The following is a 144,179-nucleotide window of genomic DNA, read 5'->3' as shown; positions in this document are numbered from 1 at the left end:
TTTACCCACCTCGGAAGGATGGAAGGCTGAGTCAACCTTGAGCCGGTGAGATTTGATCCGCTGATCTGCTGAACTAGCAGTCAGCTGAAGTAGCTGCAGTACTACACTCTAACCACTGTGCCACCTCGGCTCTAGAAAGGTTGTTTCCTAATATTCAGTTGGCATCTGCTGACGTTTTACGGAGTAGGTGCTGTTGGCATTTATCAAAAAGCAAAATGGATCATCATTCAGAATATTCCTTACTATCTCAGCTTTCCTTCATCATTTTTTACTTCTTAGTGGATTGCAACTCCAACCTATACCTTACATTTAAATTTAGAAACAAATTAAAATTTAACATTTGAATGCTAAGAGTCTGGTGCTGTGCTCTGCAACCTGGCGGTGTCCCATTAATTTTTCTAATCTAAAAACCATAATGATTCATATTTTACAAAAAGGGAGCCTGGCAAGCAGCAAGAAAGGTATCAATGGACACCACATTGTTTACCCCAACTTGGAATTTAATGGAATTCTATGAAGCATGAAAGGAATTAACACACATTATTTCTGATTCTGATATGTTTTTAAAAATGAAACCAAAGTGCTTAAACATAATAAATGCAAAAAATTAAAATGATTATTATTTAAAAAGCAAAACAACAAATAACATTCTAGTCTTAGAAGAGTTGCTATACCATAAATGCTTCGGTGCAGAGGCCCGTCTTCAAATATTTTCCAAAATAATGCAATTGATGGGATCATTTCTTAGGAGAGAGCTTCGTGATTGAGGTGCTACTGTTACCAAGAAGGGCATTCTCTTGGCAACTCATAGTGAGTCAAATCTATCTCTAGGATGGGTCTAGGACAATTTGCCATGGCCAACTCATCACTGCCAACTCGCAGTAGGATAACTCGCTGTGGGACAAGTCAAAACTCTATTAATCATTTCATTCAGTTACTTTTATTATTGGTGATCACATTTTTGTCAAAATTATTGTAACCCTTGTATTTCTGATTGACTTTCTTTATTTTATTATTATTGACCACAGTTGCATCGAAATTAATGTAACTTTTGTATTTGCTGAATAACAATTACAGTGAGTTGTCCTATGGTGAGTTATCCTATTCTGTTCTAGATTGTGAGCAAAGCCTTCCCAGCTGATCTTATTGAGGGAGGCATTTTTAAAATGACAGAGTCCTAAATTGCTTAGAGCTTTATAGACTAAGGTCATAATTCCCAAGTAGCCCTTGTACTCCTTTCAAGGACTGATTTGATATAATCCCATTTAGCCACCCTAATTAGCAATTGATGATTGTGTTCTGGCCTATTATGGATTGCAGTAATCTGAGTGATTATTAAGATAAGTAAAGTCATCCAGATGTGTGATACCTAATGCGCCAGCCAAAACTGGACCTGTGTTTTCCTTCTTGCTAAAGCTGTATATGTATCTAGCAATAGATTACTATCAAGGGGCATTTCCCTATCACCTTTTCCTGTAAAAGGAGTGGTACTTTATCCAGAACAGGTTACCTTCAAAGCACCCAGCCCTGAAAGCACCTATTCAACATCTATCCCTATTTAAATTCATCTCTGGTCTGTTTGAATCCTCATTACAGCCTCTTGGAAACTGTCAAGTCCCAGACTTGTCTCTACTGATTCAGGTGAAAAAGACAGAATTAAGTGTCAAATGCATACTAGACATCAAACATGACATCTCCAGATGGCCACACCAGCAGCTTCAAATAGAATTACTAATTTGTATAACTAAGTTGAATTCAAGAACAGCTACAGTTCCACAGACTTGAAGAGACTGAACATTGTACAGTAACTGATTGTCTACAACAGGGATGTCAAACTCAAGGCCCAGGGGCTGGATCCGGCCCACGGAGTGCTTAGATCTGGCCCGCAGGGTCACCCTGGAAACAGTGAAGGACCCTGGAAACAGTGAAGGACCGGCCCACAGTGCCTCTGCCAGTGAAAACGGAGCTCAGGAGAGCTGCAGGCAGCCCTCCTGAGCTCCATTTTCACTGGCAGTAGGTTGCAGGAGGCTGTCGCAGACAAAAACGGAGCTCGGGAGCCTGTTTTCATTGGCAGAGCGCTCAGGCCACCACAGGTGCCCCCAACACAAGTGATGTCAAGCTGGCCATGCCCACCCTGGCCATGCCGACTCCACCCACCTGAGGTCAAACACAATTCTGATGCAGCTCTCAATGAAATCGAGTTTGACACCCCTGGTCTACAAGATCCACAGTCAGAGAGAAATATAGGTTTTTCGGGGGGGGTGGAGAGCATTGGAGCCTTGCTACATGTTTTTGGTACTCCATGAATATTATTTATTTATTTATTTATTTATTTATTTATTTATTTATTTATTTATTTATTTAACATTTCTAGACTGCCCATTTTCCTCAAAGAGCAATATGGATGCAGTAACACTGACAGGAAATAACATGGACAGTATCTTCACCAAGTCTTAATATAAATGAAGAAGGAAATCTGATGAGCTTCTGAATGTCAAAATTGACCCTTACACAATACTGATTATTTCAAAACATGTATATAAATACAACAGAATTAAAAACACTTTGACAGGTAACAGTGTTTCACCCTCCATTCCTGTTTCAAAATTCTGGTTTCCTTCAGAAATTCTAATATTTGTAACTAAATTTCACATTCTCCAGATTGGTCATATGTTATTACAGAAAACATAACATCCAACCTGGCATACAGAGAAATAGTTTGAAAAATCTATTTGTATTTTCTTTATTTGCGTTGATAACATTGCTAGAATTATTTGGTGAAATGAAATGTAACCATTATAACCATGCTGGCGTGGGAATTCTGGGAGCTGAAGTCCACATCTTTTAAAGGTTGAGAGCATTGATACAGGGCACATACTGTGTTTCCCTGAAAATAAGACCCTGTCTTATATTTTTTTGAACCCTGAAATAAGCGCTTGGCCTTATTGCCATGTGCTCAAAAGCCCAATTGGGCTTTTTATCAGGGGATGTCTTATTTTGGGGGAAACAGGTTATCTATTGTTATTTTTCTCCCAATATATCTGGTGCTTAGAGAACTACAGTATAACAGTCTTTTACCCACTGATGTAAACTTCTGATATATCAGAATGTGCTTTGAGATTTTCCTACACCCAGTAAAAAATGATGTGCAAAAAAATAAATGGACACATTTAATTTGGGTTCTAGTGAGTGGCTATAGTTATGAAGTTTCAATGCAGCAAAATGTCTGCTGTCTCATACTGCTACTTCTTCATTCAAATACACAGAATTTATGCACAGAAACACCAGGGAATGAAATGATCACAGTGACTTCCTTTTTTACAAGTATTCACAAGGGACCAGTTCTACTTTGCTAAATGTAACAAGTATACGAAGTGTGCAAAGGGGAGAGAGAGCTCTGTTTCTGATTCCTTGTCTGCTGTACAGTTCTTGCCAATATGTTCAAAATAGCATGTAAAGTTTTTGGCTAAGACCTTGATTAGAAATAAAGTTACATATAACTTGACTTCCTGAAGCTTCATAATGTCCAAAAAGCAATTTACAAGCCAATTCCTATAAAAGTCATTAAGAGGAGAGGTGGGCGATCCCTTTGTCCTTATGATCATGGCTTGAAAAAAGCTGTTTCTGCTGACTCCCAGAGCTCTAAAATCCACTGGAGACCACTACTCGCTGTCACAGAGATCATATGTAAGAAGCCCTCTGGATGATCTCAAGCCCTCTCTTTTTCCAGAGAAGAATTCAGAAAAAAAGTTGGGGACAGAATTGCAACCTATTCTGATAGCAGTTTATGAAACAAAGTCAAAAAGAAATAGTTGGATATGTGGGGGCTAAAGTTGTCAATATGAGGTTGAAGATAAAACACTAAACATTTAATATGTATTAAAATACATTTTTTGAGAATCACCCTAATGTGAATGTTCTGTAAAATGGCATCAGCTTTATTTCAGAACTTACCACAAGATCAAGAACTGCTTCTGAATAATTTTCAAAACATGCACCAACCTAAACATCTATTTCTAGGGCCGTGATGGCAAACCTATGGCACACATGCCAAGGTGGCACATGAGCCATAACTGTGGGCACACGAGCATTGCCCTAGCTCAGCTCCAGCGCAGATGTGTGCGCCGGCCAGCTGATTTTCGGGCCTTGCAGTCCCGCTGCAAGTCAGGAAACGGGTCGTTTCCAGCCTCCAGAGGGCCTCCAGCGGGATGTGGAAGGCCACTTTCGCCCTCCTCAGGTTCCAAAAAAGCCTCTGGAGCCTGAGGAGGGCGAAAAATGGGCCTACCGGGCCCACCAGTAACCTTTTTGCCATCACGTGCCAAAAGCGGGGGGAGCACGTGCATACGGGGGGATTGCGCATGCATGCACGGAGGGCGGGGCCCTGGGGACATTGAATTTTGGGTGTGGGCACACGAGCGCATGCTTCCCCCCACGCTCCCCCCATTTTTGGCATGCAACGGCAACAAAGTTAGCCATCACTGTTCTAGGGCATTGAATAGAGGAATAATGGACAATTTCTGAAGCTGTCAAAATAGGAAATAACAGAGTGTTAGGACCTGAGAGAAAAGAGAAATACCAGAGTAAACTTTAAAAAAAAAAACAATTAAAAAAGTCATCTTTCCAGCTGATTTCCTTGCCAATAGTATCAATATGCTTAACTGGGGAAGACTTTAACTTCAAACAGTGCTCTTTATGACCTCTGATAGTCATCCTTATGTGACATCCATTACTCTGGGAGTTGAAATCCACACCTCCTCAAGCTGCCATGGTTGAGAAACACTGTTGTGGAGGCTTAAGACATCCCACTGGGATTGGAGGTCTTCCTTTTTCCTTTAAAAGTGTAAGCATGCCAACTAAAGAGAGAATGCCAAGGTTTATGGAGAGAAAGCACAACCCTCTAGTACAGCATTAGCATTCAAACAGACCTATCATGTCTATTTGCCTGTTCCTCCCCCTCTCTCCATCCTATTGGTTTCTATAGCAACAGGAGGTTACTGATACCAGATTCTACCTGAATATAATAATAATAATAATAATACACCTACTTTATATTTCCCAAGATTAAGAAAGATGGTTCCGGACAATATGTACTTCTCACATTTTATCAATACATTATTATGCTCAAAAGTCCTCCTGTCCAGAGGGGGGGGGAGTATTTGCCTTATTCTGAAGTGTAATCAGAATAAAACATGAGTGATAAATACCTTTACTTGAAAAAGCACTGCTCCTGCCCTTCCTTTTTAAGCATGACTCGCTCCCCCAATCATTGCCTTTTTTTGAGTTGATATCCAGAAACTTATAAAAGGAGAAATTGATGGGCCGATGACAATTTCTCATTCCCCTTCCTGCTTCTGAATCTCATGAGCGCCACAAAAAATGCTCAAAAGAAGCTAACATAAGGGCCTCAATACTTAACTAGTAGAGATAATCACTCCTGTCCATCCACAAGACAGAAATCCTGCCTGTCATGCCTCCAGCAATGATTGTATATTTTGTTGTTGTTGTTGTTGTTGTTGTTGTTGTTGTTGTACTTTAATGTGTATTGAGCTCCAACTGGTTAACCAAACACCATCCCTTATTGTTTGAAAATTGATTTGACACTTCAAGCAGCGGTGAAATCTGCCCGGTTCTATCCGGATTGCCGAACCAGTAGCGGCGGCAACGGGAGGCTCCGCCCACCCACTGGGACGTCATTATATCCCGTTTTTTATACCTTCTGCACATGTGCAGAATAGGTGTGCGCGCTCCCGTGCGCTCGCATTCCCAAACCGGTAGCGAAGGTAAGTGGATTTCACCACTGACTTCAAGGCACCCATATTCCCATCATCCTTTATTCTGGAAAAAAGGTACATCCTGAGAAGCCAGATGCCATTTTGTAAAGTTCTGAGGTAACAGAAACATCTAGAAGCTTAGTCTGTGACACATATTCTTCTTCTGAAGGCAAAATCTACATCCCATACTAGCATCACTGTTTCACTTTATCCTGTTCTTTAATAAAGTATCAATATTTAAGTTTACAGTCTGTCTTATTAAAGGATAGGAGGATTTAGTTGCATATCGAAGTACACAGGGGGTAATGTGTAGCGAGGACGGAACATTGCCTCTGAAACCTAAGCAGATAATACAAAAAAAGTGTGTGGTTTAGGCTGCAGGTTGGCTCACATACATATTCTTTATCCTATCTTGTTCTCTCATGCAATCACCTGGGCTGCATCATCCTCCATTGTTGGAAGCAGATGTTTGGCCTTTCGACTTCTTGTTTTCCAAGCCACAGCCTGATAGGATATTAAATAACAGGAAAGAAAAGTCTCTGGTAGCTAAATCTCCATTAACATTACCAACCACATTAGACATGAATACCAGGCACTGCTAAGAACCATATTTCCTGTTTCCATGGAATTGGCAATCACCAACAAAGAATTCAAGAGGCTTTTGATGCATCTGCCGCTTAAGGAAAATCTGAAAAATCTCCAACTGAAAATCTGGTGTGTGTGCGGGACCAAAAAAAGAGTAAAATCAGCTGTAAATTAGGGTGTTCAGATGTTTCTCAGTGTATTTGGTTAGAAGACATGTATCAAAGCCTATATGTTCCATTGAACAATAGCTATTATGGCAATCGGCTCCTAGGATAAAAAAAATCCCCATAATACATTAAGGTACCCACTAAGCCTTGGTGGTGCAGCAGACTAAAGCACTGTTAAGTAGCACCGGCTGCCTGCAATTACTGCAAGTTCAAATCTCACCAGGCTCAAGGTTGACTCAGCCTTCCATCCTTTCGAGGTAGGTAAAATGAGGACCCGGTTTGTGGGGGCAATAAGATGACTTTGTATATATAAAAAAAGAACACCACTGGGGGGGGGCGAAAGCCCTACTAACCAAAGTATATACAAAAATATGAAGGCTATTGCTTAACGCATTGTAAGCCACCCTGAGTTTCCGGAAAAGAGCGGCATATAAATCGAACCAATAAATAAATAAATAAATAAACGTAATTTTATCAGCATGACACCCAGTTATATATTTCATAGACCTCAAAGAAGAAGTAAAAATCTACTTCCCTGGGAACTGATCATTAGCTTATGCCTTGCTTCTTCTTAATGTGCTTCTACACTACACTAGAATACTAGAACATGCCTTATCCCTGAAAATTGCATTTCATCCTTGTTTAACGTGTACTGACTTTCTGATAGTTTGCCCAGCACACTAAAAAGTTATGGTGGACATTCATTGCTCAAGGCCTGAGACTTAAAAAAATATCTCCTAGCTGAAATTCCTTAATTACAATGCAGGACTGGAATAAGGAGAGGATTTGCATGCTTCTATAAACCACTCAGAAAGGTTTAATGTGTTGTATGAGAGAATCCAATTGTCAACTTTGGAAGCCATATTAGTCCAGAAGCTTCCATGCTGCCACCTTCTCATGTGTGGGAAAGTAGGAGGGGGGATTTAGTAGAGGGGTTGTCTGTAGACATAATAGCATTCTTCCTGTCGGTCAAGGTCAGGCCGATCCTGCATTTGGAGAAGGAGTGGTCAGAGTGATGTCTCAAGCTGGGACGGCGGTTGATTGGCGCATGTGATCGACTGAGGACTGAGGGGATGGTTTTGGGGGTTTTGATTTACTGAGGGAAAAACCAGATCTCTCAGATTCGGGTTTTCCCAGATGTACCAGTTTACCTATTCTAGTAAACAGAACTTGAAAATGCTTCCTTCAGAGTCTTTACTTGGAGCTGGGGGTTTTCTGGAACGCAGACACCAATGAAATAACCAGATGGTATGTGCCAGGCCTCTCTCATCACATCCAACCAGCTTAGCTAATGGGAAGAAGAGCTGTGAATTACAGTTCTGGACCATCTAGTTTGTTTGTTTATTCATGTCAGAAGCATCACAATTAAAATGACGCATTTTAAACAACATAAAATATAAAATACAAAATTAAAATATGTACAAGTTAAACAAATCTTGCCCAGAAACTAGCAACATTAATTGCATTCTGTCATGCTGCCATGAAATCCTCAAGTGTACACTGATTAGGACACAAAGGGCAGGTATACATATGTATTGTTGTCTGCATGTCACCACAATTGCCAAGGGCAGAAGCCACCCGATAGCCCCATTTGTTCAGAATGTCTCTGAATCTTGTTGTACCTGTGCTATACAAAGATTTCCATATGTCCCAGCTCTCTGCCAGACTCAGGTATCAGCTCCTCCGTTGGTTCCATCCAATGTTGGTTCTTTGTAGCTTTCCATAAGTCCCTTCTGCTTTCAAATTCTTTGAAATCTTCCATCAACCTAAGGAAGCTTGTCCTGGATTTTAATCTCTGATGAGCTGGTTGTACACCACAGAGAGAGTGTTGTCTAGATATTGATGATTTGAGCCGCTCTCTGTATGCTTCTTCTTCTCTGTAAACAGTTCAGTGTGTCAATGCCAGCAAATGGAACATCTGGTTCCCTCACCTCTGCCTAAACATGTAATTTAGGCAGAGGTGAGACTTTCTTCTACATATTTCTTAATAAATCTACTTTTACTTCTAAAAAACAGATTTGAGGGTAGGAAGGCCCATTTCTCAATTGATATTTTGGCCTCACAGAATATCCTTCTCTTAGAATTACAAATGTTTTACTTGGAATTATTTATTTTGGTGGTTATGTTATGTTATGTTATGTTATGTTATGTTATGTTATGTTATGTTATGTTGTTACGTTACGTTACAGTATGTTGTTATGTTTTATGTTATGTTTTATATTATGTTTTATGTTATTTTTATGTTATGTTTTATGTTTTTATATTATGTTATGTTTTTATGTTACGGTATGTCTTTATGTTACGTTATATTATGCAATTACATTAATTGTTGGTATTATTTTATTTGGTTCTTAAGTGTTTTATCATTGATACAAATTACCATCATATAACTTATACATTTGATTGGTTATTGATTGTTTTAATGTATTTATATTTGCCATACATTTGTAACTTTTACACATGCTTGTCAATTATTTTACAAACCACCATTGAGTCTATATTGATTCAACAACCATGATAAATGTAATGATTTTCTGTTAGCATTCATTAGCAGTGGGGCTAAGCCCATATATTGTTTTGCTACTTAATTACTCTATATTTGCTGGGATCTCATTGTATGCTCAAGAACAAATATTCTTTCTCCACCCACTATACAGCTATGCCCTCTCTTATCTGTCCATTTCCCAGATAACATCTCTTCGCCCCATTTCTCAAGGTCTTTCTTACAAACCATTACAGAGGGGAAGGAAATGGATGACACCTGACATGACACTTAGGACTAAAATCTTTGGCCATTTCAATATTAGAATGCCTAGAACTCTGGCAGGGAATAAACATATTTACTTCCGAGTTTCTGAATAACCATGATCCAAGGCTTTCAGGTTTTTGAGCAATTACAATGGGCCAGATCTTTTATAATTCAAGTAGAGGGCTATTAAGTACTATAGTGCAGTGGTGAAATCCAATTTTTTTTTACTACCTGTTCTGTGGGCGTGGCTTGGTGGGCGTGGCTTGGTGGGTGTGGCAGGGGAAGGATACTGCAAAATCTCCATTCCCACCCCACTCCAGGGGAAGGATACTGCAAAATCCCCATTCCCACCCTACGCTGGGGCCAGCCAGAGGTGGTATTTGCCAGTTCTCTGAACTACTCAAAATTTCCACTACTGGTTCTCCAGAATCTGTCAGAACCTGCTGGATTTCACCCCTGCTATAGTGGGATTACACATTTCACTAAAATCTGGGTGCTTTGATGTCAGAGTGCTCTGATACATCCAAACCTTGCCACCAACAGGAGACTGAAATAAAGGAAAAAGCACCACTTGTTTCCCCCTTGTTTATTATCCTTTGCAACTCAATTGAATATTGCAAAGAAATAATATGAAAGCCTTTTGAACTCTGTCAACGTATTTGTTCATCAGCAGGATAACTTTCTGGAAAATAAGAGAACAGGACCAAATTTACTGCAGGGGAAAAACTTGGCAAAAGAAAGATCAAGTTTGACAATGGACCAGATTCAACCTAAAGCTATGAAGAAAAACATTTGAGGCGGGGGGGGCGGGCATCTCCAATGCATCCCCAAGGGAGAGGCACTTGCAAAGTTCATGATTGTCCCAGCCACTCTTCCCTCCTAATCTTGGGACCAAAGCAGGTTTATCAGTTGATATCACCAACCAAGCACTTACTCCCTCCTAGTGCAAAACAGACCAATTTATTAGATGCAACCCAAGGGAAGGTGGAATTGGGTATGAGGAAAATGCGTTTGAAAGGAAAAAAATGTATATAGAAATGATTTCATTCCAACAACTGCTCCCACTCTGCCTTAAATTAGCCCACAATCTCTGTGGCATAGACAAGTTATTAGAGGTTTCCCAAAGGTTCTGAGAATTTGGATTTTGAAAGGCAAGGGTTCCAGAGTGTAGGGTTAACCAGAAAAGGCCCCCACCAGGCCCCCACTTCTTTTACTTCATATTGGATAGAGCAGGAGTCTCCAACCTTGGCAACTTTAAGCCTGGAGGACTTCAACTCCCAGAATTCCCCAACCAGCTTTGCTCTGGGAGTTCAAGTCCGCCAGGCTTAAAGTTTCCAAGGTTGGAGACTCCTGGGATAGAGAACCTTTTGTCACTCTCCTGCAGCAATGCAGGGGTGGACAAAATCCTGCTGGGATAGGTGGTTCTCTGGGTATCTGAAATCAAAGCCATAATTTACATTATTATTGTTTTTAAATTGTATGCCCTTGTTGTTTTAACCAGGAATTGCTCCAGATCTATTTTTGATAAAATAGCAGTATAGAAATTTAGAAAACAAAACAAAACTTAGTAAATATTTCATAGCCTTAACTCCATCCTCTCCCCCTCCCTGCAATTATTTCTGCAGATGCCTTTGTGGCTTGTCTGTCTGGAATCATCCCAGAGGAAATGTGGGTGGCAGTGTTATACGTAAATACCTTCAAATAGTGAGTAATTTAAGTTGTATCTGTGCAATAAGGAGTCTTTTTATATAAAAGAAGAAAAAATCAATTTGCAATGATGCTGCTGTTTGCTTATAGAAGCATAGTTCTAAAGAGCGAGACCTTGCGAGTAACTGACCAGCTCAAGCTGGTTCAGAAGCAGCAATAAAAATAACAGATATAGATTTGCTGGCAGAACACCAAACTCTTACATCAACAATTCAAGGGATCCTCTTTGAAACTAAGAATTACTGGTACTTGTACTAGATGCCACCCAAAGAATAGAGGCAAGAGACAGATTGGAACTGCCCCAAATGTCAGTTCCAGAGCTTACCATGGAAAATGGATGGATGGATGGATGGATGGATGGATGGATGGATGGATGGATGAAATCTTTGGGGGATGGAAATCTTTATACAACCTTGGGCCAACCTTCAATGCTGTGTTTAAGAGACCTTCTTGTCTTTGGCATTGTTGTTCTTGTTAGTTGCAAAGTCATGTCTGACCCATCGCAACCCCATGGATAATGTTCCTCCAGGCCTTCCTGTCCTCTACCGTCTTCTGGATTCCATTTAAGCTCATGCCTACTGCTTCAGTGACTCCATCCAGCCACCTCATTCTCTGTCGCCCCCTTCTTCTTTTGCCCTCAGTCTTTCCCAGCATTATCTTCAAGCAAACCTGACAATCTCTCCATATCTTTCTAAGTCTATGCTTCCATGAAGTATTCTCACCTAAGCAGTTCCTGAATTCACTTGGAAGGGAAGAGAGTGAGCAAGACATACAGTTAGTACTAAAGGCCTTAGTCCAGGGAACCTTCTGAAAAACACAAAATGATTTGTATTGTGTTTGCAGCAAGTTACTATTCTCTCTTTCTTCATGTTACTTGCTCATGATGGCAGCACACCAGGGCAGGCAAAACTTCCTCTACTTTCCTTTGTCATCCTCTTTGGACAGCCTGGGTTCTGAGAGGTAAAGGCTTACCTCATAGAGCAGTAAATCTGCTTTAAATTTCTTTAGGATTTGTCACATAGGTCGGAGATGCTTCTTTATCTTGGCATTAAAACTGAATTCCAGGAAAGCAAATTTCCTCAGTTCCACATGAAAACATGCCCTTAAATGCTTTTAAGGGAAGGACAAGATGTTAGCAGCTAAATGCAGGTTGCTGATGGCATTATTTTCAGACATATCATCTGACACTGATTCTACTTTTAGCTGCCAAAATAAGGTCTGTTTTGATTCATTCTGTCAAGGATGAACCATCAGGGCAAGCATGCAATCAAAGCCACATCTTGACTTTTTAAAATAACTGCATCTTGTGAATGGTCTTGACAAGCTCTGTGAGAATGAATAGTTGGGAGACCAAAACATTCTCTTCCATATCTTCTTACATCTTAGAAACTTCTCTTCTGATTGTGCAGAAAAAGGCTATCTTAAAATTGCAAGAAAGGAGGCAAAAAATTGACAATATAAAATTAGTTCTATCATATATAAGGGTAAATCAATAGATGCAATTTATATAGACTTCTGTAAAGCCTTTGATTCAGTGGTACATGACAAGCTACTTCTAAAACTAAAATCTTATGGCATTTCCTGATTCCTGCATAAGTGGATAGCTGCGTTCCTATCTAACAGGCAACAAGTAGTCAAAATAGGGAATGCCTTATCTAACCCTGAACCTGTTAACAGCGGTGTCCCCCAAGGCAGCATTTTAGGACCCACACTCTTTATACTTTATATAAACGACCTTTGCAATCATATTATAAGCAACAGTGTTCTCTTCGCTGATGATGTAAAACTATTCAACACCACTGACAATGCTGCTACTCTACAAAAAGACCTTGACTATGTGTCAGAATGGTCAAATAATTGGCAACTCCAAATCTCAACCAACAAATGCTCTGTCTTACACATTGGTAAAAAAAAATCAAAACACAAAATACAATCTGGGCGGATACAACCTAACAGACGACTCTGTCTAAGACCTTGGAGTAATCTCAAATGATCTAAGTGCCAGAGCTCACTGTAACAGCATTGCTAAAAAAGCATTAAGAATTGTTAATCTAATCTCGCGTAGCTTCTTCTCCGGTAATATTGAACTGCAAACTAGGGCATACAAAACTCTTGCCAGACCAATTCTTGAATACAGCTCATCTGTCTGGAACCCGCACTGCATATCGGACATTAGTACAATCGAACGAGTCCAGAGATATTTCACAAGAAGAGTCCTCCACTCCTCTGCTCGCAACAAAATACCTTATGCCACTGGACTTGAACTTTTGGGCTTAGACAACTTAGAACTTTGTCATCTTCGGTCTGACCTAAGCATAGTACATAAAATCATCTGCTACAATGTCCTACCAGCCAATGAATACTTCAGCTTCAACCAAAACAATACAAGAGCACACAATAGATACAAACTCATGATAAACTGATCCAAACTAGACTTCGGAAAATACAACTTCATAACAGATGTCAGTTGTCAGCGCCTGGAATGCACTACCTGACTCTGTGGTTTCTTCCCCAAACCCCCAAAACTTTAACTTTAGACTGTCCATTGTAGACCTCACCCCATTCCTAAGAGGTCTTTAAGGGGCGTGCTTAAGCACACCAGCATGCCTACCATCCCTGTCCTAATGTTTCCTTTTATTCATATCCATTTCATGTATTTAAAATTATGTTTACACTTGTATCCGTCATAAAATACATGTTTGACAAAATACAAATAAAATAAAAAAATATCTCAAGACCTAAAATGGACACCTAACATCAAAAACATCATCAGAAAAGCACAGCAAAGAATGTTCTTTCTGCGCCAACTCAGAAAGCTCAAACTGCCCAAGGAGCTGCTGATTCAGTTCTACAGAGGAATTATTGAGTCTGTCATCTGCACCTCTATAACTGTCTGGTTTGGCTCTGCAACCCAACAAGACAGACACAGACTTCAGAGGATAATTAGAACTGCAGAAAAAAACAATTACTACCAACCTGCCTTCCATTGAGGATCCATATACTGCCCGAGTCAAAAAGAGGGCTGTGAAAATTTTTACAGATCCCTTACATCCGGGACATAAACTGTTTCAACTCCTATCCTCAAAACGATGCTATAGAGCACTGCACACCAGAACAACTAAACACAAGAACAATTTTTTCCCGAATGCCATCACTCTGCTAAACAAATAATTCCCTCAACACTGTCACACTATTTACTACCCTGTTTCCCCCAAAATAAGACATCCCCTGATAATAAGCCCAATCGGGCTTTTCAGCACATGGCAATATTTCAGGGTTCAAAAAAATATAAGACAGGGTCTTATTTTTGGGGAAACACAGTAAGTCTGCACTACTATTAATCTTGTCATCATTCCTATCACCCATCTCCTCCCACTTATGACTGTATGACTGTAACCTTGTTGCTTGTATCCTTACAATTTATTTTGATTGTTTCCTAATATGATTTGATTGCTTATTTGGACCCTATGACTACCATTAAGTGTTGTACCTTATGATTCTTGACGAATGTATCTTTTCTTTTATGTACACCAAGAGCGTATGCACCAAGATAAATTCCTTGTGTGTCCAATCACACTTGGCCAATAAAGAATTCTATTCTATTCTATTCTATTCTATTCTATTCTATTCTATTCTATTCTATTCTATTCTATTCTATTCTATTCTATTCTATTCTATTCTATTCATTCCCCTAATCAGGAAGTAATGATTAGAGTGCACAATTTGTCCTAAATAGCACATAATATAATGGGATTGGCTGTCTTATTACAAGAGGAGGGAGAGAGATTTTTTTTAAAAAAAAAATCTCCCTCAAATGAACTGAAAACTCCTTCAGTCATACCATCCCTAAATAGTCAAATAAAAAGCCCATCCTGATGGCTTGATTTAGGTTCTGCTGACATCATCCAGTAAATGCCTAAGAAAATTTAGTCTATGGTAGCCTTTGACAACATAGACCTTTTCAGAAATAATGGATAAAAACTCAGATCATTTCATTATGATATACAATTTATGCTGAAGATAAAAAGATAAATGACATGTTCTTGTAGATGAATAATCAGGGGTGTTTATCTATCCACTTCTGTCTGGCTCATAGTTAATGTTAGTTTTTTTTCCTAGCCCAGAACATCTCTTTGCTTACCTTAAGTAAAATATGGCAGACGGACATTCAGAAAGATGAAGGAGCACCATTCTCACAAGATGCCTGATGATGCTGTTCCAGAAGCTCATCTCCTCCCAGTAAAGTGGGGAGCCAAACAGGAGGAAGGATAATCTCCACACACTACAGATGGACATGTCTCAGCATGTTGGTCCTCTCAGTCCCACCTTCTACTTCTCAGTTTTTCCCACACCTTACTTGTCTAAGAACCAGTTGTTACGAATTCAAATAACATCACTTGGGACAATATGGAAATGTTAACCCTTGCCTTCTTTTGGGTATGCTTTTATAACTTCCCAAACTGGTCTAAAACCTGAAATTTCCTGGTGGATCCTCTTCCAAATAGCATCCAGATTTGATCTTGCTAAGCTTTTTTCAAACAGACAAGGTGATCAAGGGTGTCATCTATTGTGACTGACTATGGGACAGGGTTCTGCTGACAGGTTACAATTGAATTGCCATTTATGCTCACATATCTGTAGAAGCCTTCTTGAAGTCTTCACAGCTTCATCTCTAGGAGATGAAGTTTCTGGTGGGTTTGACAATTTATTTTTTGAACTTGGATCTGCCAGTTAGGAAGAACATGTTGTTGCTGATAGTAATGGTGAAGATTTAATGCTAGCTGGGATTTATGGGAGCTGATATAGCTCTGGAGAGTTATATATTTGCATTAAGCATTGCCTATGCTCTCAAGCCTACCTTTAGCACATAGCCTAAAGATGTTGAATATGACACTTGCTGCCAAACATTTCCATCATGCACTTACCAGAAAAAAAGCAGCCTGATGATAGACTTCAGCACAGAAAATAAAACATTAATTTTATACCGAGGAATGTCCAGCTTCGTTTTGGCTGCCGAGGATTAGCTTTTAATTATTCAGATTCATGTTATTGTATGTAGGCTATAATTTTCATACACAAACATGCACATACCAACTGGAAGTTTTCATCTGAATGGAGCTCCAGCATCCAATGAAATCGTGTTGGCACTCATTAAAATTGTCAACTGCTATCAGCCTCCCCCTCCCTTTACCTTGTGTTTCCCTTATCTGAAATTCAGTTTAATATTTTCCAAACAGGCATCCTTCAGTTATGATGAATTATGATTCCCATCATCCCCTGATAACAGGCGCTGAGGATGGGAACTGAAGTTTGATATAGACCCATCAGATTGTCACTATACATCACTATATTATTTATGTCTGTTCCTATATTGATGCCTGCAATGCAAACAGAAATAGTGCAATTTATGCAATTCTTCTAATGCACACACTGTTAATAATTCTGCTTATTACAAGACATGAAGAAAATCTATGTGATCACTAAGAGTCAACAAGACTTGATGGCATGTAATCAGTTAATCAATTATAGGACCCATGAATAATTTGTTCTGATGCAAACTTACAATATGGGCCCTCTCCTACACACATAAGCCACAATTATTTCATCCTACGCATATGATCTCATTGGTGATGACAGCAAATGTGTCTGCTTTAATCATAAAATTAATAAACTTGTAAATAAAACTGCTAGTGGCTTTTGATATTTGCTTTGCAATGTGCCAGCTTTTTCTTTCTTTAAATTAAGCTTTTAAAAAATTAAAAACAGATAATGCAGGAATGCCAAAAGCAATGCACTATGCCAAATATTACTTGTGCTCTATCTTAATAACTATATCAATGTATTATTTGTGCTTTTTAAAACAAATAAAATCCTACCGTTGCACTTTCACCATTCCTCCAAGTAGGAGTTTAGCCTCACTCTCAAGCAATCCCCACAAGCCTATGATTTTCTTAAACCAGTTTATAATCAAGTCATCACAAGCATAAGACAGGAGCAGCTTAAATTATAAATGCAATTATTTATTAGTTATTTAGTATTAGGCCATGTATTCTTGTTTTTGGCTTACAGATGGATGAAATCTGATAGGTCTGGACTGGATCTAAAAAAAATTTAAAAGTTGTTGATTCCCAAACAATGGCTGATTCTCAAGAACCTGATGCAGATAAGGTAATCCTTGCTGCCCTGTTTAGTGACCATTTCAAGTTACACCGGCACTGGAAAAGTAGCTTTATGACTTGTCCTCACACTTATGGCTGTTGAAGAGTCACATAATCAAGATTCAGGTGCTTTACAAGTAGTGGATGTTTACAAAGTCACCTCGCAGTGAAATGGGCAGCAAACAAATTAATTAATTAATTAAGCAAGCAAGCAAGCAAGCAAGCAAGCAATGCAGAGTCCTGCAGTCATGTGATCACCATTTTCACACTTCACAGCCAGAGTCTGACAAGCAAAGTCGATGAAACACAATATGGTGTCTCACGTAACAACTGCATTGCTTAACAGAGTTGCTAGTCTCAATTATGGTTGTTAAGCAAGAACCAGCTAAACAGAGCTGAGCAATCCCTGATCTATCTTTCTACTGCTTTCCTTGCAATTAGAGAACCAGAAATAATTATGGTTTGTAGAAGTAAAATAGCATTCTAGCTGAAAGAGTCAGCCCAAATCAATGGTAAGCAATCAACTGATTCCTAAATTGAAAAATGATTTTCCCAGAAAAGTTTATTTGGCAAAATCAAGGCATAGTACATGGGAGCATAGTTTGAACTGAGATATCCTCACACAACAATGTTGTCTTTCAGTTATCACTTACACTTTTTAGACTAATCAGGCTACTATTTTTCAGACTAATTTTGCCAGTGCAAAATCTGATCATGCATGCATCTCATAGGCAGTTTACACTTAAATATATAGAAATTGGCTTTTATAATGGTGCACAGATCTTTTAATCAAATGATTAATAGCCATGTTCTTTTGTAGTATGCTTTTAGTTTATTTATTAACTACTTAGGGTCACAAATTTCTAATGAGGTTTTCAGACCAGCAAATAAGCAATAGTATTCATTATCTTCCTATTAAACCCTTTACAAATAATATTTAACCATGTGAAAATTATGTTTCTTTTATGAAAATTATGTTATGCTTTTAATTAAGCATTAAAATCTCTGCCACTTGCACATGAAAATGCTAAGTACTAAAATCTGTGCTAACAATTTGTGCTCCCTGTGAAATTCATATATTTATTTTCATTTTGGAAAAATAAATCTAGGCCTTGATCTTGGGAAATCATGAAAAATATTTTGAAATTGCACTATTATAATACTAAGGGCTTTCTCCTTCTCCTTCTCCTTCTCCTTCTCCTTCCCTTCCTCTTCCTCTTCTGTTTTTCAGTCTCATGTTAGTCATGACTTGTGGAGAAAGTTCTAAATAGCTGAATTCACACAAATTATTTACGAACAATTATAGCTTGGACCACATTTTGTCCTTAACCCAAGGTCCCAAACCAAACAGATTATATTTTGGTTTAGCATAATATGTGAACTCAGTATTCTGTTTTATGAGAATGTGTCATTTTATAAGAGGACTCCACAAAACATAGTTTATCTGGATTGGCATATATGGTTTGCTTGCTTAGCATTTTTCATGAATCTAGCCATCATAGCTTGTCATGATAAAAAGGGTCAGGGCTACGATATCTGAATTGCATAAAACCAGATGGCCACTAGATGGCATCGTTTTCTCTGCCTCTAGTGCTATGTATACATTCTACAGAGTTTTGCATTCTACAGCAGGGGTCCCTAACAGTGGTGAAATCCAATTTTTTTTACTACCAGTTCTGTGGGCGTGGCTTGGTGGGCATGGCAGAGGAAGGATACAGCAAAATTCCCATTCCCAGCCCACACTGGTACCAGCCAGAGGTGGTATTTGCCAGTTCTCCAAACTACTCAAAATTTCCGCTACTGGTTTTCCAGAACCTGTCAGAACCTGCTGGATTTCACCCCTGGTCCCCAACCTTTCGGATCTCAGGGACCACTAAATTCATAATTTTAAATCCCGGGGACCACTAATATGATCTGCCTAATTGAATGGCTGGCTGGGCGTGGCTAGGTGGTCATGTGGTGGGCAGGCGTGGCCAACTTGATGTCACTCATGTGACATCACCGGCCTCTACTCATCCCTCCCCTTCCAGCCCGTCCTCACCTGCCCTCCCGGGCTCCTTAGGGCCCGAACAGGAAGCAGTTGTTGGAGCTAAGCAGCCACCACAAGAAAGAGTTGGCAAAACAACTCAGTTCAAATTGGATCTGACTGAGAAGAAGGCTCAGCAGAAGCACCTCATTGAGGACTACAAGCATAGGCTTTCCAAGTAGAGGGAAGACCTGCAGGAGTGCAAGGCCAGGTGCTGGCGCCTGGAGGCTCAGCGGCTTAGATGATCAGTCAGTTCCAGGCCATGATGCAGTCCCACTGGAACAAGGCCCTCCGGCTCTTCGTCACCAATGGCGCTTCCCTCCAGCCTTTGCCCAAAGCCCCACACCAGGAGACTGAAGCAGACCCCAAGTCAGAATTTCTGCCCCCCTCCAACCCACACAAAAAGACCCCAAAGGGAGAGAGACTTTCTGCAGCAACACAAGCATTCATTGCACGTATCCAGCCCAGGGGTCGTAGTTTGAGGATCCCTGATTTAGTGCAATATAAAAAATGCAAATAATTTTTCTGCAGATCACCAAAATTTTCTCCAGTTGGTGACCGCTGTTCTACAGTATATATGCCCGTTCTGTTAACAAAGTCTTAACCATAAACTCTCAGAAAAATCTAATTCTCTAATAACTGTTTTTTATGATAAATTGCATTTTTCAATGGAATTTATTTTGAAAGCCTAGTAAAGACAAGCTAAATCTCCAGAGTGAAAAATAATTTGTGTAGAAATTTTTACTTTAAAATATCCACTATGTCTAGTCACACACACATTTAGAGAATATCATGCCCGAAATTAAAAGATGGTGTTTTATTTTTATGAATTATGCGGCATTGCCCAGTTCAGACTTGCTGAATAATGTTGATGTCAATACTTTTAAAATTATAGTAGTCCTCACTAAACAAATGGTTGTGACTTGAGAACTAGCAGTAATTACAAACATCTTCTGTAAGATTGCTCTTAGGAAAAGTTTGACCACAGCTGATTAACACAGGTTATAATGATAATGCATTTACTCATCCAGACAGTAATTAGATTACAGAAAATTCTTCCAAATTTGTAACCAGAATAGGTAAGGACTTTTGAAACAACTAACATTTCCTTGGGCTAATTGAAAATGTTTCATCTTGGATTCTTTAATTGAAAGAAAAAGAGGATTGGTGCTTAAACCCTATCAGCTTGAAAGATTTTCTATCATAAAGTTCCACAATTTCTTCATAAATCAAACCTCCTTTGAGTTCTGAGTCCAGTTCTGGGCACCAGAACAAACTAGAATAGATACAGGTTAGAACAATGAAGATGATCAGGGGCTGATCATGATATTAGAAGTGACTGAGGAAGCTAGAGATGTTTAGAAAAAAACAGATACAACTGAACAGGAGTAATATCACATTTTCAGACTGGACAAAGATTAAGGCACCTGTTATGAATGTGTGAATCTGAAGTTCTGTAAATGGTTGGATTCAATGATTAAACCAGAGAAACATTCAAGTTACTACATTTATGAAGTAGATTTCACATTCTGTAAAATAAGTTCAATTATCATTAGCATCTTTTCAGATCCATTCAAAAGCAATCAGCAGGGTAATGAACAATCTGATTCACATACACATCTCCTATCCTTGCGTCATAACATTCATTTGCTTCCTGTACTGAACTGTTGACCATGGGATAACCATAACTTTTTACGTGTCAGTAATTATTAATGATCCATAAGAAAAGCTGTCATCTTATTCAAGGGTTGCTTTACTCAAGAGCCTTTACTGAGGAACTGAGAAGCATTTGGAATAAATTCATTTTTAAATCTGATTTGTGTGTGTGTGTGTAGGATCAGATTATTCATTACTCTGCTGATTGCTTTTGAATGGATCTGAAAAGATGCTAATGAAAATGGCTCTTGTTTTCCTAACCTTATATGATTGTGTTTTACTGTATTTCTTAAGTCAAATGTTACCATTAGTTACTGTTATGTTAATTTTGATGTTTTTGTGTATATCCTATACTGTGTGAGGATATTTAGAAAGAATTTTCTACCACCGGTGCTTTAGAATTGTGGGAATTCTATAAGATGCCTTCAGGGAAACTCCAAAGGTGCTTTTTCAAGAGGCAACTGGACTTTCTGTTTTTTCTTTGAAGACATTTCACTTCTCATCCAAGAAGCTTCTTTAGCTCTGACTGGATGGTGGGGAATGGAAGGATTTATACTCCTTGCAGACAGCTGGTCATTTGCATTCTTTTAGTGAGTCATTAAGGCCACCTGGAGGTTTATCTGTGTCCTCAGGCTCATCTGTGTGGTGCAAATGGGTGTGGAGCTTTCTTGGAACTACTGAAAGGACGATTCACTAAAACACAGGTGTCAAACTCGCCACGTCACATTGCCGTCACCTGACGTTTCCCGACATTTTCCCATTCACAGAGCTGGGGTGGGCGTGGCCTGCACGTGACACATCCAGCCCACGGGCCACCAGTTTGACACCTGCACTAAAAGAATGCAAATGACCAATTCAAATCCCTAATCCATTTTGATCTTTATGAATCCATGAACACTCCAAAAAGCCAGCCTCGGCTTTCAAAGGCATAAACGGTGGTCAGTGGAACGCCGAAAATGCACATAATCAGGTCAGCAGCTGCCAAGTTCCCAATAAGGAAATTCATGGTGCTGTGTGGCTTTTTGGTGACGCTGATGAGACAGAGGAGGAGAAGGTTCCCTGTGCAGGCAACTGTCACCAAGAAAGCGTAGAGAGCAGAGGTCTTCAAACTTGGCAGCTTTAAGACTTGTGGACTTCAACTTGACTTCAATTTCAAGTTGAAATCCACAAGTCTTAAAGCTGCCAAGTTTAAAGACCTCTGATAGAGAGGAATGAAAAGCGACTTCAGCTCAAAGAGGAGATCCAGGCCAGTGAATAAGTGATCTGAGCTATTAAAACAGGAGTCATTCGAGAGCTGGGAATGGACCGCCATGTCAGAATCTGACCGTGAGGATCTTTTACATTAAAAAGAAAAGGGGAAAATTGTTAAAATGAAAATAGAGAGACTGTCATTGTTCATCCTTGTGGAAATGCTTATTTCTACTTATTCAGTATGTCACCAAGACATGGGGAGATTAGAAGAATAGAAGGGCACCTGGAGCTGAGTTCAAAATAATTTCTTGTCTGTTTTGAAGATTTGGCAGTTTTCAGTCTCCATCTTCTATCTCCATCTCCATCTGATGAGCCTTGGTGGCGCAGCAGACTAAACTGCTGCTGTTAAAGTAGCACTTAGCTGCCAGCTGCCTGCAATTACTGCAAGTTCAATTCTCACCAGGCTCAAGGTTGACTCAGCCTTCCATCCTTTCGAGGTAGGTAAAATGAGGACCCGGTTTGTGGGGGCAATAAGCTGACTTCGTATAAAATAGAACACCGCTTGGGGGGGTGGGGCAAAAAGCCCTACTAAGCAGGTATATACAAAAGTATGAAGGCTATTGCTTAATGCATTGTAAGCCACCCTGAGTCTCCGGAAAAGGGCGGCATATAAATCGAACAAACAAACAAACAAACAAACAAACAAACAAACAAACAAATAAATAAATAAAACTCCATTCTTAGGAACTCTTCAAAATTCATCCCTTGAAACTTCTTGACATATCACATTTCATTAGACTTGCTTTGAGGATATTCTTTCCCTCAGAAGGATTTCCCAAGGCTTCTGTAAGTACTTTTATTTGCAGCTACAAACATTTTGTACAAACGTCCTTTTCCCCAGTCTCTCCCTCTGGGTTCCTTCTGCTTTTTGCCTTCCTCTGTGGTTAATCCTGGATGGCAAATCAATCTGAGCTTGACAATTAGATTGGGCGATTCTTATGTCAAACTCTTACTTAAAATTCACTTGTTGCATGAAGTTATGGGTTTCACTGCATACTTGTTTATGTTTGTTTATCCATACGGACCTGCATAAACATAAATAAATGACAATAAGGAATAATTCCAAGAACATTATCTCAAAAGATTTGATAAGAACAACACTGCATTTTAAAGGTTCATTTTCCTAAAATGGTAGCTTCCATATTCAGTTAATGTTAATTACTATTCCACTAATTCTCAATTAAGTATCTATATCTATATCTATATCATGGTATATCTATATCAATTATAACCAGTGGTGGGTTGCCCCCAGTTCGGACCGGTTTGCAAGAACTGGTAGGAAAACCAGCGGGAGGCCCTGCCCACCACCCTGGATGTCGTCATCAGTGATCTGTGCATGTGCAGAAGCAAGGCGCGTGCGCGCAAGCAAAGCGCGTGTTTGCGCGCGATCCCGTTGCGAACCGCTAGTAAAGTTAAGTAGAACCCACCCGTCTATAACATATAATCTAGCTCTATATCTCTATCTATCTATCTATCTATCTATCTATCTATCTATCTATCTATCTATCTATCATCAACTCTCTCTCTCCCTCCCTCTCTCTTCCTCTCTCTCTCTCTCTCATCCTCTGTGTAAAGTTAAAGGTTTCCCTTGTCCAGTCATATCTGACTCAAGGGGACAGTGCTCATCTCCGTTTCTTAGCTGAGGGAGCCAGCATTGTCCAAAGATATTTCCTTGTGGCCAGCATGATTATATGCCTAGGCACATGGAACAATAATAGCATTTAGACTTATACCAGTATACTGATGCTGTTACCTTCCCACCAAAGTGGTATCAATTTATTTTATCTGCATTTGCATGCTTTTGAACTGCTAGGAGCTGGTGATAGTAATGGAAGCTCATCCCGTTGCACGGAGCTCAGGTCTTGAACCCAGGCTGACAGCTTTCCAACTGACAAGCTCAGCTTCTTTAACCACTGAGTCATCAGTCCCCCATGTCAATAGACAGATGATAGATAGATACATGATATAGATAGATAGATGATAGACGATAGAAAATAGATAGATAGATAGATAGATAGATAGATAGATAGATAGATAGATAGATAGATAGATTACATCTGTTGCATGTGTCCCATTGATCAAAAGAGCCATGGTGGCACAGCAGACTAAAGCACTGTTATTAACATCAGCTGCCTGCAATTACTGTAAGTTCAAATCTCACCAGGCTCAAGGTTGACTCAGCCTTCCATCCTTTCTAAGATAGGTAAAATGAGGACCCGGATTGTGGGGGCAATAAGTTGACTTTGTATAAAATATACAAAAGTATGAAGGCTATGGCTTAATGCATTGTAAGCTGCCCTGAGTCTCCGGAGAAGGGCGGCATATAAATCAAATAATAAAAAAAAACTCTTATTTACATTAATTGCGTATTTCTGATCCATTCTTTGGCTACATATACAGCTATATCTTCAGGGAAGGGAAAGAAATACCATTAGGAAGTTTTTTTCTAACCTCAAACTGAAAACTGTTTCCTTACAATTTGCATTCATTAGCTTTTGTCATGACTCATTAATGCAATAGAAAATAAATTTGTTCCTTCTTCTAATTCCCACTTATTTCCCTGGGATTTAAGTTGCAATTGTCTGGCCATAGGAATTAGTCAGATCTCAGTATGTTGTCTGGAATAGTAGGAAGTTTTACAAATCTGGGTGATGGTAACAAACTCTGCTAAAACCTGAATCAAATTATGTTCTGGTTAACATCTAGTTTGGAAGGTGAAAAATAGACAGCAGAATATTTTTTTTCTGAAGCTAATGGTCTGTAGTCTGGAAAAAATTGTTAAGTAGTGATGTATTGAAGGAGTTGTATCAGATTCGTCTTCATTCCCAGACTATAAGCGGTGTCAGTCTAGGTCTTTTTTCCATGTCCCACCTAAGGCCAAATGGTTTCTTGCCCAAACAGAGCTTCCACTGCTGCACTGCTGTCTTTTTCAGATTGTGTCATATGTTAAGAAAAAAATAATCTATAAACCATGCTTAAAGTAGCCGTTCAACTCAGTTCTAGTTTTTGAAACTTTTTTTCCTCTTTTGCTTTTTTCATCATGATGAAAGTATTAACCTCAGGAGTTTTGCTACTGCCACCAAAATCTTTCCTGAACTAGACATTCTTTAATTTCTGTTCTCTATTCATACAGTGTTTGGATCTGGCTCCATCTCTTTCAGTGCTATCTCTATATCTGTGTTAATGTGACTAGGGAAAAGATTGGGAAATTATAGACACAGTCTACAGTCAATTTACAGACAGAGAGACACGCATGCGTGCACACGCGTACACACACACACACACACACACACAGAGAGAGAGAGAGAGAGAGAGAGAGAGAGAGAGAGAGAGAGAGAGAGAGAGACTGAAACTTTCTAAGATTCTGTCCTTAGTCTCCCCATCCTTCTGGAATATATACTGGAGTGGCATACAAGTACTTACATGCACCAGAGCAATAGACAAGAAAAAATAAAGTGAGAAACAATGTACCCATAAAAATGTAAAAGAAAATGGACAAAACCATTCTTAAAAATAACACCCCAAAGAATCTAAAAATCCATCAGATGCTAATAAACAACCGACAAAGAAATACCATAGTTTTGAAGCTGATTTGAAGACTTATATAAATTAAAGAACTCTGATCTCTCCTAGGAGGCAAATGTATGGTTGTGGCACTGTTTTTTTCTTCCCAAATATAAAGATTTATCTTATGTGCCCAGCAACACTCAGAGAATTATTTGAAACAAAGCTATAACTCAGGTTATTCCATACTGTACCACAAAGAGGCAATTTTCTCTTTTTCCTATTATTATAAAAAAATTGAGTGTGAGCTAATACTTTATATGTGGGTTTTTTCCCCACAGGGGAAGAAGGCACATAAAATATATAACTAAATTGTATGTGGTTTATGTATATAACAAGAATGGTATGAATTCTATTATAGGTCTACTTGTTAGTTCCTGCAGTGTTACCCCCACTTTCCAAACGGGCTAAAATCCCTTTGCTCCTTTTGTGGTGCTGGCAACACCAAAAACAGTGGAAAACTAAGTCAGGATGTCCAATGAAAAGCAACAGGCTTCTGTGATTCAGCCCTGATTTGATCTACATGTTTTTAGTTGCAAAGTCATGTCCAACCCATCGTGATCCCATGGACAATGTTCCTCCAGGCCTTCCTGTCCTCTACCATCCTCTGGAGTCCATTTAAGCTCACACCGACTGCTTCAGTGACTCCATCCAGCCACTTCGTTCTCTGTCGTCCCCTTCTTCTTTTACCCTCAGTCTTTCCCAGCATTAGGCTCTTCTCCAGTGAGTCCTTCCTTCTTATTAGGTGGCCAAAGTATTTGAGTTTCATCTTCAGGATCTGGCCTTCTAAAGAGCAGTTGGTCTGATCTATATAGGAGATTAAAAATATGAAGTACTGATATGAGTATATGATTCAAGATTTAAGTGCAGATATAATGGATGGCAATGTAGTGAATGGACTAGGACTGGAAGGTAAGAGGTTCAAATTTACCTTTAAGTATGGAAACTACCATGACTTTGGACCAATTTCTCTGTCTCGGTGTAATGTATTTTCTGCCAAATGTATTTGGCAGAAAAGCGGGATAGAAATCTAACAAATAAGTGGATAATTTGAGAGTGGGTGGACAGAATGGGATGAGAATTGCAGGACTAATAGTCCCTTTTTTATTTTATTTATTTTTGTTTTTATTTTATTTATATGCCGCCCTTCTCCGGAGACTCAGGGCGGCTTACAAGGTGTTAAGCAATAGCCTTCATACTTTTGTATATTTTATACAAAATACTTTAAAGCATTAAAATGACTAAGTTTAATATTTCCACTATAATATTTCCAAATACTCCATTTCTCTTGCACCTTTTTTCAGGTAGAGGTAACAAGCAAAGAAGAAAAGAAGGAGGAGGAGGAGGAGAAGGAGAAAGAGGTGGTGGTGGTGGTGGTGGTGGAGGAGGAGGAGGAGGAGGAGGAGGAGGAGGAGGAGGAGGAGGAGAAAAGAAAGAAAGAAAGAAAGAAAGAAAGAAAGAAAGAAAGAAAGAAAGAAAGAAAGAAAAAAAAGGAAAGTACAGCATCTTCAAATTGTCTAGCAAGGAATGTAGAGATAATTTATACAGAACCAATGCAAAAAAAAAATCTTACATTAACTTAAAAACAAAAGTGTTCAACATTGTTGGAAAAGTTAATTCTTACTGTTCTATTTGCTTGTTTGAGACACATTCATAAGCCATTTTATTCAGAAATATCATCTCCAAGAGCCCTCCAACTCCAATTCCTAACATTAAACAGTCCATCTACCCAATGGGTTTTCTTTAGCAATGTGGGCTGGACATTCTGAGCTCTTGAAGGCTCAATGTCCTGGACCTGGATGAATTGAGAACATTAGAAGTTTGCTTGTTCTCGAGGACTGGAAGACCAAGAACTCCCTTACTTTATCCTGCTATACACGCGTTCTGTCAGCTCTTCAACACTTACCATTGAGGGAAAGAAAGAATATAGCCATTTTGACATTTTGCTTGAGTTTCCAAAGCTCTCATGGGGGGGGGGTTAGTTGGGCGGCTTGTAGAAGGAATCAGTGAAGATTGTGGAGAAAGAAAGGATCTTCCGCTACTCCCTTCTCACAATCTGTGGTGCTTTTTGCTTTTCTCTTTTATTCTTCCCGAGCCAAAGGGATGATGGAAAGCTGGAGATGGGGCTGAGAGAGGTCAAAAGTGTTTTCGTTCGTTGAGACTCGTCGTGTTGGAGCTGCAAGGAGGAAAACTCTCCCTTCTTAACACAGTCGCAGCTCCAGTTGGGTTTCCTAAGAACCGAAGAAAAGCTGGGAAGGAAAGCTCTGGAACTGTCCGTAGCTTGTGGTGCTGAATCGAAGCGCTGACCCTCCTTTACCCTGAGAAATATATAGACTGATAAATCTCCTCCCCCGCCACCTACTTGGACAAGGATTTAAATGATCTCCACTCCCCTTCTCCTCCCATTTCATCTTCTTAGGCTGGAATATATTCTGCCCATTTTGGAGAAAAAATCACAACAAGGTATGGCGTATAATGCTTTCAAGGAAGTTAAGGATCACTTCATCCTAACATTTTCTCTAGGCAGCCTTACCTAGTCTGGTGCCCTCCAGAGAAACTGATTTCTGTCGTCCCATCATGGTGCTGTTGGCTATGAATGACAGGGGCTGCAATCCCAAAAGTTTGGAAGGCATCAAATTGAGGAAAGCTGCTTTCTATCATGCTAATAACTTACATATGCAGGCAGTCCTCAGATTATGATCACAATTGAGCCCAAAATTTCTGTTGCTAAGCAAGACAGTTGTTAAGTGAGTTTTGGTCCATTTTATGACCTTTCTTGCCACAGTTGTTAAGTGAATCACTGCAGTTGCTAAATTAGTAGCATGGTTGTTAAGTGAATCTGTCCTCCACATTGACTCTGCTTGCCAGGTCATTAAAGGTGATCATATGACTCCAGGACACTTAACTGTCATAAAAATGAGTCAGCTTCCAAAGATATGAATTTTGATCAGAAGATCATGGGGTTGCTGCAACAGTCGAAAGTGTGAAAAATGGTCATAAATCATTTTTTTCAGTGCCTCTGTAACTTCAAACATTCATTAAATGAACTATTGTAAATTGAGGACTACCAATATCCTTCTCTCCCTATGAACAACTTCTGTGGATTTTGTTTTTGCAGCAATAATACATGGCAAAGTTTTAAAGGTATATTTCACGTGCAAGCCATCATTTTTTAAAAACCTTACTGATTTTTGACATATTAAAATACAAATGACTACTAACATCACTTTAAATTGCCAAATAAGCCTTCAGCCATTATAAAAAATTTAGCAAGCTTCTACGTAGAAAAATAAAAAGACAAAATACTTCTCATTGTAAAACAATTACAATCATTTTTTATGTAAGCCTAAAATCTGGATTTGGCAAACAGATGGATTTTAGAGATCTTTGTTGGTAAATCATAACTCATGTTGAAGCATAAAAAATTAGATTGCATTGAAGTCTGCATCTACCAATATTTAGCATTCTCTACATTATCTTTTTACTTTGAAAGTTTACTTCATAATCAGTTTCACAAATTGTGATTGTATGCCCACTATCAGTAACAGAATTACAGAGTTGGAAGGAACCTGGCAGCATAATCAAGATAATTTAGAATGGAAATATGAGATACGTGCTATTTTTATTATCTTAAGTTGCTGTCCTTTTAATGTAATGTGTACTGTTGCTTTGACAATTTACATAGGTTAAGATGTATGGCACACAGCGCTTGGCTTTGATGGAGTTGTTTATAACTCTGTTAAAGTAGTTAATATATAAATAAATGTTAGTAGTGGTCTCAAGGATATGGAGAACAAATCCAAATAGCATATGCTTAACACCTACTACATCAGTTTTTCAAACAGATCACTAAAATATATACCTTATTTCCTAAACTGCTTTTTCCTGGGATTGTTTTCCTGCAGCTGGTTGTATATTTTACTTATTAGATCCTTATAGTATTTTAGAATATGATAATGTTTTGCCTCAAGGTAATGAAAATTGGTTTGATATACAATATATAAAGTATTTACTTGTCTTTTGGAGGTGGGGTATATATTACTTTGTGAAGATATGGTTCCAAAAGCAGGATATAGATTTATTGAATTTATGGATGATCAGATGGATCTTTAAAACCTCTGTTCCTCTTCTTTACTTTTACTTGACCTGTCCATCAGGTCTAGACCTGGATGTATAGGAATCAAGCTCTATGAGTGTGTCAAGAGACACATACTTCTACCATCATTCAAAAAAAGGTGAACTTTCATCATTCCCTTTGTCTTGTGTATCAGCACAGTGTCATCCACCCACGTTGAAATGGAAATTCACTTCAATCTTTTATCACTCTGTATGTTCTTCCTAGGTGGCAAAGCAATCAATCTTCCAACCCTTCATGGAAAACCAAAGAATGAATACTTTAAGAAGCTAATCTTATTGTCTTATCCTGTGGCCCTGCAACTGTGACTATCCAGCCTACAGTTTTGAGAATTGTAATTAGAAAATCTAGGGAACATAGAATTATCTATGCCTTGTCAAAACCAAACAAATCTATTCTCATTTATTTCCTTGTCTGTTAAGCAACCTCCATTCTGATAGTAGCACTTGGAGCATCTTGCAGAACGTATTAGACTAACAGAGATTTGTGGCCCGTCAGCGGCCTGTGCAGTTAGTAGCTGATTCCGACAGCGAGGAGGCTGGTGTGGTGCTGCACCAGCAGCCTGTGCAGCTGGCACTCGAGTCAGACAATGAGGAGACTGGAGAAGATGTGGTGCCAGAGGCGGGGATTCAGCTAGGGCCTTCAGAACCTCCAGAAGTGGAAGAAGAGGAGGAGCCTCTTTTCGATGCACGAGCGCACAGAGCTGTTAAAAGGCAGGAGTGGCTCCTCAAGAGGAGGCCTCCTTGAGAATAAGGCTTGGGGCTAATTGGCCACTCCCCTAGCCTATTTAAGGAAGGACGACGACTGGTGCAATTTGCAGGAAACAACTTCGTTCATATTCCTTCACGTCTTGATTCCAGAAATGTTTGATTCAGCTCTTGTTTATCTCGTCAGTTTTCCTGCAAATTGCTTCTGGGCATTCTGCCAACCACAGTAAGATTACGGTTATCTGAAATACTGTGCTTCAGAATTGAGTTATTATTCTTTGGATTCTTGTCGGCTGTTAATGAAGTTAAATTAACAGCCCTTGTTCAGAAAAGACTGATTTAAACTGTACTTGTGTTCGAACAACTACTAAGGAAGCTCATTAGTAGTCCTTAATTAGTAAACTAAGGTTTGTACAGACTTTGTGTGTGCTGCATTCTTTGGGGTCCGTAGCTGGGACAGAACACAGAGTTGGAAGGGCTCTCTGAACTTGGTTGCCAGTTTAGGCCACGACTGGCTTAGTAAGTTGATCAAAGGAGGACATAGAGTCTGCCAATGTGAAGATCCATAGAAGCAGGGATCTACCACATTAGACAGGAACTGAGGTGCAGACTATGGACAGAGACCTCAGAGATAGTCCAACACATAGTGGCAGACAGGAACAGCATACATTGAACAGTAAAATCAAGTAGTTGGCATTGTGAACAGGAATATTTACAGAGTATATGGACTAGGCCCTCCCAAGTCCAAGTGGAGATTCCATAGGTGGTCACGGAGAATATCAGATGTAAGGTCCTATGGGACTTCCAGAGTCAGACATATAGGCAGATTTTGGCCAATCAACCAGACATTGTGGTAGTAGACAAGAACCAAAAAACTGGTGGTGATAGATGCAGCGGTGCCAAAGGGACAGCAGCAACAGGAAGGACCAAGACCCGATGGCCTAGAGGTAGAGCTCTTGCCTCACAATCAGGAGGTTATGAGTTCCATCCTAGGTAGAGGCAGATGTAGGGTCTCCTGCTTGGGCAGGGGGTTGGACTCGATGACCTGCAAGGTCCCTTCCAACTCTGTTAATCTGAGTATGAAAAGATGGAAAAGTACCAGAACCTGACTGTACTCCAAAGCTGGGAAAGCAGTTGCAACAGCTCCTAGAAAAAACATCAGTGCTCTCTATCCAGAAGAGTGCAGTTCTAGGAACAGCTATGATATTGCACAGAAACCTCAATTCCCAGACCTCTTGTAGAGGACTCAAGATTGTGGAAGACACGTACTACCCATAGAGATGATAAGGGATCAATCTCTCCCTCTCTCTCTCCCTCCCTCCCTCCCTCCCCTCACACATACACTTCACAAGATATGTTTGACTCAGGGATGGGTTCCACTTACCTTTACTACCGGTTCGCAGCAGGAGCGCACACACAGAAGCTTATGCGCATGCCCAGATCACTCATGATGATGTTGTGGTGGGTGGGCGGAGCCTCCCGCCAGTTTTACTACCGGTTCTATAGAACCGGACCAAACCGGGAGCAACCCACCACTGGTTTGACTCTTCACTAAATTTGCTGTGATTTTATTGTTCTCGAATTCATTGACTGTGAAACAATTTGAATCAAATCGAACAGAGGAAAGGCGAAGAGAAGATCTTTGAAAAATGCCTTCCTTTCAGTGAAATGTAACTGGAAAATTCTTACTTCATTGCAGGAATGAACAATGGGCATGTGGAAATCCATGCTTGTATTTCTTTCTGCCTATTTTTAAACCCAAAAATAAAATTAGTCAAAATTGAAATACATTTATCAATTAAATATTTAATTTGCAGCTTTCAGATGCAGGTGATTTCTATGGTAACCCATATTCTTTAAAAGCAATCAGCATTTCCTATTGCTTTTTCCATTAAATTGTATTAAACAGCACCTTGGGAGGAAATTGAAAGCTTTCCTTTCAAGTCAATCTTCATCACATGTGTACTTAGGAGGATAAATAGCTGCTAAGTTTGAAGAGTACAACTGCATCAGCATGTTTATCTAAAGATAATTTGGCATGATGAACAAATAACGAAATAGGCTCAGTTTATCTAAGCATAACAGCTAATTGATTCTATTATTGGAAAGTTGTCTCATTTCATGAAATACCGAAACGGCACACATTGTTCTCATGCCTTCTTTCCTTTTTATTGTATAATATAAAGCGCACTACTGTTTCAATTTTCAACTATTTGCCATTTATACAAAAAACAATTATTTATTAGAAGATATTTGTCAGCTGCTATACTCCATGCAGATTCTGGGAATTTTTTACAAGGAGCATTAAAGAAAAAGCAATCATGATACACAAAAATAAAAATCTATTTACTTTTAATGGTCACCCAGAACTAATCAGAACCAAATGCACCGTGGAATAAAAGTAGTAAAGTAAATAAAAGTAGTAGCCTTGGTAGTACAGTGGTCTAAAGCACCCTGTTATTAAGACCAGCTGCCTGCAATTACTGCAGGTTTGAATCTCGCCAGGCTCAAGGTTGACTCAGCCTTCCATCCTTTCTAAGGTAGGTAAATTGAGGACCCAGTTGTGGGGGCAATAAGCTGACTTTGTATAAATATACAAAAGGATGAAGGCTATTGCTTAGCACATTGTAAGCCGCCCTGAGTCTCCGGAGAAGGGCGGCATATAAATCAATTTTTTTTAAAAAAAGGGGGGGGTCTTACATGCTTGGTGGAATATGAGGAAAGGAGAGATCAAGCTTAATTCCAGGAGGGGGAGGTATTTGCCAAAGCATGGGGATGGCGATGGAGGAGATCCATTGTCATGCCCAGAAGATCTCAGAAAATGTAATGGGAGGGTAATAATGACATTAAAATAGAAATCAGTAAAAAGGAAGCAGTGGGGTTCTTTAAGAAAATATTCTTGCTCAACTGAGAAGACATTAAAGCAGAGTGAGCCTTCTGTTCTTCTGCCTGAGGCTGACAGTTGCCCTTCCCTGTTCTACAGATCTGTATTAGGGATTGATACGTATTTGTTAAATAAATCAGAATAATTTCCCTCGCCCCCCCTTTCAACAGAACAAAGGACTCTTCAAAGCAGATGCACGAATATCAACGTGATTAATATTTCTTAGACTCAAACAGAGGACATAAGCCTCACGCTAATTTTGCATAGCTCTCGGCCTCTTTTCTAAACCCTGTTGCAAGATATTAATTCAGAGCATTGGTGAGATTTTACTGTTTGTTTCCTGGGAATGAAATGAGAGTTTCAAAAAGCATGGGAAAAGGTAGTGGAAAGTTGTTCCCACTTCTTTTTGTTCTGGCCTTACCCACTGCTTGTTTCACTCTCAATTACTTGAAGCATGCACCCCATGCCACAGGTCATCCCAGTAGGAAAATAAGACCCTGGGAAACTTATAATTAAATGTTAAAAAAAAAAAAAAAGAGGACAAAATAGAATCACAAATGGCTCCAGAAAGAACATATCACCATCCAACATGAGCTCTGAACCAAAGCTGGAGACTATAACCAAGTCTTTTATTTGCCTTCTGATCTCTGGGAGGATGTCATTCCAAAGGGCAGACAAAGAAGGCGTTTCCTGGGCTCTACAAGGTGATTCTACTTTTTTTTTTTTTTTCAATTTATATACCGCCCTTCTCCCTGAGGACTCAGGGCGGTGCACAGCCAGAATTAAAAACATGAAATACAAATATTAAAAACAATTAAAATCTATATAAATTTGGCCCAAAATTTAAAAAACCACAAACCAATTAAACATTTAAAAATTTTAAAAAAATTTCTTCCTAAGCCAGCCCGGCTTGCTGGAAAAAGTGGGTTTTAAGGGCACGGCGGAAGGCACTGAGGTCTTGGATTCTCCTTATCTCTGGGGGCAGCTGATTCCAGAGGGTAGGTGCCCCCACAGAGAAGGCCCTCCCCCTGGGGGTCACCAGCCTATATTGATTGGCTGATGGCACCCTGAGGAGGCCCTCTCTGTGGGAGCGCACGGGTCGCTGGGAGGTCGTCGGTAGCAGCAGGCGGTCTCAAAGATAGCTAGGCCCTATGCCATGGAGCGCTTTAAAGGTGATAACCAACACCTTGAAGCGCACCCGGAAGACCACCAGGAGCCAGTGCAGCTCGCGCAGGAGTAGTGTTACATGGGAGCGCCATGCTGTTCCCATCACTACCCGCGCTGCTGCGTTCTGGACCAGCTGGAGCCTCCGGGTGCCCCTCAAGGGGAGCCCCATGTAGAGAGCATTGCAGTAGTCAAGGCGAGAGGTGACGAGGGCGTGAGTGACTGTGCACAGGGAATCCCGATCAAGAAAGGGCCGCAACTGGCGAATCAGGCGAACCTGATAAAAGGTCCCCCTGGTTACAGCCGTCAGATGTTCCTCCAAGGACAGCTGCATATCGAGGAGGACTCCCAGATTGCGAGCCCTTTCTGTGGGCTTACATGGGACCCAGAGCATGATCATCCTTGGATGGCCAGAAAGAACTGGAAACAGGCAGTTACTCAAATAGTCAGGCCACATGGCATAAAAAGCTTTATAGGTGATAACCAGCACCTTGAATTGCACCCAGAAATCAACTGGTAACCAGTGCAGCTTGCAGAATCATCTCATACCGGCAAAGCACACCCATCACTGCGCACACCACTGCATTCTGGACCAGCTGTAGCTTCTGAGCATCTTCATGGGCAGCGCCATCACAGTAATCCATTTGATGGATTCCATGCTTCAGAAATATCTTTTGATGGATGTACGTATAAGGAAATTAGGCAGATTCTTGACATTTTTTCCTAACTAGTTAGCAGGCATTGCTACAATCACTATAGGTAGTCCTTGGCTTAATTATTGTTCAAAGTTATGACAGATGCCTCCAAAAGGGACTTATGACCCAGATTTGCCTTCCCATGGTCACATGATCACATTTTGGCCAACTGGCAATCAGTCACATTTATGGCAGCATCCCAGTCACGGGACCACAATTTATGATGTTTTTGTTGGAAACCAACATTTACTTCCGGTTTCCAGCTAAAAATGCCCTATAGCAAACAATGGGTTTGTTTAATGACTATAGCGTTCATTTAATGACTGCTGCAAAAAGGTTGTAAAGTCAGGTATGGCCACATGTGACCTACGTTAACAACCGTCATGACCTATGCACAAACTCACAGGCTCAATTATGGTCATAAGTCAAGGACTATGGTTAGTTGTAACTTTGAAAATAATACACTTCTAAACATTTCTGGTTGGCAAATATCAGGACAGTTGAACCTGTTTACCAGACTTTCTAAAATTCTTGGCTAAATATCAAGGATTCTGAAGGTACAAAACATCCATCAACAATGATCCATTGGGGATTTTAATGTATGTTTCTTTTCAATCTGTGTTAATTGCTGTTATTAGTACTAACCTTATATCTTAAATCTGTACCCCACTCATCATTTGAATGAGTCCTAGTTGTCAATAAAGATAACAATTTCCCAGTGAATTTGGAAATTGCTTAGTTAATTGCTCTGCCATTTACATTTAGCCAGAAATCATTGACAACTGTAATTAGTACTGTAAACATCATAAGCATTTAGAGTACTTGGGGCATAGCAACTTGTTCTATTCCTTTTTTGCTTGCGTTTTCAAATGTCCTTCACACAAGCCACCTATAGTAGCGTCCTTATAATTATTCAGAGATATTTCCATTTTACTGTAATGTTCTGATTATGGAAATAAGAAGCACAAAGGTGCCAGGGTACCTTTTTCCTTTGCCAGTTTCTGATTCATGTAAGCTGCTCAACATTGGCTGGTTCACACGAATTCAAGCAGCAGTGAGTTTCCCATAACTAACATAGTTACTGTCCTGTGGTTGACCTGCCTTTTTTACATCACACCTGGACCTTTAGCATTCTCCTGCTTCAGTATCCATCTTACAACTCTAAATTATTTGGCCTCACAAGAATTTCTGAAAACAGTAACAATTTAAATATCGGATTCACATAGAAATATCCAGAAGGAACTTCTTCTCTAAGGATTGGTCCCATGCACCTGTTTGCAGCATTCACTGCACACCGGCACATGAGACCAATTCTTAAATAGCCAGGGCAATCACCCCACAATTTTTGGGTAACTATAAACTATATGGACACAATGACATTAGCGAAGAGGATGAGTTTTTCTTAAAGTGTGCAGATTGGGGTTTCTTTAATTAATAACATAAACAAATGTTTACATGCTTCACTTTTGCTCTTTTCCACCGGCCAAAATGCACCTATTTCTCTATGGAGAAATAGTTTTGTGAGCCATCTGTATTCTAAAATATTTACCAACTCACCCCAAATTCATCTACACAAGGATATATATTTTCACTGGATGGAGACAGAAAACATCACAATCAACTTTCAAATAGTCTTAATTGTACAAGTAAACAATATTCAGATTACAGACAAAGCAAAATCAAACTATACAATCCACTATTCATATTATATTACCAGATTCAGACAATCCAGTTAGGCTACATTTGAAATCAATTCAGTAAAGAAATAATATGTAAACTTCTCAAGTTTTCAACATTTTGTCTAATACATTTGGTGAACTTTTATTTCCTGATCTGTTTCATAAAACAAGGTATAACAATGACATGCATTTAAACAGACATCAGAACTTCCAGTTGAGAATTTCAGTGCAACCCCCGCCCCCCTAGTGGGAGTATCATATTACTTCTCCAATATAATTATGTGCTGTCTTACAGCTAAACCAACGGAAGTAATTGTTGTACTCTTTTTAAAAAAATAGTTATTTTTCTCCTTTCTCAGACCCATCAAGGTGGCATGTAGCCCTCAGATTTGACTACATAACTTTGCCGATTGGTAAACAATGAAATTCACTACATAACTTTGCCAACTGGTAAACAATGAAATTCAGATAGTTGCTGTCCTCAATTATTTCCATAAACAGCTGTTAACGATAATTTCCATGGAAACAGAAAAGAAAAAAAAGCACATTTTCAAAAAATCTTCAAAACAGCCTATAGTAGACAGCAAACCAATGATAAGAAGTATTGGACGCAAAAACTGTAAAGGCTTGGTGATAAAAATGGGGGAGGTAGAAAGACCAAAGCTATGCTGTAGCATTGAATGGGAGAATTACTTCCTAGCAGTCTTCCCGCCCCCGAAAAAAAAGTGAAATGGGAGGGTTACGACAAAAACTCGCATTTCTGTTCTGCCCTTATATCAAACTTTATCTTCTTCATTCAACTGACAGCTCTGGGTTTTTTTTTTCTTCATTATGCATTGTCTTTTACTTTTTGCAGCAAAAGAAATAAGAGGAAGAAAAAGCGTGAATAATTATTAGCCCAAAGCAACAAAAAGAAAAAAAAAACATTTGAAAAGATGGTGATCAATCCTTAGATGAAATGAATGATTAAAAAAAGAAACAGCCATAACAGAAAAAAGCTACACAAAATAGGACAATTTTTTTTCACCCAGCATTTCTTGTATTTTTGCTAGGAAGTGCTTATTCCACCAAAGGATGAAACTAGAGTGGCGTGGCTCAGCTTTAGCCAGAAACAATGATGGTAGACATTTTTCACTTCCCAGGGGAAAAGATACAGGTCTTCGGAGGTTTTTTTCCCCCAAGTTGGGAAAAAGATACCCGTGGGTAAATCAGGAGAGTTCTGAATGAGGAAATTATATTCTGTGAGGCAAGTATTGCTAAGAATTTTTCCATAGATGATCATTTAAGTGCAAAATCTTCTCTGCATTTGAGGCAAGAGGATTTAAAGCTGTTGGCCAAATTGAGTTATTCTACCATGTTTTGTCATCTTAACAAATTACACACAATTAATTTCAATCTGCAACATTATATGACTTTAAATCAAAATCTGTACATTATAAACTTTGGTGGAAAGAAAAATCCACATGGTCTATTTCAATCAAACTCTATCCTTCTTTTGGTATTTTGACCCAAAGTGCCAACAGACATCTGCGCGGGAGGCAAGATCTGAGTGCATTTACTGTTCTACAGGTGTAGGTTCTTCTTCATCTTCTCCAGCCTCTTGCTTCTCAGGAGGAGCTCCAAGGGGAATGAGATACTGAATCTCCTCACTGCTGACTGCCACCTTCTCTGGTTGTAGCCAACGTTTCAAGTATTCCAAAGTACTGAGAAGAAGCAGAAGAGAAAGGTTAAAAGAGCAGTTCACAGTAAATAAATAAGACAGGCGTAGACAATATGGTGCCTGTAGGCACCAATAAAGGACTTTAAATTAGTACATCAGGCTTCCTGCACCTATTTTTAAAAACAAGCAAGCAAAACTAGAATTAACTTGCTAGTATGGATCTCCGGTCACAATTCAAGGTGTTGGTTATTATTTTTAAAACCCTACATGGCTCAGAGCCAGGGTATCTTTGAGACCACTTTCTACCGCATAATTCCCAGCGACCGGTAAGATCCCACAGAGTTGGTCTCCTCCGGGTCCTGTCAGCTAAACAATGCCAGCTGGCGGGGCCACAGGGGAGGGCCTTCTCTGTGGCTGCTCCAGCTCTCTGGAACCAATTACCTCCTGAGGTCCGGACCACCCCCACCCTATTGGCCTTCTGAAAAGCGGTGAAGACCTGGCTTTTCCGGCAGGCCTGGGGCCGTTGATCTCGCTCTTGCGATCCGGTGAGATCCGGCCATGAATGGTGTGAATGAGTTTTAATGTTTTTAATTTTTAAATGTTTTTTATAATGGTTTTAAATGCATTGTGAGCCACCCTGAGTCTTCGGAGAGGGGCGGCATACAAATTGAATTAATAAATAAATTGAATTAATAGTATACTTCAGCAGATCAGGGTCTGACAAAGATCATTCAAATTCAATTCAATTCAAAACTTTATTGTCAATGCACAACATATGTATAATGAGATTGGTTGAGCTCCCTCAGTGCACCCCCCAACACAATACAACTCAGAGTGAAGACAGAAAATCCCTAGTCCAATAAATCATATTAACAAAACACCCAGTCCTATTGCACCAGTGTGAGCATGTTACACACTGCACCGGCCCTGCAGTCCATCATACTACATAGTTATGATGTTATTTCTCATTCAGGAGTCTGACAGCCCATGGATAAAAACTGTTCTTCAGCCTGTTTGTGCGGTTGGCTATACTTCTGTATCTCCTTCCCGATGGTAGGAGGGTAAAGAAGTGGTGACCAGGGTGAGAGTTGTCCCTGAGAATTTTCCGCACTCTTCTAAGGCAACGAACCCTAGCTATCATAGAAAGATAGTTTCTTTTTTGGAAAAAGATGGTTTGTGACTGTCCATATCAACCATTTTTGTCAGTAGGCAAATCTCCCAAGGCAGTTATTTTCTGAATGTAACCATGAGGTTCATTTCAAACCTCACATGAGCCTGTAGTTGAGAAAGACTAATTACCCCTGAAACAGGCAATGATTAAACTATTCATTCATGTATGCAAAGGTGGAATCTGTTTCTGAAATATACCTTCTCTGAAAATTCCAGTAGAATCCCCATTTGGTCATGCTGAACCATGATAGATTATGGGAATTAAGCCATCATGGTTTGGAAACTATGGTTAATGACTTATCACAATGCCAGCTTCAGTAATCATAGCATAGCTAATAATATGATTAAGCAGATTATCACTTGGTGAACTAGGTCAGTTCCTCAACACAAGTTAGTTCACAGGGTTATTATGAGAATGCAATAGCAAGAAGCAGCACATTAAATGCCTTGACTTTTTTTTTTTTTTGAACATAGGAAGGCTATAAATGTAGCATCAAGAGCCTTGGTGGTGCAGCGGACTAAGTGCTGTTATGTAGCACTTAGCTGCCAGCTGCCTGCAATTAGTGTGAATTCAAATCTCATCAGGCTCAAGGTTGACTCAGCCTTCCATCCTTCCGACGTAGATAAATTGAGGACCCGGATTGTGGGGGCAATAAGCTGACTTTGTAGAAACACCGCTTATGGGGGCCCAAAAGCCCTAATAAGCAGGTATATACAAAAGAATGAAGGCTATTGCTGTAAGTGCATTGTAAGCCACCCTGAGTCTTCGGAGGAGGGCGGCATATAAATTGAACAAACAAACAAACAAACAAATATTGTAAATAAATAAAACAAAGTAGGAAAAACATGTAAAATATAGCTTTAGGAGTTTCCCAATCCCTTAATACTGTAACAGGACAACTGTGGGTCATATGACCAGGAATAAGAGGGGTTAAGAATGGAACAATTAATAGCATTCCAAACTATTGAGTAAGTACTGTATTTCTCCATAGGGAAGCATTGGTGAATTTTCTTCTGGATGTTTTTGTTCTACCACTCTTGGTTTGATCAAAATTGATCTGTTTTTCTGGCTTTTACCTCCACAGGAAATCTGTGCAGTACTCATTCTTTTCAATTTTTAGAGAGCTAGTCTGCTGATGAAAAGAGGGAGTCCTGAACCTCTTTAGAAACTTTCTAAATTAGCTAAAGATCATTTCTTTAGATATTTTGATGGTCTGTGAAGCTTAATAAAATAAACAGTGGCCTGCTGGTTAACACCCCTCGCCCGTTTAGTCCAGCAGTCTATCTTCACAGTGACCAACCAACTGCATAAGGAAGTCTTCCAGACTTCCAGCAGATGGCCTTCAGAAGCATCCCCCCTGCCTCAAGGCTAGTAGCCATGGAAACCCATGATTTCCATGAATTGGTCCAACTCTTTGTTTGGAACCTGCCAAGATAGTAGCCAGCAACGTATTTTTTGGAGGAGTATTCCAAAGTTTAATTACACATTGAGTAATGTTCTGATCCTTCCAGGATTCAATTTCATTGGGTGACCTTTGTTTCTAGTATTTTTGGAAAGGGAAAACAGCTTGTCCTTTCCTGCTTTATCCACACCATGAATAATTTTGCACAACTCAACATTTGCAGCCTTTCTAGACTAAAAGCCATAAATGTCACAACTTTTCCTTAGTGGGCAGCTGCTCCAGCCTTTTGATTGTCTTAGATACCATCCTCTGAACCTTCTCTAACTTCTCTATATTTTTTTTTGAGATGTAGTAACCAGAACTTCACACAACATTCCAAATGCACATTATTGATTCATACATAGGCATTACGATATTAGCATCTCTATTTTTCAATAACATTTCTTATTATCGCTAACAGGCTGTTGGCCTTTTTTTTTTTTTTTTACAGCTGATGCACACTGTGTGTTGACACTTTTATTGAACAAGAACCAAAAAATCTGTAGCTGAATCTTGAAACTACAAATACAAGCACAATTTATTTGACAATCAGTCTCAACTGAATGAAGATTAAATTGATACTGCACTGTCTGTCTGTTGCCACTGGCTATTGTCAATAGCCAACAAGAAATGCAGCAAACATTTAAATATAGCTAACATTATTTAAAGCGCTTTTCTTAAGCCGAAGAGACTCTCAAAGTAGATTCCAAAAACCTCAGACTAAACTGCTTTCAGATCAATCCTACAACTTAAAAACAGAAGATGTAAAGAAAGGGATTAGGAAGAATATGATGGGCTCAGTTGCCCAAAGGCATGAAAGATAAGCATTCTGATCTGTAACTACAAGTTAGCATCTATTCACAACTAGTACTGCCTTGGCTTTTTTCCTAGCTATCTCTTTTCTTTCTTCACTTGTCAAAATTTCTCTTTTCTGTACTTGAAAGCAAGCTTATCTTTCTCTTTCTCTCTTCCTTTAGAGCAGTGGGTCTCAACCTTCCTAATGCCGCGACCCTTTAATACAGTTCCTCATGTTGTGGTGACCCCCAACCATAAAATTATTCCTAAAACCATTGAAAATATGTGTTTTCGGATGGTCTTAGGCGACCCCTGTGAAAGGGTCGTTCGACCCCCAAAGGGGTCCCGACCCACAGGTTGAGAACCACTGCTTTAGAGAGAGATGGCTCCCTTGAAGATTCTCCTTAGTGGCAGTAAAATCCAAGCTCTTTTATGATTTATATTATTAGGACAGGAGTCTGGTCTGGCAAACATTTTTTTCCCAGAGGATGGTGATGCATACATTTTACCCATGCAAGTCTTTAAATGTAATTTTCAAAGGAAAAGGGTGAAAAAAAGAAACCACTGCTTGGATGCAATTTCCAGTAAGATATGTCTTTTTTAAACACTGTGGTTTATAGACTTTTAATTAAAGCAAGACAAACACTAGAAACTAGACAAGCACTGAGACCTGACAAACATTATCAAGATTTTGCTTAAATCTAATGTTTTTATGCTGTTGCAAAGTCTCATGGGAGCAGAGTCCTGACATTTGCTCCCTATGGAATCCATAGCAGATTGTACACACACACGGATAATGACAACTTAGTTTCTTATTTAAATAATGTTTCTGCCATGAATATTCAAAGAAGTATACAAAATGTCAAAGAGTCAAATCAAGATACTTCTCCTGTAGGACTCTAATTTAACAAGTCGGTAGAAAAGTGAAGAAGAAAACATTCACTTTTGAAACCAGATTTCCCAGGTAACAGGGGCACAGTAATTGCTTAGCAAAATCAAAGAGAAATGATAGAACTGAGTTTTTGCAAACTAGAAGGTAACAGCTTGCTCTTATTTCAATTTTCCTGAACAAAAGCTTCGAGATGTAAACTGCAACTTGAAAATGTGCAGGTTTTACCCAATATGCATGTTCTAATTTATTATTCACTAGTTCAGGGGCATTTTTCCAAACCCATACAGGAAAAAGAAAAGGGTGCAATAAAATAAATCAGTTTTTTTGTTATCACATGCTAGTGCAGTCTCACTGGCTTTGAAAATGCTAGGCAGGCTTCTAACCAAAACTGAAAAGAAGAAATATCAACCTAGTTGAACTGAGAAAGAGCAGTAAGGAAAAGCAGTCAAAAAGAGTCAGAAACATAGAAAAGCAAGCAATGTATTCAGGAAAGCTTGGGTGGGCGGGGGGATTGAATGAGGTAGGAGAAACAGGGATGTGTGTTTTTGTATAATATGTAAATAGAAATATATAGCTATATACACCATATTTTTTGGAGTATAAGCTGCACCTTTTTCCCCCAAAAAAGAGGGTGAAAATCTGGGTGTGTCTTATACTCCGAATGTAGCCCTGCCCAGACTCCCAAACAGAGATTTCAGAGGCTGAAAGAAGCCTCTGAAAGAAGCTTCAGAAAAAAAGCCTCTGAAAGGCTTTTATCTAAAATAGTATGGCAAGCAACAAAAGAAGAATCAGTAAAGATTCTAACCAAACTATGCTAACAAATCTGGAGAATGACACAATAACTAACAGATCAGAAAAGGTTAATCTACATACCAATACCAAAGAAAGGAGATTGAACAGAGTACAGATAAGAGCTGAGGTGGCGCAGTGGTTAGAGTGCAGTACTGCAGCTACTTCAGGTGACTGCTAGTTCAGCAGATCAGCAGATCAAATCTCACCGGCTCGAGATTGACTTAGCCTTCCATCCTTCCAAGGTGGGTAAAATGAGGACCCAGATTGTTGGGGGAAATATGCTATTTAGTATACTGTCTTTGGTGTAAGCCGTCCAGAGTCCTCGGAGAGTGGGCAGCATAGGAATATGAATAATAAAAATAAAAATAGAATAATAAGATAGTCCTTCAGAATAAAAGCCTCTGAAAGAAGCTTCAGAAAAAAAGCCTCCAAACAGAGCTTCAGAAAAAAAAGGCTTTTTTTCTGAAGCTCTGTTTCGGAGGCTTTCAGAGGCAGAAAAAAAAGTTTTTTCTGAAATAGAGTTTCAGAAGTTTCAGAGGCAGAAAAAAAAGCAAAAAAAAAAAAAAAAAAGGAAGGCACAGAGCTCACAACCAACAAACCTGTTGCTAAAATTCACCTCTGGAAATAACTGATTGGGGGTATTCCGGGAGGCCAATCCACCCACCAATCAGCTTTTTTCTTATTTTCCTCCCCAAAAACTAAGGTGCGTCTTATACTCCAAAACATACAGTAAGTGGATATAAAAGTTATTATTTAAAAAAAGAAGACCTTTAGAAGAAGTGCAGAATAGCATGTACTGTATGTGCTGAGAAACTGGAATCTTGAAACTGGAAAAAAGGAGGAAACTAACCCTACATGGAAAGGCAACAGCACTTACCCAGTTAATGAAGGATAAGGATATTTTGAAAACAAACCCCAGAATAGTTAAAACAGTATTCCTCAACCTTAGCAATTTTTAGATGTTGAGGCTGATTGGAGAATTCTAGAAGTTGAAGTCCACACATCTTCACATTGCCAAGGATGAGTCATCCCGAGTTAAAACAACAATTTTTTCAAAGGTTTTCCAGTAATTGAGCATTGAGAAAAAAATGAAAGCAAGAAGGTAGCTTTGAATTACAGATTTGTAATCCATAATTAAAAGGATGCTGGACTGCAAGAAGAACCAATCAATCACTTGCTAGTCATTTCAAATTAATGAACAGCAAGCAGAAACTTTAATCTTTGGTTTCTGTGTTACAAGCAGGCAATGAACGAAATAAAATGCTTTGATTTGAAGGAAAATAGAAGGGGAAGATTACAGATAACGTAGACAGAGGATTTTTAAAAAATCTTACAGGAACATCTTTAGTACAACTATAGGTTACACAGAGACCTGTTGAGATGGTATTTGTCCAGCGTCACTAGAAATCAAGCTTGATTTAATGGCATCTCACTCACAAAGTATCCAAAACACATACCATCTTTTCACCAGATTAGCTACAAATATTAGTCCCAATCTTGCACATGTGGAGAATGGAAAGACGTTTTTGGTTGGGATAAGTAAGAAAGTAAGACATATTTGCTGAATTCAATTGGCGTTCCTTCTAAACTGACCTTTATCACTAAAAACATCCTTAGGTGTATCAGAAGCCCCTACAGTATAAATAAATGCCCCAGAATATCCTTTCTCCCATAATACTTGTAATTTCTACAAGACAAATATTTAAAAGTGGTGTTATGTATAAAATATTTATTACACAAGCATTACCTCTCATCAGAATCCGTTCCCTCCATATAAAAGTCAGATTCAGACTTCTCCTGCAGAAACCTGTCCCAACTTTCTTTCTTAGCTTGAGAAAGTGTATGCAGGATATCTTTGGATGTCACTTCCTGAGACAGACCCTTTATTCTCATTAATCTTCTCTCTGAGGAAAGAAACAAACTAATAAAGGAAGAATACAGCCTGTAGAGAAATGAAAACCAGTGGGCAGGTTAAAGCAAGCAATGTTCAGTTCAACTCTTGAGGTTTTGTATAAATTGTAACCATGTTAACAGTGTGTCTATACTCTGACAGATCCTTTTAATGTCAAAGCTTCATGTCAGAGCTTTATTTAGTTGGAGACTGGATAAAAAAATATCAGCATGGACCAAGCCATTGTTTTAACATTTTTCTTTTACTGCCTCAGAATATACTTTGAGAAACCTGTGCACCGAAGTGGCATTTATATTTAAAGAAGAAAGGGTTTTACTCTCCTTAATGGATCATGGCTCATGATTATTCCTACAAATATTTCACATGAGAAAACGGACATGATTACATGCACAGCAGTGGTGGGTTTTAACCAGTTTTACCACCAGTAACACACGCGCTTTGCGCGTGATCGCCATGTGCATAAACAGCTGAGGCATGGCAATCCACTCTGCCGTGCCTTACAGCTGAGGTAAAAACAAAAGAAATAAAGATAGGTATAGCGTGGGGGCGGGGGGGAGAGCGCAACTGAGGTTTGAAGAGAACCGGTTCGCTCTCCTATCAAGATTTCCACTACCGGCTCTCTCGAACCAGGGAGAACCGATAGCAACCCACCACTGATGCACAGCAGGCAGGAAAAAAGTGGAATAGAAATCTTTATATTCTTTAGGAATTTCATCCGCATTAAGAAGATAATTGGCTGATAGATTAGATTTCTTTTTTTTCAACACATAAATTATTGAAAAAGATGATCATTTCAGTTATATTTCTCACAGAGTTTCATTAAAAAACCAAATTAGATAAAATAGGCAGTGATTTTTCATTTGCATCTCTGAAAAATCTCAGGTAGGAAGATACGATGTACCTTAGTGTCACAAATCTTAAAAATAAAATGGGAATCTTTCTGATGTCACAGACTATCAGACAATATCCAAAAGAACCGTGAAAGTACAATAATCACTTATGCAACTGATGAACCTCACAGATGTACTGTTTAAAAAGTGCATCTGTATCAGTCTTAAAGACTTTGACCATAAGCCTTCAAAGCAGTATTTTTTATAGCTTGACAACTTTAAACGATGTGTGCATTTCAGCTCCAAGAATTCCTCACTCAGAATGCTGGCTGGGAAATTCTAGTCCACACCTGTTTTAAGTTGCCAAGTTTGAAAAACACTGCTTTACAATTATAGACAATATGTGTCAAATGGGTAGATTCACAATTCTCTATAAACCTCTCAATAATATCGTTATCTGTAATTGGAATTATAGGATTCAAAATCTTGCACATCCAGGTTGAAGAAAGTATCAACTCCTGTGAATAAACCTAGATTAGAAAATACTTCAATACTGACCTAAAGATGCCAAGTAGAGCTCTGAATCTTTCAATGGTACCCAGGGCTTCTCATTCACTTGCAGAGAGGGGCCTGTTACTTCCATCTGATTCTCCATCATGTGAACATAAGAATCTGCAAAGGAATCTGCAAATGTATTATTGGTCTCTTCATTCTGATCTGGATGTGGCAGAGATGAACAGATTTCAGTCCAGAGGTCCTGGCTGGAAACCATAACTAGAGAATCAACAGTTTCAGTCATGATCATGATGCAGCAATTCTGAAAAAAAGAAAAGAAAATGATGTGTGAGTTACCAGGTATGTAACATCATATTGACATATATCCTTTTTTTTTTTTACTTTGGGACCACAAGAAGAGTAACTTTTTTTAAAAAAGCAGATGTTTAAATTTTCTCAAAACTCTACCCATTTAAAATTCTTGGTGTCAAATTATCTGCTGTAGAACATACAAAACTTTGCTGACTCTTCCTTTTTTCCTAGTGTTTATAATCAAAATGCTCAGGGAATTTTCTACAGAAAAAGATTCAACTTTTTCATGCGCTCACATTTCCAGTGCTGGGCGAACCAGTTACTACAGTATGTGAAGCCCACTTCTGGATAGTACCAATAGTAATAGGCACCTTGGGTGCAATCCCAAAACAACTGGAGCACCACTTGAACATCATAGGCATTGACAAATTTGCCATCAGTCAATTGCAGAAGGTGGCTTTACTTGGAACAGCTTCCATCCTGCGATGATATCTGTAACATCGTCAAACATCTATATTTGCCTATCCCAGGTCCTTGGTAAGGACTCAATAGGTAGGCAAAAATGCCAAACCCAGTCTGAACATCTGGCTGACTGTGCGAGGATCAATAATAGTAATAATAAAAATAATAATACCTGACCATTACCTAGATGAGGAACAGCCAGAAAGTAATCTGTACATTCGTTGGAGGAAAAATGATAATTTAAAAATACACTTCAAAGTTTAAAATAATGACTTTCTCTGAAAAAAGGAAGAATTACAAAGTGCAATCTGGAAAATGTCAACTCCAAAACTGCAAAGAATGCTGGCATGGCCCTCACAGTGCAATTTACAGATTCAATCTGAACTTTAAATTTATTTATTTATTTATTTATTTTTATTTTTTGATTTATATGCCGCCCTTCTCCGGAGTCTCAGGGCAGCTTACAATGTGCTAAGCAAATTGATATGCATCTACATTTATCCTAATATATCATCTCTGGGCATAGCACCAGAGCAGTGTTTATAAACCACAACAACTTGTGTGGCCCTCAGTTGCAGAACTGTCCAGTTAGCGTATGAACCAGCATTCCCCAGTCCACACATCTTAAAGTTGCTAAGGTTGAGAACCACTGCACCAGAGGCTTCCAAGGCAAATCTCTACTGTAATTGTAGGTATCATAGACTGTGACAAAATCAAACACCAGCTTCTTATAAAACATTTAAATAATGTATATTTATGAATTATGGCAAGCTGTTAAATGCTTTCAATTGAAAATTTAAGAAAGTTTGGAGCACTCAATGATATTGCTGCCATAAAATTGGAAGGGACCCTTAAGCTATTGATTTCAGCTGCTGTTCCATGAGAAATCCAATTTGGAGAGCCCCAGCAGATGGCTGCATTAACCCACCTGAACCTCCCCAAGAAGAGGAGTTGCACCACCTCCCTCTGGGATTTGGTTCTGCTGTGCAATTCACTCCTACAGGGTTGAGGTTTTTCCTAATTTCCAAGCTACTGTCCTCCAAATGCGTTTAGCCATTCAAAAATCCCAAACCTACTGACCGGACCGGGAATTCCGAGCGTTGCGATCCAAAAAAAGCTGGAGACTGTATTGCTATCCTGGAGAAAGTATTGCTATAAAAGCCTTTTCGCTTTTTAAAGAAAAAAAAATGGCTTTGAAAATTAAAACCCTGAATGACTTGGGCAATTTAAAAAACAAACAAACATGATACAGATACACCGCTTGCCCCACCTATGAAGAGAGATGCATTGCCGAAATAGCACTGATGCGCCAATCTCGAGACACAGAAACGGAAGGCCTTCGACAATGATCTTTCCAGGGGATCTCTGGAGGAATCCTTCCCGTTCTGCACCGCGATGGGTCTTGCACCCCCAGCCCCCGCCCTGATTGGCAGCTCTGGCTCTTCCTACCTGGATGCGTAAATCTGCCGCGAGTCAAACCCCCGCCAAGAGAAGGCACTGAGCGAGCGGGTCCCTCTCGCCTCCGCGCTGGCCAATGGGCGAAGAGGACGGGGACGCAGGTGAGAAAAACCATCGATTCCCCAAGAATTAAAGATGGATCGCGGTCAATTGGGATTCTTATTTAACTTCCGGTTCCGTTATAGCCCGTTGTGGCGTCGCCCATGTGCGGGGCAGGAGTGCTGGAAAAACAGACCTCAAAGGAAGCTGGGGGGAGACATTAAATCCGAACGTTATTCCCGTAGGTAAGAAGAAAGCGTATTCATCCAGGGAGAAATACGGAGGGGAGGAAAAGACCAGAGTTATGTCGCAGAAAAAGTGAGTCTTTAAACTCGCGAAGGAGTTTCAACGTCGTTTGTTTTTGCTTCAAGAGCCCTCAGCCCGCATATGGCGGCCTGCCAAGAGCAACGGAAGTGGCAAACGTCATCTCTTTAATCTATCTCTTTAAAGTAATGAAGCCTCTCCTCCTCCTCCAGGCGACATCTTGAAACCGGGCATTCCTAAGGACGTTTGCGTTAACTGCGTTTTCTGGAATTCCCGGGACACGAACCTTTGCTTTCTGCCTCTTCTCTTTTCTAGTGTTGTGTAACGGACTGGAAAGGGTGGGGATGTGGAAAGGGTAGGTTTACTTCGTTTGCACAGAGGAATCCTCCCTGTCACTTCGTGGTGGCGGGTGCTTTGAGAGGTCCTGACCGCTATGAACCCACTAGCGAAGGGCTAGTCTGCGTCATTGTGCGGAGTGAAAGCAGAGGACTAGCTTAGTTGAGTGAATCGTGGGCAGGAGACGCACAGCTTCGAATTCAGCATATAGTTTTTGAATTGGCTGTGCTAAAATCGTGTAGCTTTTTCATGCAGGAGGAAGGCCTGAAGCAGCCTGCCCCAAACTGGGTAAACTTTAAAATGGGTGGATTTTTTTTATTAATTCCCAGAATTCCCCCTGGATGGCTGGGGGATTCTGGGAGTTGAAGTCCACCCAAGTCAAAGTGGCTAAGTTTGGCCTAATAGAATACCGTCAAAGGCAGCAGATGGAAGTTTCCTGGAGAGGGAACATTGTGGAGGAGAGACACCCTGGAAGTCCTCTGCTGTGTTGAAGAAAAACCGAGAACAGCTCGCGTTTTTGTCATGAGATGGGTACCAGCAGGAATTTGGCTTCTAAAAAGCAGATCAAATAATTTAAGCAGAGTTTGGAAGCTGAGGCTGAAAGGCAACAGAATTCTTTCTGCATAAAGACAGAATAATTTTGGGAAGGGATCTGTGTGTTGGTGATCAGCTAGAACTTTCAAATTATCTTCCAGAGCTGCTTGGCATAAAAATAGCTAAGTTTGCATTTATAAAACTGCATAATACCTGCTGTAGTGGAATGGTGCTAAAGATCTTTTATTATAATGATGCGAATTCCAAAATTCAGATTTGGATTCTTACATTATGACCAACCAAAGGATTACAAGTGAACAAGCTTCTAAATTCATTTCCAGCCTCCCTCTGGCAATGTGAAAAACTCTTGCTTACTTTGAACTTTAGCACCAAATGTGTTTTATATTTAGGTATGCCTCTGGGCATCTATTCTTAATCTTGTCTGCTTTCTGGTTGATGTAGGATTTTGTTTCTACAAAGTTTTATTTAAACATCTTTTGCTTCCTTTTTTTAAAAAACCCACTGTGACTGGCTAGAAAGGATTGGAAACATTTATGTGCAATGAGCCATTTGCTGCCTTTTTCTGCTTTGCTCATGGGACTGCTGCCGACAAGAACCATGGCTTGGACTTCAACTGGGACGACACATGCTGAACTGATCAACAATCTTTATAGTGAGTACAAACAGCAGTTAGGACAGACATCTAAAACACTGCTGAAGTACCTGGACATTTTTCATAATTAACAATTCTAGTGGCATGGTAAATTTGACAATTAAAAATCTCTTTTAACAATTATATCAAATGGAACAACACAACACTGAAATCTTAAATAGACTAAAGCAGGGGTGTCAAACTCAAGGCCTGCAGGCCACATCTGACCCGCAGGGTGCTTAGATCTAGCCCGTGGGACCATCCTGGAAATAGTGAAGGACCGGCCAGCAGTGCCTCTGCCAGCGAAAACGGGCTCCCAATCTCCATTTTCGGCTGGGACAGCCTCCTGCAACCCTCTGCCAGAAAAAACAGCTCGGGAGGGCCACAGGTGCCCTGACACGAGTGACATCAAGATGGCCATACCACCCCCCCTACTCCCCTTCCAAGGTCAAACACAACCCTGATGTGGCCCTCAATGAAATCCAGTTTGACACCCTGGACTACAGGGAGTTAAGTGGTAGACAATCCACCCCTTCCATTCTAAGGTGTATGATTCTTTCCCGCCACAAAACTATATTAGGCAAAAAGGCTTCCTATTTTGCTTTACAGTGGCCAGATAGATGGTGATGGGATGCCTTTCTATATTTCCAAATAATTAATGTTGAAGATAATATGTAAGACGATGATATGAATAATGGCACTTATAACTGTATTATCCATTGACATTTAATTAGGGTTAAAAGATCCCAGCTGAAAATTGTTACTATGTTTTGTGATGAATTCCAGTTATCTAAGGACTACACAGAAAATAATTTTATGCTAGTTCTAATATGAAATAGAGAAAAAATCTGAGGCTGAATTGTAATATTTGTAGGGTACTGGATTTCAGATATAGATCATATTCCTTGGTATATAGTTGATGGATGTTAAGAAGCTAAGAAATTAAGAAAATAAATTATGTTGATTTATAATTTAAGATAATTCAGTTTTGTAAAATCTAATACAAGATATATACCAAGGAATATGATCTATATCTGACCTGTAGTTGCCCTGAGCTGGTCTCCATTTTGGGACAGACTTGAGTTTTATACTGTATAATAACTTGTATTCATTTCTCTATTCCTGTAGGAAATGGTGTAATTAAATCCCAACGTGTTCAGGCTGCGATGCTGGCTACCGATAGAGCCCACTATACTAATTATTTTCCATATATGGATTCTCCTCAGTCAATTGGTAAGATTGCAGACTATTGTCAGTTAAGAAAGAAATGTTCCATTTACAGTATTAGAGACCACATTATGTGTTGTTTTCATGCTTGGAACCTCATGTCTGTCCCAGGCCATTAAAAAGCATGGTTTCATTCAAACTATTCTACAGGTAATAAAGGTAATATGAAGACTTTTTTATTAAGTATATTTACTTTGTTTTATCATAAAAAATAAAATACAAAACAGAAAACAGAAAAACAAAATAAAACAAAAACGTATGTCCAGCACTAAACAACAAAAAAGAAAAAAATGGTGTATAAAAAAAGAGAAAAGGGTGATCCAAATATCAAATAAATTTAATGTTTAACACATAGAATCCACCCCAGTTGGATGTTGAAAAAAAAGAAAAAACAGTAAATTATTCTCCCCTTTTACAAATATATGTAGATAAAAGAAAAAAGAAGAAAAAGCGGTCAACAGAGTAAGCTAAACATTACACTAATCTTCAAATCATTGTATTAACTGTTACTGTTTTTAGTGTGCAGAGAGTCCGCAAAGTTTCCAGTCTCTTTATAGTTTATTATTGTAGCTGTGGTGGCACATTGGTTAGAATGCTGTATTCCAGGCTAATTCTACTGACTGCCAGAGGTTCAGTCCTCACCAGCTCAAGGTTGACTCAACCTTCCATCCTTCCAAGGTCGGTAAAATGAGGACCCAGATTGTTGGGAACAATATGCTGACTTTGTAAACCGCTTAGAGAAGGCTATAAAGCACTGTGAAGTGGTATACAAGTCGAAGTGCTATTGCTATCGCTGATCAAAGCAGTTAATTTCACCATCTCTGCTAATTGAGTCAATTTTAAATCCATTCTTCAACAGTTGTCATCCCCTTTTCTTCCAGTGCTTGGCAAGTACAATCCTTGCAGCTGTAATCATGTGAAAGAATTGTTGTTCAATTGGCTTGTCCATAATACCTAAAAGAAAAGCTTCAGGTTTCATTAATATTTGTATCTTAAATATTTTCTACATTGTCATTGTTATACTTGTCCAGTATGTTTTCATATATTTGCAAGACCACCACATATGATAAAATGAGCCTGGATTTTGACTACATTTCCAGCACTTATTAGAAGTCCCTTTATACATTTTCGCTAGTCTATCTGGGGTTAAATACCAATGATACATCATTTTATAAAAAATGTCTTTCAAGCTATAATTTATTGTAAATTTTAGTCCATTAGTCTATACATTCTCCCATTTATCTAGAGATATGTTATACATAAATTTTTTGCCCATTTTACCATACAATCTTCAAAGTATTCATCTTCCAGATTCATCTTTAACATTTTGTAAATTTTAGCAATCAAGTGATCACCTCCAGAACATAAATTAATATGAAGACTTTAAACAAGAATCTTAATTCAGGAGTGTCCATACTTACTGAATCAACTTTGGGCAGCTTCAGAATTGTTTCTGAAAGATCTAAAGTTCAGTGGCATTATTATCTGCGAGTTTGAGATGAAAATCATACAATGGTATTGTGTACCTTAGATTGGGCTTCAAAGGGTTTTTAAAAAGTCCCTAAATATGATTCAGTGAAAAGCCTAATAAAACAAAAACAAAAATCCTGCCCTTTACAGCCCTTACCTCCTTAAAAACTAATACCTGCCTGCACTAAAAGGTTGCTCACCATCTTACACTTTTAATTGCTTGGAAGGATTGAGAAAATGAAGGGTTTGTAATGTTGCTTGGATGATGGTTCTTAGCATGGAGAAAACCCCACTTTATTGATGGTTTTATTTCAGGATACAAGGCTACTATCAGTGCACCTCACATGGTAAGACACATTTTTATATTATATTAAAGAGAATGTGAAGACATTCTTGCATTGAAAGATACTTACTCAATAAAGCAGAGAGACCAGCAATGTAAAGGTTTATAGCTTTGAATAATCAGTTTATTTCCATGCAGCTTACTCTAGCATTGCCAAGAATTTTGATCATGGGACTGTTGCAATGGTCATAACTGTGAAAAACAATCATAAGTCACTTTTTCAGTGCTTTGGTAACTTTGAATGGTCACTAAATGAAGTGTTGTAAGGACTACCTGTATACCTATGCTACAGAAATCAGTCTGCCGGGACTCAGTTGGTAAGAACTAACTTGTTTCTCTTTTTGCCTGAAAGAAAAATGGTACTAGAATATAGTAAAAAAGAATTGTTATTTCCACCTTAGTGCCATGCAAATATATTGGATTGCAACCTTTTCCTTTCTCAGCCCAGCATGTTGGTGGTTTGATGTAATGGAAATAGTCACTCAATACATCTCACTCAAGACAGGACTGAGCTAAAAACTGTGAAAATAAGTTATGTAGAAAATGTGTAATGTTATGTATAATGCTTGTTTCTACAGCATGCTCACGCTCTTGAGCTACTGAAGGATCAGCTAGTGGAAGGAGCAAAGGCATTAGATGTAGGATCAGGAAGTGGCTATCTTACTGCTTGTTTTGCTAGAATGGTAAGCAAAAAGCATTTTTAGCAAAAAAAAAATCACTCTTCTTGCTACAGATGAATGTTTTTTCTAGTTAGTATTCTGTCAACTTGACATATCTGCTGTCTGGCTGTTACAAAACTTAAACTCTGAAAAGTTAAATGGAAAACACAAAAAATTGATTTGCATCTCTCTGTGTGTGGACAAAACCCCATACTGAACATTCTTTAATTATTCCACTAGTTTCTGGCAATATAATTTTTAGCACTGCAAAGAGATAAACCAAAAGTGAGTTCTACTGAATATGGTGGAATTTAGCTTTGAGGTCAGATTTATACAAATTACACATTTTTTCCCCTCACATTGGAACTGGAAACAAGATGCAAGTCTGAGACAGTTGTAAATAAATTGTTTGTGAGTATAACTTCCAGTTACATAATCAAGCAACGTTAAAAAATTCTAAAATTCTATTTAGAATTCATGGATCTTTACTAAACTCATAAGGAATTAATTCCATTTTTTCTAAAATAATGAATTTGAAGTAGTAATAGAGTTTGAAGTATACATAAATTCTTTTATAGGTGGGCCCCACAGGCAAGGCAATAGGTATTGAGCACATAGAAGAATTGGTTCACGAATCCCTTAGGAACGTCAGAAAAGATGATCCAAACTTACTTAGTTCTGGACGAATGAAACTTTTAGGTAAGTTATCTATTTTGTTGCTGTGGTACCAATTCTGGTTTTATTTATTTATTTATTGTTTATATTTATATACCGCCCTTCTCCCGAAGGACTTAGGGCGGTGAACAGCCAACAGATAAAACACAAGAAACACAAAATTTAAAAACAGTATTAAAATCCGATTAAATTAATTTGGGCCACAATTAAAAGCACCCCTGTATTAAAACCCACAATTAAACAGTTTAGAAATTAAAACAATTTAAAAGAGTTAGGCCAGCCCGGTTTGTTGGAATAAAAACGTCTTTAGGGCACGGCGAAAGGTGTGTAGATCCGGGATCCGCCGTATCTCCGGGGGCAGTCATTCCAGAGGGTAGGTGCCCCCACAGAGAAGGCTCTCCCCCTGGGGGCCGCCAGTCGACATTGTTTGACTGACGGCACCCTGAGGAGCCGCTCTGTGGGAGCGTACTGGTCGGTGGGAGACTATCGGTGGCAGAAGGCGGTCTTGTAAATACCCGGGTCCAAAGCCATGGAGCGCTCTAAAGGTGCTTGATAGGTGCTTGCTGTTTTCAACAGTAGAGAAAGCATTCTAGAAAGATAATTCTTAAAATATATTTTTCAAAGCTACAGGGCTGAGTTGCCTAAAGAATTATCTCTATATAATAATTCTTTTTATGGTAAATAGGACAATCTGGATGTTTTGAAACTCACTGCTTCCCATATGACTTTTTTTCAATTTACCCAGAAGTTCTTTATTGGGTTTTTCTTAAAGCTCCTTCTAACTGGAAAATAAGAGACTAAATTATAATACTGAACTACTGAATGAAACCTTTTCTCTAGTGATATCCATAGTGTGATATTTCTACTTCAAAATAGATCCTCTTTTTTTCAAGAAAACTTTGTGTTTATGAGGCCTGACCCTGACGATTAATTAGGTTGCATATATCTTGTTATTTAACTGTCATTTCGCTCTATTCTTGTGTTTTTGTATTACATATAGAGTTTCTGTAATTTAAACTAGACACTAGTTTAATGTCACCTGTGAGTTTCATAGAAAATGGATTGTGAATGAGAAAAATCATTTTGTTCCGCTTATAAACCTTCATTTTATTTATTTATTTATTTATTTATTTATTTATTTATTTATTTATTTATTTATTTATTTATTTATTTATTTATTTATTTTTCATGTTTGTATACCGCCCTACTCCCGAAGGACTCAGGGCGGTGAACAGCCATAATAAATACAAATACATATAGAAGTTAAAAACTATTAAGAAACAGATTAAGTAATTTAGGCTCAAAGATTAAAAACATCCAAATTTATCTAAAGAGGTTTAAAACCCAATTTAAAAGCCAGTTTAAAAGCCAATTAAAAAGGGAGAGTTAGGCCAGACCAGCTTGTTGGAATAGAAATGTTTTCAGGGCACGGCGGAATATGCGTAAGTCTTGGATGTTTCGTAACTCCGGGGGAAGCCCGTTCCAGATGGTAGGTGCCCCCACAGAAAAGGCTCTCCCCCTGGGGGCCGTCAGTCGACATTGTTTGGCCGACGGCACCCTGAGGAGTCCCTCTCTATGGGAGCGAACTGGTCGGTGAGAGGCTATTGGTGGCAGGAGGCGGTCTCGTAAGTACCCTGGTCCTGAGCCATGGAGCGCTCTAAAGATAGTAACCAAAACCTTGAAGCGCACCCGGAAGACCACTGGGAGCCAGTGCAGCTCGCGCAGGAGGGGGGTTACATGAGAGCGCCACATTGCTCCCATTACCACCCGCGCGGCCGCATTCTGGACCAGTTGGAGCCTTCGGGTGCTTCTCAAGGGGAGCCCCATGTAGAGAGCATTACAATAATCCAGGCGTGAGGTGACAAGGGCGTGAGTGACCGTGCGTAACGAGTCCCGATCCAGAAAGGGATGCAACTGGCGAATCAGGCGAACCTGATAAAAAGTCCTCCTGGCTACAGCCGTCATATGTTCTTCAAAAGACAGCCGTGAGTCCAGGACGATGCCCAAGTTGCGAACCCCATCTGTGGGGGCCAACGACTCGCCCCCAATAGTCAGAGATGGCGCCAACTGACTATATCGGGACGACGGAAACCACAGCCACTCGGTCTTGGATGGGTTGAGTCTGAGTTTGTTCCTCCCCATCATTGTCTACATTCTCTCTCCACAGTTGGGGATGGTAGGAATGGATATCCCGAAGACGCCCCATATGATGCCATCCATGTTGGTGCAGCTGCACCCACTGTGCCAGTGGAGGTAGGATACACATCCATCTCAGTTCCGTTCAGTAAACAATAATCTTGTTTTGCAGCATTCCAAAAATGCTGTGGAAGTGTAACCCATATTGGAAGATTAGCCCTGAATAATATAAACTCAGAAGAATACTTCAAATATAGAGGCTTTTGATATTTCTTTCCTTACATTATGAGATTTAAACTTTCATGTTTTACCAAAACAAACAGTATTTTGCTAGATATCTGCCATAGAATCTTTCAGGAATTAAGTACATTGAACAAGTTGAGTTAAAAATAAATGGCAATGTTCCCATTCTCAAGAAATACTTTATTTTCACTATATTTCCTAGGATGCTCATTGTTTAGCTTAATTTTTTTTGTCTTTAATTTGCCTTACCATGTTTGCTGGTATTTTTTTGTGTATTATCAGTTGCTGAATGAACTGAAACCTGGAGGACGACTGATTTTGCCAGTAGGGCCAGAAAATGGAAACCAGGTTATGATGCAATTTGACAAAACGATGGATGGCCAGATTGTGGAAACGCGTCTGATGGGTGTGATATATGTTCCTCTGACAGACAGAGAAAAACAGTGGCCTCAGTAAAATATTAAAACATTTTTTTCTTTTGTAAAGTTACCAGACTAGTGAATTGGTGTCCCAATTGGCTTTTGCTAGGCAAAGTAAAGATACTAATACGAGAATGGAATCTAACAAAACCACTATAGAAACTAGAATTATCTCCCCTTAAGCAGACAAGCAATGAAATCTTAGAAAACAAAATCTCAAATAGAGTTTGAGCTCATAATTTTGCCAAAACCACTGTTCAAACATTTTACTCCAAATGAGAATGATTTCAGAATCTCTCTTATCTTTCTGATATGTTAACAGTTTTAATTTTCCAACATTTAATGCTATGAATACATGCAAACTGCAAGTTAAATTCTGCCGTATTTTAGCTTCATGGAACTTACTTTCCCAAAAACACGCATGTGACTGGATAGCAGGTGTATTTATAAGTGTGTATTTACATATACTTCAGTTTAATATTGATGTTCTAAAGGGTTTTATTATGAATATTGTAACCCCAAGATTTAACAAGCATTCCTATGCACTTCTTTGAATTAAAATTAACAATGGTAAAATAAATTTAGTAGTTGGAAAAAAAATAAAACAATTTGCCCATTCTTCCTTATTTATGCTCTAATCACAATTATTTGTTCAATCCAAAACTGGAAAGCATGATTTAGTATTAATTTACTACTCAAAAACGTCAGTATTTATATAACACTAAACAGCCACCTTTGGTAGTATTTTTTCATTCATAGCCAAATATTAGCATTAGGTTTTAGGAAGAAAGAATTATTGTGTGATGTAATAAAAGTCAATTATTTCTTTTTCTCTAGGGATGAACTTTAAAAGATTTAAATAGTTTATAAAGGACCTTTTGAAAATCTATGAACTATGTTTGGAAAAATTGATATTTGCAGTACATTATATATGAATGCTCATTTCTCCTCTTTGAAAGTAACATTGGACCTGTAATTTTAACAACTTGGATGGAATTTGGAAACAAAGCAATGGAAATTGGTTGATTAAGAAATGACAACACATTTCACATTTCACAATTATCAATAATTCTTGTGTGTACCAATGTAGAATAAACAGTGGACAACTTTCTCTGGCTTTTATAAATGTGATAAATTGTTTGTGATTTAATATTTGGAAGGTATTTTTCACATATTTTGTTAATGCAGAAAATAATAACAATCTTACCTATTCTCTTACCTATTCTGATAATATTGGATCTGGTTTTAGATACAGCAGAACAAGACCTGACCAAAAAGTAAATAACTGTACTTAAGTACTGTCTACTTTTCTTTGGTCTATGCATATTTTAGCTGAAGTTATACTAAGGCCTGAAAGCACTTTGTGCCCAAAAGCAAAAGTATAAATTAGAATAAGGAGTTTTAAAAGCTCATAGACAAATATATCCTTGAGACTTAAAGATCAATAATTGATGCCTATAACTAAGATATTTTGGGGTGGACCAATAGAAACCAAGTTGAACTTGATGACCTTGATGGCTCCTTCTATGATTCTGTGTAGATTTAAATAAATTCTAGTATTTCTGTATTCCCAATTCTTTGACAACAAAGAATTAGGTATACTTTTCACCATAAACTAGACTGCTGAAAGGAAAAATGGGAGTAGGGAAGAAGTAGATTTTTGTATAATGTGACTGCAATCTCAGTTGTGATATTGACAATGAAATCTGTTCACAATCTGTCCAGAGACAACCTTAATTCTATATACCTACATATTTATCATGTTACACCCTTTCAGGACAAGCAACAATATTATGAAAAATAGAAAAGTAAGAAATAATGGAAAATGAAATGACTGAATTTGTTTTACACTTATACCATCTTCTGTTCTCTTCTATATTTTTCTTTCCTTACAAACTATTCTTGGTTTTACTATGCCCAGACAACACTATACACATTGCCTTTTGTTGTTCACAATTCTTATCTCTCGCACTTCATCAACCTCTCAACCTAATCATTCTTCCTTTATATTGCTTTCTAACGGAATCCTCATTCATTTTCTGTACAAGGCCAATTACCTCAACAAACTCATTTTATATTGGTTACTCATTTCTGTGTTCAATCCACATTCATTCATTTATTCATTCTTAACCTGCATCCCTCCTTGTTTCCTATTCAGTTCATTCAGTTTACTGTTACAACATACCCAGCTCTCATTTTTATAGAACAAGTGGGCAGATATATGCTCCTATGCACAGCTATTTTATTTTAATAAACATTCATTTTTTTCAGACAAATCATATTACCATTTTTCGTCCAGAAAACTAGAACCTGGATCTCCATATGCTTAGTTAATTATCCCAATACTCAGTGTGTTTGTGTGTATGTGTGTAAAATTTCAGAACATTTTATTTACTATTTTTGTAAGTATTACATAAAGTAATTCCTTATTCATTTCATTGATTCATTCTATTTACCACTTACTCTCTTCATTACAATTTCCCATACAGCAAATTATAAAGCTTTATTATTGTTATAGTCCAACATATAGAGATGAGGTATAATCATTAAAAGAAACATAAAAATATAATTATAATCAATACAAAGTACTAACACTTATATAAGAGCTATATAAAACGAAGGTAATTTATGAGACATAAAAGGTTATAAAAGATGGAATGGAAGTGATAGAAGTGGAACATCTATATCAAGTGAGAAATCTATGCTAATAAAGGAAACTAGATGCACAATGAGTCTAGTTTATATTAGAGTCTCAAGCACAAACCAGAAGCCATCATCTGATAAATTTTGAGTGTTGATGCATAAAATGACTGCTTCATTTTCACAAGAAGGCTGCTGGCCATGTGAATCCATCTTCCCCAGGTCTTGCAAGGAAATCGTCATTTTATCATGTTTGGTGAACTTGTAAAAAAAGCTGGAAAAATTTGGCAATACTACAATGGATGAATGGTAGGTGAAGAGAGAACTTAAAATATAACACTGAATATCAGAAACCAGTTTTTATATCTTTTTCTACTTTTTTTTAAGCTGCTTATTTTTTCCTTTATGCACTTTTTAGCTCTCAGTGTCATTTTTTCTTCTTTCTTATTTTCTTTTGGTTTGTATTATTATTGTCAATAAAAATTATATTAAAGAGAGAATACGACAAAAGCTGGGACTGTATGTTATAGTCGTCAACAGCTGGGGCATATAGTTTTTTATCTCTGGCACTCTTGATAGCTCCAAACTCATGACACTTTAATAAATTAAAATCTGCTTTAATTGTTATCTGCAATATACAGTATTTCTTGCTAATGCAAAAGTAAGAGCAGCAAGTCAGGTTTGGTGCATTTGGGCCACTGTATTGCAGGTGCAAATAAAGCCCAGTTTTAATTCAGATTAACCTATTCCAACTAGGATGTTTGGAATGTACTATTAACAGACCGGATAATCTCTTCAATCCAGTCATTGGGAGCATGATCTGAGATAATAGAAATGGCTAGTTTGTATTATTTATGAAAAAGCAAAAAGTTGTGGTTTGATGTTGCCTTATTTTACTGAAATGGAGAAAGTCGGAATTCAATGCTTTTTCTTTTTCCCAACCTTTCCTCACTTCCCTTTCCCTCCCCCCCTCCCCCCACTGCTTTCCTGTTTACTTTTGCATTTTGTATTTTATAACCCAGGGGTGGGCAACTGTGGCCCTTTTACAACCTGTGGACTTCAACTCCCAGAATTCCTGAGCCAGCTTGGCTGGCTCAGGAATTCTGGGAGTTGAAGTCCACAGGTTGTAAAAGGGCCACAGTTGCCCACCCCTGTTATAACCTAATAAAATGTTTTAAATTTGGGTCTGAGCGTTGCTCGGCTTGTTTCCTCGAGGGTCCAGCAAAACAAAACGCGCAGCCCCCAGTAATCACTACCGCCTTTCCGGCAGACCGCACGTTCGTTCCGTCGCCTGCTTTATCCGTCAGAGACATACAATAATGTGATTGGGTAAAGACGACCGGGGCCGCGTAGGGGCGGGGCTCCACAACGCCACGTGGTTGGCTTCTCCGCCTCTACTCAGCATGCGACCCGGCCCGTTTCGGAGTTCGTCGCTCCGCTTTTCCTTACTAGCCCGTCGGAACGCAGAGCGCGCCTTCTTGGCTACTCTAGCCGCCCTTGTGCCCGGGAGGAGCATGGAAGAGAAGCCGATCCCCGAGCCTAAAGAGCGGGAAAGCGCTCCTCCTCCGGTGGCGAAGAAGAGGCGGCTGCCCAAGGGGCAGAAGAAGCGGCCGGGCCCGCTGGAAGAAGGAGAGAAGCGATACGTGCCGCCGCCAAAGAAGCGGAATACGGGCGTCAGCTTCGGAGAGGCCCATTTCGCCGAAACCAGCTACTACTTCGAGGGCGGACTTCGCAAGGTGCGCCCGTACTACTTCGACTACCGTACTTACTGCAAGGGGCGCTGGGTGGGGAAGAAGCTCCTGGACGTCTTCCACTCGGAGTTCCGCGGTCGGCCCATCGAGTACTACCTGGCCGCTGCCAAAGCCGGACGCCTGCTTCTCAACAAACACCCCTTGAAAGACCTCGGCGTCGTACTCAAGGTGAGGAGGCCGGCCCGGTCAGGCCAAAGGCCGAGAGCTCCTGCCTTGGACCCGACCCACGCGGCCAGCGTCCCGTGGGAGAATGCGGTCACGCAGAGAGAAAGAAAAAGCCAAGTCAGGCAGCGAAGGTATAGCCGTAGCCAGCTTTCTGATCTTAAGTCTTCTCTCCTTCTTTTCCCCTCCCTCTTTTCAATACGAATATTGCTTTTGCAAGCAGGGTGGATTTGATTTAAATCGAGTTGATTTAAATCACGATTTAAATCACGATTTAAATCACTAGTAAAAAGGCTTGATTTAAATCAACTCGATTTAAATCATAATTTTTAAAGAGCAACTGTCATCTCTGCTACTCCTTTGACCCACTGTTGACTCACCGATAGTCCCAGTGTTGCAGAATATACAGCCTCATGCTACATAACTAAGCTCCATTTCATGCTGAATAAACTAAATTATTTATGTATCTTAAATAGAAAACTATCTTACGATAGATTTTTACCCCAAGTTTTTTATTAAAATAAATTCGATAAAAATAAAAAAAATCTGATTTTTTGATTTTTTAAAAAAAAATCATTGATTTTTATCCACCCTGTTTGCAAGTATCGTAAATCTATTTTTTTTTTTTAAACAAACGCCACCTAACCCTATACGTTTTGCGGTATATTTGAAAGAAAACACAGGTACATATACGTGTGCAAAAATAACCTCATCAGAGCTCGAGTGGTGTGGTTTGCACCACAGTGAGGCCCTTAACTATTACAAATGTGTCGTGACTCGTTTTGGGAGGACAGCTGCCATTTGTAATGTTCCACCATAAGGATCAGTTTTTGCATCTCAGAGATGCAATTTCATGGCTGGTTTCATACAGAGGACTGTGGCCTACAATTTGATGATAGTTTATGTTTAGCAGAATAAAAATCAGTGCCACTCGGTTGTTAGAGTTCATTCTGAATGCAGATAAATTCGTATATGGCAATTCAGGTGATTCCTTTGAAAAATTATATGGAAAGCTACGACCATAACTGTTGAAACTAATTGTTCCAGAAAATCATCTGGTTAAACTAATTATAATAATTGCTTTGTTTGCAGAATAATGACTTTCTGGAGAATACCATACATCGCCATGAACCTCCAGTTACAGCACAAACGATTGAGTTTATAGAGGATAATGATGAAGTTGTGGTTGTAGACAAGCCCTCATCTGTGCCTGTTCATCCTTGCGGTGGATTTCGGCACAACACGATCATTTTCATTTTGGGCAAAGAGCATAACCTGAAAGAGCTGCATACTGTTCATCGGCTTGATCGCCTGACATCAGGTGTCCTCATCTTTGCCAAGTCTGCAGAAGTATCCAAGAGGATTGATGAACAAGTTCGACAGCGGCAGGTAAAATTGCTTTTGTTAATGATATCTCGATATTTGTAATATGCTTTTCCAACAGCATCAGTACAGATACAGATTTAACCATCCTTAAAGGTGTAAGTAGCTTAATGTGAGAGAGACTGACTACATGTTCAGTGAACTTCATATCCCAAACAAAAAATTTTATAGGACTTCCAGGGCCAGAACTTTAATCTCTGTATGTGTTTGGTAAATTCCTTGAAGAGATCCTGTTTGGTATAGTGGTTGAGGCACCAGGCCGGAAACTGAAGACCATGAGTTTTAGTCCTGCTTTAGAACTGGTTGACTTTGGACCAGTCACTCATTCCCAGCTCTAGATAGCAGGCAATGGCAACTCAGTTTTGCAATCTTGCCAAGAAAATAGCCAGGACCAGTCCAGGAAATTGCCAGCAGTCAACGCGGGAAGGGAAGGGGAAGAGAGAGAGAGAGAGAGAAGGAAGGAAGAGAGAGAGTTAGGGAGGGAGGAAGTAAAGAAAAAGAAAGAAAAGAAAAAAAAGAATCTCGAAATGGCTAAGAAGCCATATACATTACATTCCTTGGTAGATGAGCTGTAAATAATAAATTCTGGCAATTAAAATAATGTTCCTTTAGTTAGTAAACAAATGAATATCAATCTCTGGCTTTTGAGGTGCTTTAAAGCCAACTGAAGGTGCTTCAAGCTTGCTTCCTGTCCACCTTAATGCTGATAATACTTTTTAGCCTCAGTATAGAACATGGTTAGTAGATTAACTAGATGTCAAACAATTTCTCCCTTGTAGATCCAGATGGCTCTGTCTCTTTTAGCCTTTAGCATTTGGGCCGGGAGATTAGACTAGCCCTATTGATATGATTTTTATGATTGGAAGGTGTTGTTTTCCAAGCAATCATGGGTTATTTTTAATTGTTGGGCTTTAATTTTTGTACACCATCCAGATTCGCTGTTGTGAGATGGATGGCCATATAAATTACATGCATAAATAACATTCTGAAATACACATTCCTTCTACATTCTAAACCCTAATTGTTATTTTTTTTTCCTTTTTCTTTCCCCATTTCTAATAGCTGGAGAAAGAGTATGTATGCCGTGTGGTTGGAGAGTTTCCAGAAAATGAAGTGATCTGTGAAGAGCCTATCTTGTCTATGTCTTACAAAATGGGTTTGTGTCGAGTGGATCCCAAAGGCAAGACATGTAAAACCGTCTTCCAGCGGCTCAGTTACAATGGCAAAACTAGTGTAGTAAAGTGTTTCCCATACACTGGCCGTACCCATCAGATCCGTGTCCATCTACAATTTTTGGGGCATCCTATCGTCAATGATCCTATCTACAATAATGAAATTTGGGGTCCTGAAAAGGGCAAGGGGGGCAGTGTTAATAAAACTGATGATGAATTGCTTCAATCATTTGTGGAAGAATATGTCTCAAAAGAGAGTCTGGGAATCTTGGACATTGTTGAGGAGGACCTGAAAGCAGTTTTAGCAGATAAAAAGCAGGAAACTCCAGATAATGGAATTAAGCCTCTGCAGGTCACTACTGCAATTGATCATTCTGACAACATTGAAGAATCAGAAGACAAAGAAAAAACGCTTTCTCTGAATTCTGCCTCTCAAGCAAATGTGCATAAAACTGAAAGTGGGGAAATATGTTTAACTGAGTTCCACAATGAGATGGACCCACTATGTGAAGAATGCAAAACGGTGAGGCCTGATCCATCACCCAGAGAGTTAGTGATGTATCTCCATGCTTTACGCTATAAAGGAATGGAATTTGAATATTGTTCCAAAATGCCTGCTTGGGCTCAGGATGATTGGGAAGAGACTTGAATCTTATTTTATAAAGTGAAGAGTGGATGAGAAACTTTCTGCAAATGGAATGGAAGAAGAGTCGGTATATGTGAAGAAGCTGTTCCAAAGAATGCATTTTCTTTTTATTGCAAGAAAGTGAAATAATTATTTGGAGAAGCAATATTTCTTACCAAGTAAGAATATACAAGTAATCCTTGAGTTACAACAGTAATGGAACCTGCCCATTACAGCACTGTTGGAATCGGGATAAATGAGCCCCATCCTTGCTCATCTCAATGCATTTGGGAAACGAATGTGTGGGTCATTACGTGCGCATGGGGTGCCTCAGGGATGACCCTGGAGGGATTAGTGCAGGCACAAGCCCCCTGCCTTGGGCCTTCCAAGGCCTCCCCCCCACCCCTGAGATACTCCATTCTCCGCTTCCCACCCTTGGGGTCCCCATAACCCATTGGGCCTCTATTTTAATGCCATATATCTCCATATTCTGGTCTATTTTATTGTGACTGCTACTCAGCTACTCTGTTCCTTAATAGAGCTGCATAGCCTCTTCAATAAATTAACTTAATAAAAGGGCTCATTAAACAGCTGCAATCATAGTTAACGTGTCTTATGGGGAGCTTGAACTGCCTATTTCATTGCTTTTAAAAAGCTGTGTAATAATAAAGCTGTTCCGGTTTCCTGGGAGCAATCATTGGTTCTAAAAATCTGATGAAACTGAGCTCTTTCCAATAAATATACACATTAAAAACATCTGTTGCTAATTACTTGTACAAAGTTGGCGTGATTTAAAATATCTGAAGCATGAGTTCTTCGTACGTGGGAAATGCCAGCCGGTTAATTGCCAATTTTGTTTAATACATTTTGAGTAATAGAATTTATTAGAGTATGCCAAAAGTTTGAAAAATTCACTCTGCTCTGCAGGCAAGAAGTGTAACTACAGACCCTCATAATATTTTTCACAAGTGTTCTACTCAGTGTGACCATTCCAACAGAAAAACAGGAATTCCATTAAGATTTCTATTCATACTAGTGGCTGTGATCACTTTCATAAATAATAAGATGGCAAAAATGGAGTTCAGAAATGTAATTGATTTAGCTCAGTAAAATTGAAAGCAGGCTGGAAATCTCTGAATGGTTAGAAACAACATTCAGCTCTGCAAGCACGAAGGTAAGCAAAGGGAAAAACAGTTAAACTACGCATGTATAAGATACTAATTTCTGACTTTGTCATGAACTTCACAAGATAGAAAAATTAGGACCACTCAAGAAGTTCAAAAGTAAGTCTCTGGTGCCGGGGTGTCATTACAGAGGTAAGGGTGTGAGTATTACACATTTGTTCATTACACATATTGGTAATATCTTACAAAATGAATATCACTTATTCTCAGAAAAAATTCGTTAGAAGATTTGAGTATTTCTAAGTATATAATGCAGATTAATCAGTGATACTAATAGATTAGGGGTGCCCAACTCCTGGACCTTGGCCCACTACTAGCTGTGAGACATTCAGAACTGGGTTGCAGAAGCAATGGGTGAGCATGTTCGCACATGCATCACCACTTAAGCATGAGAGTGCGTGCGCTCCATTTGTGCAAGCGACAGACCAGCCACTTGCACAGAACACCCCACACACACACATAGTCCACAAAGCTGGAAAGGTTGGGGAAATCTAATAGATTATTGAAAATACTTAGTCTAGGAGGAAAAAAATTTGGGAAATGAGTATAAGATGCATTTTATATTTTATATATTAACATAAACAAGGATGTTTTATGTTAATTCCACATGTATTTTACAAAATTTACAGGTTGATGGAATGGTCAGGCTCCAAGATTGCCTGTTTCATGGTCATTCACTGTGGCGACAATAGTGGGAAGAAGTTATTTTTCTGCTCTTATCACAGATAATTGGCTCTGTTCTTCCTAGGGAGAGAAAATTTAGAAGGCCATCTGCAGTAGTATTCAAGGCAACCTCTGACAAAGTTGCTCAGATCTGCTGTGAGTTGGATTCTGACTAGATCCTAGGAACTTGACAGGCATTATCTGGATGTATTATCTAGGGCCGTGATGGTGAATCTATGGCACGGGTGCCAGAGGTGGCACACACACATCTCTCTGTTGGCACACCCGCCATTGCCCCAGGTCAGATCTCCATGGCGTTTCTTTCGTGAGCTTCTGTTTCCCTACAAATGATGAAACACAAGCTCACAAAAGAAAAAGATCTCGCTTCCTAACAGACAGGAAGCAGCAGGTGAAGCTAAGCAAAATCACATCAGATACCTGTACAATTAGCACAAGTGCTTTCTCCACTTCTCTTTATATACCAATGACTGTATCTCAAACGATTCATCTATTAAACTACTGAAGTTTGTAGATGATACAACATTGATTGGTCTCATTTGAGACAATGATGAATCTGCATACAAACGGGAGGTTGAACAACTAGCCTTGTGCAACTGGAACAATCTGGAACTGAAAACTCTCAAAACCGTAGAAATGGTGGCAGACTTTAGGAAAAACCCTCCCATACTACCACCGCTTACAATACTAGACAACACAGTATCAACAGTAGAGACCTTCAAATTTCTAGGTTCCATTGTATCTCAAGACCTAAAATGGACACCTAACATAACATCAGAAAAACACAACAAAGAATGTTCTTTCTGCGCCAACTCCGGAAGCTCAAAATGCCCAAGGAGCTGCTGATACAGTTCTATAGAGGAACTATTGAGTGTGTCATCTGCACCTCTATAACTGTCTGGTTTGGTTCTGCAACCCAACAAGACAGACACAGACTTCAGAGGATAATTAGAACTGCAGAAAAAATTACTACCAACCTGCCTTCCATTGAGGACCTGTATACTGCACAAAAAGAGGGCTGTGAAAATATTTACAGACCCCTCGCATCCTGGACATAAATTGTTTCAACTCCTACCCTCAAAACGATGCTATAGAGCAGTGATGGCTAACCTTTTTGCTGTCGCATGCCAAAAGCGGGGGGAGCACGGGGATTGCGCGCGTGCGTGCCCACACCCATAATTCAATGTGCCCTGCCCCCTGTTCATGCACACGACACATACCCCCCCCGTGCAAACCCGCTTTTGGCATGCGATGGTCCGGTGGGCCCAGTAGACCTGTTTTTTCGCCCTCCCCAGGCTCCAAAGGCTTTCTTGGAGCCTGGGGAGGGCGAAAACTGCCTTCCCCATCCCCCCCGGAGGCCCTCCGGAGTCGGCCCGTTTCCCAACTTTTGGTGGGCCCAGAAGGCCTGAAAATCAGCTGGCCAGCACATTCATGCGCGCTGGAGCTGACTTAGGGCAATGCTCACGTGCCCACGGATATGGCTCCGCGTGCCACCTGTGGCACCCGTGCCATAGGTTCGCCATCCTGGCTATAGAGCACTGCACACCAAGACAACTAGATACAAGAACAGTTTTTTCCCAAATACCATCACCCTACTAAACAAATAATTCCCTCAACGCTGTCAAACTATTTACATTAAGCTGCATTACTATTACTATTGGTCTCCTCATCATTCCTGTCGCCCATCTCCTCCCACTTGTGACTGCATGATTGTAACTTTGTTGCTTGTATCCTTGCAATTTATATTGATATTGTTTCCTAGTATGATTTGATTGCTTATTGTACTGTATGACTGTCACTGGTGCATATGCACCAAAGACAAATTCCTTGTTTGTCCAATCACACTTTAATTTAATTTAATTTCCAATTTATATACCGCCCTTCTCCCTGAGGACTCAGGGCGGTGTACAGCCAAGATAAAAAACATAGAATACAAATATTAAAACATTTAAAATATATATAAATTTTGGCCCGAAGTTAAGAATCACAAACTAATTAAAAGAATTTAAAAATTTGTTCTAAGCCGACCCGGCTTGCTGAAAAAGATAGGTTTTCAGGGAATGACGGAAGGCATTGAGGTCATGGATTCTTCTTATCTCCGGGGGCAACTGATTCCAGAGGGTGGGAGCCCCCACAGAGAAGGCCCTCCCCCTGGGGGCCACCAGCCTACATTGTTTGGCTGATGGCACCCTGAGGAGGCCCTCTCTGTGGGAGCGCACGGGTCGATGGGAGGTCATCGGTAGCAGCAGGCGGTCTCGGAGATAGCTAGGCCCTATGCCATGGAGCACTTTAAAGGTGATAACCAACACCTTGAAACGCACCCGGAAGACCACCGGGAGCCAGTGCAGCTCGCGCAGGAGCGGTGTTACATGGGAGCGCCATGTTGCTCCCATCACTACCCGCGCTGCTGCATTCTGGACCAGCTGGAGCCTCCGGGTGCTCTTCAAGGGGAGCCCCATGTAGAGAGCGTTGCAGTAGTCAAGGCGAGAGGTGACGAGGGCATGAGTGACTGTGCACAAGGAATCCCGATCAAGAAAGGGCCGCAACTGGCGAATCAGGCGAACCTGATAAAAGGTCCCCCTGGTAACAGCCGTTAGATGTTCCTCCAAAGACAGCTGCCTATCCAGGAGGACTCCCAGATTGCGAGCCCTTTCAGTGGGGGCCAAAGACTCGCCCCCAATAGTCAGCGATGGAGTCAACTGACTATATCGGGATGCCGGGAGCCACAGCCACTCAGTCTTGGAAGGGTTGAGCCTGAGCCTGTTCCTCCCCATCCAGATCCGCACAGCCTCCAGGCACTGGGACATCACTTCAAGGGCATCGTTGGGGTGGCCTGGGGTGGAGATGTACAGCTGGGTGTCATCAGCGTACTGGTGGTATCTCACCCCAAAGCCACGGATGATCTCGCCCAGCGGCTTCACATAAATGTTGAACAGAAGGGGCGAGAGGACCGATCCCTGCGGCACTCCACAGATGAGAGGCCTCGAGGTCGACCTCTGCCCCCCTGCCAACACAAACTGCGACCGGTCGGAGAGAAAGGAGGAGAACCACCGCAACACAGTGCCTCCCACCCCCAACTCTTCCAGCTCTTCCACTTGGCCAATAAAGAATTCTATTCTATTCTATTCTTTTGCTGCACTGCCGGTGTTGGGATGTCCCACCTCCCGCTGGCCAACTGGTCTTTGGGTCTCTGCTGCGCATGCGCACATGTCCGTGCATGCATGTGTGCATGCACGCATCTGCACACATTTGTGCGTGCATGTGTCCGCAGTTTGGGCACTCGGTGTCTAAAAAGTTTGCCATCACTGATCTAGGGGGGTTTGTTGATTCCAAGGCAGTAAGCAGAGTCCTTGGCATTGTAAACTCAGCTACTTGTACATTGATTCCATGTCCATCCTGTTCTATTAGGCCTGCCTGAGAAGTGTCATGGCAGTGGAGCCAGGAAGTGGTTAATTCATCCTTGAATGAAAAGGTGGCCTTGATGATAGATGATACTGGGTAATCATCCAATTGCTAACATCTCAGTTTTGGAGAAAGTGGTTGAGCTGCAATTTCATAGGACTGTGGGGGAAATGGTTTACAGTATCCGATCCTTTAAGTAAAGATTGAGGCTTAGATGTAGAAGTAAGGTAGCAGAGATTGCATTTCTGTTCATCTCTGAAAGGCTCAGAATGGCGGTGGCCACCCCGAACTCTCAGCAGTTGTGCTGTGTCCTGGGTTCCTTTAGTCAAGCAGTGGCATTTGATAGGATCAGAAAGTGTGCCTTCTCCAATGGAATAGTCCACCCACCCACCTTCCCAAAAAATTGGTCCAGACTCTTGGCTTTCAAAAGGCAATGAAGATCAGCTGTCCCTATGGGCATTGATCCAGGATCTTGAGCAAGTTTTTTTCACAAAAATAAACTAGTTAAGACAGAGCTCTTCAAACTTGGCAGCTTTAAGACTTGTGGACTTCAACTCCCAGAATTCTCCAGCCAGCTGTCTGGAGAATTCTGGGAGTTGAAGTCCACAAGTCTTAAAGCTGCCAAGTTTGAAGACCTCTGAGTTAAGATGTCAAGCATGTAGAATGAGCTGTATTTTAAAACTAAAAATGAACCCCAAATCTACTAACAAGAGCTCTCTCGAAAGAGGAATCCAAAACTCATAAAACTCTCATGGCGCTGAAATAATTCTAAAAAGTGTTTTGAGGGGTTTTATGGAGATGTTGATCCTAAGCTGCAGTGGGTTCTGTTTAGAGGTTGATGTTTGTGACTTGACTTTCAGTTTTGTTGTAAACTGGGTTGTTTTGAATTGGATAAATCAATCAGCTGTGTTCTAAAAATATGGAATTTATTTACGTGTCTGAAAGATGAAATGTGTGCACTCTCAGTCTTTGAAATGACTATTGTCATGGAAAAATTGAATAATTAGTCCATATTTTCCTAGAAAAATAAATGAATGAATGCCTGATTTCCAGTATTCACCTTTCATCTATAATTATTTGTATTGGTGAGGGTTATTTGTAGTGTTCATTTTTATTAAGTTAACTGTATGGCAACAGCAATTAATTCAAATCTGTTATAACAAGATCTGTTATTTTTCTAAAAGCATATATATAATATAAAGATGCAGTTGCGGTTTTATAAAAGCCGGTGAAGTAAAACAAACACAACGACGAGGATGGGATTCGAACCCACGCGTGCAGAGCACAATGGATTAGCAGTCCATCGCCTTAACCACTCGGCCACCTCGTCGCGGAAGCCTAGCCTCTCTCCAACCTTATAAGAAACGATTCCTACCAATGACTGTCTCCTATTCGTTCTTGTTCGCCGGTAGACTTTCGCTTCTGAGCAGCGACAAATCGATATGTAGTAATTTGTGCCGATACACGACAAACCGCCCGGATTCTAAAAATTATTTGCTCGGATTTTTTTGCTATTCCTCCTTCTTCCCCATCCCCCCCCCCGCACATTACTTCGGCGTAAAACACTGGTGGCCACTTGAGGGGGGTGCAGCACGATATTGTACGGCGAGAAGAAACCGCCATGATGGAAAAGAGCCTTCAGGAGCATTAGAGGCGACGGCGCATGCGTGAAGCCTGGCGGTTGGTTTGAATCCGACGGCTGTGGCGGCCTCCGTGTTTGCATCTGTGGCAAAAATGGCTGGGAAAGTCGACCGAGCCTGACAGCGAAAAAGGGATCTGCGGGAACAAAGCCTTGGTTGGCCTAAGTAACCGGTGTATGGTCGGGGACAGGCGCGAGTTCACGATTTAGGTGAGGCGGGTTGGCGGCTGGTTTTCCTGAAGGCTCGTCCGAGCCAAACCTTTTCTTTCCTCCCTCCCCCCCCCCAAGCCTCTTTCCTCACGGCTAGTCGTCGAAGGCAGCAAGAGATCCGCCTCGGAGGACTCCATTTTCTTAGGAACTTCCAAACAACCCCCTTCCCCCCCCCATCTTTCCCTCCCCTTTTCTGTCAAAGATTTTTCTCCTCAGCTGCCCGCGCGGCCCACCCCGCAGAGGAGCAGTAACTCCTGTTGTTTGTGGGAAGGGAGCTTGACTTCAGCCCCAGAGAGAGAGAAAATCCTCGTCTTCAGCAGAGAGGCTTGACCGTAGTTAGCCTCTTCTGTAGTCTCAGCCTCCGGCCCTACCCTGCCTTTCTTCTGCGCGGGACTCTTCCTTGTCTTTTGAATCCGCGACCCTCCCTTCCCCCCTTTTATGCCAGGTACAAGTTTCCCGGGCAAACCAACGCAGAAATGCCGAAGAGCTGCGATTGTCTCTTTTATCCTGTCCTCAAAGGTTTCCCCAAGCAGCCCTTCGGCCATTCCTGGTAGGAGCAGCAGAGGTACTTAACTTGGTGGTTCTCCCTCTGGGGAAGGCTGCTGCCCTCCAGATGGACCTTCAGTGGCTGGGCTTCCAGTTTCCCTTCTGGGAACAAGGTCCACTGCAGCCAGGAGTTCATCCCTGGTCTCGGGTTCACACTTGGAAGGGACCCCATTTCAAAGCCCAGGTAGTCCTTGACTTACCGACAGTGCGGCCAACCCCGGGATCATGCGATCAAAATTCAGATGTAAAACTAATTTATAAAGTCATGGAATGTGCAGAGTCCGACAGACTTACAAAACTGATCAAGGGTAAAAGAGACTCAGACTTATGGTCATTGGAATATGTGGTATGATTGGACCCAGAAATGATAAGAAAGAGACAACAAAGGATAATGTTGGATTATAATTATAGATGATTGTATATTTATGGTAATAAGTATTGGAAAGATAAATTTGTATACAAGAATCTGTAAATATTTTCTATTTTTACTCTCTGATTACTGGTGTGTATATATATATATATATATATATATGGAAATTTTGGCGATGTTACACCGTGATAGAAAAATCATTATACATTTGTTTTTGATTTTTCTTTTTGATGCTCTAATAAAATTTATTAAAAAAAAATTCAGATGCCTGGCAACTGGTTCATATTTATGACCGCTGTTGTCTCCCAAGGTCATGTTTCCCACCTGACAAGCAAAATCAATTGGGAAGCCACTTATCAGGTGGCTTATTAACTTATCAGCTGAAGGGATTCACTTGACAACTGTGGCAAGAAAGGTCATAAAATGGGACAAAACTTCTCACTTAACCACAGAGGTTTGGGGCTCAATTGTGGTCATAAGTCAAGGACTACCTGTACTGTATCGATCCATGCTTGAAACGATCACTTTGGTACTCTGTGTTCAAAGGCAGCAAAGCTTATTTGTTAAAATTCAGTTCCAGTAAATTGTTTCAGTATTTTTGATTTTCTCTCAGAATCTTGTTTGCTAGGTTATTGACAACCAAAAACATTTTCTCATTTACATTGTATTATACAAGGTGACTTATATTGTTTCCAGCCTGGGGAAAAGTAGCTTGTGCTTTGCCATTGTATTTTGATTTACTAATATCCCATTGTGTTTTGACTAATACTGCAGACACCAGAGGCTTCCAAAATGGACAGGATATATGCTGAGATGAATGAGGAGAAGTAAGTTGAGTTTCTAGTGGAGGCCTTTTCTGTGATGGGTTTTTCTTACTGTATGTAGTTCCCAATTTATTTATTTATTTATTTATTGGTTCGATTTATATGCCGCCCTTCTCCGGAGACTCGGGGCGGCTTACAATGCGTTAAGCAATAGCCTTCATACTTTTGTATATACCTGCTTAGTAGGGCTTTCGGGGGCCCCCCCTAAGCGGTGTTCTTTTTTATACAAAGTCAGCTTATTGCCCCCACAATCCGGGTCCTCATTTTACCTACCTCGGAAGGATGGAAGGCTGAGTCAACCTTGAGCCAATAATGTGGTTATAGCTGTTTCTTAAGTTTTAAATGCTGTTTTTATTTTATCTTTTGAAATAGTAACTATTTTTATTGTATGCATGTTATAAGTTTAATATATACACATACTTCTATACATTCTGTTGGTAATAAATGGATATTAGCTTTCATATAATTTTCTTTTTTCCATTATTTTAGAGACTTTACAGAGGGCATAAATAAAAGAAGAATTTCATCAGTAAGTATAATTTACCAGTATATTTTCCTTGTGGAAGAAAATAATAGTACTTTTAGAATAAGTGTTATTAAAAAAAGCATTACTTTATAACATGAACAATTTATCAAAGAGATGTTGAGATTGATGTTCTTTATATTTTTGCCTAAGTCTAATTAAGACACCAAGCTAAAAAGCAAGAGACCACGAGTTCAAGTCCTGCCTTAGACATGAAAAACAGCTTGGTGACTTTGGGCCAATCACTCTCTCTCAACCCAACCCACTCACAGTGGTTATGGGGAAAATAGGAGGCAGGCATATTAGATATGTTCACCACCTTGAGTTATCTGTAAAAATAACGGCAAGATGTTGTGTGTGTGTGTGTGTATTAGCATGTACTATTTGGATATTAGCTGAAATGTTCAGTTTATAAGCTTACTAATCTAATAAGATGTGAATTAGTATCTTGTTTTTGATGTATATCTACAAGATATCATCTTCAGGACATTTCTTAAATAGTTGAAGCTTGTTAGAAGCCATTTTGAATCCACTCTTTGAATTTTTCAAAATGGGTTGCTATTTCGATTACAATAATTGGACTATTTAAGAAATATCCTGCAGGTAAATGCTTTCAGTCTTGGAACAGAGAGAGGCCAATAGAGGTAAGCTATAGTTCTATACTATATGTTAAAATCAATGTACCTATCATTATGAAAACAACTGATTCCTTTAGAAATTAACTTGGCTATATTAACACTATTTTCTGAACTATATCTTCTTTTTAGATTTTAAAAGCTCCCCGAACACCTCTTTGTGACTTAGGCACAGGAAATGAATTTACTCAGGTAAGTGCTAGGATTTGTTGATTGGAAGAGAGTCTCATTTAAAAAAAACCGTATTTTATAGGTTATAGTAACTACAAAAGAAAATAATGTGATATGTTTATGTGAGAAAAATCCAACTGAAGATAATGAGATATAGTTCCAGGGAAGTTTATTTAGGATGAGGTTGCAGTGTTATGGGGGTATTCTACAATGTTATTCCATAATATTGGGTTGTATTCTACCACCCAACCATGGTCCTTAAGCACACACCTTGATTGCAGTTATTTGTAAAACTCTTCTAGTGCTATAGAAAATTTCATTTTTCCTCTTATTTTTCACTTATTTCAGACTCCAATCACATCTAGAATACAGTGAATCATTTCCAATTTTAGAAGAGGTACTTCTAGAAAATTACAGGCCACTCCCAGAATAGTCAGAATAGTGTATTATAGAATAAAAATTAAACATTGTGTTTTGCCCATTCCTGATGAACTGTAATGCAAACAGCACATTTATATGCCAAGAAAAAATTAAAATATATCAGGCCCCTCACTTGAGAATCAATTCTATTAATGTAGCATTGTGCTGCCCAGCACATTTACATGCCAAGACCAAGAGGAAATCAAACGACAGTATTTGCATGGTTTTTGTTCCATGTTTACATGTGATTAAATATCACAGATACACCCACCCCTGCTTAGATATAGGCAGTAAGTTATATGTCGTGTTACCCATTTCGGATTTCTAGTCAAAAGAGAATTTGCCTTTGAATTTAATTTGTTGTGCATGTACAGGAATACAATGTTGAGAAACGTCAGAAAAACTCCAGGCGGGTGAGTTTTGCAGAGACCATAAGGTGAGTTTGTTGAAAAAGCATTTCAAATATAAATGCATTCTTGATTATAAAAAGCAATATATGATAACGGCGACAGAATATTCTTCAAGAAGTTGTACTGAAATCTTTCAATTGTTTTAAATATAAATATTGCTTAATTTAATACAAAAGAAAGAAAGGAATCCTAAAGAGGAATCTCTTAAATACTAAATAAGAATAAGTTGTCTTCATTTACAGATATTTAATAATATGTAGTTAAATTGCTAACATTTAAGTCATTTAATACTAGCAGTTCAAAAGTAAATAAAATATATAGATTAGGATATGCAGTCCAAACATCTTAACTGTTAAAAGCAGATGTAACATTTTCCGAAGAGAGTCCAGTTTATGCCCAGAAACTACTTGGTAAGAGCAACTTTCCAGGAACTGAATAGAATCAAGTTTGAAACAGAGTACAGGTTACTTCAAAGTCAGGGCTGACTGCAAGATTGGGTAATACAGTACAGCTGTGAAACTATCTAAAATTCAAGGAGAAAACATGATTTAGAAGGTGTTTGGTTCACAAGTTGGATCTGTTAGCACTTCATTAAATAAAATAAACCTTTTTCATATTTAAAAGTGCAAACTTCTTTATGAGGTTGCTGACAATTGCAGTTCATTCCCAATCACTGTTTCTCCTTGAAATCTGAATAGCTACACAGCTCTTTTCAAACTTTTTTTTTTTGCTATATGTGCAGTAGGAAAGAAACTAGACCAAGATGGCTGACTGAGGATCCATTTCTAAAAAAATAATCTATCATCTTGCAAGCAGCTAAGAATAATAAATATTTGAATTATTTTCTTGAGAGCTAAAGAATAAGAAAGGAGCATATCAAAGTTTTTCAATGTTTATAATAATCACTTGGTGTATATGATTTTAATGTTATGTTGCATAAGCCAATTGCCATATCCATCCCATACTTAAGAACTATTTGGAATATAAGACTGGAAATTGCTTTTTTTTTTTTTGGAAAGCAAAGTGCATGATCTTTGTGTCAATATTTCTCGTGAAATGAAAATACTGTTGTGTTAAAGATAGTTTCTCCTAAATTTATATTTTAAGTAGAAATTCTAAATGTATCACTGTTTTTAGGGTCTTTCCACATGATCCTCAAACTCTTGTTGAATTAAATCATGCAGGTGAGAATTTTTTAATTATCCTTAATTAGTACATATGGATAAAATAGATGTATTACATTACCATGATTACCACATACTTCTTATAACTGATCATTTTTCACAATGTTCAGTTGTAGAACCTTCAAATGAAATAAGAAATCAAAATCTACTAAATGAGTAAGTTATTGAATGAATATCAAATAATTTCTTTTAAAATGGCCTATCACTTTCTTTTGTATGCATTTATACTAATATTGGGATTGTTTGTTTAGTACATTTAATAAATTTATCTTTATCATGTTATTAATGTTCCAGTTCACAATTCTAAACTTGTTGACTAAATGAACTGATCCATACTTGCAATAGAAGATTTACACTAATAAGATGTTTTCAGATCAATATTTTAACAATATCCATGATTTGGTTCTTAAATGTTAAATTTCTTAGAAATATTCTACTAATTTCAGCATTTATAATTATACTTACTGCTTGTTTTGCTTAATTAGCCTTTTAATAAATTAATTTTAAGTTGATTTTTTTTCCAGAAATGAAGAACCAGAAACTACCAAGTATGAGATAACTGGTAATATTTATTTTATTACTTTTTATTTATGCAGGTATTTCAATTTATATGGCCATCCAATTAATAAATATTCAAAGCTTTATTGATAGCTGTGCTTTATAAAAACATCATTGCTAAGTAGTAATATAAAATACATTGAATTTGTATCCCACACCCAACCCCACACCAAACCACCCACTCCAGTTAAATGCACGTAGAGTGATAGGGTTTGTTTTAAACGGATAAAAAGATGCGTGCTGCTCGTTATCAAAATCCGAGTAGAAGTGAGGATCCCCGCCGCCTGGAACCGTCGGAAAATGCGACACGTAGAGGCCGACAACCTTCGAAGGGTGGGGGCTGGCAGGTTGGCGGGGTTACATTCGGTGTATAAGACACACACAGATTTTCACTCTCTTTTTTGGGGGGAAAGGTGTGTCTTATACTCCGAAAAATATGGTACATATTTATTTTGGACATCATGAATTCTAGTCCTACCTTAGACATGAAAAACAGGCTTGGTGACTTTGGGCCAGTCTTCTCCCTCAACCCAACCCACTTCACCGAAAAATAGGAGGAAAAAGGTATGTTTTGTACCTTGAGTTATTTATGAAGAATAATAAAGGCAGGATAAAATTAAAAAATCAAATAATCATCTCATTTGCCTGATTATGCATATATCATTGTGGCCTGTAATGAGTACCATTGCTTGAACAACAGGAAACAATGGAAACCAAATGGGATACGAGATGGATATTATAAAGAAACTTCTTGCATCTAGAAAATGTAATCTTTTGCTAGTACTAGGTTAGGGGAGAGAATAGATTGATTTTATTAAAAAATTATATGGCATGTTTTACCATAACGCTAACCAAAAGGATTTAATCCTATTTTCTTCCTCAAAGGGATGAACACTTTACTTCATGCTCCTATCCACACTTTGCAACAGATGGAGGTAAAATACACTAATTTTTAATCTATGTAATCTATCATATCAATTTAATACAGTACAGTAAGATTAATTGGAATGATAAAAACATCTATAAATATTACTACAAATTTGCCAAAAAAAGCTAATACTGCTTTCAGTAATTCCATGAGTTGATTAATAACTACTGTGTCAATGTTCCTTTCATAGTTGCTTATTACTTTTGGCAGCAACTCAAATAATACTTTAAGCTCTTATTTAAATGGATGATTGTTTATTTCATTCAAATTGCTTGTTCAGAAGATTTAACTGGAGAGCTTTGGCTTGCAAATTACAATGCCTGTTCATACATAAAAGAAATACCAATTTAAACATTTTCAATATTTTTTTCTGATTTAGATTCAACACTGATTTTTAATTCCATATTATTCACTTTATACTCTTGACATACAAGTCCTCAAAACTTTCTCTTCATTTCTCTGCTTTCATGTAATGTATTTAAATACCTTTCTGCCAGTAAACGTATCTTAAAGATTTTCTGCTTTCTTTAAAATAACTTTATAAGAATGACGATTGAGAGCACTTGGAATTTGTGATGCCCTGAGTACTTATTAAAACTTTCTTTTCTTTGAAACCTGAGGTATAATCTGAACATTAAATGTATGTAATTGATCTGAACTATTCTGGAAATGCCTCTCTTTTTATCTTCTTTTATTGCAGATAATAATTGTTTAGTTTCAAAATTCAGGATTCTTTCTTTTTTGGAACAGTTTTCAGTTTAACGCAATCACATTTGAACCCAGAATTATCAAACCATTCCCATTTTTATGAAATTCAAAAGTTGAATTTAAAATAAGTAGTGTATTTTAATTTATTTATAGAAAGGACTAAGCTTTGGTTTGCAATATAACATAGGTTTGTAAAATATAGCTTAAATATAATTAGTAGTTAAAATGTCAGCACTTTCTTCTTTTTTATAGTGTCTTGATGCCAACCCTAGCCAAGAGTTGAACATCACGGATAGAACACTGATTTTTTCAGAACAAAATGAAATGGATATGACATCTGGTCACACAATCTTGATTACCCATGACACTAAAGTCTGTCAAGAAACTGACAAACCCAAGAAGATAAATTTTGAATCATTTTTGTCTCAGATAAAACCTGGAAAAAAAGCTTCACAAGTTACTGAAACCTGCTTCTCATATAGCTCTGTACAAATGAATGAGAGCAATTTATCTCAGCAGAAGACAAATACTGAAAAGACAGACAAAATTAATTTAGGAGATTTTTTGGAAAGTTTAAGGTCCACTAAACTGTTTTCAGCACCCTTTAATGAGATTATCCCTTCAGGTGGACCAGCTTCAGAAAGAAGTACTTATTCTTCCAAACAAAATGTATGTTCTCATTTGCAAACAGAAAATTGCAACATGACTACTGTCTTTGGAGGACTTGATAATAGGCAACATGATGAAACCTCTGCTCTATCTATTGAAAAAGCCATTTCTGCTTCAAAGCAATTAGGATGTGCTGAAAGTATGGATTTAATTACTGCCAACACAGAAAGACTTTTGCCATCTGGAACTAGCACAAGTAGCATGATAAATCAACAACAGAATCTTGGAAAGGATAAATCAGTTACTCATAGCACAGTTAGCTGTACTCTAAGGACTTCAAATTATCAGCTTGGTATTCAGCAAAACACAAATATGTCTCACAGTGAAATAAATGCAAATAACAAGGAAACAAATATTAACCATAATTCTGCTGTCAAGATAACTAACAGGGACACCTTACCTTCACAAACCAGTTTTGGAACTATTACAGGACCTTCTGTCACTTCTGTGCCTGTTCTCCATGGTGATAAAACTAATTTCTCTGAAGATATGGAAATGACCAAGAATTGTACAGGTTTAATCTGGGAAGTTCATTCTAAAGGAACAGATAGCCCTGCTGATGGCTTAGTTCAAAAACAGAAAACTGATGTTTTCGAGCTAATGGACAGAACGAATTTTAGAGAGATTGAGATGGACATTACAAAAAACCATGTTTCCATGAATTCCTATCTAAACAGTATGCACCATTCTAACTTAGTCAGTAAAATGACTGCTGCAGATCAGCAAAATGATCATGGTAACATGGAACTTTTAAATCAAAGAGTAAATCTTAGTTCTGCAAGAAACATAAACTTAAATACAAGTCAAGTGTCCAAGAATTTTAAAAAGCCAGTAGAGATTCCATTAGTGCCATATACTACTAGTGGTATCACTAAATGGACTAATTCAGCAACAGGAGATAGTACAATTAATAGAACAATTGGGCTTTCAAACAATGCAGTATCTTTAATACCTGAACATGAAAATACTTTCGCTTCCAGTGAGAATATGGAAATAAGTAAAGCTGTAGGATCCTTAAGATGTAATTCTCTGAAGCCTGTTCCATTCCAGGATATACCACAGCAGTTGACAGGTGCTAGTAGGAAAAGCATAACTGATTCAGATTCTGATAAGTTTATGGCATTGCCGTTGAGTGAAGACAATGAAATGGAGATTACCAAGAGCTGTACGGTGCCAGTAAATTACAACATGCTGCAGCATGATAGAACGACTGAAGTGTTTCCTTTAGAATCTGTAGACAAAACTACTAATGTATATAATGATATGGATGAAACTAAACCTATAACATGTATAATAAGTCAGTATGTAGAAAATTCTGGTTCCCAGATTATGCAAAAGCCAAATAGATCTGGTAGAACTAGGCCAACCGAAGATAGGACTATTGTGTTTTCCCTCAATGACGGGAATGAAATGGACATTACCAGAAGCCACACAGTAGCATTAAATCATGATGCTGTCACTTTTGCAGAAGATAGGCCTGTTCTATCAACTGTATCTTCAAATAAAACCATCCTATCGACATTACATGATGATGTGGAAATAACTAATCCTGTGGCAAGTGAAACTCTTAGAAGTATATCTGACTTCCTTAATGTGCCAAAGCAGAGTGCAGGAACTGGAAGGAAAACAATTGAATCAGATAGTGATAAGTCTGTTGCATTTCCTTTGAGTGCAAACAGTAAACTAGAATTTAGGAAGAACCTTACAGAGGCAGTAGAAAGAGCTCCTCAAGAACAAACTTCACCTTTTGAAGAGAATGTCAACATTAATATATCAAATAATATGGCAGTAAATAAGAGCATGTCTTTTGCTCCTTCAGATAAAACTGTAATGTTTGTGCATAATAATGACATGGAAATCACTAAACCAATAAGTATGACATCTATCAAAGATACTGGCTTTGAGACTTTGCAGTCAAAAAACAAAGAAAATGGCAAAGCGATTCTAGTAAAATCAGCCAAAAAAGGAACTGATCTGTGTTTACTGGATGAAAATGAAATGGAAATGACAAGAAGTCATACAGTAGCAGTCAGCTATGATATTCAACATGCTAAGGTGGCCCCTCAGAAATTGTTTTCCGATTCTGCAAATGAAACCAGTTTGTCTGTACATAATAATTATGAAACAATAAGTAAATCTTCAAGTTTTGTTCCTGCAGAAAACACCATGATTATGAGCAATCATGATATGGAAATGACAAAATCTTTACCAGCTGAAATTTTCAAAAATAGTCTAAAAGCTTTCCAACAGAAAAGAAATTTAAATTGTGAGTCTACTTTAGTAGATCCAGTTAATATTAGTGTTTTTGCCCAACAACACAATGAAATGGAGATTACAAAATGCCACACGGTGTTAGTTAACCATGATGATGTTTTCCATAAAGAAAAGATTCTGCAAATATCTGTTCAGAATAATATGGATACTGCAGGATTTCCTACAATTGCCAAAAATCCTGAAGAAAATTTTCATAAGAATAAGACTGAACCAGAAAAGAATGCTGAATGGGAGTTCTCTTCAAATCAAACAGCTAATGAGCCAGTAAAGACTAATATGCACACAGTATTATTTGATAACAAAACAATTGAATATTGCCAGGTTGCTAACCAAACTAAACAACTTTTTCCTTTCAATGAAAAGAATGCATTCACTTATCAGGATGGCACAGAAGCTACTAGTTTGCACTCTGATACTATAAGTTGTGGGAATCTGCAGGAAGTTAAGAAAGAGAGGCTAGAAAAAAATATGGAACAGAATCACGAGGAAAAGGCAAATGATCTGGAGTTTATAAAAAAACACACAGTTACCAACAAGGAACATAATTGCTATGTGCTGTCTGCTGAAAAACAGATACCAAACACTTCCAGAATGTCAAAAGAAAAAACAGTTGCCTTTTCAGATGATGGGCACATGGAGGTAACTAGCAATTACACAACAGGAATTGAAAGGATGTTTATGAGTGATAGAAATGAATGTGAGTTACATTCCCTTGCTGTATCTAATGTAGAATTTTCTGCTTCAATAATTGATTGTGAAAAGAAATTAAATACTGACAAAATTGCATCTGAAAAGTCCATCGTCCAAGTACAGCAGAACATTTTGAATACTAAAGAGAGACTAGAGCCTTGCAGAGCTAAAATTAATCATATGAAGGAAAATGTTTCAATTGTAGATTCAAATAAAGAGAACGAATTGATATTTCCTATCAGAAAGTCCTCTCTAATGCCAACTCTATCTGATGAAATTGCCCTGGGTTTAAACAGAGAGAAAAACCTATTAGATGAAAGCAAAATGGAAAAACATGATCTTAAAAAATTATCTCAGTCAAGACAATTAGATGATACTGCTATAAAAGCAATGGATGTTCTTCCATATGGTGACAAAATTGGAAAGAAACCTGAATGGGGAAGCTTTTCAAAAGATCAACATAACGATTTGAAATCCAGTCCCATAAATATTATACTTCCAGTGGAAGAGTCTGTCATTTTAAATAAAGGATCTAGTATTATCAGCAACTGTCCAAAGTTACAAGATGCTGAGAAGAAACCAGAACTTGTTCTGTTCTCTTGTGATGCCGAATCCACTCTTAGTGAAGAATTACCCAAGCTGATAATGAAGCCAGATTGCTCCTTGAAGTTGAAAGAAGACAGAAGAATTGAATCCAATGCAATGGCTTCTAAAGCAGGGATAAATTCAAGTTCTACTGAGGGTATTCCTCTTAATGTACCTTTAAATACAGATAACAGTAAAATAAGAACAATGCCCTTAGCTATCTTCCCACCTAAATTACCAAATAAAAGAAAACCTGCACTTTCCAACATAGAAGCTCCTGCTGCCAAATTGGATAAAAACTCAGAAATTCAAGATTCTGAAGTCTCTTTACTTACAAAGAGTTCCTCAGACAAAATAACCCAGAAATTGTGTCCTTTTTACATAGATGAAGAACTGCTTCCTTCATGTGCAGAGGAAATGGATTCTAATGAATCTTTATGTCATGAAGTGCCAGGAAAATGTCCTGACGAGATATATGAAAAAATGATTGTTAATAATGAACTGTTTGAAACGAATCAAAAATTAAAGAGACATATAAATCAAGAAAATGAGGACATTCAAGGAGGAAAAAAGCTCAAGAAAGATATGGACTGGAATGATACTGCAGAACAAAAGCAGGTTTGTAAAAGTTTACTATTTTGATAGGTTCTTGCAAATCTGTGGGTTAAAAAATAATTACCCAGCAATAGGATTTTATTTTAAAGAAGATCAATAGTACCTACAAATTAGCTAGGTAATATTGGAAAACGGATTGTTTCAGTTATAATGCTGACACCTGTGCCTTGAGAATAAAAATACTGTAACAAAAATTGTGATAATGAGTAGGTTATATAACTGAAAAAAGACATATAATTTTAAACTAAAGACATATAACCTGTAAAATATTTGTAATATTTTATTGTGATTTGATATTTTATGAATAATGACTATTTTAATTTTAGATTCTTCATAGCACAGAGGTACCTCATAACGACACAGAAACTGATGAAAATAAACATATTCCAGAAGTGGTGACCACAAAATGGGAAAAGAAACAAAGCAGCAAGAACAACCTTTTTGATTCATTTAAGGTTGATACAAGTTGCAATAGTAAGATTTCTTTCAAACTAATGACTTGAATAACAGAGTCTGAAATACCGTAGAGGCATTTTACAGTATTGTATATGCAATGGAAGTTTCTCCTTCAGTTGGTAGAAGGTATTTGGGCTTATTTCAGAAGCAGCTTATCTACTAATTGCTCATATTATTCAGAAGTAGTTCCCTCTAAAGATGGTTCTTGTTAGGAATAACAAATCTTTAGGCTCTATGCACAATTCCTCTATATGTGGAATTTTGCTGCAAAGTAGCTACTGTGCTATGGTCCTGCTCATTCATAAAATTACTGCTGTACTTGTCATGCCAGTTTCAGAATATTATCATATCAGATACTCCATACCTCCTAAATAGTTACAGTTCCAAATAAAGAGCTGCAGGTAATAAACTTTTTTTCTAATTGGAGCCTAGCAGGGGAACAAGGGAAATGTTTATGGCTCATGATTTTTCAAGGGATCTGTATTGGAGATACCAGACAGAGACAGAGATATTGGACATAGACAGCCAGAAAGTGGGAGAAGAGAATGGAAGACGGATATTGTTAACTTTTTTAAAGTTGTCTTAACTTGAACCCAACCAACATTCTCTCTAGCAAATCTGGATTTTCTATCATTTATATTATATTTTTGATAATATAATATCAGTCCCTCTGTTTCCATGAATCTGGGTGGACAAACTAATTATTGGTTTCCTTACGTGGGTGGGCTGAATTATTGAGACCAAGTTTCGAGGAATTTAAGAAGGGAACTGAGAAGGCTTAAGGGTTGTTTTTATTTTTAAAACTGGGAAGGTTGGTTGGTTCTGCCTGCTCTGTGGATGTCATGACATCACTGGCCATGCCCACTATGGTCTCTAGGCAGGATACAAGAAAGAATGCAAAGTGGAGACTAAAAAAATGTTTACCATCACTGCCATAAATTGGCAGTTGTATTTTTTACAAACATAGGGTGAGAAACTAGATGACTTTAAATTTAAATACTTGTAGAATTATTTCTTCACTCTCACTATATTATTCATATCATAAACCCTACAAATAAGGTGTTTCTTCTAATTTATCTCAAAGATTATCAGAATATTAAATGAGAAAAAAATCAGAACTTTGTGCCAAATGAAAAAAAAATTAAAATCATTTAGGTTGTAAACTGATGCTGATTATTACTGATATACATTTATGTGGAATGTTTTTCTCACATCTCTTGCCTACTTCTTTTCCTTCTAGATCAACAAAACATTGAACTGGAGACTCAGCTTCTCATGGACAGTATTTGCGAACAAAATTTACAAGAGGTATATATTAAATTATACCTTTCTCTTTCAAAACATATATTGATACATAATGAATGGCCTTGAAATGTAGCAGGTTTCTCATGTTTAATTAGCTAGATTTTGTTTTTCCTGTTTTGCTGAAATTGTGTCTGTTGACCCATTATCTTAGATAATGCTTTTATACACTGAATTAATTTTTATTCTTAAATTTTGGTTATAGCTTAATGGGTATATTAAAACTATAATTTAAAAAAATATTGAGACATTTGATTTCAACTCCAAACTAATGTTTATACTTAAATGTTTCCATTTTAGAGATTGCTGGAAGGTACTATCACAGTTCGTGAATTTTTCACACTTCTCCAAGTCCATGTTTTAATACAAATGCCTCGCCAGAGTCACCTTCCGGTCAAGGTATGTATGTGTAAAAGGGCCTAGCAACTATGTTGCAATATGAATAAGGATTTGATTTTATTATTGAAACAAGCCTAGTGATTTATATTAGAGATTATTTAAGATTCATCAGTATGCATATTGTACTTTCTAGGTCTCATTCAGCCATTATAAACATCTTTTGTAACATTCAGTTCAGCCGAAGTTTAATTTAGTTTTATGCAAATTTGGCTTCTGGAATTGCTGAACCAAGAAAGAAGCAATTAGTATTGCTTCCAGTTCAATTTTGAGCATATTGGTTTTCTCAATTCTAAACAGGAACATTCTAATTCTAATTAGATTCCTTCTTAAGAAACTACATATGTTTTGTTTTCTCTATAGCCCACAGTCAACACATCATCTATCCCAGAAGACGAGATTCTCAGCCACTGCATCTATCATCCCAAATTACAGGTTTATAAGGAAGATTGTCAAACTCTTCACACAATAATAGAAGAGTAAGATACTTCCAATTTTTCTTCAGATTTTATTTGTATTAACATCTACTACTTGAAACTTAATATGAATTGCAATATTACTGATATCAGTTGATCACTTTAATGTGTGCATTGTAATTCTTTCAGAAATACTTACGAACTCTTATAAAAAAGATTACAAAGTAAAGCTGTGCATTAAATGGAGACTGTTTTGTTCTGGACACAAATAAAGTTCTACTTCTATTCATTTTGGATTGACCATCCGAAGCCTGGAATGTTTTGATTTTTGCAGTTTATAGCCAAAACAATATCCAAAGGGATCCTGGCCAATTTGATGAGATGAGTACTGCAAGGCTGATGCATGTCACTCCCTGTGTCCCCTCCTGCTCTTTTTCTTGGCATCTGCACCAGTTCACCTTCCCCACTTCCTCACAGTGCTTTTCTTTTCCTGCCTCAACTCAGGCATTGCTGGTGTGCCAGCACAGCCAGTTCCACTGACCTGCCTGAACATTGATCTTTCCAGCAATTTTGTCTTCTCTACTACTTCCGCCTTTTTTTTTTACAGGCGTTGCTTTTACAGCCAATATATTAAACAAGCATAGGTAATCCTTGATTTACAATCACAACTTGGAACCGAATTTTAGTCACTAAGCAATGCGGTCATCACATGACCAAACCGGATATTACAGCCATCTTTACCGCAGTCATTTAGCAAAACATGTCATTAAATAAATCTCATGGACCTTCAGCGAATTCAGCTTTCCCAACTGACTGGGAAGTTTGCAAATTGCGATCATGTGGCTTCAAGATGATGCAACCATCATAAATATGACCCAGTTGCTCAGCATCCAAATTGTAATCATGTGACCATAGGGATGGTGCGATGATCATAACTTTGAGGATAGATCATAAGTCGCTTTTTCCAAGGCCGTTGTCACTTCAAACCATCATTAAATATATGGTTGTAAGTCAAGGATTACCTGTATATTAACCTGTTCCTTAATTCAGTGATTTAAGCATTAAGAACAGGCTTCCAGACCCCTAGATTCCTGCTTCTCTTCAGCTGCTGCCATTGATGTCTACATATATTATCAAGGAAATGCTTTGGTTTTGGCTTTTTTTTTTCCTGGAACATATGTATTTCAGTCAAAATCCAGAACAAAACAACCCTCTATTCTATCTGCTTACAGACAGAACATGTGCCCAAAACACATGTCTCAGTTTGGACATAGACCACAAAACTCTCTTTTTCTGTGTATGGAATATTTTGTGCATAGAATAAAATCTCTTAGATTCTGGGAGTTTCTGCATACAGAAAGATTTCTTCTTCATAGGTGGACCTCAACTAATGCCAAAATTGAGCCGAAAATTTTTATTACTAAGCAAAACAGTTAAGTGAGTTTTGCTCCTTTGTACAACATTTCTTGCCACAGTTGTTAAGCTAATCACTGCAGTTGTTAAATCAGTATCACAGTTGTTAAGTGAATCTAGCTTCTCCATTGACTTTGCTTTCAGAAGGTCACAAAAGTTGATCACATGACCCCGGGCAAATGCAACGGTCATAAATACATGCCAGTTGCCCAGCGTCTGAATTTTGATCATGTGACAATGGGGATACTGCAATGGTCTAAGTGTGAAAACCAGTCATAAGTTACTTTTTTCAGTGCCATTATAACTTTGAACTAAACAAATGCTTATTTGAGGATTACCTGTATATTTAGCTTTTTTTATCCCATAGTTGTGCTTAGGGAAAACTTCTAATAATGTCACTAAAAAGCAAGGATAGAAGGAGAGCAAATTTGAACTGTAAATTACTTACTGCCTATGGATTGATCTCTATGCAGCACACTATGGCTTTAGACAAAATCCCTGAGAAAAATTGAACAATTGTAATGCAGATACTGGACATGTATTTTTTTTTTAAAAAAAAAGAAATATCCCATAATCACAAATATGCTGCCCTTCGAAATGCCTGCTTTCTTGCTGTATAGTAGATGTCCTGTAAAAACACCTTTGTAGAAATCCTCAAAATTAGAGCTGACTACAAGAGTAATGTAATATGTCTATTAATAATCATCCCGGTTCTGTTCTCTGAATAGTTCTACAGTTTTTTTGTGTTTAGACATGTAGGCAAAGCAGAAGTGAGTGAAATTAGAGATAAGTATCATTAAACATTATGAGTGCAATCCAGCACATCTCTGTGACACAGTTGAGAAATCCAAATAAGTTGTAGATTAAATAGGCTATTAGTTCATAGATATTCCCAAAGTTCCAAGCATTTCTTGGAAGCATTAGAAAGCTTTATGTGTATAATTAAATAGAGAAGAGCCCCCAACAACTCTTTCAAGCTGTTTATATTAGGGTATCTGAAACCTTACTTTAAAAATCCCAGAAAGTGTTGTAGTGATACTGCAGGAAATGCTGATATAGCCACCCTTTGTTTTACTAGATCCCAGCCAAGTTATTTCTGCTTTCTATCAGCAGACTAGCACAGATGTTTGTTTGTATTTCAGATTAAAACTTCATGCAGCTGACCAAGATAAACCTCTGGCAAATATGAATAAAAGTTTTTGGGAAGTAATGAAAACTTGTTCAAAGGAAGAGGTATAGACAACTGACTTATTCTGCTTAATTGTAATTATTGAGACATGTCAATAACTTATCTTAATTTATGTATTTGGTTATTTTTAAATGGCACTTTGTATAGAAATTGCTTGTATATACTCACTTTAAAAATAGTTTTATATAAATGAAATCAATATGTAAATAGAAAGATATAAGAAAAATATGAACAGATAGTTACTACATGCTCATTCTTAATTGATAAATGGGCTATTCTTTTAGATTGAATAACTTTAAATAAAAATTTAAAATGTGTTAAGACATTTTATTTTCAGTAAACTTGTTGGAGCACTAAAAAGGTGAGGCTCTTTTACTCTCTCTGGGAGTATAACTTTTAAATTATTGAAGTAGACGACTAAGTAAAATTAGTAAAGGAGGAGCTTTGATAGTAGAAGGGGAACATCAGGGCAATAGTCTGCTGAAGAATAATGTGAATATAGTGCCCAAATCAGTATAATTAATTACTGAAAGCATTTGAAAGAATCTATACCCAGTACTATTCTCAGATCTCAGATCTCTTTTTAGGAGGAGTGGTATTATAATGCTCTGTAAATACTAAAATGAATTCCTTTTTCAAAGGTATTAAACATTTTAGGACATTTACTTTGCTTTCATTATTCAACAGATGAGAAATTTGGATGCTCTTGATAGAAGCAGATGTTTTTATCAATTCCACAAAAGTCTTCCAGAAAACCGCTACTAAGGAGATTTTTTAAATAGGATAGAGATGTTGAAGTGATGGGTAACATGATAGCAATATTTCAGTATTTGAAAGGCTGTCACAAAGAAGAGGGGGTCAACCTATTTTCCAAAGCATCAGAAGGCAAGACAAGAAACAATGGATGGAAACTAATCAGTGAGAACAATTAACTAGTGGAACAGCTTGCTTTCAGAAGTTTTGGGTGCTTCATAACTGGAGGATTTTAAGAAGAAACTGGATAGCCACTTGTCTCAAATTGTGTAGGGTCTCCTGCTTGAGGAGGGGGTTGGACTAGAAGACCTCCAAGGTCCCTACCAGCTCTATTCTGATTGATTGATTGATTGATTGATTGATTGAAATGAGGCTGGGGTATCCTTAGAAATTGAACAGAAGCTTGCGATAGACTTCTTGTTTCCAAATCATCTATATGATAAAGTTAATTCAGGAGATTCCACCAATTCATTCAATACTACATTTGGGAATTCAAAACAAGTGTTTTGGAAAGAGGTCGATAAGAAAAATTGTTTCTATAGCTGTTTGAGGTGGCCAACATTTGAATTCAATCCATTGTGACTGGCATGCTGCTGATGAATTATAAGCTAAGCTAAGGAAAGTTTAATTTCATTGCAGCTGAGTGGTTTTGGTGCTGAGCTGAACAAAATGAAATCCCGTTTCACCAAGAAAAGTAAAGTTCTTGCTCACAAAGGAAAAGCAAAATTATATGTGAAATTGGTGCACCATGCAAAGGTAAATTATTTAAGATATTAAGAATTCTATTTTTGTATTTTTGCCCTCCTTATAAGCTATCTTTTTTCCTTTACAATGCAGTTTTATAAGGTAGTCTGAAATGTAGTAGCTTGGTCCTAGAAAAACAAGCAAAGTACATTGTGGCTTAACATTATGTATAATCCGAGTTGCTGACTATTCCAAGATGAAATTTATATCTGAACAGGGATTTGAATTCAAATTACCTTGTCCCAAATAAAATGTAACTTGAGCAAATTGTAAATTTACTTGCAAATAATATATAATTAGCTCAATACTCCCTAATTGGAATTATTACTTTTTAAATATCTTCAACAAAGAATAAAATAGAAATGCACAATTCATGCAGATGAATTGCACGATACAATTTCCATCTAAATTTAAACTTGCAATGATATAATGTGATTGGCCTACTATAATTATTTACATTGTTACTAGCATTGTTCATTGTTAGCTTTTCCCATAATAGTACAAAACTTTTAATCTTCTTCTATAAATAATGTAACAAAAAATGTAGCAAATCCTTTGTTTTCTTAATTTTTAATATGTCAGTTAGAAGCAGACATTACCATTTTCATTTTGCATATGTTGAATAGACTGGAGACCCTGATTATGCAGCCATTAAATATGTATGTGTGTCAGATCTGTCCTTTCCTTGATACATCACCCAATACTTTATGTAATATTTGAATATGATTACATTTTTTATTTTGGCATTAGCAAACAAACATTAATCAGTATTAACTTTAGAGTTACTATAATATAAATAGTTACATTACAAATTAAAAAATCTTCTTTATTATATAAGCTGCAATGTGAAAAACTACAATCAAGATTAGCTAAAATGGATGAACTTCTGAAAGAAATGGATAGCTGTCTTTTTGCTTTGGAGAAAGGTACAACTTTAAAATTTTTTAGACAATTCAGTCTTCTTGAGTTAGTATAAGTTGCTTGCTTTCCTAAATTTATAGCAAACTTTTATTACAATAAAAATTACAATAAAATTACAATAAAAATTTGGCACAATGTATGGTTTCCATAAAGTTTATGCCCTAGCCCCGTGATGGCAAACCTATGGCATGTCTGCCACAGTTGGCATGCGGGCCATGTCTGTGGGCACGCGAGCATTGCCCTAGCTCAGCTCCAATGCGTATGCCAGCTGATTTTCAGGCCTTCTGGTCATGACCACAGTTTATTTAATCTGCGTTGTGATAGGCTGATTAATTTTCACAGTGTCTCATGATGCTGATATGATAGGTAGGTAGATAGACTGACTGACAGAAAAACACTACAATGTGATTTTTTGAATAATTTGTTGAACTGATATTGTTTTTAAAAGATAAAGGAATACAAGAAAAGGATATATGTAGCTAGATGTGATCTGCAAAATGAACATTTTGATTATATCATCTTTGGCTTCTCTGAATATTATTAAAGATAGGTGAACTACCTTATTTATAAATGGAACTTCTTGTGAAATTAGTTTCTCGTCTTGTCTGGTGTCAGAAATGCAGGAACTAGAAAAGGAGAAATTATTAATTTAATATTTAAAAACTTTAATAATATATGGATGTATATAGTTCTAGCCCAATACCAGGCCACGTTAATGGCAGAGATATTTCCGACCAGCAAGTCATTCTGTGTACAAGTTGATCCCAGAGGGCACTATAAAAGATGGATACTTGTCTGAATAGTGCCACATTTGCAGTGAATATCCTCATCCTCAGGGAGAAACTCCCATTTTCCCATGTCTATTCTATTTCTATTTCTACTTTTTGATTTAATCTTTAGTTCTAGCCAAACCAATGCCCAGTCTGTTTAAACACCTCTAGACCGTCCACTCCTCTTCCACATCTCCAGGCAGCTCAACTGAAGCGGTTTTATCCAATTACTAGAGATTTCCATCTTTTTAATCTTTCTGTTTGAGATGTAGTAACGATTTGTGTCTTTAAAAACCTCCTTGATTTCAATCTTTTTATAGGGGGCATTTGGCCAAATAATGGCTGTGCCAGATCACATAACACCTTTCCATATTCCAGGTCTTGTGCCACACTCCTTCTGACACCTGTGGGCTATTCCACCCCCACCCCGCCAGATACATAGTTTATCAAGAGGGGTGGGGCGCAAACATCCAGTAACTATGCAACACATATCGCTAGGCTCCCTATCTATCTGGTAGCGTGCACAGAGTAGCCTCAGACAGGGCAAGCGTATTATCTTGACAAACAACATAATGCAAAGGCAGTCATTTGCAGAGTAGTAAAGTGGGTGCTCTAAGTGGTTCTAGCCAACTTTGTAAGGAGATTATTGCAAGTAGTGTTCTTTTGCTTTAAATTGCAACAATGTCTTTTAAAAGTTAGTTTTTGATCCAGTGTAACACCACAATAACATCACAATGTACCAGACTCACTCCACCCCAAATAATATTAAGCCTGCATCTGGCCTGCCTCTTTTTAAGATGGAATGTACAAACATTAAGTTTTTGATGGATTGTAAACCATTGTTTACTAAAATTAGTTTCTGTGTTTCAGTGATGTAGGTATACATCGGTCCTCCTGAAACCAATGCAATATGGAAGTCTTGTTTTTTTTAATTCTAATTATATCGAACTGTAGGTGCAATATAGTAAAAATAAAAGCTGTATCTATAATTTATACTTACCAAAAGCATTTTAGCATTTTTGTTTAGTTACTAAACTACTCAATTTCTGGGGTATAAGCTTCAAAATTGGAAGCATATTACTTTAAAAAATGCATTTTCTGCTAAACTCTTTGATAATGTAAGTTATAGTTTTGGATACATGACTTTGTTAAACATTACCTGATTTTTAGAAACTGCTACTCTGGATGATTCTAAGTTGGTTGCCAATTATGCCACGGAGGAGCATGAAACCAAAGTAAAACATATTGAGAGAGGTAAGTAGGCTTTTTTAGTTAAATGAGATAAAAGATTCAGAATTAATTTTCAATAGATGAGGGTGACATTTATAATAGTGTTCTTTTACAAAAACATTTCAGGCAAACAAGAACATTGGGCTCTATTACTACTAAAAAATAAAAATTATATTATTTTAATAGTATTCCTCCTGTGTGATTATATGGCTTTTATAATTTCTTAACAGAAATATTTTAGATGGAATTATTGTTTAATTGTTTTTGCTGTTTAATCTAGTCTACATATGGTAAGAGTGTAAACCATTCAGAATCTCCTGATTATTGAAATCATATAAACCTGATAAAGTAAACTGTGATGAATTCCTACATAGAGTTTATATAGGGAATATTTGAAGTACATGTAATTTACTGATACCTGTTTGCTAGCAGAGTATGCATTGTTAGCCAGAGTTTACCTCTCTTACTCTTAATTGTCCAAATTCCCAAGCCTGGTTAACACAGAAGCAAACACACTCTGGAACCATAGAATTAGACTTTATTCATGGCGGAGCCCTGGCACAAATTGAGTAGGTAACAATAGCAGTCTGTTGTAAAGTCAGCCCTGGGAGCTACCGCCTCCCAGGACTTTTTGAAGGTGGGACCACACCCCCTCAGCCCCACCCACTCAACCACCATCCGGCGTCAGCATCCAGTTCCTTTACAGCAGGCAGCTCGGTCATCTCCCATCATCCAGTGCCCTGGTCTATCCCCTGGCCTATAGCCTGCTGCTGCTCCATTACGCCATTGCATCCAGTGCCGGCCAACTGGGTTCCAGGAGGCCACCAGTCAGCTCTGCATGTGGTAATGCTGCCATTGCCGCCGAACTCGGTAGAAGTTGAAGCTGTCCCAGCTGTAAACCTTGTCGCTGAGCAAGCCGCTGCTCAGCTGTTCCTGCTGCCTCACTCTCCAATTCCCCCCTCTCCCCCAGGTATGGCAAACCGGTTGGAGTTTGACAAGCGGCTCCCCCTACTAGGGCCGTACCTGGAAGACAGTAGGCACATATATATTAGTCATGGTTGCTTGTCATGGGTGCCTGGATTCCCATCCTTCCCCCCTGATTTGTGGGGATAGGTTTTATGGAACTTTCGAGTAGTTGTGTGGCCTGCATGTCCTTCTCTGCCATCCAGGAGGCCTCTATAGAGGGGTACCCTTTCCACCTTTCCAGGTTGAACTAATTTATTTCTGATTTAGCTGCATTGTATTTAAATATAGCAAAAATAATATTTCCTTTGAAAATGTTGCAGCTTTGTTGAGTTTGTGGATGTCTATTTCCTATTTGCAAGAACCGTCATTTCACATTGTCTTCTAAAAGTTAAGTTGTCCTAGCAGATCTTTCAGAATTTGCTCCCCTTCCCACCCTTTAATAATCACTCCGGATATTTTTTGCAGATGACCAGATAAACTCACAAAATATGAAGTAAGGATAGGCAAGTTATTTTACTTATGTTGTGTCCCTTGGAGTGGGAAAAGTGAAATAATCTTTTTCTTTCCAAGTCCTGGAGCTGCTTACAATGGGACGCTTGTTCTTAGTATTGCACATAATTAACAGGCATGAACACAATTGCATATTAGCATTACCTACTTTTGAGGGATTGGAGAATGGAATAGAAATTACAGCTGTGTGGAAGTTCCAATAATTTTATCTTGGAAGGAAAAATAAAATTATTTGGGACGGATGTGTTTAATTAGAATAAATAGCTTTATTTGTATTCTATTGCCAGATTTTAAATGTATTTTTCTTTAACTTTAGAACTAGAAAATTACAAATCCCAAGAAGATAATCTTCAAAGGTAATATTTAACACCAAAATACCCCATATTTGCAACCTATAAAATGTCACCTTTCAACATCACTATTTTATTCACATGTTGCATTTTTGCAGAGACCAATCACATCTTAGTGATAAAAAACAACAGATAACGTCTGAAATCAACCAGCTTCAAAGAGATGTAAGAAGTTGCCAAGAACTTACAGAGAAATACAAGTAAGTAAATTAAAGAGGATTTTCTTGTAATGCCATTCATCCTCTAATTAAAACTGTCCCAATATATGCTGTACCTTTGGGAACTTAACTGTGATCACAAGATGGTCTCAATTGGCAGAGAATTGTCTAAAGTTTAATTTGATTATTTCATGACTATTGTCATTCTCATTGAGGGATGACAATATAATTACTCACTCTCAAAAAACTATTTGATATTGATAAAATAGTCTAGGAAAATAAAACTCAATAGTTTGCCAACAATAGTTAACAGACCAAGTTCTCTATTTCAGTATTTATGTGGGGATGTGTATATAGGCAAGTCTCTGCATGGTTTTAAAATTAACTGACAGTGTTTATTTTATGTTATTTTTATTTTACTTGTATCTCGCCTTTATTATTTTTACAAATAACAAAAGGCAGTAAACATATTCAACACACTTTCCTCTTCCTCTTTTCCCCACAACAACAATCCTGAGAGGCCCAAGGTCACCCAGGTGGCTTTCATAACAAAGGTGGGCCTTTAACTCATCATCCCTCACTTTCTAACCTGTGCCTTAACCACTAGACCAATCTAATTGACTTAATCTTACAATCTCAAAGAGACATTGATGTTGCTAGAAATTCTCTCCTAATCTGTGAAAGTCTGAGTTTGTTTTGGATCTTCTTTGACTAAAGAATTCTGATTCCTTCCTGGAATGAAGGTTCCTCTCCCACTTGGAACCTATTTTTTTACCTTTTTTCTCCCAAAAGAAATACAGAACTGATTAATATTAGTAGCACTAGCAGCCTAGCGTAGAAACACTTCATTTTCCAAAAGTGGAAAGAGCATTAATAGCAAATATTAATATGTGTCCATATCTTGTCTTTGTAATATTTTCTCTTCAATTAATCTGTGATTGTGAAATGTTTTCTTCTTGCAGCTTCTCTGAGTGGGTAATAAAGGAATGGAATGATCACCAGGCAGTATTTACTTTTCTTTATGATTCTATTGAGCTCACTGTGGGATTTAAATGGCCCTTAGGTAAGCTGCAAAATAGCAAGAACTCTTACCTGCCTTCTATGGCGCTTATATAAAAACTGTTTAAAATTATTTGAATTTAACTGTTCATTGTGGCTATAATGTACCACTATTTTGTGAAATTATATTTTTTATTGTAATGGAACATTTTGCACTAGAAGGATAGATTGTAAATACTGAATGATCAGGGGGTGCCTAACTGGATAGCTTTAGGGTAGAGGTTGACATAACAAGTTGCCTCTCCATAGAAATATTCCTCAATATTGGAAATATGTATAGGAGGTTATCCAGTTTATTCAGAAGTGAATAAATCTGATTACTATCTGTAATACAAACTTTATACATTACTAGAAATGGAGTAACCCCATTTTGAAGATGTGCTTCACACTGTGTGTGCTTTTTTGTAGATGATGCTACTTTCCAAAACAAGTTCTACTGGGAGATTGTTAGTCTGAATTTTGAAACATTATTGGATGGTAAGATTGCAGTATTTTATTATCTTAAGGAATATCCAGAGCCTCATGAGAAACATATTGTTGAAATGGAAGAAACTAGGAAAAACAGGCTGATATCAGGAATCTTTGCTTTCTAATTTTAATTTTAATTTCTTCTGCAGTATATTCTTTGCATTAGGAAAATAATAGTCAAAGTTGTGGGGAAATGGAAGATTTTACAAGTAACTGATAATGCACAGGTCCTTGGTAAAACTATATAAAGGAGACATATGCATAGAATATTAATGATTAAAACATTGTTATTTTATTCAGTTGTTATATGCCACCAGGAGTCACTTTGTGTGAGATGGGCAGCCATATAAATGTGATTAATAAATAAATAAAATAACATGAAATGATTTAAATATAACTTTTAAGTTTTGGTAACTTTTATACTTGATCTTTTTTTCCAGAAACAAAAGCTGCACCTACTTCAAAACTAGTGCATAAGCTTATCTTTCAGTTTATAGACAGTCAAAATTCATGGCAAAAGAAATGCTCAACAGTGTATCAACTTTCTCAGGTAAGGAACTAATTATAAGGAAGTCTAGAATTTGTACACTAATGTAGAATAAAGCAGGCATGACAGTAAAGCTCTTAAAACTCTTCAAATTTATATTTTATTGGTTCGTGACGCTTATGAGACGAACAAAGACATCAGAAATTTATAGTGAAGCTTATACATTCTTGTGAAAAAAATCTGGATATTCTAATGGATAACTATGGGTTAGACTAGAGTATTTTTTTTATCTTAGTAGCAATAACACTTAGCTGACTGATCGCCTTTAGTTATTTAAAGAAGCTAAGTAATGCAATTTTTTCTTATTGTCTGCTTTATTGTTCTACATGCTGCCTTTAGAGTGCTTTTAATATAGAACAGAGGTCCCCAACCTTTCTGGCTCTGCAAACTGGCAGCGGTGATGGGGACCCCTGGTATAGAAAAGCCATACCTTTCTCTGTGATATATTGAGCCATATATTACTTGTAATGGGTTGGTTCCAGCCACTTGTTTTGTCAAAAGACAACTGCTGTCAGGAGAATTGAAAAAGATAAGTTAGGAGGGAGGCAGGGTTAGCCAATTATTAGTACCCAAAGCCCTACACCTCTACCACTTTTTTCCATATATTCCGAATAATGGAGATGTTGGCGGTGAGGATAAGGATGAGGATGATGAGAGGAGACTGAAGACTAAAATCACAATAATTTTTTGATGAAAAGTTCATTTTGACAAACCATATTTTCTAGATGTCCCAAAGGTGCTTTTTTAAAGAGGCAACTGGACTTTCTGGTTTTTCTTTGAAGATGTTTTGCTTCTCATCTAAGAAGCTTCTTCAGACCTCTTGGATGAGAAGGGAAACATCTTCAAAGAAAAACCAGAAAGTCCAGTTGCCTCTTGAAAAAGCACCTTTCATTTCATTTTCATTTTTCATTTTATTAGATTTCTATACCGCCCTACTCCCGAAGGACTCCCGAAGGTTGACCTTTGAGACAACCGTGACCTGGAGGACTGAGAATCTCCATAGGCATATTTTCTAGAAAATCTATGTGTGTATTAGGATGTTAAGATTACTTTTATTTTGATTGTTCAACCAGATACTGCATGATCTGTCTCTCGTGGTGAACCGCTGTCAACTTCTGGGAGAAGAGATAGAATTTCTGAACAAATGGGGTGGAAAATTTTACTTGCTGAAGACTGAAGTGAATGACACAAAGTAAGTACTTGTCTAATCTACTTCTGCCTGTATGCTTTGTGCATACAAATATTTTTTTAAAAAAACACCTCTTCCCAGTTTGTAAATGCATATTATATTTCAGCCAAATTACTTCATAGTTTTATGCTTAACTGACAATACTGAATTTTTATAATGGTGCATTTTAGAACAAGAGGCAGATTGAAATGATTAAAGGCCCAGGGCTGGAAACAAAGAGGCTATGAGTTCTAGTTCCTGCTTTAGGCACAAAGTGAGCCGGGGAAAAATCAGTCACTTTCCCTCAGCCTAGTACAAAGGCAATGACAAATCATTTCTGAAATTGCAGCCAAGAAAACTGGATGGATTTGTCCAGGCAATCATCAGGAGTCATAATCCGTTTTGCTAAAGGTAGAAAAAAAGTTGAACATTTTTTGGTAAATAGAATTCAAGGGGCATAATAAGGAACAAAAATGCAGTTATCCAATATGGTGTAAACTTTACAAAATTCATAAAAATGCAGTAAATAAAAGAACAGAGAAATAGTGGATTCCAGAACAAGATTAAAATAAATAGTAAACAAAATACAAGCTAAAAAGTGTTATGAACATAAAATTTGACAGGCAACCTAAAAACAAGCACATCCAACAGGCAGATCTGGCAGAGGTTTTTTAATAGTAAAGAGTTGAAAGAAGCTCTTAATACTCACACAATTTATGTATGTGGCTTACCGTGAGAAAATAAGGTGTTTTGGTAACAGTTTTAGTTATTTATGATAATGATACTTTGTATACCACCTCTCATTGAATTATTATAGATAGATATAATGGGATGCAACAATGAAAACACAATTAAAACAGTAATATATTAGAATATCTGCAAGGTATTAAGGAACTTTATTAAGTTTCTGACCATTTATGGCTCTGTAATTTCCTATTATTCAAAATGTCTCAGAAATAAAGTGGAAGCAAACAAAGATTCCTAAGAATTAGCAATTATGTTTTTTTTAAAAAAAAACATCAATAGTCCATGAAGTTTCAAAACATTTTTCAAGAGTAGCCTATTTATAACACATTGAATCCAGGGTGTTATTAAATCATGGTAAGCAGACATGTCATTCTATTCTAGGAGAGGCACAGTTGATAACACCATCTGAAACCTGGTCAGTTGAACATTCAGTAAAAAACAATATAAAATAGTCTGTGAGAGAGAACAAATTGAATATGTTCATGATTGTCTACATCAGACCTGGACATTTAAGCCCATGGGCCATATCCAGCCCACAGCGGAGATGGCAGCAGAGTGGGCAGTAGTAGCCCTCCGCAACAGTCCCAGTTTCTCATGTGGCCCCTTAGGAAAATTAATTGCCCACCTCTGGTTTACATGATGAAGTTACTGCAAATAGGCCGAATTCACTTTTATTTATTATTTCCAAATTATTAATTCCAGTTCAGATTATCACTATATCATTTGGTTTGGGTGAAAGATATAGTTATCCATCCATGTTCACAATTTTTCATTCTAAATCTGATTGCTTCTCCAATTATTTCATATGACTGAGGAATTTTGCTTGGTTAGTAACATACATAATTATTAACTCTTATGTATCTGGTTTTTTTCATATGTTGTAGTGTAAGCCTTTTGTTCTCCAGTTCCACGCCTCTTGCAAAGTTTGAAGTTGAACTCTCTTTATCTGCCAATTATCCAACATCTCCAATAGTTTTCACTATCCAAAAATGCACAGGCAATATTGGGTGAGTAAAACAAAGATGGATGTCTGGGTAATGATATATACTTTATTTCTGTGAAAAAGTTTATCAGAAATGTTGTCTTAATCAATTTGTATATATGCATTTTCTGTTCTCAGCCATGAGGAAATTTCTGTGGTTTTGTCCAGCGTTCCAGTGGGAGCCAACTATTTGAAGAGAATGGTCAATCAGATTAGTTGTAATCTACTCCAATATCCTTCAGCAATTCCAAAAAATAAAAGAGCAATTGTCCAATAGTTTGTTCTTCTTTGGAAAAAAAAAAAGTCAACTATCAAGCATACAGTATTAGAGTGATTACATCTTTGTTTAAACTATAGAAAGCAGAAATAGTTAGCCTTTCTTCTACAAACTATAGTGCAAAACTGTAATGTGGTTCCTCTATTGTTTTTTTCTTTTCTGTATTTTTTCAGTAGTGCTTTGCGCTGCCTTTTATTTCTGAGATATTTCTATTATTTTATAATAGAATAAAGTATATATTGTAGTTGATGCAATTTTGAAACATATACTGCAGGAAAGGGATGCTAAAATGAGTAAGAGGAGCTATCTATAAGGCACTTAAGTAATTGAACATTGGATATAGAATAGTCTCCTAATTTTTTAGAAATGATCAAAGGATATATTAATTTTTTATTTCATTATACAAACTGAGGAAAGTCTTCAGTTTCAGTGAAGGCAGCATTATTAACATGCATCTTTATGCAGGCTCATCTTGAATCTGTAATGTTGACATTCTTACAACAAAATCTCTAGGATATCTCCCTTGTCTAATATTTTGTTGGTGGACAAATTATGTTTATATGTAAAGTATTGCCTATTTAAATGTTTTGTGATGTTTGAGTGTTTTTTAACTTTAGTACTTTGTCAAAAGGAAAAGTGTAATAAAGTTTACAACAGTACTTTTACCATCTTGGTAGTGATTTAGAAATGAAAAAAACATTGCCAACAGTTAAATTCAATATTTACTTGCTATGTTATTTTATTTTTAAATTTTACAATATTTTTTATTTTAATAAAATAAAAAAATATTTTACATATTTTATTATTATTATTTTTAAAAACTATTCCCTCTAAATTGTGAATCACATTTTGCTATTTGTTTAGAATGTTTCTGTTAACATTTAGAATGTTGGGTTAAACACTCTATCTTTATTCACACCAATTTTATGAAAAAGAAAAAAAAGATTTTGTAAAAATGCTTTTATAAGTAGAACTGAACTATGCAAAATGTTGTGCATCCAGATAAAAAAGGTTAACAGCATGTGTAATAGAATCATTGTGGTCCAATGTTCAATAATACCGTAGTTTTCCCAAAAATAAGACCCTGTCTTATATTTTTTTGAACCCCGAAATAAGCACTTGGCCTTATTTTTGGGGAGGTCTTATTATTTTGGGGCGTGTGCAGGAAACCAGAGGAAATGGCGGGGACCGGCTGTGCCTGCATTTAAATATTTTCATGGGGGGCTTATTTTAGCGCATGCGCTCAAAAGTCCGATTGGGTTTATTATCAGGGGATGTCTTATTTTTGGGGAAACAGGGTATTTATACTTTTATTATAGAAAGCAAATAGATTAATGTAGTATAGTATAAAACTTAGCATTTTTCCTGTTCAGAACTATACACACATCTGAAAACAAGTAAACAAAGATTTTTTAATTCCTTTTTTCTTAAATCCTCAATGTTTTTATGAACTGCTTTACTTCCTGTGTTTTCCTCTTATGACCAGTTCAGATAATGCTTTTACCTGTTTTTCTTCTATCTTTTCTATTTATTATTCTCCCAACCTGTTTTCAAGAGTTTTAATTTATACTAGGATGTTACATGTCCCTAAAAATAAATCTTAATGAAATTTAATTGACTTTAATTTGAATACACTTGAGTATGGAAAAGCAAGGATTATCTGTAGACCTATGGACTCAGCCTGGCAACTATATGTAGATTAGTCAGCACAATCATTTTCCACATAGCTACATAGAATAGCAAAAGTTGGGCCATGAAAAGATTAGGAGGAAAATCAACTTGCTTGAGCTGTAGTGTCAGAGAATACTCCTATGCAAACAAGTGCTAGAGTGTATAAAACATATCACTGAAAGGCAAAATCACAAAATTCCAGCCATGTAATGTGATCAAGCACATTGGAAAAGGCAATTATGCTCAGAATATTCAACAATAAAAGGAAATGAGGCCGCCCAAAAAAATGGTGGCTACAAATCATCAAATCTGACACCAGCCAGAGCATAAAAAAACTGAAAGAAGCTGTACAAGATTGGAAAATGTGCATACAGCCAGAGAATCACAAGAAGTGGTCACAATTGAGCAGATAGTATCATTTAATTTGCGTGTGGTTAGACTCATAGCGAACTGCAATATAAAATACAATAAAATAGTAAAAAACACAGGCAGTCCTCAACTGATGATCACAATTGAGCCCAAATTTTCTGTTGCTAAGTGAGGCATTTGTTAAGTGAATTTTCCCCCATTTTACAATCTTTCTTGCCATAATTGTTAAGTGAATCACTGCAATTGTTAAATTACCGTAGCAGCACAATTGTTAAGTATATCTGGCTTCCTCATTGACTTTGCTTGTCAGAAGATTGCAAAAGGGGATTACACGGCCCCCAGGACACTGCAACTGACTCAATATGAGTCAGTTGCCAAGCGTCAGGTGACCATGGGATGCTGCAATGATCATAAGCAGTGGTGGGTTGTGCCCAGTTCAGCCCGATTTAGCCGAGTGGGTAGTGGTGACGATGTGACGTCACCGAACCGGTTCTCTGTGACTGGGAGCTGGGCCCTCCTGCCCGCCCCCACTTTATTCCTACCTTTATTTTTTGGGTTTTAGCCCAGCTGATAGGTGCCGCAGAGTGGATTCCCGCACCTCAGCTGGGCAGAAACCTAACACGCTTGCATGGAGAGCAAGTTTGGTGCGGCGATTGTAATTTTTTATGTTTTATTTTCCCCTTAGCTCATTTCTGCTTAATAGGAGTGATCTATTAAGACTGCTGTTTTATCCAAAGAATTTATTGTGGTGGTTATTGTGTGATACTATAATGTTGATGTTATGGTGGTATAAAAATATTATGTTAGATTGTTATCCCACCTCTTGTTCAGGACCTCAGGGTGCCCTCAAATTATACTATTTATTTGGCAATGATTGAATTTTGACTAATGAAGCAAGTGCTACTTTGCAGGCTTAATGTATAACACAATAGGCATTCTATTTATTTCACTATAGATTGCATCAGAATGTAGTTCATGTCTCCCGCCTCATCCCTTTCCTGGAATGGAAGGGAGCAAGATGCCCAGGGGGAGGAGGGTGGGGTCTTCTCTTAATCTATTAACCACCTCTAGAAAGCCATGCTCCGTTGGGGCCTCAGGCCAATTGGCAGAGTTTTCAGGCCTTTTTGGAAGGCCAAAAGGGAGGATCTGAATCACACCTTTGGGCTGTGATGTTTCAGAGGATGAAAGCCATGGCAGAAACTACAATAATGCCTTCTCTAACCATATCACACATATTGAGTTTGTAATTAACAGTGTTTCAGAAGTATAGTTGTGGAAAACTAAGTTTTTCATTACCTTAAGAAGAAATAATTACACACTGTATTAAGCCATAGTTTATTGAACAAATCACTATTATCTGGGTTTCTGCAAGTTAAAACTACACACCATAATTATCTAGTCATAGATTCCTCGCTCTTTAAGAATTTAAATCGGTGTTTCTCAAACGTGGCCATTTTTAAGATGTGTGGCTTTTATCTTGCAGAATCCCCCAATCAGCAAGCTGGCTAGGAAATTTTGGGAGTTGAAGTTCACACATCTTAAAACTTGCCAAAAGTTTGAAAAACACTGGCTTAAGCAGAACTATAATAAGGCATATGAACCAACTTGCATCCACATGCATTTCACAAAAACAGGTTTATTCAGCAAACTCCTGCAAGGGGGAAGGGAGGACATAAAGAGTAAAATAGCCAATTTGATCTAGGATTTAAGGTATGGGGCTAGAAACCAGGAGACTGAGTTCCAGTCCCTCCTGAGATAAAAACAGCTGGGTGACTTTGGGCCAGCCATTCTCAGCCCAACCCACCTCACAGGGTGATTGCTGCGGAGAAAAAGAGGAAGGAATATTGTTTATATTGGCTACTTTGAATTGCATATAAAGTAATAAAGGCAAGGCGAAAACCTAAAAAAAAAAAAAGTTAAGTGGAGATCCAAGTAAATAACATTCTGTCTTAATTCGCACTAGTTTGCTGCTCTTTGCCATCGCCTACCGCAATTTTCCAGGGGAAAAGATAAGATGTTCAATTACGGTAGTAGGACCTGCCGTCTATCGAAGTAACTAAATACGGGAAATGCACTTGCTTTGATAGGGAATATCCTCTTACAGACCGATGATCAATCCTCATTCCAAAATCTCCGTGGGGATGCAATATTTGGGACGGGGGGGAGAAATTCTTCAAACAAATAGGTATAAACGGTCATTCTCCTCCTCTACCGCCTATATTGTCTTAATACATCGCGTATTACTCTGCTTCACTTTCCCACGTACAGTTCAAAAGTTTCAGGAAGTTGCATCCATTCAGATACAAGATGCATGGATAATCACGAAGAGAAAAGGTTCGGGTTGAAGTTGGCATTTTGAAAATGATGGCTCTCTAGATAACCGATCTAGACACCACGGATATAAGGAGAGAATCCCAATGAAAATAAACTACAAGATTGTTAAAAAAAGAAACAAACAATTTGGAAAGATGCCTCTCCGCCGGATCAAACGCTTTCCTTCCGCTCCGCCAAACAAGCTTTAAAAAAAAGTGCGCATGCGCAAAGGGTAACTTATTTTTGGTCTAGCCCGCGTTCCGCAGGGGCTGTCTGTACGCCTGTGCGTCGGTCACGTGACCCGTGGCGGGTTAATCTGAACCGGGAGGTGGAAGAAGCAAACGAGCCTAAGCGGCTCGGCCTTCGGAGGGGCCGAAGGATCCCGGCTGCGCCAGGCCTTCGAACGGCCTAGCGGAGCCTCGATTCACAACTCGACCGAAACATCGAGCTTCGTTCACTTTCCACACGGAAGGCGGCTGTTGGAGGCCAGAGGCCGTTTCCCTTTGGGCCTCTCTCGCGCGGTGTTGGCAGAAGAGAATTGGGGACAGAAAGGTGTCGCTTGGGGGTTTGTAAATCGTGGTCTCAGACCCGGTCAGGAATAAAATGAGGGCTATTAATAATAATATTTTTTTAAAATATTAATCTCACTTTTACTCCTGTTTAATGTTAATGAGTGCAGTATGCCAAGAAATGCATAACATTTACAGCGTTTGTATTTGTGGGTGGTCATCCAGATAGGGTTACTTTTCACCTATGAAAACATAAGAGGATAGGACTATAAAATTAAAGGGCAATTTTAAAAAGCTGTACACCGTTAACGTACTTTTGTTCAAACTGCAGTTGTTTTCCCTCTTGATAGGAATATCGGATACTTTGTGCCATGGCTATGCAAATGCAATGCGATGAGAGCATAGATATCTCCACGGAGGAGGAAAGCTTTGGTCCTCAGCCTATTTCTCGTTTAGAGGTATGTATTACTAGCATGTATTACTGTAAAATTCTGTTGGAGTCGTATCTTGAATCCCATCTTATATTCTTTATTGATAGTTTTCCAGTTTACTGTTTTAGTGCAAGTTTCAATGAAACCATTAATTCTAGCTTTTTAAATTTTTTGATGAAATAAAGCTCCTGCTGATATTATAAAATATTTTACTTGACAACGGGCGATTTGTTTCTTTTTTATGCAATCTTTGAAAGAAGTTGAGAAAAGGAGGACAAATTGTTATCCAAATCATTATAATTTCCAAATCTTAGCGTTATTGAAATAACTTATTTTTTAATGATTTTTTTTATTTTTAATAACGGTTTTATACTTTTGTAATAATTGGTTTTATAAATTGCTTTTATTGTTTGTTGTAAATTGCCCAGCGTTGCTTCTGTGAAATGGAAGGCCATATAAATGTGATAGATAAATCTTAAATGTATTTTTGTTACTTGTTGCTTATGCACAAAAAGGAAGACAATGTTAGGTATTGATTCATTGTGTAAAATATATTTTCCAAAAAAACAACAACCTGGTTTTATTTTTAAAAACTTAGAATATATTTTTTACTAAAAACTTTACTTGCTGAAGAATTTAAAGTTGTGTTTTTGTTTTTTTAAATGGATGGAAATGATAGAAATGAACAAAGCTGATTATAAATGTCAGCTGCTATCTTTGCAGACTGAAGGATCAGATCTCATAGAGTTCAGTGAAGCTCACTCTTACATTAGAATATTAGGTTGTTTAGTTTTGTTACCTATTACATTTGGATCATTATATCTGACATGTATAGAACTCTTTGATTTCTACATAAACGTGTTATATAACAATATATTTGTTTCTATAGCAATGTGGAATAAATGCAAATGATGTGAAGAAGTTGGAAGAAGCTGGTTTTCACACTGTTGAAGCTGTTGCCTATGCACCAAAGAAGGAATTGCTCAATATTAAAGGCATCAGTGAAGCTAAAGCAGATAAAATCTTGGTAATCATGCTTAGCTTAAAAATGTTCAGAAAATATATACATCTGCAATACTGAGTATTATTTGTATTATCTTATTGACTGATTGATTTGACTTCTGTGGGCATCTACTTTATATAATGATTCTTGGTGGCTCATAACAATTCATAAAATAGAAATGACCTTTCCCTCCAGGATATAAGACCAAACATCCTCTCAGCTCAACTCCATCCTAGCCTAATGCTTGGGGGACAGCCAGCTTTCCATGGCCCTCTAGAAGACTAGATGGGTAGGGATCCCTCAAATCTCAGGTGGGAGGCTATTCCAAAGGGCCATCAAAAAAGAGCATTTCCAAGACCCCATTAAGTAATAACATTTAAGAGAGAGAACCTGGAACATGCCCACTCTATCATATACTTTTTGCAAGTGGTTGATTGTAATTTTAAAGGATTATAGGAAAACATGAGAGTTTTAACACAAAAATACAAATGAAATAACCGAGTTGTAAAATAAAACCAACCTTTTGATTTTACTGTCATTTGCAGGCTGAAGCAGCAAAGTTGGTTCCAATGGGATTCACCACAGCTACAGAGTTTCATCAAAGACGCTCAGAGATCATTCAAATTACCACTGGATCCAAAGAACTTGATAAGCTGCTTCAAGGTACAACATTTGATTTATAATTGGTCCTGAAGTCATTATTATGTGAAGTTGACATATTACATGTTATAAATCAAAAGTAGATGACATAAATATACATGGTGGTTTTGGATTGCTTCTAGCATTAATACGGGAAAGAGCATATTTTGAGGTCCCATAAACTTTGAATTTAATTTTTATATTACACTGCTTTGCAGACTTAATACAGTGAAGTTTACTTCTGAAAAAATAGTAGGAGACCATTGCTAAAAAAAATGTACAGATTGTTTCTCAAGCTAAAGTCCTCATACTTTAATTTCTCCTAAAAGAGTTGTTACAAAAATAATCTCATGCAACAAAGTAATAACAGCATCCTGATAAGGTCATATGAAAAACATCTAGTTGTTGAATAATATTAAATAGGTTTCATAAATGAAAATAAAAACCTGTTGTGCAGTATGGCTGATTTGCATAATAATGTCCACAATCTGAATTCTGTTCATTATGTTTCTTGTAATTGAAACATGTAAAAGTATTTGAGTTTCAGAAGTAAATTTGTTCAATATGGGATATATTTGCAGAAATAAGAAAGATTTTCAGATCTCTTTAGGTTTGAATTTAAATGTGTGATACACAATCTCAGGAGTATATTTATATGTCTACAATTATTGTGATATGCCTGAAATTTTTACTTCTTGTTCAGGTGGAATAGAAACTGGGTCAATAACAGAGATGTTTGGAGAATTCCGCACAGGAAAAACTCAGATATGTCATACATTGGCTGTAACCTGTCAAGTAAGCAACGGAGACTCTTCTTTGTGTAATACTGTGCAGAAAAATCTTTAGAATTTGTTTTATTCCATATATTTTAATTACATGGTTCTCAGGACTGGGAAGATAATGCAGTAAGATTAGGATAGTCCTTTTGACCAGGAAGGTTCAGTTAGATGTTTGGTTGAAGACCCTGATTTGGAAGTCTTGATTTCACTGAGGTGGAGAATGCTGCAGTTCTTTAGCACAAGGACATTCTAGAAAGCTAAATTTATTTATTTATTTATTTATTTATTATATTTCTATACCGCCTTTCTCCCGTAGGACTCAAGGCGGTGTACAGTCAAGAAAAATATAGACACACAAACATCATAAAATTGCTAATTAAAATTGTTACTTAGTTTGATCAATTAAATAAAACCCAGAATTAGATAACATTTAAAAAATCATTTGCATGTTTGTATGTTTAGCCCTGCCTGTTGGAACATCAGGGTCTTGAGGGCACGGCGGAAAGCACGGAGATCAGGGATATTCCGTATGAGATATTGGATAGCAAATCCAGGACTGGGAATTTGTAGGCTTGGTAGATGCTCTGAAAATTTAGAATTATTTTTAATTATACTAGAATAGAAAACTGTTCTTAATTATTTCTACAACTATAATTTCCACTGATAGACCCTCTTTCCACAACAGTGGATTTATTTGCTATATCATTCAGCTAATGGCTTTTAGAATGAATTTAGTTTTCCTCAATTATCTTTAATGTTTTATCGGGTGAAATGTGCCCCATAAAATCCATCAACAGAATAAATATTAATTGTGGTATATAAGCTATATATTATTAGATGGTTTACAGATATTTTAGTAGTTTGATTGTTGTCATTTAATGTTTATCTTAAATTGGCCTCTTCAGTTACCCCTTTTCTCATTTTTCCTTTTAAGAAACCTATTAATAATTTTTTTCTTTTAAGAGTTACAAACAAAATAATATATTTTGGTTTGTTTGGTTATCAGTTTGTATTTCTAGGTGATAATAAGACAACTCCCCAATAACCTGATATAATGGATTATACCCAATGATGTGTGTTCACTGACAGGGCAGATTAATTCTTTCTCATACACACTCCAGATTGGCCCTAGTACACTGATGGCTAACCTTTTTGCCATCGTGTGCCAAAAGCGGGGGGGGGGGTGTCATGCGCGTGTGTGCCCACACCCATAATTCTATGCGCCCTCCCCCCCGCATACCCCTCCAGGCTCCACCCGCTTTTGGCACACGATGGCCTGGTAGGCCCATTTTTTGCTCTCCCCAGGCTCCAGAGCCCCTCTAGGAGCCTGGGGAGGGCGAAAACGGCCTTACCCACCCATCGGAGGCCCTCCAGAGGCCGGAAACGGCCCATTTGCTGACTTCCAATCCCACCCCCAGGCCAGAGGTGGGTTTCAGCAGGTTCTGACCAGTTCTGCAGAACTGATAGAGGAAATTTTGAGTAGTTCGGAGAACCGGTAGTAAAAATTCTGACTGGCTCTGCCCCCATCTATTCTCTGCCTCCCGAGTCCCAGCTGATCGGGAGGAAATGGGATTTCGCAGTATCCTTCCCCTGGATTGGGGTGGGAATGGAGATTTTACAGTATCCTTCCCCTGCCACGCCCACCAAGCCATGCCATCCATGCCCACCAAGCCACACCCACAGAACAGATAGTAAAAGTTTTTGAAACCCACCACTGCCCCAGGCCCTCCGGGGGCAAGAAACAGCCTGTTTCCCTACTTCTGGGTGGCCCAGAAGGCCCGAAAATTAGTGGCTGGCACACATGGCCACCATAGATTGGCCATCACGGCCTTAGTAGATTAGGAGATCTTCTGCAGCAAATTTAGAGAAGGGATGAGTAACTGGATGGGGGAAGAGTCACTTTGCATAATACTGGATACAAAATGTTGTATGGAATATCCATATCCTAGAAAGATGCAATTTTGGAATTTAGTCCACTTCTGTAAACTGAATTGGTCTTTTTTTTTCCTAAGCTCCCTATTGATCGAGGTGGTGGTGAAGGGAAGGCCATGTACATAGACACAGAAGGCACTTTCCGTCCAGAGCGCTTGCTAGCAGTAGCTGAGAGGTCTGTACTTCTATCAGGAAATTATTGGTGTGGGCATTATTTAAGTTGCATGCATTTATTTCCACTCCTGTAAAAATTATCTATTTTTGCCTTATTTTCCCAGATATGGTTTATCTGGGAGTGATGTTCTTGATAACGTGGCCTATGCTCGAGGATTTAATACAGACCATCAAACCCAGCTGCTTTATCAAGCATCTGCTATGATGACAGAATCAAGGTAAAAAAAAAAAAAGTCAAGAAAACAGACTTTTTTCCTTTAACCAATTAAAATATTTATATGTAAGAGATGTCCAATTTAAGATATGCATCATTTTATACAAGTTGGAAAGATAATGGCATAAAAACCTCCTTTGGTTCTTTCCCTATAAAAGTTCTTACGATAAAATTGCTTTTCAAAACAAGCTGTATTTACCACAGGTTTGCCTGCTTTCTAGGAGTCTTAGCTAAAGACAAAACTATATATATATTACAATGGTTCAATAGAAGCTTTGTTAACAAGTTGAATTCCTTTGATAAATAAATTGCATATGCTTTTTATCACCATATGTTGAATTGAATGAAAGCGCCTTCTTTTATTATTGTTCCCCTTACGTCATACCATTTTCTGATATTAATTCTAACATATGTGAGGATATTTTTTAACCAATTACAACCGTGTTTTATCTTTAATCATTTCAAATCATATCATCCTGATAAAGCCAATTTGGCGTTGTGATTAAAGGCAGCAGACTAGAAACTGGGAGATGGTTAATTCTAGTCCTGCCTTAGGCATAAGCCAGCTAGGTGACCTTGGACCAGTCACTTTCTCTCAAGTTTAGCAAGAATGAGGCAATAGTCAACCAACCACCTCTGAAATCTTGCCAGGAAAACTGGAGGGACTAATCCAGGCAGTGTTCAGAAGTCAAAAAACTCTCTCAAAGGGCAACATGCATTATCCTGGCAAGAGATGATAGACAGCTGTACAGAGGCTGCTTGTCATTATTAGGCATGCCTGCTTTACAGGATTTAATGTGAAACTTGAATGGATACCAAGAAAGAAATCAAGGTTGTTCTCACTGCTTCAATTGTCAGTTGGTTTGGTTTTCATCCTGGTAAGGCTATAAATATTGCCAACGTGGCTTTATCTTGCTCAGGAAGGGCAGTAGGATGTATAGGTAGTCCTTGAGTTATGCCCACAATTGAGTCCAAAATTTCTGTTCGTGAGCGAAACATTTAAGTGAATTTTGCTCCCTTTTTCTTGCCATTGTTGTTAAGTGAATCACTGCAGCTGTTAAGTTAGTGACACGGTTGTTAAGTGAATCTAGCTTCCTCACTGATTTTGCTTGTCAGAAGGTCGTCAATTGCCAAGCGTCTGAATTTTGTTCATGTGACTGTGGGGCTGCTGCGATGGTCGATAAGTGACCATCGCAGCAGTTTTTGCAGTGCCATTGAAACTTTGGACGGTCACTAAATAAACTGTTGTAAGTTGAGGACTACCTGTATTCCTTTTTTGATACTTAACGTATTCAATTGAAGCATGCTAAAAATTGGCCAGGCAATCCAGAAAAGCAAGCATGTTTGGAGAGCAAGAATTAAAATCAGTACATGAAAAATGTTGTTCTGCTCTTTTCTTTTAGATATGCTTTACTGATAGTGGACAGTGCCACAGCTCTTTACCGGACAGACTACTCTGGCCGAGGGGAGTTATCGGCCAGGCAGATGCACTTAGCCAGATTCCTGCGCATGTTGCTTCGACTAGCAGATGAGGTAATCATTAGTTCCACTTGCAATGTTTTGCATAAAGACCCTTGTAGCAATGTGTAGTCCCAAGACACCTGGAGATTTTTCAGTTATTTATTTTGTATGGGTGGGTGGGGGGGAGATCTACGCTTTACAGATTAATCCTGACAACCTAATTACTAGTTATGTTTCACACCTGCACACTTGTCCATGGTGTGCCATGGGGCAAATTAGCTTGCACCATCTGGCTAGCAGTGTTCGCATTGATGACATCTTCTGTGGCCTCTTCTGCCTGACTCACTTCACGTCCAGGCAGGGCTCCCGTTCTTGCACAGTTACCCTTTCCCAACGAAGCAATACCCATTTATCTACTCAACAATAATGCTTTCAAACTGCTGGGTGGGCAGGGCAGGAGTTAGAGGTGAGTGACAGGAGTTCACCCTGTCCTGCAATACTACCAGGGCTCAAACCACTGGAGTGTCAACCATTTCTGGTTGGCAAATACAGCATCCTTAAGCCACCGTGCCTCTTTTTTTTTCCCCCAGTTTATAGTGAAGAAGCTGAAACTGATTGTATGTTTCTTTCACAACAGTTTGGTGTAGCAGTTGTGATCACAAACCAGGTGGTAGCACAAGTAGATGGAGCTGCAATGTTTGCTGCAGATCCTAAGAAACCTATTGGAGGGAATATTATCGCACATGCTTCAACAACCAGGTAGGATGGCAGATGCTAGCTTTAGTGAATACAGTTTTCACGCTTTCAATTAATTAGAAATTTTGTGAAAATTAGAATAAAGCTTCAACGTGATGTCAGATTTTGCTGAAACTGAAATCAAGTTTTGTTTAAATAGAAATTGATGATTTGTAGTTTCTATTCTAACTCAAGATAGCTAACATTTCAGAGTGCTTTTTACAAAGAAAAACGGGGGGAAAATACTTTCAATAGATTAAAAAGCAGAATATAAAATATAGTCCTCAAGCTATTAAATATCTCTTTAAAAGTCTGCTTATTTTATAAACCACACTGGTTCAAAAAATCCAGATGTGCATTAGGTTTACCTTATAAAAGAAATTCCAGACTTTAATTAGGTGGCAGCGTTTGACATCAATTGGAGAGAGCTGGTGACTACAGTTAAGAGACAAAAATTATGGAGAGGTACATTTTGTTTTGCAAAAAAGATGGCGATAAAAAAATGAATTACAACAAATAACAGATGCTGTAGAAGTAGTACAAAACTTTGTGTTTCCTGTAACTCGTTTCCACCACAAGGTGGCCTCAGGTCCACTGTTTATAGACTTCATAGATTGCAGAGGATGTTCTAGAGATGATAGCCTCAAGAATTAGAAGCATGTGAACAGTAGTCATAAAGTTCCAAAAGGACAAAAAGGGTTACAATCTGTTTACATGATGGAATTGCAGAAGATCTAATTAAAAGTAATCCTGATTATGAATACTGTATAGTAATTATAAGCAATTGTTATGTGATGTTTTCAAAATGTTCAATTAAATATTTGAAAGTGAATGGAAAGTATCTTATCTGCAAGCTTTGGAGAATACAGTAATTAACTATGTAGAAAAATATTTTTAATATGTCAGGGAATTGAGCAGCCAAAGTGCAAATGGAATCAGAAACTCAGACCTGAGCCAGTTTTATATAAATAAATATGTTTACATTAAATAAGGTAGGCAAACAGGAGCATAGTCTAGTAAATCAGCAGCAGGAACATCATCAGGTAAATCACAGAGAACAGACATAGCACATAAGAAAAAGGTGGGAAACAAACACTCCCCCTTTTCACTCACAGCAACCAGGTTGTCTCATGTAGTGGCCAGCTCTCTTTATCCAATTAGGTATAACTATGTGTTCTTACTCATTGTGCAAGCCTTCACTGCTCCAGCTATTAAATTTTAAATATCTTAATGTGAGAAGTTTGTTTTTAATGCTCTGACAAGAAATAACTGTTTTTCAGCACCTAAAATAGTTGAGAAATTCAACAATAAAGTATTGAAGGTGAATTATAAATAAAATAAGGAAATTAATCTGTTTAAGCTTTTTAACAGACAATGTAGTGGGTGCTGGAATTGAATTCACATTATGTAGTGAAGACAGTGAAACCACTTCCCCCTTTTTTCAGGGTACAATAAAGCATTTTAACATGTTTCCTGGAACACGTTTTGTCTTTCGTCCCAGAGTAAGATGAAATTCACACACAAACACACACACACACGTTTCCTATTGATTGAAATAAATTATTTCATGAACTTCAAATAAGGTTTCCTTTCCAGCTGGATGGAGTCCTGAATAGCAGCTTTAGGGGCTGAGATTCACTAACCTTTTTTGGCAGATTCCCCCATGATTGAGAGAAGCTGATATCCATAGTCTGTAGTCGGCATGATTTAAAAGAAGTTACAATTAGGATTATATCAAATGTTTTTCTTCTACAGAAAACGTTTTAGTCCAACCCCCTCAGCATAAGTCATAGGGAAGTTTGCAAGTCAAAGTCAAAATGTTCTCCATCTTTTTCCCATTTGTGGAAACCTTCACTAGGGAACATTGTGTGAATGGTAATAGAAACAAAATCAAAGTTTTATTGATCAAGTACAGGAGGAGTAATTACTATGATTCTTTGGACCTGATTATATTCTATACCAGACTTCCAATTTGTATGTTTCTCGAAGCATAAAGCTAAGTTTGAATCTTCAGCTACCAACATAATGAAGAAAATTACCTTACAAATTTATCATAATGGTATATTGTAAAACAGTAGTTGAAAGCAAAAAAAATGTATATTTAATATGAATGCATATTTGTAAGATGCAATAAGTTCTTATGTGGACATTATTATGACTTAATAGAAGGCTTATTTAATTGCTTCTTTAGCCCTTTCAGATATTCAAATACACATGAGTATTTTGGATAATATTGTGCTCTGCTGTTGGTGTTCTTGGCATATCTATGTGTTGTAGGCACATCAGGCCAATTTCAGACTTTCTGTAAGAAACCAACTTTATTTGATTGATGTCACTGGGACAGTACTTACCTGTAGCACTTGGAAGGAGTAAGAGAAAGCAGCAAAAAATACAAGAGACTAGTATTCAGCAATGGATTTGGTTATGTAACTATGTTTTAACAAAGATAATGAAGTAGGATTTTTTTTTCTGTTTATCACATTAGCCTTTTCCTTTAACTAACTTGCCTATTTTACCTGACCATTTTGTTTGAGTTTCCAAAAGTATATCAGGGATGAAGAAAAGTTTAAAACACTAATAATTAACTGAATATTGCCCAGAATATTCTCTGGTTGATAGAATGGCATATAAGTTGAATAAATGTCTAATGTTTTATTTAATAGTTCATTATTTTTTATTTTAATAACTGCATTAATTTGTCTGGTTAGGCTTTACTTGAGAAAAGGTCGTGGTGAAACTAGGATATGCAAGATATACGATTCCCCTTGCCTCCCTGAAGCAGAAGCCATGTTTGCTATTAATGCTGATGGAATAGGAGATGCTAAAGACTGAAGAACTTGTCTCTCTAATTTGTTGTGCAAAATTGGGCCAAAGGGGTATTTCTTTCCATATGATCCTGTTCTTCATGAGACTTCTACTATAGTACCAGAAGAAACAATCATAAATTGTTATTGTGGATAAGCTATAGAAGACTCCTGGACTATCTAAAACATACCAAACATACTGATAACTTACTAAGATCTTCTTGTTTAGTGCAGTAGAATAGTAACAACTCTGAGAAATAACATTTGCAGAATTTATGCAGTTTATGTATATATCAAGTGTGAAACATTCAACACTTTCTGATTTTTATGACTGAAGACAAAATAAAATGCAAGAAATTTGATCAATAAAGGAACTATCTAATAAAATTAAAGCAGCAATTGTTAAATGGCTAGCAGGAAATTTTCATAAATTTGTAGTTTCTTTTTCAAGGACAAACTAGAAGTTGTATTTTTTTATATACACACACACATACTTGCACAGCTGTAAATTGAAATATTGCATCAGCCAAGAAAAGCTAGCTATTATATAAACAAAGGTTGTGATATGTTCTATGTCTTCCATGTGTAAATATTTTCATAATTATAATTATAATGATTTAATTAAAGTTAATCATACTATGATTGCAATTTTGACTATGTTTATGGCTATGGCTATGTTTGTGTTTTGATTCTTATTTATATTTTGAGACAAAAGGGTGAATGAGTATTGTAGGAAATCTCATCTGGAAAAAAAATCATTTCATTTTAATTTTTTACTTACAGTGATTTACTTACAGTGATTTCCACAAATGTAATAGCTCCTTACAGGTGATATAAGGTACAGAGAAAAACTAGAAAATACTCAGAAAAACCAAAGCAGCTCATTTATTCAATTTAGCTACCACCTGAAACAAACTGGGCCATTTTCATTTACAGTGGTACCTCGGTACTCTTTAATTGGTTCCAGGAGGTATGGTGAGTAGTATGAGTGCCAAACAAACCATGTGACTAACACATTTTTGTTTCGATGTTGGTCGCAAGGTAGCCAACTGACAACTTCTAGCTTGCACACCAAGTACTGAATAAACGACGAGTACCGGGATGAAATATTCACATCAAAATGCAAGAAGTACCAAATTCAGCAACTTTCAGAGCTATCGAGTGCTGAGGTACCACTGTACATTTTTGGGGGGAATCAACTGTGTGTCAACTCACAAAGCTTTCCTGGCCTGCTCCTGAGTTGCCATAGGCAGGGGGATGGGAATCACGCCTCGCAGCTGCACCAAGAAATTCATACCTCAGTCAAGACAAGACACAGCCTAGCCCACCAAAGTCTAGGCCATCTCCATGGAGACTCGCAACAGCTGGAGGGAGTGGCTTCTACGACCCGTGAAATTGCTTCGTTGGGGAATGTGGTGACACTGGGGGGAGGGGGAAATGGTCAGAAGCAAGGCGCAAATTGGGTGAAACCAGTTTCACCTAGGTAGCGCCAACATGGTGCTCCTAATAAACAACTGGATTTTTCTTGCTAAATGGCTTGAGACTCTTAATTTTATTAAACCATTGGTTGGAACCCTGACATCAAGCCAGCTCTCCCAAAACTAACCAAAAATGACCGGGATTCCTGAGCCCTGGACTCTCCACTTGCTCTCCGATACCTGGGGTGCGTAGAGAGAAACTCAGGCTACCATGGCAGAGGGTGGAATCTCCAAAGAAAGCCTGCTCCTGGCAACCCAGAAGGAAGCAGACACTACTCCTGCCCAATAGGCCAATCGGAACCCAAGTGCAGCCGTCTCTGACCATGGAAACCGAGACGCCTGGGGTGCCCGCCTCAGTGACCGAAGTGGAAGGAGATGACTGTAACACTGTTTTCAACAATCTTTAATCCTCACTAGACAAATGCTACTTGCCTTTGTTAATTATTGACTGGGCATTATATAGCCATACGTCTACTGCAAATGGAAGCAGTCACGGGTCTAATACAGTGTTGAGGTCCAAGACCATTATCAGCATCATTTGGCAGGGGTTCTGCAAAAATTGGCTTTAATGCCAATGCGCACATTGCCAGTCCACATTAAAGAGATGGGCCACATTAGGAAACATAGTACAATATAGTATTGTATCTGAAGCCATCTCTGCTCCTCTACAAATATGTAATAGAGATGCACAAGGTCAACAGAATTTTTTTTTTAATGCAGAAATCTCTTGTTGGTCTAGTGGCTAAAGACACCAGGCTAGAAAGGCAGACACTGTGACTTCCAGTCCCATCTTAGCCATGAAAGCCAGCTGGGTAACCTTGGTGTGGTTGTGGGGGGGAAATATGAGAATGGTGTGGGTTATGTATGCTACCTTCAGTTATTTTAAAAATAATAAAGGCAGGATATAAATAAACATGTACTGAAAATACTTGTTTGAATATCAACTTCGCACTTAGAATATATCAGAAATTGAAATTTAGATGTAGTTATCTAAATGCTAAATACCAAGTGTCAAAAGTTAGTGAATATGCTTTAGGCCGTAATCTTAAAATAAATGATAACTAAGGCTTAAGGATTGCAGAGGTTCTGGGGAAGTCTGACTAATAAACCCTTCTTGGACTGAGCATGAGTGTCTGCTGTTTTTTCTCCAAATAACAGTAGAATGAGAGATGGAGGGGAGACAGCATTCTGCTGTCTAAACTGACCCAAACAGCTTCAGTACACTGGTTTAGTTAGTAGTCACGAACATCCCACTGCTGCTTTGTGGAGGTCAAACACATCTGCTATACATATTCAAGAGAATTGGCAACACAGTGGGCTGTACAATTAGCATGTACAGAAATTTAACTGCTCCCTAATATATGTGAGATGTGAAGAAACTGCTGTGCCAGAGGAACTGAGCCAGGCTCTCAGTTGGAGGAACAAATGGGTAGCCTGTGTTATTGAGAAATCTCATTTTTGGAAAGAAAATCCACATCTTGTAGCAAGTTTGTGGGAAGAAAATTGGCTGAAATCATCAGTGTGTGTGGCCACAGAAGTGATTTTCAGAAGCATATGCTAAGCTTTTCCGTATGCGAACATAATTTGTGTAAAAATAGAGATTGGTACTTCTTGTCAACAATCTGGTTTTTACCAACAATTTGAGAGTATTTAATATATGCTTACATATGACTAATGTAATAGATACCCAGACATGCAGCTCCTATGTAACAGGTGTGGCATCTTCTATTGGACAGTCTGGATAATGCAACCTGCTGCTTTATATGTTATTACCTTTCCTTAAATGTTCTGTTGCATAATATTTTGCATAAGAATCTTTAGAGATGTAGATGATAGATTAATAGACCGCTTTAGATAGATGGGGGGAGGGGAGAGACTTTACATTTGAGCACTAGGTAACAATATACAACAAATGGAGCATTACAGAGCTTGGAGACCATCCTCATCTTCTATTTAGTGTTTACTGAAAGATCAAAAGCTCTGCAATAGTTTTACTGGTATGCTGTTTCTACATAATAATCCCTATTCATGTTTAATAGAATTTTTCTTATGGACTGTGGCATTCATTCTCAGGGTCATCAGTATAGTTTCAGCATTAGTTTTGTAGTCCTTCCATGCCAAAACCGTTAAAACATTTTAATGAGTTCAGTTCTACTTTCATGAGCTGGTCTGAAGTCTGAAATTGCAAAGGGTTACTTGTACTTGGATTTCAGCTGTGGAAGAGAGTTTTGTAGGCATGGAGTGGTTTCTGTTTCCCTACAAAAAAGAAATGTTCAAGTCCAGGTCAGTTCTTGGTGACTTCACAAACATGTTCATGAAAAAGCATAACAAACTTCCACACAAGCTTAGAAGGGCTGTGGACATCATTATTACTTTTTCTTTGCTCTCTTGGTAAACTCCTTTGCAGAACAGTTATAAAGTAGTCTTAACTGAGAGATGCAGGGTTATGTAATGACAATCTCAGTCACAGCTGAGAAGCTACTGCGTTAGCTCCTCCCAATGCTGGCACCAGTCACGTTCTCTATATTTTTACATACTGGATCTGGCTGTGTGCATGTGTGTGGATCTAATAACAGAAGGAATGTGTAAACATAAACATGCATACATCCTTAAATTGCTTTCAGACTCAGACTTATGCAGCTCAGCTTCTTGGTTTTGAGAGCTGGTTCTTCTGTATGACATGGGCAGCTGACACCAAACGAAGGGCAACAGTAAGCCACCAGCAGTGGCACAGCCAAGCTCCAGGCCCCAGCCTTTTTCAGAAGAGAGGCGTGTCTCTGTTTGGCCCTCTGGCTCTTTTGTCCAAATGGTGGCCATTCTTGCAAATGGCCAGCAAAGAGTTAAGGGCCGCTGGTTCCAAGGTGAAAAAGCTGGAAGGGAGAAGGCAGGCAGTCACGCAAGGGGGGAGCGGCTTCTCACGGCATTGCTGCAGTAACCCTGCTATCCATCTTGTCACAATCCAGGCCCTCGTGTCAGGAATAATCTCCACCGACAGTGGATTAATCTTCCCTCACACACAGACATACACACGCAACTCCCGAGGGTGAAAACAGGAAAGCACCAGAAGCAGGGAGGGGTGAAGGAACAGCTCTTTCCTCCTTTGGCTCTGAATCCTTCTGAAGTAACAGTTAGTAATGATGCTTGGGGTTTTTTTATGCTGTTTTTTTTTTATTTTAAATAGTTTCTCCTTTCCTTGGCAGGTCGTCTTTTTCTTTGGCAAGATATCCAAGCCTCTATACTGACCCATAAATACATTGAGGGAAATTCATTAGAGGCATGGGGAGGTCCTTATGGACCAAGCTGGCACTCCTTTTTGCTGGAAGCTACCAGCAGGTGTTCAACAATCCAGTGAAAAGCTTGTTCTCTGTAGCTATTTGGAATGATAGGAGGATGTTGCCTTTTAAGTGAAGTGCCTACATTATTCTTTGCTTGGATATAGACATTTGGTCCTTCTCAACAACCTGGACTACAAATCCCAACACTGCTTAACAGCATGATCAAGGAGAAAGGACTAGGGCAGGGGTGGGCAATTGTGACCCTTTTACAACCTGTGGACTTCAACTCCCAGAATTCCTGAGCCGGCTGGCTCAGGAATTCTGGGAGTTGAAGTCCACAGGTTGTAAAAGGGCCACAGTTGCCCATCCCTGGACTAGGGTTTCATCTGGAAATGGTGAGAAACTGCAGCTGATTTTTGCAGTTGCAGGTTCCCTTGTGTCAGGGAATACTCCAGGGACACACAGGCTGCAACCCCTGTTTTACAGAGGCAGAGCTTTAATAAGTATGCCAACTTAGTACTGAAAAAGTATATCCAGAATAATTTTCAAAAGACTTGAGACCATTCTCTTCCTCTAGGATTTGCCAAAGGGGTCAGATCAGATGGTTTTTTTTATTTTTTTATGTGGGAGTTATTTATTGCTGAAGATAAATGAATACACTCCTATCCCATCTCTAAGAAAGGCAACTTCTGGAATAACTACCGGTATATGTAAGTATGATCAAATTTGGATTTGAATTTCTGTGTCTTTAACAATATTTGAGAAATTAAATCCTTTTTTTTTCTTTTGAATGTACTCTGCATCATTAGGTTGCAAAAATGCAGATGTTCTCAAGATAGCAACAAAGGGAATGAAGTCAGAGCTGAAGAAGCTTCTTGGATAAGAAAACGAAATGTCTTCAAAGAAAATGTCTTCAAGTACCAGGGCCTGGTAGTTCAGCAGACTGATAGCATTGTGATTAACACCAGCTGTCTGCAATTACTGTAAGTTCGAATCTCACCAGGCTCAAGGTTGACTCAGCCTTCCATCCTTTCTAAGGTAGGTAAATTGAGGACCCAGTTTGTGGGGGCAATAAGCTGACTTTGTATAAATATACAAAAGTATGAAGGCTATTGCTTAACGCATTGTAAGCCGCCCTGAGTCTCCGGAGAAGGGCGGCATATAAATCAAATTAAAAAAAAAAACAAAAACAAAAACCAGAAAGTCCAGTTGCCTCTAGGAAAAGCACCTTTGGGACAACCATGACCTGGATGACTGAGAATCTCCATAGACATTTAGCAAAGCTCTTCTTTGCTTTCTAGAGACAATTACGCTATCCCATCTTTACTGCAGATAAGTGTATCTCTGCGAGATTTAAAAGTAACCATCACAGGAATCTCTGTGGTTGCTAGGAACTGAAAACAGCCTGATGGCACATAATCCATCACAGGAACCAGGACTTTGATATTATCAATTGAATAGGTATGTATCCTTTTTAAGTGGGGGAGGCCAGCCAGCAGTACAAAGGATGGAGGGATAGGCATCTGAAGAGGCAAATTTGAAAGAATGGAATCCAACTATTTATGAGTAGCCCGGAATGTTTAGAAATGATTAGTTGTCTGTTTTGTTAATGCTGCAAGGCTAAAAATGATGGTGAGAGCACACTTACCTAATATGGATGGCACCCCATTGGTTCAGGAAGTTGCCGGAAGGCAGAAAAATTTGCAATGTTGTTAAGTTAAAATCTGCAAAATACAGGAAAAAGAATCTCCAGAGATGGTAGGTAAATAGAGGCACAGATTTGGGGAAGAGATAGGAAGCTCTTCCTAGACTTGCTGGCTCCAGGTTAACAATAAAGTAGCCCTCAAAGACCAGGGTGTGGGAGGGGGGACCAAACTGGTGTTATGGTGGAAACGGAAAGCTGGCTCTGAAGTACATATAAGGCCACAACTTTAGGTGTGGAAGGCAGAAGGAAATAAGAAACAGTCTCTGGACTCACCAGGCTGTGAAGGTTGGGAATCACACGATGCCTAGTCTGGATTGTATGGTGAATGGAAGAGATCCAACTTCACTGATGCCTCTTGATGTCTCCATAATGTATAAATCCTAGTACCATTTCCCCGAAAATAAGACATCCCCTGATAATAAGCCCAATCGGGCTTTTGAACACATGTGCTAAAATAAGCCCCACCTGAAAATAAGCACTAGTGAAGGGATGAGCATGGCCAGCACAGGAGGCAGCCCTCCGTTCCCCGGTCAGCTAATGGCAGCTGGGCCCCTTAATTGCAAACCGTGGATCAGATGAGCTGATCGGGAACTGTTTCTTGTTCTATTTCCCCCCAGCGTTCTTGGCGGGGTTTGGAAGCTACAGAGGCGGAGTTCGGGGGAGAGAAAGAAAGGCTTCTGCTTTGGGCTGCATGCAAGGAAAGCAGCAGAAGTCTTTCTTTCTTTCCCCCAAACTCTGCCTCTGTAGCTTCCAAACCCCGGCTGGAAGCCACTGGAAGCAGAGAACAGGCCGGTCGGGCCAGCCGCCAGCTGCTGAGTCTTCTGGCTGGTTGGCCTAGAACACTGTGGGGCCCCTCCAGCCGGGCACCCTTCTTCGCTTTGCTTCCCACTCTATGGTGATTTTTGCTGGAGGCACCTGGCTGGGGTTCCTCGCCATCCCTTTTTCCCACCCACTTCCTCAGTGCTGGGATCGTGGCGGCAGCCTTGGCCCTGCACGGGGAGCTGGCCCAGTCCCAGTCCCCAGGCGGGTGCTGGTGGTGGCCGCCAGTGGCAGCGGCTTGAGCTTCTCAAGGACCTGGTGCTCACCAGCTTCGCCCACATCAACGTGGTGAGGCCTGGGAGGCGAGCAGGGGAGGTAGGCACTCGCACAGCTTGGCACCTTTGGGCTGCTCACATTCCACACACACACCCGCAGAGGGACCATCTCTCTGCTGGACTCCTGGCTGTGAGTGCACAGGCCTCCCGGCGGGCTCTCTAAAGGGAAGGCTCGGTTGGTCTCAGAACCGTTGTGGGCAATGCCATTCGTGCACTACTGAAAGGTCGTGATCCTGGGATACCACTCAGTCAGTGAGTGGCGCTCTGCCCAGCCGGAGGGGGGAAACACAGTATTGTTAATTTCCCTCTAGTGTTTATGAATTTTGTGTTGTTTCAAAGTCTTGAGTGCTTGCATGCATTGTGCTGAGTTAATAGTTTAAGGATATCAATGTGAGCAATACTACCTATATCCCAAAGCACCTATCTGAATTTTTCTGCCTAATTTCGATTCTCTCCCCCATCCTCTACAACAGGGGTGCTTAAATCTGGCCCACGGAGCCGGCCTGGAAATAGCAAAGGACCAGACTGCAGTGCCTTTGGTAGCCAAAACAGGGTGTGGAGGGCCACAGGTGAGCCCCTGTGCCCCGTTTTCATCCTGGACAGCCTCCTGCCTCCTCCATTTGGCTGGCAGGGTGCTGCAGGAAGCCGTACAGGCTGAAAACGTTTTGTTTTGGCCGGGAGGAGGCGTCCATCCCATCTCTGTCTGGCCCATGGAGAACTACAATGCTGATCCGGCCCTTGAAGAAATCCAGTTTGACACTCCTGCTCTACACACACACAACTGAACCTTTGTAATGATTCCACAGACTGACACTTGGTTTGTGTTCATAATGATAAGCCCACGTTTTGTTGGTTGTCACAATGCAATGAAGAAATTACTTTAATTCTGGTAGCATGACAATAATTGCTGACAAATATCAACTTTAGAAGCTTTCTTTTCTACTATCAGCAAGCAAAGAACATCTTGCACAAATTTTCCAATATTAAGCAACATCAATAATGCAACCCACTTGTTTCTGTGAAATGCCAGGTTTGGCAGCAATTTGCCTTTGAACAATCTATTAACTTCTTCATTTGTTTATCAGTCTTACGTGAAAGTCATTGGTTGCTGTTACAGGTCATCCACTTTGTTCTTGATTTCACAATCAACTCTTCCTGGTTCACCATATTTTACATTTTTCGACCACCAACACAAAGTACTCATGTCAACACATTTATTACCATAAACAACCTCACTTTCAACTGGAATGAATTGAACGATGAAGGAATTCATCAGCAGTCAACAATTCAATCATGGTATGTTGCTTAAAGTGCACTGATCCATGCTCACCAGGGTGGATTTGATTTAAATCACAATTTAAATCATGATTTAAATCACTAGTAAAAAGGCTACTATTCTATTTAAATCATAATTTTTAAAGAGCAACTGTCATCTCTGCTACTCCTTTGACCCACTGTTGACTCACCGATAGTCCCAGTGTTGCAGAATATACAGCCTCATGCTACATAACTAAGCTCCATTTCATGCTGAATAAACTAAATTATTTATGTATCTTAAAGAGAAAACTATCTTACAATAGATTTTTACCCCAAAAGTTTTTTATTAAAATAAATTCGATAAAAATCAAAAAAATCCGATTTAAATCAAAAAAATCTGATTTTTTTGATTTTTTTTAAAAAATCATTGATTTTTATCCACCCTGATGCTCACTGAAAACTTCTATTTCACAAACACTAGCAATACAGCTTTTTGTCATAGTAATTTCCTGACAACTGAAATTAAAAAACAGAAAAAAAGTCAGAATTTCTAAATTATCAGTTTTGCCAAGTGTTAGAAACTTAGAGGTATTACTTTTCGTTCAACCCTTGCATTTTCTCAGTGTCGCTATAGAGACCAATGTTTTAATGATTCCATTTCATTGCTAAATTGGAGCCTGATCACACATCTTCCTGCTGCCATTTGTTTTTGAGCACTCATGACATTAATGAACATTTTAATGGATTCTTAGTTCCCTTTTGGGCAAAGTCTAAAGAGAATAAGAAGAATGAAATATAACTTCCATTTTCCCTTGTGTTGGAAGCAGTGACTATTGCTCTTAAATTTGTCATGTACAAGATTTGTTATTCCTTCTTACTTTGTTAAAATTACTTTCATCTGTCCAGATTTCCAAGTAGCAATAGCATATACACTAATTCATTATCCCTTTGCATTTTAAAAAAAATTCACAGGGTGGAGGCACTAACCCTCCAGCCAATATTCTATAATAATTATAGTTATCTGTTTACAATTATTAATAGATATGACCATAAGATTCCATAAATGTATTGCCCATCTTTTTTCTTTATTTTAAAAACGCTACAGAATTCCCTTTTGCATTGAATAATTTGTAAAAGGGCAGTTTTTGGAACCTGAGGGTGCTATTTGCTTTGCTGGGGTAAATACAGATTTTTGTTTTGTATCTGTATGATCCATGCCTATCATTAAATTAATACCAGTTTTAGAGGAGAGAATATACAGATGTGAAAATATTGAAAAAAATATAGGTAGCCCTCCCAAAGGTGGTTTTTCAAAAGGCAACTGGACTTCGTTTTTCCTTGAAGACTTTTCACTTCTCATCCAAGAAGCTTTTTTCAATTCAGTTACTCAGAACTGAAGAAGCTTCTTAAATGAGAAGCAAAACATCAAGGAGAAACAAAGCCCAGTTGCCTTTTGAAAAAGCACCTTTGCAATAACCATGACCTGGGTGACCGAGAATCTCCATAGACATATAGGTGGCCCTCTTTAATGACCATTTATTCAATGATTGAACTTGTGATTTTGAGTTTATTTATTTATTATTTATTTATTTATTATTTATTAATTAGACTTCTATACTGCCCTTCTCCCGAAGGACTCAGGGCGGTGTACAGCCATATTAAAACGCATAGACTTACAAAATTTAAAACCCATTAAAATCAAATATATAGAATTTGGCTCAAAAATTAAAAACACACCTACACCCCTTATAAAATTCCTATTAGGCCAGTCCGGCTTGCTGGAACAGAAGGGTCTTCAGGGCGCGGCGAAAGGTACGCAGGTCGGGGCTAAGTTCCTCAACATTCCATCCATCAGAGCTCCCATAGTCATTGGCAACCAGCCTGGACTTCCAACCTTTGCAGCATCCTGAAATGGTTCTCTGAAAACCAAGAGGTCCTCTGGTATCCATGGACACCTGAGATTTCTTACAGGCATGATACAATCCAATCCAATGTGATTATCACTTGCTCATTCCAAGAGGAGACTAACGCCTCAGTCAAGCCATGCAACAGGGCATGGGAACAACTCGAAGCTAACTCTGAAACACATCTGGTTCATCAGGAATCTGGGGTTGACTGATCAAATAAGCCTTTCCTCCTTGAGGCAGTGTCAGGGCATTTATTAATCCCATGTTTGGCTCTGGGACTAATTACCCTTGTTTAATTAGAGGAGATAAATCGAGGCTCCTCCTTGTTTGCAATATTCTGAAAAAGAAACGCGAAGAAAGGTTTCTAATAAAACTCATTTATTTGTTATAAAGAAAATAAAACACCTCACTAACTAAGAAAAATAAATTGTTACATTTTGGCAAGCGAGATTTCCTGCCGGTCCAGCCGGACCTCTGGCAAGAGAACAAAAGAAAGAAATGTGAAGGAATGTGGGTGGATGGACATGCATAGTAGCTCTTGATAACAATTCTTGGCAAGGTACGGAAAGTCTGATAGTCCAGAAATGATGAGCTCAGCTGGTAAATAAAATAACGCAGTGACAGGCAGGAGCAGCCACAGAGAATATCAAACTTAACAGAGAATTGTCTGTCCATGGTAACATTCCCAACTCCAGACCACAGCGCCACTACCTAAGACAAAACCCAGAACTATTGTGTGACCCCCCCCACTGTCAAAAACCTGCATTAAGTTTGATGGCTGTGTAGTACCGTGTTTTCCTGAAAATAAGAACCTGTTTTATATTTTTTTGAACCCCGAAATAAGCACTTGGCCTTATTTTTGGCCTTATTTGGGGAGGTCTTATTATTTTGGGATGTGTGGAGCAAGATGGGGCTCCTTTTGCCATCTTACCTGATTTCCAGCTCTGCATTTAAATATTTTCAGGGAGGGCTTATTTTCAGGGAGAGGCTTATTTTAGTGCATGCACTCAAAAACCCAATTGGCCTTATTATCAGGGGATGTCTTATTTTTGGGGAAACCGGGTAGCCATGATCACAGTAGAATGTGGATATACATTAAGATGAAGAGACGAACCAGAATTCTCATTCTGAAAACCATTTATGAGAAGAAGTTATTGTAAAGGATGAGTTTAGAAAAACAGAATAATTCAGAATAAGGGGCTGTAGGGTTATAATGCAAGCAAATGTATAATAATGGCACGACTGGAAAAGACAGCCAATTTTCAAGACATTTAACAGTTTTAGATATGCAGATGAATACATATTATTAGTTGATAATAAAAATGAGAAGAGTGCATCATGATTGTAAAAAATAGAAAGTGACAAATGTTAAATATTAAAGAAAAATAATGGCAGGCAGCATGCTTAGTGAGTTTACAGTAAGTTGCTGGCAAAGGAGTATTTTAGGGTTTTTTTTTAACAGAGACACTACTTGGGTATAATCCTATCTAGGTCTTCAGCCACTCTTGTATTCTAGGGTGCAATTAAAACCCCAGCAGCGCTGTTCATTATAGCCTCAAGAAAAAACTCCAAGCACCCGCTGGAAATCAGAAGAATCCATTACATGCCTAGAGTAGACCGATCTACAAGGCAAGTGCTATCTGTGGAAATTCATTGCACTGATTAAGGGAGCCAGAAAGTGATCTTGCCATAGCATAAGATAAAAGATAGTGCCTGCCATTTTTAGACTGCATCTACTCAAGAGTATAATCCAATTGTAATAGGTGGCCCTATATGTGATTCAGGCCCAATTCCCTTGGACATGGTGGTTATGAATTCAAACTGATTGTCCGTCCGTCCCCCACTCCTGCTCTGAGAAGTTAGATGAAAGTCCTCCAGTACTTTTGGGATACTTGGCTGCAAATCCTAGGGCAAAGGCCAGGACTCAGATAGGGACCCTCCTGAGCAGCACAGTGGATAGTACAACAGTAGCCCCAACTTGTCACTCCATGAACTGTTGCAAAAAAATTATCACGATTTTGTATGATAGGAGGCATATGTTTGAAACTGTGAAAAGACTGGCATCATTTTAGTTTACTCACCAGATGCTTGTTTCCTGGCCGATTGAACATGTAGGTCTGTAGCCAGTTATAACCACATTGCTGTATTCTTTTCAGACATGTGATTTTGTCTAAAAGTATGGTTTTCTCCTGAAGAAAGATGTGTATGTTTATGGATCATTATGCTTATGCCAATTCTGTATTTCTTCTCTATTTGTCATACTATCTGGATTGAGTCACTTTTAATGAACATTGAGCCCTTGCGCCCGTTCAGAGTTTTGTAAGCAAAGAGAGGCTTGTTCTGACGCTGTATATTCCAGTGCCCCTTGTTTATCAGACCCAAAGAAGCTGTATTTAAATCACCAAACCCATGCAAACACTTCCTGATTGATATCCTACATCCTTCTACAGATAGTCCTGGACTTACCAGCAGCCACTCAGTGACCATTCAAAGTTTTGGACCTCCAGAGAACTACTTACAACCTGGTTTTGAAATTCTGAAGGCTCTCCACACTCACGTAATCACGTTTTAGTCATTTGGTAACCAGCCCACATTTACGGCCATTGCAGGGTCCCACCGTTATGTGACCAGAATTTACATTTTTTTTGCCAAAAATCAACATTTACTTCTGATTTCTGGCAAAAATAGCAGAATAACAGAATAATAGAATGACGAGTTGGAAGGACCTTGAAGGTCTTTTAATCCAAACCCTTGGTCAGGCAGGAAGCCCTATACTATTTCAGACAAATGGTTGTCCAATCTAGCCATTATAGGTACAATGTATTTTTTGCAAGAAATGAGTTTCTTTAATGACCACAATCATCATAATCATCACTTAACAATCATCACAAAAGAGTACATAAAATCCACTATCATATGGTGACTTGCTGAACAACTGGTCACACGTCAATGACTTCCTGTATAACCAATTTATGAAGGTATCATAACAGAGTTGGAAAAAAAAAGAAAGGAAAGAATTTGAGGGTTATGCATCCTTTCCTGCCATTTAGTAGTCACCTGGATTTTTGCAAGCCCCCATGGTAAGCCTTATTTTTTTAGTGTGAGTGTTTGTGTGTGTGCACATAGACAATGTAGCAATGCCTCTGAATTACAGTGTTGGCTAAAACTGGGAGAACACTTTGAAGTACAAAAAGATGCCATTCAGTGGAGGGACTAATAATAGAGCTAAATACTTTGGACACTTAATGGAAATCACTGAAATATATCCTGATGATTGGTAAAATTGAAAGCAGCTGGAAAAAAGCCAACTGAAGACAAGGGGATCTTAAAGGGATAAGATCCTTTTATTGCTGACAATTAGATAGATACTAATGATGACAAAAGCATGAACATCTAAGAAGACAAAGAAGCAATTATCGACAGACAATTCTGGCCAAAAGATGCCGCCTGGTGCACAAACAACTACCAACAGCAACTGTTACATGCACTGTGTTCTGATAACATACCAAGTCTTGGATTCCTTAACCATAGTTGATTAAGAAAAACCACCACTGACTGGGTTCACATTTAATGCACCACATACTTTGGTTACAAATGACCAAACTTGCACAATATAGCAATATGCAAACAACATTCAGGCTTTCTTAGTTGTGTGAACCAAGCCACAGAGAGGTCCCCAGAAGGTAATGCTTGCCCTCAAGCAGGGCATCTATTCAAACATTGATACTCTTAACCTGTGCCCCTAACCAAACACATATGTTAATGCAAAAATGAGTGTAAAGCAGTTTCTTAAACATACACTATTTTTCTTACTTTGAAAAATGGAAAAAAGAAAGGCAAGTGGTAATTGATGTTTTATTCTTCAACCCTCCTGTTTATGGCTTGATAGCATCATCCCTCAGCTTGTTTACTCAGAAACAAGTTGCAAGGAATCGACTTGGATAATATGCTAATGTCTTAGACCAAAATATGCCCACACATGTTTTTTTCCTCTCCTGGGAGACATGGCCAGGAAACAGCCATCAATCATTCATTTTTAGCTTCTCTGTCATCAGAACTCAGCATTGAATACTTCCAGCTAAAAGGGCCAAAGTTTAAATCATGAACTAACCTACTGAAAAATCACTCTGGTTTATGGGAGCCTTCCTGACCTCCGTTTTCACTGGCAGAGGGTTGCAGGAGGCTATCACAGCTGAAAACAGCAGAGCACTCAGGCTACCACAAGTACCCCAACACGTTGAGCTGGCCACGCCCCCCCAAGGTCAAACACAACCCTGATGCAGCCCTCAATGAAATCGAGTTTGACACCCCTGACCTAGTACATGAAAAAACCCAAAATATAGAAATTACTTTTGAGTTTATATTTGTTTTATTATCTTGAATGATTTAGATAAAGCCACTTCAGTGGTGGGTTGCTCCTGGTTTGCACCGGTTCGCAAGAACCGGTAGTAAAAATTTGTAGTAGTTCAGAGAACCGGTAATAACATTGGCTGGCCACACCCCCGAACCGGTCGCCGAACCGGTCGCCGCTCACTTACCCCACCCACCTCATCAGAGGCTTTTTTTTTTTAACTTTTAAAAGCATTTTTTTTATATAACCTCTTCGGCTGATCCTGGCGTGGCTCAGCTGGGATCATCAGAGACTTCTGAAATCATTTTTTCTGCAACCTCTTAAGGTTGTAGAAAAAATGCTTTTAAAAGTAAAAAAAAAAAAAGTTGGCCACGCCCACCATCACATTACCCCCCCCCACCAAGCCACGCCCACAGAACTGGTAGTAAAAAGTTTTAGAACCCACCCCTGAGCGACTTCCATCTATAGGCCCAGGAGAATACCTTAATCCCAATGTTTTAAATTTGTAAGGATTTTTTAAAAAAACTCATTTATTTACAATCAAAAATCTTCTAGACAGTTGTAGAATTGGCTCTTCTGTGAAGCATAAACTGGCAGCATCTCCCTTCCCCTGCCCCAAATTAAATCTAACCAAGAAGAGTTTCTTCACGGAAATGGAGGAAACAGATCTGAGTCAGAATTTCAATGTGTGATCATTAGAGACTAGTTTGGGTTTATTTAATGCTAACATCTGTCTGAAAAAAATCTGACTCACTTTTTGCTGCCCAGATATGGTAGCTTTGGGATTATTGGTTGATTAATGGGAGGCATAGCAAACTTTAACCAGGAAAGAAAATGGTAAATTAAAGCCATATGTTCTGGAAAGAAGTTGATTTTAAAAGGCTCCTTCCTAATTCGAGACACCACGTAGCCGTTGGAAATATATTGCCAATATCAACAATCATTACTATTGGTTTTATTATTGGATGTTAAAGATGAGCAGAAGAGAAGCTGTCAGGCTGGCTACCTTGCAGACTTGTAATGAGAATGCCATGTGCTGACTTTAAGAGACACAGCTTCTACATAAAAAAAGAAGAGACTCACTGTTGCCCAGATCCCACTTTATTCTGGGGGCGATTAAGGTGAACATCTTATAGGATTTGCCCAGTGACATCTATGTCCCAAGACTTTGTGGGGGGAACCATCTGAAACCCGGGCCAGTGAAGAGAGGCTCTTAAGGCTTTGTGGGGAATGGCAAAGGACCATGTGGCAATGTGCAAGTCAGAGTGCAAAGTAGTTGGCAGAGCTAGGATTTCCTCTTGGTCATTTGGGCATAGGGGGGATGCCTTTGGTTTTGCTTTGGTGGGCTGCTAACAGGAGTTATTGAATTGCCATGAATTGTGCCAGCAGTACAGTACAGGAACAATTACATTCTGTCCTGGAAGGAATATTCATCTAATTTAATGAAAAGGACAACTAGGGGTGACATGATAGCAGTGTTCCAATATTTAAGGGGCTGCCACAAAGTAGAGAGGGTCAGTCTATTCTCCAAAGCACCTGAAGGCAGGACAAGAAGGAACGGATGGAAACTAATCAAGGAGAGAACCAACCTAAAACTAAGGAGAAATTTCCTGACAGTTAGAATAATTAATCAGTGGAACAATTTGCCTCCAGAAGTTATGGTACTAATAATACCCTGAAATGGTATATAAATTTTCCTGCCTGAGCCGGGTGTTGGATAGAAGACCTTCAAGGTCCCTTCTAACTCTGTTATTCTTTCCCATCTAAATTTTTTTCAGCCAGTTCTCCTCTTCAAATAATATCTTTCATTCCTTTATCCTCTATTATCTTGCTCCTCTTCTGTGCCTCCACTCATTTCTTCCTTGTCCTGATTTTAATTCCCTATATCTTATTTCAAGAAGAGTCTGGGCATTTGACTTCATAGAGCCATTGGTACCAAATTGCAGGAATCGCCCTTCCAGGAAGCAGGTGGCAGCACCTTGATAGGCAGGTTAGACATAAGTGCAATGTCGGCCTCACCCTCGCTCTGTAAAGCAGCCCACTGCACTGGGTGCAATTGATTGAGATTCCATTCCCAGCTTTCTTGGTTTCTGTCCCTGAGATGCGAATGGTGCTTGTTTGTCTCAGGCAGAAAAATATTTTGGACCAATTCCTGACAAATCCAGACCATGATGAATTACCATTGGCATCTCGACTGCCTGCCTGACCACCTCCTCCTAGCCAATTTCAGCTAGAGTCCCTCCTGGGTCAGGGTACTTTTTCACAGCCAGCTTTGCACGCAATGCTTGGAGGCAGGAGAGCTCCCCAATGCACGCACACTCTCGGAAGAGAAATACATGGGGGCAGAACTCCAAACTCTCTCCCCCCTCCCCTTTCTCTTGCTCCCAGGCAGAGCTGGCAGGAATTAAGAATAGCAGTGCTTTGCAGCCTGGAATGGATTGGATTACACTGGAACAGGCTGACAGTTAGCAAGTGGAACACTTCTCGCAGAGCTGGGATACTGGTTTGCATGCATAACCTTTGCACAAGAATCCAATTTCCCTTCAGTTCCTTTAAAATGCTACGGCTTGTCCATGTTTATTAGTTATGAGGAGGAGGCTGATGACATACACCTTTATTGCTTCTTATGTATCATTTCAAGAATGCTGCTGATACTCTGGTATGCTACCTAATGGGCAAGATGGGGAACATCTGTACTAAAATTAAAACAGGAGTTTTAAAAATTAAGAAAGGAGTGCTGATGTCCCATAAGAGATTAAATTGGGGATTAAAGTTCTGGCTATTTTCAACAGAATTGTTACCTCCTGAAAAAGCAGGTTTCAAACAAGATTGGAAAAGAATAGATTGCAATGGCTTCTTGATTCCTTTCCACACCATTCAGTAACAGTATGTTTGTGTGTGCGTCCTTCCATGTAACAAAGTTAACATGTACATTATGTGTTATGTTGCACCTGTGTGTGTTTTACTTGTGCATGGGGAAATACACAGCTGACTTGCATGTGCTCTGCTCTGGGTGCATGACCAGGAGGAAAGGGAATTAAAAATGGAGTAGTCACTGCCCAGTTGCCCTTCTTATAAGAGTCCACTGGAGAAATGTTACTCTGGATTTTCTTTTTCTCCACAGCTGCAGTCATATCCAGCCATTTTCAAACTCAGTCTTTTTTTTTTTTGCTTGTTTTTCCTGCTGTGCCACTTCTGTACTACATTTTGCCTGGTTTAGAAAGATGTATCCTGCTGACTGATTGACAGACAGACAAACTGGATGCCTCTTTCCCCACATTCTGCTATTGCACTGGAGAGAATTTCTTAAAAAAGAAAACAGCTCCAAAACTTTTTATAAGTTTGAGAACTTATAACTTAAATCTTGGAGCTGTCAAACTATTCAAACTCTTATGATGGCTGTCAGACGGCTGGCAAATATCTTTCTCGAATAATAGGATGAACCTATATCCAATGTAATTAAATTCAATCCTTGTGGTCCTAGGGCCCTGTGACATTCTGATCTAGCATGTTCATTAAAGGCTCATTCACACGAACAGCATGAATGGAGTGCAGTCCATGTAGAACAGTGTGGAAATTAACTCAGAGAATCTATTTCTTATGCTAGGAAAAATCCCTTTTCTCTTTAAAGCTGAAGCAAATCTTTCTCTCCAGGAAGTTATTTTTTAATACGTGAACTAATAAACTGTCTTGGAGAATAAAACAGGTCAGATTTTCAAGAAGAATTTAGAAGAAGGCTTGGACAGAGACCTCACCCTTGCTTTACCCAAGGTGTCTCAAAGAATTGTAGCAACATAGCTATAGCCAGCTGAGAGAAACCAAAGTGGAAATAAATCCATGTCTGGATTTACAACAAAGCACACCGTCTGAACTCTACTTACACCCTATGAATGCTTATCAAGAGCAGACTGCCTCTTGTTCTAAGAGGGCCAGGACTGCCCTCATGATTATAGTCCAGACATTGTGCTTCTCTTGCAATAAAGAAGTTAAATAATTGGCAATTAGTTTGCTCCTTTTGTTTAACTATATTGTTTTCCATAAAGCCTTGGGCATAATACATTTGTTAATCTTTAAAGTGCCACAAATTTGTTATTTCAGCCAGAACTAATTTCACATGGCTGTCCTTCTGGAAACTGTAAGTTTAATTACAATTGAGTGTCTATACCATTTTTTCCCTCAGTTTCAGAGGAAACAACCAAATTGCTGCTCCCTTTTTAATATAAAAAAGCTTTTTCCCCTCTTCTTTTTACTGGGAAACATCAGTGCTGTACTTTCATAGTGCTACTTTTATCTTCTGCTGCCTGTCCTTATCAATACTCTTTACTTAAAAACAATGTTCTGGGTATAAAATGAGAGTGAGGTAGGTGAGTGAGTCTTTCTATCTTTCTGTCAGTCTTTCTGATTCTTTCCCTTTGGACTGGCAAAAAAAAAAAAAGCAAAGCAAAAGAGAAGGAGAAAATGTTCAGGAGAATATGTTTTCTCTTAAATGGACAATATTGTACGGGAGAGATCCTTGTGGAAAAGGGCAAATAATCAGTTTGTAATAAATCCTACCTGTAACACTGAATAGGTTCTTTCATTCACTTCTTTTACTGGTATTGTGAAAACTTGAAACAAATTTAAGGAAACATTAGCACTGTTGATGAAAATAAATATGACCGATGTAGTTTATTATATAAGTTTTATATTTTAGATTACATTTCTGTTTGATTATGGGTTAAAATTTATTTTTTGATTTCCAGAATATAAAATGTTTAAAGAGAATTTCTATATCTTCTTTCAAAGATATATCCAAGCATGTTTTTTTAAAAATGCTTTAATTTATATTTAATTAAAACTAGGCTATTGGAATGGCTATAAAAATGCAGAAGAGACTCTGAACACATACTTTGTCTTAAAATATGGTTGACACTGTATGAAGTTCATAGGCAATGTATAGTGACACTTCTATTATTTATTCTTATTTATTTATTGAAAGGTACAGTATCCCTGTATATGGGGGGTTCATTTAGCTTTCTCTGTAAATATTATTGAAAGACCTTTGCTCTATAAAGCCATAAACTGTTCTATCCTTCTCTTACAATCAATATTAGCACAGCATAACTCTGGTTTCTTCTTCCCAAAAACTTGAAAAGAAGAAAAAAAATCCACAAGCTTAGCATTGCTATATTCATTATTTCAACTATGTTTTATTACTCTGGGAAATGGAATTTTCAGGCTAATAAATCAGATTCATGTACTTAAATTGAAGAACTGTTATCTTGCATTTAAATATATATCGCCATTCATTTTACAACTGTCATCACTAAACCATGCAAATGACTGGTTTCCATCAGTTTTGTTCTGTCTGATTTTATTTTTATAGAGAGGCAACAGAAGACAAGAGTACACACTGAAACACTCCAGTTTAAATTAAACAGCTGTCATGAAAAGGTTCTCTGGGGCCGTTTCTAATGGGTTGTTCCAAGTTAATAACTATCCATTCAAATGGCTACCGAGTGAGGGGTTGCAATTATAAAGACTAAGAGTAAGGCTGTGAAATTAACTGCCTTGTATATAAGTGAAGAGTAAACAATTCAGAGCAATACCTGTTGAAGGTCTCCAGGCAGGAATCTCAATATTCATGGAGAATTCTGCACCGCTCTTATTATTCTTACATTTTTCTTCTTTTTTTCTAGTCTTATAGTTCACTACCTGAACTATAAACAAACCCTAATATAGGAATAAGGGCCACCAATATTTTAATTTTTTTACATCAGTCAATAAGTAGCCACCATTCCTCGATCAAAACATTTTTAAAAAATTATTTTAATTTTTCATTACTATAAAATCTAATATTAACTTCTCTGTGTTGCTTGGAGTTTTCCCTCCATAAACATAAGCCTGTTTGCTCATTAGAAAAATGAACTGCTAAAACTCAGTGTCTAGTCTTGGCTACATCAAATCAATTGATCTCTTACATGTATTATGTATATGTATGCAGCTTCAGTCACATTGTAGATTTAACTGCATTTGATACTAGTGCTGAGATTCTGTAAATGGATGGTAACTAATCAAGGAGAGAAGCCACCTAGAACTAAGAAAAAATTTCCTGGCAGTTAGAACAATTAATCTGTGAAACAACATGCCTCCAGAAGTTGTGAATGCTACAACACTGGAAGTTTTGAAGAGGAGATTGGACAACCATTTGTCTGAAATGGTACCGGTATAGGGTTTCCTGCCTGAGAAGGGGATTGAACTAGAAGACCTCAAGATCCCATCCAACTATGTTATTCTATTCTAAATGTGATTTGTGCCTTTGATCCTAAGTGAAGAATTCTTATATATATCACAGCTTCTCCCCTGTTTTGTCTAATCAAAGTTCCTGATTACCAATGTGAAGACCCACAGATTTTTAGACTGGGTTATTGTGCTATATTATGGGATTTTACTTTTACCTCACAATGTTGTATGTATAATTAAGCCATGGTTTATGGTGGCCAACCAGCATCTTGTTTGAAACTCACAGAACATCCCACCCTCTAGGCAAATGGACCCCAAATATATATATATATATATTTAGCAGACGTTTAAGTGGTGATCTTTCACACATTCTTCATCCATTTTGGGAGTATAACCTTTGACAATTCCACACATAACTCAGTATAGTCCTCAAGCCAATGGTAGAGCTACATTCTGGGCTTAGTGCCATGTGCAAACTCAATCCATTATAACTTAGCAAACAAGCAAGCAAATAGTACATGAATCTTAATGATAAACATGGAACAGCAAGCATTTTTTACACAATCCATTGTATAAGCTGGCCAGAACCTTTTTCCTTCCATACAATGAGAATAATATTTCACCAAACAACTTTTCAATTCTCTTGTATGGAGACCAAGCTACCTTAAGTCATTGGACTGGAGTCAACCTGGTTGAATTCCTACATCAGGCTCTTCTCTCCAAATCCAAAATCTGAAAACCTAGTATTGGGAATGGTGGGGGATAGAAGCAAGTCTAAACGTATTTACAAACTTCACATCTTCATCCATATGAAGTTTAGTTAAAACCATTCTGCACAATTTGATTCACTGAACCAAAAAACAACCTTCCAGCATAGTAATAATACTACACAAGTATGACCTCTCCTATTATTGCTGGTTTTGCAGCTGCAAGCACGCAGCAAAAGGTTTATTGCATATCTTATAGGCTTATAACCTGTTGGCACATAATAAATTGATCAATGAGATATGCCACACTGTGAGATTTGGAAGTAAAGTTTCAGGCCAACTTCAAATTTCTCGGGATCATCTTCACAACTTTCAGGTCTTTGTTTGTTTCCATCTCATTTCTCTGGATGGAATCATATGATACAGTTGAAGTGTAAGAAACCTAGTTTTAAATATGTTTGCACAGTGCAGTAAGTCATAAATTGTTTAGTTATAGAACAACATGTGGTGTGAATGTAGATATTGTGGTTTATAAATTATAGTTATGACTTAGCCATGGTGATTTAATCTACCATACTGTGGTTTAGCACTATGTTAATGGAATCCATCTATCCAAATTTAAAGGGAGATACATTGGGCAACAACATCTTTAAAAAATTACATGTAGGTAGCATAAATATGGCTACTTAAATTATTTTCAGGACAAATTCCAACAGATGTACAAACTGGCAAATGTCCTCTTAAAAGATTTTATTTACAATCAATACCAACAGCAACACTGAACAAAGCTTGCAACTTTGTAGGAAAAAAGAAAAAAAATCACTGAATAAACAAAATATGCATCTATTGTTTCAAATTCATATAAATATGCCTAAAAATGACATTTTCCTACATCAATCCCATTAAATGAAGAAATTTTGTACATAAGCAGTACTGCCAGTTAAATAGCACTTGTCTCAGAATTTTCCCTAATTCATGAATAATATGGAACCTTTGAAATTATTCCAGCATGGCTTTGAAAAATTTGTATTTACACGCACACACAGAAGAAAGGACAATGATGATAAATATACTGAATTCCAACAATTCAGAGCAACCCAGCCACGCTGGCCATCAAGACCAGTCTGGATTCATTCAATAGCAACTTGTTCCTGGTACATCTGAAACTCCACACTTCCACACAAGAAGGTTATTTTGTTAAGAAACTTGCCCAGTATGAAAAATCAGGAGCGTGGTCATATTTTTTTGTGTTTAACCACTGTTATTAAAAGGCATAAAGCATTAAAACAAAGAAACAAAAAAAGGCATAAACAGGAAAAATTGTTACATGTAGTTAGACTTTTATTTTTGGAATAGTATAAAATATTGAACATAGTATCTTTTTGTGCATGAACAAATTTAGATATCGGTCATGGATGATGAAATAGCATTTACCCCATCTATGGTTTTATGTAAGGCATTTCAGATTTGATTTTGCTGGCACCTCAGAGAAAGCAAAATTCTATTGTGGGTAAAGGACAGACCTCATAAATTTCTAGGCTTGTAGCATTCTCTACATAGATTTGCTTTGATAAGCATGTCTTTTAATAAACTTTGTTACTCACAAAAGGTGTTACCAGGCTCCTAATTTTTTGTCGCCACAGAATATCCTAGCTCTGTTATAATATGCAGTACTGAGTGCCAGTCCTAAGCAATACTCATAAATAAGCAGTGCTGCACTTTCCAAATATGAACAATATTCAGAAATGAAGCGCAAGATTTCTTTCACTTCTGATATAAAAATGTCATGGGTGACATGGCTCTAAAAAGGATGGCACTGCTAAGGAGCATTCATAAATGAATACAGCAGCTCATATTCTACTATTTTACCAAAAATCAGAGACTCTTCTTTGAACTCTCATAATCCCTTGCTACTGGCCATGCTCACTGGGGCTGACAGAAATTTGATTCAAAACATCAAGAGGACACTATTGTTTGTCCCTAGAAAACACTACTGCATTCATCTGTTTCTTCGGCTGTCTCCAATATGAAGCCCATGGGCCTCAAATATCCATAAAAGCTCTGTGGGTTTAATTTGAAAAAGGGGAAAAAACATCAGGAGGCAAGCAAGTAAGATGAATACTAACTTGCTTGATATAACTCTGTATATTTGCCTAAAAATTCTGGGCATTTACAGAGAACCGTGTAATAAACATAAATTAAATAAGCATAAGCCTATTATGAATACAACTAGTAATTTCCATTCCATACTACCAACTCTCACGGGGACTTTTTGTAGAAGGTTTTACATTGCAAATATATGTATGTATACGGTACATACACAAGCTGTGGTTGATACGATGGTTAGAATGCAGTATTGCAGACTAATTCTGCCGACTGCCAGCAGTTTGATCCTGACCGGCTGAAGGTTGATTCAGTCTTCCATCCTTCTGAGGTCAGTAAAATGAGGACCCAGATTGTTGGGGACAACAATATACTGTTTCTGGAAACTGCTTAGAGAGCTGTAAAGCACTATGAAGTGGTATATAAATCTAAATGTTATTACTATTTTTATATACTTATATGGTTTTGTTTTTAGCCACTGAAAATTGAAAAAATTAGCTTTAAAATCTGTAACTGGCAACGTTTAGGAGAGATCTAGAAAAAAACAAAAGTCTTAGCCTCAGACAAAGTCAGAATGTGTGTAATACATATTAACTTGTTAACTTGTTCCTTACAAACCACAGAACAAGAACAGCCACCCCTTCAACAGGTGCAACTTATTTGCCTAATTATTACCTATTTATTTTACATTAAATAAAGCTCTTAGAACTGAGCCGCAGAAGTCCAGATGACCACTATATGATGGCAAAAGAAACACAGAAAAAAAGATTCTTTTAATGCTATTTGGTGGGTATTCTGATTTTTTTCGGCCTAGATCTGGCAGCCCTAATTTAATGTAAACTCTTGGGAGACCTCATGCTTTCAAAGGCTGTTCAGTTGGCAATTATTCATTAGATTTATTTATATATTTATAATTAAATCTAATTATTCATTAGATTTAAATTTATATTTAAATTTTCCAGAATTTCAGGATGGGGGACTTCGCTTAAATGGACGTCCTCCATTTTTTCACACAAATGACTTTAAGAGAGAATGGCAAAATCATCCAGTGCAGCTCTAAGGCGGAGTATTGACTCAAATACTATATTTCACTGGTTCAACTTTATTCACATTTATTTTGAGATACAGTAAGTCTTAATGAACTCAGTGCAGATCTGACTTCAAAGCAGAGAAATAGAGATCTGCAAAATATATACATCCAGGAGAAGAAATATATTAATATATTTACACATGATCTTCCAATTTTTAGAAAATAAATCTGGTTCTTTTATATAATTGTCAATTAATTATAATTAAACACCACCTTTTTGTTTTGGTTTTTAAGAGAAAGCCATGTTAGTTAGTTAGTTAGTTTATTAAACTTCTGTATCGCCCTTCTCCTGAAGGACTCAGGGCGGTGTACAGCCATATTAAAACATACATATACTCACAAAATTTAAAAACAATTTAAAACAAATATATAAATTTGGCCCTTATATTAAAAGCTACAAACACCCAATTTAAAATTCATTTTCTAAGCCAGCCCGGCCTGTTGAAACAAAAGAGTCTTAAGGGCACGGCGAAAGATATGTAGGTCGGGGATCATGCGAATCTCCAGGGGCAATTCATTCCAGAGGGCAGGTGCCCCCACAGAGAAGGCTCTCCCCTGGGTGTTGCCAGTCGACATTGTTTGGCCGATGACACCCTGAGGAGTCCCTCTCTGTGGGAGCGTATTGGCCGGTGGGAGGCTATCGGTGGCAGAAGGCAATCTCGTGCATACCCAGGTCCTAAGCCATGGAGCACTTCAAAGGTGGTGACCAACACCTTGAATCGCACCCGGAAGACCACCAGGAGCCAGTGCAGCTCGCGCAGGAGAGGTGTTACATGGGTGCGCCATGTTGCCCCCATAATCACCCGCGCGGCCGCATTCTGGACCAGTTGGAGCCTCCGAGTGCTCTTCAAGGGAAGCCCCAGGTAGAGAGCATTACAGTAGTCCAGACGTGACGTGACGAGGGCGTGACCGTGCGCAAGGCATCCCGGTCCAGAAAGGGACACAACTGGTGAATCAGGAGAACCTGATAGAAAGCTCCCCTGGCCACAGCCGTCATATGGTCTTCTAAAGACAGCCATGCATCCAGGAGAACACCCAAAATTGCGAGCCCTCTCTGAAGGGGTCAAGATCTCGCCCCCAATAGTCAGTGATGAAGCTAACTGGCTATATCGGGATGCCGGAAACCACAGCCACTCGGTCTTGGAAGGGTTGAGTCTGAGCCTGTTTCTCCCCATCTAGATCCGCATGGCCTCCAAGCACCGGGACATCACGTCAAGGGCATCATTGGGGTGGTCCGGGGTGGAGATGTACAGCTGAGTATCATCAGCGTACTGATGGCACTTCACCCCAAAACCATGGATGATCTCACCCAGCGGCTTCACATAAATGTTGAACAGAAGGGGCGAGAGGACCGACCCTTGCGGCACCCCACAAACAAGGCGCCTCGAGGTGGACCTCTGTCCACCTGCCAACACAAACTGCGTACTGTCAGAGAGGAAGGAGGAGAACCACCTCAACATGGTGCCCCCCACTCCCAACCCCTCCAATCGGCGCAGCATGATACCATGGTCAATGGTATCTATCAAAAGCCGCTGAGAGGTCTAATAGGACCAGGACAGAGGAACAGCCCCTGTCCCGAGCCCTCCAGAGATCATCAACCAATGCGACCAATGCTGTTTCCATGCTGTACCCCAGCCTGAAGCCCGACTGGTACGGATCTAGATAGACAGCTTCATCCAGGTACCGGGGAAGTGGTCGCGCCACCACACTCTCAACAACCTTCGCCACAAAGTGAAGGTTGGAGACTGGACGATAGTTCGCTAGTACAGCCAGGTCCAAGGAAGGCTTCTTGAGGAGGGGCCTCACCACCGCCTCTTTCAGGGAGGAAGGGACGAAACCCTCACTCAAAGAAGCGTTAATAATCCCTTGGAGCTAGCCTTGTGTAACCGCCCGGGAGGCCAGCACCAACCAGGAGGGACACGGGTCCAATAAATATGTGGCAGCACTAAGCCTACCCAGAATCCTGTCCACGTCCTCGGGAGTCACAAGGTCAAACGCCTCCCAGATAACACTCTTAAGACCCACCCCATCTGAATCTACCCAATCGGAGTCCAGGCCTT

The 144,179-nt window shown here is 38.5% G+C and overlaps 5 protein-coding genes and 1 non-coding gene across 12 annotated transcripts; 4 read left to right on the top strand and 2 right to left on the bottom strand.

The window, feature by feature from the left end:
- Positions 1 to 36,611: 36,611 nt before the first annotated feature.
- Positions 36,612 to 49,247, bottom strand: CCDC32 (coiled-coil domain containing 32). 2 transcript variants are annotated; one of them, XM_070940095.1, is made up of 4 exons: positions 49,110 to 49,247; positions 46,950 to 47,208; positions 45,397 to 45,553; positions 36,612 to 38,601 (listed from the first exon to the last, which is right to left on the bottom strand). In XM_070940095.1, exons 2-4 carry the CDS (start codon positions 47,194 to 47,196, stop codon positions 38,454 to 38,456), a joined length of 552 nt encoding a protein of 183 aa, XP_070796196.1. In that variant the 5' UTR covers positions 47,197 to 47,208; positions 49,110 to 49,247; the 3' UTR covers positions 36,612 to 38,453. The 2 variants fall into 2 exon arrangements, with proteins under 2 accessions (XP_070796196.1, XP_070796203.1); XM_070940102.1 differs by lacking the exon at positions 36,612 to 38,601 and having other exon boundaries at positions 45,393 to 45,553.
- Positions 49,248 to 49,624: 377 nt separating this feature from the next.
- LOC139314419 (protein-L-isoaspartate(D-aspartate) O-methyltransferase-like) lies at positions 49,625 to 59,250 on the top strand. Of its 6 annotated transcripts, none has more exons than XM_070940065.1 (9): positions 49,625 to 49,776; positions 50,832 to 50,964; positions 52,072 to 52,176; positions 53,956 to 53,987; positions 54,562 to 54,666; positions 55,221 to 55,341; positions 57,485 to 57,570; positions 57,979 to 58,148; positions 58,953 to 59,250. In XM_070940065.1, the coding sequence occupies exons 2-9, from the start codon at positions 50,853 to 50,855 to the stop codon at positions 58,963 to 58,965; spliced, it is 744 nt and encodes a 247-aa protein (XP_070796166.1). In that variant the 5' UTR covers positions 49,625 to 49,776; positions 50,832 to 50,852; the 3' UTR covers positions 58,966 to 59,250. The 6 variants fall into 6 exon arrangements, with proteins under 6 accessions (XP_070796166.1, XP_070796151.1, XP_070796143.1 ...); XM_070940050.1 differs by having other exon boundaries at positions 50,828 to 50,964; positions 57,979 to 58,102; XM_070940042.1 differs by having other exon boundaries at positions 50,828 to 50,964.
- Positions 59,251 to 62,158: 2,908 nt separating this feature from the next.
- On the top strand, positions 62,159 to 66,450 carry RPUSD2 (RNA pseudouridine synthase domain containing 2). The gene is made up of 3 exons (XM_070931327.1): positions 62,159 to 62,674; positions 63,761 to 64,057; positions 65,114 to 66,450. Exons 1-3 carry the CDS (start codon positions 62,159 to 62,161, stop codon positions 65,870 to 65,872), a joined length of 1,572 nt encoding a protein of 523 aa, XP_070787428.1. The 3' UTR covers positions 65,873 to 66,450.
- Positions 66,451 to 72,363: 5,913 nt separating this feature from the next.
- Positions 72,364 to 72,445, bottom strand: TRNAS-GCU (transfer RNA serine (anticodon GCU)). The gene has a single exon. It is a non-coding gene; the product is annotated as a tRNA-Ser (tRNA).
- A 2,227-nt stretch (positions 72,446 to 74,672) lies between these two features.
- Positions 74,673 to 101,896, top strand: KNL1 (kinetochore scaffold 1). Its single transcript, XM_070931326.1, has 25 exons — positions 74,673 to 74,707; positions 75,194 to 75,233; positions 75,995 to 76,054; positions 76,828 to 76,889; positions 78,001 to 78,047; positions 78,158 to 78,203; positions 78,572 to 78,609; positions 79,491 to 79,540; positions 80,494 to 85,077; positions 85,401 to 85,548; positions 86,771 to 86,838; positions 87,133 to 87,231; positions 87,592 to 87,707; positions 90,200 to 90,290; positions 91,639 to 91,755; positions 92,582 to 92,669; positions 94,605 to 94,688; positions 96,457 to 96,496; positions 96,589 to 96,690; positions 97,611 to 97,711; positions 98,116 to 98,184; positions 98,616 to 98,725; positions 99,796 to 99,914; positions 101,522 to 101,644; positions 101,758 to 101,896. The coding sequence occupies exons 1-25, from the start codon at positions 74,673 to 74,675 to the stop codon at positions 101,894 to 101,896; spliced, it is 6,576 nt and encodes a 2,191-aa protein (XP_070787427.1).
- Positions 101,897 to 106,606: 4,710 nt separating this feature from the next.
- RAD51 (RAD51 recombinase) lies at positions 106,607 to 117,426 on the top strand. Its single transcript, XM_070931325.1, has 10 exons — positions 106,607 to 106,801; positions 107,109 to 107,216; positions 108,079 to 108,216; positions 108,738 to 108,855; positions 109,535 to 109,626; positions 111,623 to 111,717; positions 111,821 to 111,934; positions 113,334 to 113,463; positions 114,029 to 114,150; positions 116,835 to 117,426. The coding sequence occupies exons 2-10, from the start codon at positions 107,130 to 107,132 to the stop codon at positions 116,956 to 116,958; spliced, it is 1,020 nt and encodes a 339-aa protein (XP_070787426.1). The 5' UTR covers positions 106,607 to 106,801; positions 107,109 to 107,129; the 3' UTR covers positions 116,959 to 117,426.
- Positions 117,427 to 144,179: the final 26,753 nt, after the last annotated feature.

This window comes from Pituophis catenifer, unplaced genomic scaffold, assembly GCF_029215685.1.
Source record: "Pituophis catenifer annectens isolate HBS135680 unplaced genomic scaffold, rPitCat1.0.hap2 SCAF_1, whole genome shotgun sequence".
NCBI classification, from domain to species: Eukaryota; Metazoa; Chordata; class Lepidosauria; order Squamata; family Colubridae; genus Pituophis; species Pituophis catenifer.
The sequence above is the reverse complement of the archived record's forward strand: the minus strand, read 5'-3'. Positions and strand labels throughout refer to the sequence as shown.

What these genes read in the sequence shown, in the direction of transcription:
- CCDC32 (XM_070940095.1), bottom strand. Translation starts at nt 47,196, where the DNA reads ATGATCATGACTGAAACTGTTGATTCTCTAGTTATGGTTTCCAGCCAG. An exon ending in GCTCTACTTGGCATCTTTAG is followed by an intron (nt 45,554 to 46,949) that starts GTCAGTATTGAA and finishes TTCTTTCCTCAG; the next exon opens with AGAGAAGATTAATGAGAATA. An exon ending in GGAACGGATTCTGATGAGAG is followed by an intron (nt 38,602 to 45,396) that starts GTAATGCTTGTG and finishes GCTTCTTCTCAG; the next exon opens with TACTTTGGAATACTTGAAAC.
- LOC139314419 (XM_070940042.1), top strand. An exon ending in ACTGATCAACAATCTTTATA is followed by an intron (nt 50,965 to 52,071) that starts GTGAGTACAAAC and finishes CTATTCCTGTAG; the next exon opens with GAAATGGTGTAATTAAATCC. An exon ending in CTGCTTGTTTTGCTAGAATG is followed by an intron (nt 54,667 to 55,220) that starts GTAAGCAAAAAG and finishes ATTCTTTTATAG; the next exon opens with GTGGGCCCCACAGGCAAGGC.
- RPUSD2 (XM_070931327.1), top strand. Translation starts at nt 62,159, where the DNA reads ATGCGACCCGGCCCGTTTCGGAGTTCGTCGCTCCGCTTTTCCTTACTA. An exon ending in ACCTCGGCGTCGTACTCAAG is followed by an intron (nt 62,675 to 63,760) that starts GTGAGGAGGCCG and finishes CTTTGTTTGCAG; the next exon opens with AATAATGACTTTCTGGAGAA. An exon ending in AACAAGTTCGACAGCGGCAG is followed by an intron (nt 64,058 to 65,113) that starts GTAAAATTGCTT and finishes CATTTCTAATAG; the next exon opens with CTGGAGAAAGAGTATGTATG.
- KNL1 (XM_070931326.1), top strand. Translation starts at nt 74,673, where the DNA reads ATGGACAGGATATATGCTGAGATGAATGAGGAGAA. An exon ending in ATACTGCAGAACAAAAGCAG is followed by an intron (nt 85,078 to 85,400) that starts GTTTGTAAAAGT and finishes TTTTAATTTTAG; the next exon opens with ATTCTTCATAGCACAGAGGT. An exon ending in AAACTTGTTCAAAGGAAGAG is followed by an intron (nt 90,291 to 91,638) that starts GTATAGACAACT and finishes ATTTCATTGCAG; the next exon opens with CTGAGTGGTTTTGGTGCTGA.
- RAD51 (XM_070931325.1), top strand. Translation starts at nt 107,130, where the DNA reads ATGGCTATGCAAATGCAATGCGATGAGAGCATAGATATCTCCACGGAG. An exon ending in AGCCTATTTCTCGTTTAGAG is followed by an intron (nt 107,217 to 108,078) that starts GTATGTATTACT and finishes TTGTTTCTATAG; the next exon opens with CAATGTGGAATAAATGCAAA. An exon ending in GCTATGATGACAGAATCAAG is followed by an intron (nt 111,935 to 113,333) that starts GTAAAAAAAAAA and finishes CTTTTCTTTTAG; the next exon opens with ATATGCTTTACTGATAGTGG.